We start from the raw sequence: 129,781 nt of genomic DNA on the forward strand, positions 1-129,781 counted from the left end.
CTTTCGCTTGTTTGGCGCTTTCGCTATACATGTACGTTAGTAATAAATATAGTAATTGCTTGTAAATTATACGTCCTATACAAACTACACTCACATATATAAAGTACACGTGATAGCAAATATAAATGTCCCGTGACTGGTTTCTTGGCAGACCGGTGGGTACCCGTGGGTTATTGGCTTCAGACCGGCCCATGGTCTGGGTGGAAGTTTTCCACCCAGACAGACCCATGGGCCGGTCTGGGTTAGGTTACCTGGTGGGGTCGGTTACCCATGACGCACACTAGTCGCGTAGGGGTCTGTTTGTGTAGAGCCTCCCGCCACGAGGTTTAGGCGTAGAGAGCGTAGGTTAGTCATTGTTGAATCCTCGGCCCGGAAGCAGGGATCAGGGCCCTGATACCGAAGCTGTGTCAGCCAGCTTCGTGATCCTCCGGATCCTGGATCTTCCGATTCTAAAGCTTCGATTCTGAAGCTCCAGGGAACGAACCGAAACCAGGAGGGTTTTAGGATCCGAACCACGAATAGGCACACCCATAACAGTATATATAGTACTTAGAATAGCTTCAATTATAAAAACATGCATTACAAAATTATCACTTTGGGCCCTACTGCTTCATGACTATATTTTCAGTTTATATTCTCTACCTACTGCCACGGATCCTACGGATTTTGTTCCACAGTCATCAAGGGAGATGGCATGCCAAATAAAAGTATAGGTAGGCCTATGGTCTGGTATCGTATATAAAGATATCTACAGCAGTAATACTCGCGAGGCGTTGGGGAGGGAATGTGAATGGGAGCGACTTCACAGTGCCAGTGCTGTCTCTGTGGAAATGGATTCTGTTCGTTCCATATAATACCGCAATAGCTTCAGAATACCTACTTGCTGTTAGATATGGACAAACACTTAGATGCATAGACTGCGGATATGTGGAGACAGGCTCACCCTTGGCGGCATGTGAAAAGCCACCTAGTATCAATATGGCAACCCCCTCTATCTGTCCCTCGCGGACAATAGAGCCACCAATACAACCCTCAGGCTTACTCTTGTCTTCATCCATGACAGAGTTGAACTTGTCGTGTCTAATGCCTGGGACGTCAGGATAACCATGATACAGCTGTATGTGCAACGTCCGGTTGCCGAATAAATCCCTATATACGAGCATCCGCAGTTCAAAGGGCAACCGAGAAAAAAATAAGCTTGATGATTGCGAGGCTGTATGCAAGATTGGGGTTGGCGGCTCAGCCGGATTAAGCGGATACGGCGATGAATCCAGAGTTAAAGCACGAGGCGTGGCGTAGGGAGAGTTGGGTATGCCAGAGATTGAGGTTTTTCGTTCCTAGGAGATTCTCTCTTGGCACCAAACCAGGTCAGAGGAGTATAAGGCTTCTGACGAATACGATGTAGCCAGTGCCACCTAGGAGAATTCGTAGTCCCTCCACCGCCACACCTTAAACAGTCAGCATGGTCGTGGCTCATTGTTTTGTGTTGTTAACAAAAGCTTCGTCGTGTATGGAAGGCGGCAATTGTGACTACTGCGTTATGGCTGACAGGGTTGAAAAATCGGCAGGGGGTCACAAGGGTCTGAATCATGTTGATAAAATCAATAAAGCAAGCAATTCTTTGGTATGTTTGTAGGCTCTAAATTCGACTTTGGGGTGTATATATGAGACAAAGGCAAAATGCTGACAATAAAACGCAGGCTATGCAAAGCATTCTAGAAGGTAACCATAACCAAGTAGAAGAAAGAAAATGTACTACAGGATCCGTGAACATGACCATCTATATTACGTAATCGTCTAGGTATGATCTCCTGTATACCTAAAACTTACACTCCCCTCTTTCCGTCACAAATTTCGGTACAGGGGCTACCTTGTCACCCCCAGCCCAGTTTATAATTGTCATCGAGGTTGTGTACACCATGACTATAGCGCCGCAGACGCAAAGGAAAATATCGGAGAACTTCCGGAAACGAGTCGTTGCAACGGCGCGGTAATGGAGCATAGGCTGTTGGCTGTTAGCATGTCGGTTCTAAGTGATGGGAGAAGGCAGGGGAACTTGCAGGATAAATATAAACAAGTGGCACGCAAGCAAAGCTTCCAACGATGGCCACAAACTTGTCCAAATCTGCCGCACCACCCCATGCAATAGCAGCACAGAGCATCACGACGAAGAAGCGGAAGGCATTCTTTTGCCACTTGATATATGGATTGTACTTTCCGCTCCTCGTGAAAAGCTCGGTTTCGGTGATGCGGATGGCTGGGAAGATCTGGAGAGGCGTTGACAGCAGAATCGCAACGCTGTACATGAACTGCACCGCATTGACGAATTTATCGTCTTGCGGCATGTTGAGGATGACAACGGTTTCAGTCTTAGAGCCGAATGCGGCATAAGAGAGCGCACCCATGGATAGGAAGATAACGGTAATAATAACCATTACTAGGCCCAAGACACGTGGGAACTTTTGTGGCTCGCGCATCGATTCTTGGATGGGAATGATGAGACCAATCCCTTCAAAGGTGAAAATGGCGGTTCCGATGAAGAGAGTCCAGTCTTTCGGATTGAAGTTAACGATATCAGCTACTCCTTGCGTAGCAATAGTGAATATGTCGAAGTAGTAAAGATAAGCCAAACCAAGAAGAATCAAGGCGTCGGCGACAAGGGCCGTAAATGCTAGTTTGCTGATGTCTCTCATCAACGAAAATGGCAGGAATATCGCCATTTGCATCAAGATCAGATACTTGATCTCGATATGCGTTTTGCAGTCTGACACGGCGAGTATAAATGCTTGGAGGTTCTCCGAGGTAAAAACGATATATGCAGCGACGAATCCAATCTGGCTGATAACGATTGATGCAAGGATGGCTGTTCGCAACCACTTCCCGTATAAGATGCCGCCCATATCACCAAATGACCCTTCTATCTTCAATCGTGTATTGACCAAGAGCACAAAGCAATAGTAGCTGATAATTGCGACAAAAAGAAGAATCACGTTGCTGAAGAGCATTCCGCCGTTTAGGTAGGCCTTCGGCAGGAAGAGCACGCCAGTGCCGACGAAGGACTTCAGCAGAAGCAGGAGTGCTCCCCAAGAGTCATTTTGGCCGCTCCCACCACGGTCCTTCCGTCTCCTCTTCTTACGTGCGCCTGGGGTAAGAAGAGCGCTATTTTCCATGCGCTCCCCTTCACTACCCTCCCCTTCATCGTAAAACTCATCATATGAATCGGAGGCAAAGTACTCGTTGGGCCCCAATGCTTCGTCGTCTTCCTCGAGCTCTTCACCAGCGAAGTGGCCGTATATCGTTAGGAATTCCATGAAGTTGTTCGTGAACAGCTTTGCATGCCTTGGGTTTCTTGCCGAACCACTGCTTTCGCCTTCTTCTACATCTCTCTCAGGGCTGGGGCTTGCGGCGACTCTTCGTAGGTAATTCCGGCGCATTCCACCAGGTACTTTTATCGAGTTGATATCGAGCACTTCGTCGTCTGTATGCGGCCTTGAGAGGTTGAAGCTGTGACTCCTCCCACGCCCTCGGCCAAGCGCTCTAGCCTCCTCAGTCCACTTGTATATCGGTCTAGTAATATCTCCTCCTTGCAACTGCAAGCTGGAAAACTCATTGGCGCCTAAACCTGGTGCAATAGAATCGAAGTCCGTCTTTGTCTTAGAAGTATCACGGTGCGTGTCAGACGCACCATTGGAAGCGTCATCACTCTCTTGCACTTCCGAGGATTGAACAAGATGCCTTTGAACAATGTCTGGATCTTCAAGTCCGGTTGTACCTTGGTAGCCAGAGGCGTGAGCACCTTGTATCGAGCGAGTGAATGAGCCGTAGTTGGTCTGTGGGTCGGCGGCCTGCAAATTCGCACCCGCAGTTCCAGGAGACAAAGGTCGTAGCGGTGCAGTGCCAAACCGAGGCGGGGAATTGCCAATAGAGCTCGAAAAGGCGGCAGCAAGTGCAGAGACTCCAGGGCCTGTAAGGGATGAGTGCTCGGTCGGGCCGCCAGCAAGTGGCGTTAACGAATCCCCTGCTGTGCCTGCCTGGCCGGATACGGGTATTTGCCGCAGTGTAGGAGTGCCAGACAAATGGCTCGAGGGAACTGGCGACGCAAGCCGGGCAGTGGATGATGCACGAGGCGCGGAGGTCCCAAGTCGAGACGACCCAGGAGACGTGCCCAGCAGAGGGTTGGAAGCCGAATGGTCCATTGTAGTAGATGCGGCGGATGGCTGATTCGTCGCAAGGCCTTCACAATCTCGATGTCGAATTGTGGCCTCTATCGCAGCATACCGGGCGTTGAGTGAGGATGACTATGAGGTACTCTTCTAGAGTAGGTAGCTTGAAGGGTTGTTCGTGTTAACGCCAAGTACTGTCTGTGGTCAGGAGACAAAACTTGGGATAGGAGAACTAGAAGGTGTTAGAGTGATTGAGGCTGACGAGATTTATGTTTCTCTTGATGCATTGATAAGCGGATCCCAAAGGCACAAGACCCCCCTGTCACGCACTCTGGTACACTTGGGGGTATTTGGAGAATTTGGTCACGTTTTTTCTCTTATCAGTGCCGCCAATCAATCGGGTGGAGCTACCCGGGTTGCCCTGTTTTATGTGCCTGGCCCCGACGTCAGAGGATGCTTCGAAGCTCACGCCAAGAGTCAAATTAATTCAATCAATAACTACGAAGTCTCTTAGCTATCCCGCCTTCCCAACTTGCTCAATAACTGCTCGAGTACTATCACGATGAAATCGTTATAATTGTGACTTTCTTACTCTCCGTGGCTCGAGGCCCATTCGACCCGTGGCCGTCGTGCTTCCTAGATTGGCATCTGAACCTCCATCGTCGAAGTGAGGGGCAATGGCTCCTGGGAACGACCATCCTCCGACGAACCGACCAACATTTCAGACCCGAACTGCGGTAGATGTTGCTGGCGAGCTGAATAGCCGGTTCTCCGTTTTTGTGGACGACTCTACTCCCTCTCAGGAAACCCAGTTTGGCGGCGATAAACCTTCTGGTAGCAATGAAGCTCTGAGCTCTGGTACTTCGAAAGGCGGCAGTATCTTGTCGTCGCCATTTAACTTTACGAAGCGAGTTTTGAATATCCATACTGGCTCCAGCTCGACCGAGACCACGCCCTTACTCCGAAAGCGAACAACGACCAACGGGCAGAAATCACAAACATCACCGACACGGGCAGGTCCACACGCAGACCAAAGAAATCCTGATGGCGATGATAAGCGGACAAAGCCTGGGCTGGGCCCAAGGCCAGTTGGAGGTTCTGACAAGCTTGGGACGTTCTCAGGAGTGTTTGTACCGACATGTCTGAATGTGCTGAGCATTCTTATGTTTTTGCGTTTTGGGTTTATATTAGGTCAAGCAGGAGTTCTTGGTATAATGGGTAAGGCTATGCTATCTCGATATACCTTTGTGTCCAATCTGACCACCATATCATAGGAATGCTCGTTGCCGCTTACTCCATCGATCTCATAACGATATTCTCTCTTTCAGCGATTGCATCGAACGGCACAGTTCGTGGAGGCGGCGCCTATTATCTCATATCAAGATCACTAGGCCCGGAGTTTGGAGGTGCAATAGGACTCGTCTTTTACATGGGCCAAGTCTTCAATACTGGTCTTAACGCAGTTGCCTTGGTTGATGCCATTCAAAATAATATTGGTGCAGCCACCGGAGACTGGGCTCGAATCTTACCGGAATCCCAAGGCTATAACTATCTGTGGGCCACTGTCGTGCTTCTTGTATGCACGGGCACCTGCCTTGCAGGAAGCGGCGTTTTTGCTCGTGCCAGCAATGGTTTACTTATCATTTTGCTCATTTCCACCATGAGCATTCCATTTTCTGCGTTGGTTATGGCACCATTCGAGAGCCGCCAACTTGGCATTCAGTTTACTGGGGTGAGCTTGGATACTTTCAAAGGCAACCTTTTCCCTCGTTTTACCAAAGGCGCTGCTGGCAGCCAGTCGAAAGGACGAGAAAGTTTCCAGGGGCTTTTTGGCATTCTATTCCCAGCAACTTCAGGAATATTTGCTGGCGCAAGCATGAGCGGAGATCTTAAACATCCTAGCAAAGCTATTCCGAAAGGCACTTTGTGGGCCCTGGCTCTAACATTTGTTTTGTATACACTTGTTATACTTTCATTGGCCTGCACGGTGACCAGAGCCTCATTCGTTGCGGACATAAATATTATTCAAGATACGAACGTTTCTGCTGCTCTAGTTTTGGCAGGAGAGTTTGCAACCACATTCTTTTCAACATTGATGGGTGTTATCGGATGTGCTAAGCTTATGCAAGCCCTCGCTCGAGACGAGCTATATCCTGGGCTAAGCATTTTTGGACAAGGAACTAAGAAAGCCGACGAGCCCGTATATGCGATTTGCTTCACTTATCTCGCAGCACAGATTGTCATGCTGTTTGATATCAATCAGATTGCGTCATTGATCACCATGGCATACCTGGTATGTTGTCTCTCCGACTTTACTTTCCCTACTATTCCCTGGGTGCTGTTTATACTTCTCGTCCGTTGCGAGAGTATATTTGATGCTTCTACATATTGGATAAAAGTGATAATCATACTGACCTTTGCAGATGACATTCCTGGTCATGAACCTAGCCACGTTCCTCCTCAAAATAGGATCTGCTCCAAACTTTCGGCCATCCTTCCACTTTTTTAGTTGGCAAACTGCCTTTCTCGGTGCCGTTTTCTCTGGGACTGCAATGATATTTGTCGACGGGGTTTACGCCAGCGTTTGCGTGGCAATTTTGATAGTATTGTTCCTCCTGGTACACTACACTTCTCGACCGAGAAGCTGGGGCGATGTTTCCCAGAGTCTGATTTACCATCAAGTTCGAAAGTACCTTCTCCGGTTGAAGCCAGAGCACGTCAAGTTTTGGAGACCACAAATATTGCTGTTTGTGAATGACCCGCGACGACAATACAAACTCATACAGTTCTGCAACTCTATGAAGAAGGGTTCTCTATATATACTGGGTTAGCCATTAACCAAACTTTTATGAGACAAGGCTGACTGTGTATCAAGGCCATGTAGTTGTAAGCGACGATTTTGGGCGTACGGTACCAGAGGCCAGACGCCAACAAGTCGCATGGTCCAAATATATCGAATTTTCAAACGTGAAGGCTTTTGTCAATATAGCAATTTCTCCAACCTTGGAATGGGGAGTGAGGAATTTGTCCTTGAGCGCCGGGCTTGGAGGAATGAGACCAAATATCGCGGTTATTGGATTCTATAATATGGATGACTTGAATAAATCCAAGTCTACAACACTTTCATCGCCGACGGATGCTGCTGGTACACAAACACCCTCAGATGGATATGACCAGGAGGCTCCAAAAGACGGCCCATCAGACGACACTAGTGGCTTGAAACTGGCGGCGCAGCTGCCGACAGACTCATGCCAAACGGAGAGCACCACCAGTATCATGAGCTATGTTACTGTTCTCGAAGACTTGTTGCTGCGCCTACAGATCAATGTTGCCGTCGCCAGGGGATTTAACGGCCTCGAGATTCCAAACCCCAAGGGCCATAACAAGAAAAAATATATTGATCTCTGGCCTATCCAGATGTCCGCTGAAATTGCTGCTGATGGGCCGATGATGGCCAACTTGCTGACAACAAACTTTGATACTTGTAGGTCCTATCCAATACTGTCAATATATAGCGATAGTTCACTGACCTGGATACAGATACCCTTATCCTACAACTAGGATGCATTCTTAACACAGTCCCAAGTTGGAAAAAGTCATATAAACTACGAGTAGCTGTCTTCGTGGAGTACGAGACTGATGTGGAGGAAGAGCGGATACGTGTGAAGAGTTTGCTGGAAAATCTTAGGATTCAGGCCGAGGTTAAGGTCTTTTGGCTGGCTTCAGGGTCCCTCCCGACATACGAAATTATTGTCAATGGTAACAGCTCAGGCCCAGAGGCTGAGGCCGAAGTTGAAGAGTGTCTCAAGGACCAAGAGTGGTGGGAAGAAATGCAAAAAATCAGAGGTAAGAGAGGGCAACCATTGGCAAGCGGTCTTGGTCTTAATGTGGAGAACCTGCTCGGATCGTCTGCTTGGCCAGACGCATCGTTTCAGCAGGGACCAAGGCATGAAAAGGTTGAACGATTCCTGGGCCTAAGGAATCTTCTGCACAAATCGAAGAGAAGACGCACTATGAGCGGTTTCAGCAAGTTGGGTGTCAACCTGGGCATGCGTGCTCAGAGGCTACCTGCTCAGCTTACGCACCGAGCCAGCTCAGAGCGAGATTATAGCGACTCGGAAAGTAGCAGCGATGATTCTGATGAAGATAACGACGACGATCAAAGTATTGCTTCGGAGGCCGATGCTGACGACCGTAAATTGGATAGCGATGGTGATCTTCGGAGCTCGACAAAGCTTGTGAGGCGTAAAAGCCACGGAGATGCCATGCAGGGGCCGCGTTCAGCGAGGAACCTGGTGGCACCAAAAGAATTAACCTTGAAGAACAAGTCTAAATCGAATACTGCGTCTAATACAACGACACCAGCAAGGTCTCTGAAGGATTTTGATACTTCAGGCGGGGCTCCGTCTCTCAAGGAGTCACAGGATGCAAACACAGCTCCTACCACATCATCAAACATGGAACCCCCTCCCCGGAAGCTTGAAGAACGGTTCTCGGCACTTCGTCAATCTCCTAGCAAATCACAGCTTTCGCCAACAAAACCATCGCATGCTAGCGGTGCCAGAGAACGACCAATTTTATCTCGCCATGCTTCGAGCCAGAAATTCAGTTCTAAGCCAGTGCCAGTCTCACAAGTGGCCTCGCAGGATGGCGCGGGACCTTCAATCATGTTTATTGATACCCCTTCCCCATCAACCAAGCACAGTCGTCTCCAATCAGCATACTGCTCCTCCCAAGACAACAACGACAACGGTGGCACATCATCTAACAACCCTTCGTCGTCGCCACCTAAATCTCTCGGGTCAACATATTCTACACAATCTCTCCCCTTGTCTTTCAACGACCTTCCATGCCGGGCACAGCACCTGATCCTCAATGAACTTATGAGGCAGAATAGCAAGGATACTGCGGTGATGTTCACGACGCTACCAAGCCCATCGCCAGGGACACATCAAGATGAGGAAGCTTGCATAGCATACATTAGCGATTTGCAGGTTCTGGGACGGGGTTGTCCGCCATGCTTGATGGTGCACAGTAACAGCATGACTGTTACGATGAGCCTATGAGTTTATAGAATGATTTTCGGGATTGGTTATAAGCGTCGCACAATGTTTCTGTGTTGTTTGGATTGATAGCGAAATAAATACCAAGAATATATTGACAAGAAATTTTATTATATATGTAGAAGGTCAGGTAGAGCCCATTCTCCTCAAGGTTGTCTGATTGAATTATGGTTATTTTACGTATTTAGAACTAGTTCAGAGACAAGGACAAAGGGAATTTATATTAAAAAGAGTTCTATACAAACCAAGCTATTACTCCGCAATTTTATTAAACCTGCGCCCCCAGAAAATAATAACCGTTCTAACCCTTCTATATATTGTAACAAACAATTTAAAAATTCGACCTCGACGATGTGCTATTACACCATTATGCGACGGCAAACCTACTTCTCTTTCTCAAGTTCCCGCCGAAATAGTAGAGAGCGTAAAAGCCGACAGAGCAGAGTAATGCCAGACCAGCTAAGAAGCTGACACCTCCTCCAACGCCAAGGTTAACGAACAGTGGCGGTCCGAACAAAATTGCTGCTCCGGTGAGGGTGCTACGCGCTGCGTCGTTTGCGGCAAATAATGAAGCCGCGTACTTTGGGTATATGTTGGGAATGAAGGTGAAAAGAATGTTCAGAACGATATAGGATCCCGATTGGCAAACGGCTACTATGAGGGGACCGATCCAGTGTACAGAGGAGAGTGCTGTATTGGAAAACCATGTTAGTTGATATCGCTAAGTATGAGGAGTTTGTACTCACCAAAGATGAAGAGCCCAATCGGCACAAGGAAGTTACCAATAAGACCTGGTTTCAACCATACTTCAGGCTCTGGGGTACCGCTCTTAAGCAGTCCTGGTTCAACATAATAGGCATAGTGTGCGAGACAAACCGGAATAGTGAGTTCGACTCCAATCGGGATAAAGAGAAATGCGAGCCCAGACTCGCCAGAGCTAAAATTGTACAACGCTGGGAAGACCAATGGGAAGGCCTCGAAAAAGGTGTAAAAGATGGCGTAGCATAAGCTTGCATATAGCGTCGTAAGTAAGACCGCAGGTTCGAGAATGTTCATTTCCCATGGCTTGACCAAGGCCTCGAATGCCATCTCCTTGGCGGACATGTGCTGCTGGGTAATCTCTGACTGGGACCTGATACTTGCGTTGCCAGTGACTTTGCGAAGTCGAGCCGCATGTCGAAGTAGGATGTTGTCGCTCGAGGTTTCGGGGAGACAGAAGAGCAGTAGGAGGAACACAGGAGCTGAAAGCCAGTAGTTCTCCCACAGACTCCAACGCCAGCCTTTCACGGGGACGAAGAAACCAGCAACGATTGGGCCCGTTGCGGGGGCCATGGTTCCTGAAGCTACCCAAAAGGCTAAACAGTAGGGGAGCTTGAGGAAAGTGAACATGTCTGAGAAGCCGGCGGCACCAGTTGCCAAAAATGGGGAGCCTATTATCTTATTAGACGTGCTTCAATGTAGAATATCGCAGTATATGTAAATAACTCACCAAACCACCCAAGGAGGAAACGTAGAACTAGTAGTCCTCCGATGTTCTGGACCAAGGCTGTTGGTATCAATAAGATGACAAAAATGAAAAATGTGACGATATAAATAGAAGTTCTTCCAAGAATCGGAATTCTACACAATGTTAGTTGCTGAAATTACGTTGTGATATCAAGGGCTTCACTTACTCGCTCAGTGGAGAGCATAGTAAGGCACCTAGCCCATCTATATACCTCGTATTAGCTGGAGTTAGGTCTGTAGGAAGAATAGTACTGACAACTTATAACATAAAGGGCAAGTCCTAAAGATGCTACAATTTCGGAGACTCCAAACTCTTTCATGACCCCCTCCATGCTAGGAGCATAAATCGCAGAACCAATATAGATAGTGAACGTGTACAGGTTAGGTGATTGTAAGTGGATGTATATTCGGCAGCATAAGATTGTCTTACCAAATCTCAAATGCTACAAAGACCTTCTTTCTCGTGCTCCAATTCCGAGGATTTGCTTGGTCGCCTTTATCCATCCGTTAGCAATACACCTGAGAACAAAAATTAATCCCAGTCACTAACCTTCCGAGTACCAATCCACCAAGAAAAATTCATTCTTGGGAGTCGCAGGTCAGTAGCCGAATCGCTCTTCGGCTCTGGTTTCTCAAGGTCGGGGATATCCGCAGCATCAATTGATTTCTTTTCTTTCTCTAATGTAACTTTCTCTAAACTTTGTGCTGTCGGATATTGGAATTGGAAACCTGGGAGCTCCTCTGCCCCTGGTCATCTTTGGCGATACGTTGTGGCTGCATGTCACCAGCATCACTCCGAACCCCAACCGCAACCGGACCTTCGGAGGAGGGTTAGCGTTCAGTCTTCGTATGCGACATCTCTACAGCAGCGCAATATTGGATGCCAAGGGTATTATCGAGACCTTCGTGAATAGAGGTTGTTACTATCTATTCTTGAGGCCATCTCCCTTTTACCTTCTCAGTTAAACCTGCCCTTTCTACTACTTCTCGACTTCTCGTAACAGCCTCTTCTATAATCTCCTCCTCATTCATCGTGAGCAGCTCTCCGCCCTTCACGACCATCTTGCCGTCCACAACCACAACATCAACATCTCTCCCTGTCGCCGTATACACCACAGCGCTAACGGCATTAAACCAGGGCTGAGAATGAATCCCTCGGACGTCAATAGCTACAAAATCAGCCTTCTTACCAATTTCCAAACTGCCAATGCGATCTTGCAACCCCAACGCCTTAGCGCCATTGATCGTGGCCATTTCTAGGACCGATTCCGCCGGAACGGCTCTGGGGTCATATGAAATGCTTTTATGGATGATAGCTGCGAGTTTCATCTCTTGTATCAAGTCGCAGGAATTGTTGCATGGTGCACCATCCGTGCCCAGACCGATATTTACACCAGCCTTCTGCAGGTCCGGAACACGACAGATACCAGACGCGAGCTTCGCATTTGATGTCGGACAGTGTGCAACGTGAGTGCCAGATTCGGAGAGCAGCCTGATATCGGAATCGTCGAGATGGACCATGTGGACCAGCACCGTTGAAGGAGAGAGAAGTCCCACGGAATCACAATACGACATAGGCGTGTGGGAGACGGAGGCGAAGAAGTCGCGGTCGGCACGGACTTCGGCACAGTGCATTGTGATAGGGATACCTTTTTTGCGTGATATTTCTGTCATTTCTTGGTAAAGATTATCGGATACTCTAGTTCTTGTTATTCATGGCACCTTGGTAGGGGGTGTCGACTGTTGAATTGGGATTTCTACATACCCTCCAGGAGTCCTCGCTCCGAACCACACCCGAATTCGGTCATCCGCCTTACCATTCCATTTCTCCCACATCTTCACCGTTCCTAGTAATGACATTTCTCTGTCTTCAACTAGACCGGGGTGCATCGCCCAGGCATCGTCTTGGGCGTATTTGGCAATATCCATGACGATTTTGCCAAGACAGCCGCGGATACCACTTTCCTGGACAGCACGGCAGAGTCCATCAAAGCCATACCTATCGGCGAACTAATTCCAAACATTTAGTACTTCAGCTCTGAGGGGGTTTGTATTGGTTACAAAAATATGAGAAAATGTGCCTACCATACTCTCTAAGAAACATGTGGTTCCTGTCTTCAACATCTCACCAATGCTAAGCCGTGCTGCCGCATAGCCATCAGCTTCTGTGAAGTTGCCCTGCAACACCCAGATCCTTTCACAGAGCCATGAAACCAATTCTAAATCATCAGCTGCGCCTCGTAGTAAGGTTTGGGCTGTGTGCACGTGTGTTGAAATTAATCCGGGGATGATAATTCGGCCAGTGAGATCGTATTCTTCGTCGTCGGCGTAACGTCGTTTGAGCTCCTTCGTCTTGCCTAAATCGGCGATTGAATCACCCTGGACGCGGATGGCTCCATCAGTAATGATGCGCCGAGAGGGATCGACCGTGATTATTGTTGCGTGTGTGTATAGCATTCTGCTGAAAAGTGATTTACTGAATGCTTTTGAGACCTAGAATCCGGGATTAAGATGGTGGCCATAGCTTAGATGTTATCTACATCAGTTGCAATTGTGGAGAGGCGGAGGCCGCCGACATACGGGACTAAGATCAGAACGACAGGGGCAATAATCCACCATGATAAGGTCGACGAGCTAAATTACCAACGCTAGAATTACACACTCCAATTAGTACTCAATCCGAGTAGACCACAATTTAGGATTTATATACCCTACATCTACCCTGTAAAGATTTATCTACCCCACCGCCTTCCGTAACCCCTGCAATTCCCGTGACCTCGCCAGGGACAGCTTTCCTCCGCACAAACCCAGGAAGCTCGGCCAGCGTCTCGACGCTCAGTCCGGAAGACGAACTTCTCCTTTACGGCCCAGTCGTCAAAGGCATGGGCGACGTTGTCCATTTCGTAGAACTTGGTGCCATGGTCAGGCACCGAGAGAACAATGAGGGCGGAAGCTGCGAATCAGCGTATCTTCATCACCGTCGTCAAGATTGCGGTTAGAGCGGCCGAATTGATGGTGGTGTGGTGATGATGGTGGTTGTCCGGAAATTATCACATTGGCAGAAAAGCTGAAAGGGGTTAGCGGTGGGCAGATACTGTACGTTAGTCAGATTATATACTTTAAGCTAGGCGACTCTATTTTAGGTTAACTTGCTATATTCCTGCAATCCCATGTGAGTCCCCGAACTCCTTATCTATTACTATCTTCCCACGAGGCAGTTATCATCGCCAAGATAGCCAAAACGTGGGGAAAGGAGATAGCAGCATCATGATCAGGATCGAGCATGCAGGACGCTGTAATTAAATATCTAGACATTCCCTCCTTGTAGAAATTCACTATGGTATCGCAATCCGTTCTCTATTTACACCATGGACAACTCAATCCGTTCCACCGATGGTCCCGATACCATCGGTCCCGATCCACACCCAAGAAAGACATTCCGCCATTACTTACAACGAGTCCGCAATTCTTTAACCACAAGGGAAGGCTTGATCGGCAACTATGACTATGCCTTTTTATTCCGCCCTAATCTTCCATTCATGGCGAAGACCGACACATCCGCTCCTTTCTTCGGCGTCAACGATCCCATGCCTACATTGCTCGCCCTGCTTCTTGGTCTCCAGCATGCCCTCGCCATGCTGGGAGGGATTGTTACACCACCTATTATCATAGCCAGTGCAATCTATCTCTCCGCCGAGCAGACCCAGTACCTAGTCTCAACCACGCTGATTGTATGCGGGCTGCTAAGTCTCATACAAATCACCCGGTTTCACATTTATAACACACCGTACGTTACTCAGTGTCTAGAAATGGAGAACAGCGATGTCAGTTCTTCATGTAGTAGCAATAGCTAACAGGCTTAGATATTACATCGGCTCCGGCATCCTCTCCCTGGCAGGCGTTTCGTTCACCATCATCACTGTGTCAAGTAGTGCCTTTGACCAAATGTACAAAAATGGATTCTGCCCCTCCGCAGAAGACGGCACTCCGTTGCCTTGTCCTGATGCCTATGGTGCCTTAATAGGAACAAGCGCCTGCTGCGCGCTGATTTTAGTTCTGATTTCCTTCATGCCGGCCAAAATGATCCAGAAGGTCTTCCCGCCGATCGTAACCGGTCCCACCGTCATGTTGATTGGAGTCTCACTTATCCAAAGCGGATTTAACGGATGGCTCGGCGGTGCCGGAATGTGTATGTCCAGGCCGGAATCGGGTCTATTTATGAATTGTCCTAATGTGAACGCACCGCATGCTCTTCCATGGGGAAGCGCCGAATTTGTTGGTCTGGGATTTTCGGTCTTTGTGACCATACTGATCTGTGAGAGGCTAGGGTCCCCGATTATGAAGTCTTCTTCAGTTATCATAGGGTTGCTGGTTGGGTGCATTATTGCGGCGGCGTGTGGGTATTTTGACCGTTCCGGCATTGATGCTGTGAGTATATCAAACTGCTCTGCGAATGGATTCGGCAATACGAAGACACATGGGACTAATTGTACTCTTTAGGCTCCAACAGCGTCATTCATCTGGGTACACACCTTCAAACTTCAAGTCTATGGTCCCCTCGTCTTACCATTACTCGCTGTCTACATCATCACCGCCTGTGAAGCCGTGGGTGATATAACAGCTACATGCGACGTATCACAGCTAGAAGTTCAGGGGACGATATTTGACTCGAGAATCCAAGGCGGGCTTCTTGCAGACGGCTTCAATAGCGTCCTCGCGGCCCTCATGACGGTCACGCCGATGACAACTTTCGCACAGAACAATGGCGTTATTGCGTTAACACGATGCGCCAACCGAAAGGCAGGATATTTTTGCTGGTATGACCATTATATCGGTTTGTTTGATATCGGCTAACCGGGATTTGTAGCTTCTTCCTCCTTGTAGCTGGTATCTTCGCGAAATTCGCCGCAGCTATAGTAGCTATCCCCTCAGCTGTCCTGGGCGGCATGACAACCTTTCTTTTTGGCTCGGTCGCAGTCAGTGGTCTAGCGATTGTGTCGAGGGTCCCCATGAACCGCCGCAATCGGTTTATTCTAACTGCTGCACTGGCATTAGGGTGAGTTCAGATTTCGTCGCCATAGTCTGTCCTCAAACTAACTGTCTTGTTTAGCTACGGCGCCACCCTCACCCCAACGTGGTTTTCATACGTTTTCGGTGCAACAGACAATAAAAGCTTGCGAGGATTTTTAGAGGCCATTGAACTGGTATTGGAAACTGGATTCGCTGTTACAGCCTTGTAAGTTTCACACACCTATTTTTCAGCTTTTTTTACCATTTAAGTTACTAATAATTCGCGGAAATATAGTATAGCTATGCTCTTAAGCTTAATCATGCCAGCGGAGGCGGAAGATGTTAGATATTCTGCCGCTGTCTCGTCGATAAATAAAGTAGAGTAAAGTTTATAACTTAAGTTAACTTAATAGTAATTAATTAACGTATTTCACATGTCGCTCACCTCATTTCTCACTAAAAATTAGGAAATTTACAACATAATATCTCAACAATAACACAATAATAGATTTTAAAAATATATCGATAGGTTTTTGTTAGAGGTGATTGCGGAAAGTGGGAATTACACACGGATTTGTATGGTAATCCCCAACCACCGTAATTGATTCCTTGCGGGTAACGGAGCAGAAGCTTCACAGTAGAACACGGTAAATACAGTATATAGATCAAAATTAATTACTACCTAATCTACGGGCCTACGTACGCTATTTGTAGCCCCGGGGGAAACCCCCAAAACCCTGACGAGCTGAGCTTTCCGGACTTCAGCTGGGTTTGGATCAGTGGCTTCCAATAGTATGGCGCCACTGTCTCACCCGTAAACTAAACTGGGAGTTGGATGATCCCACGGGGATAACCCGTTATTTTGGGTGTAAAAACCCACTGTTTCCCAGCGGGAAAGTCCGTTTCCCTCAACAGTTTTCCTATCGAAGTCAAGTCACATGGTATCAGTCATGTGAAACATAGCGAGATTGTTGTAATATGTCACATGATCTCAGCACCACTTCCCCGCAATTTCAGGCAGCAATAGATAGACAGAACAACACGCATATTACTCAACAGTTATGAGCCCGGAGCAACTCCAAGACGCATTTTGAAACCTATAGAAACCCGTACGGACCTAATACCCCTCCTAGGAGTCGAAAAAACCATCATTATGGCGACCCTACAGAAGGCGGGGGTGGTCCTCACAAGCCCTAGAAACTGGGACGAGTGGATAGAGACTATCAAAACTGCTTCAATGAAGGCAGGAGTATGGGGGTATATCGATCCATCAATCGAGGACCCTCCTACACTCCTACAGCCCGTTCGACCTATTCCTGAGTTCGTACGGAGTGCCACGCAAGCTGGTGGTGGTGTTACTGCTCAAACAAGACCTGGAGTGTCAACAAGAGCTTCAGGTAGCCAGACCATCCAACCTTCAGTAGAAGGCCAACAGCAATTAACGCCAATTACGTACGCATCTCTTACAGAAGATCAGAAGGAATAGCTTCGAAACCTACAAGCTGATTTCCAATATGAGCGCAAGGTGTGGGAAAAGCAGGAGGAAGCAATTCAGGGGCTTCGCTCTAAGATCCAAGAAACCATCAAACGCGACTTCCTACCCTATACCTACAATTGCGATACTCCGTACGATATGCTTAGAAAGCTACGAGACTGATTCGCACCTACTCAAAGAGCTAGAATCGGAGAATGGAGACTAGAATGGCAAAAGGCTGCTAAAATGCAAAGAGGCAAGGACCTTGAAGACTGGCTCCTAAACTGGGAGAATCTATACACTCAAGGCCATACGTTACAGGCAACAGAGGTTATCGACCCTCACGACGCTATCTATACCTTCCTTGATGCAATAGGACCTTGCGAATTCTGAGGATCATGGAAACACAAGCTAGAGAAGCAGACAAAGTCGTACGAATTTGAGGAGGTCCTACGACAGTATAGAACCAACCGTAGGCAAGAGAGATTCACCCAGAAACCTAGGGGGGAACATGGAGTTTTCGCACTACAAGAGGATGACAATAGCGACCTACAGCCAACGCTCCAAGGCCGTACGAACAACCTACAACAAGGTCAGCAAGGTCAGAGAGGCAGAAAACAGAAAAATCAGGCTCGACTAGACTGCCCTTGCGGAACAACACACAAGTGGTGGGACTGCCTCTATGTGATGAAGTCAAAGCGTACGGGGCAATGGCGCCCAAATAAAGAGATTGAAGCTAAAGTAGAGGCCTATATAAGTGACAAACCAGGATTCCAGTACGTTATCCAAAAGGCAGAAGAACAGAACAATTTCAACAACCCGAATGGAGTACAATCCCGTACGAATACAGATCCACCTATGTCTTTCACTACAGTCTTCCAAGTCTCCCAAGGACTAAAGCCGAAAACCTCAGCCTATGAGCTCTCTAAAAGCATAATTCTCGACTCTGGAGCTACAATTCACGTCTGCAACGACCGTACGAGGTTCTACAATATCCAAGAATGTCAAGATAATAGCTACCTCTTAGCTGGAGACCAAAGGGTGAAGATTGAAGTGTTTGGGTCTGTAGATATTACAGTCCAAAACGGGGAGGATAAGAAGTCTCTACGGACTATCACCCTTACAGATACAGCTCTCGTTTCATCCTTCCACACTTCAGTCGCTTCTCTTAGACGATTCATCCAAAAGGGAGTTCATTGGAATACCGCCGCACAAGGACTTACGTACGGAGATCAACCGTTCTGCAACACTCCAATGCTTCATGGACAATGGGTTCTTGAATACATCAAAAATGAGCCTACCCGAGCTGTTTATAGCACTCAGGATCAACAGGACAACATTGTCCTATCTTCGTACGGACCTCGTAAGGACCTAAAAGGCACTGCAAAGGAATGGCATAACCGCATGGGACACCTAAACCAAAACGCCATTAGAAAACTCCAAGAGAAGACCGCTGGAGTTATCGTCACAGACCTAGACTCGTACGATACTCAGTGCGAAGTATGCCAACTTATGCATGCTACAAGGCAGATTTCTAGAAGATCTACACCACGCTCAAAAGTGCCATATGAGAAGGTCCACCTTGACCTAATCCAAATGCCAGAGGCGTACAATGGCAGCACACAAGCCTTACACTTCCTATGTGATAATTGCCGCATGAACCACGTCTATACTATTAAGGATAAAACACAAGGAATGCTCCTACAGACGATTAAGGACTTTGTGAGCTACGTACGGAGAAGATGGGGGTTCCAAATCTGCATATTCCACCTAGATGGTGAAGCCTCACTTGGAAATGAATGGGAGGGTTGGATTAAGGACGAAGGATATAAAATCCACATCTCTCCACCCTATACAGCAGAGCCGAACGGAGGAATAGAGAGGTCAGGCCATACGATAATCACACGACCACGCGCACTTAAAGAATCAGCCAACTTACCAGAAGGAATGTGGCCTGAGATTTTCAAAACAGCAGGGTACCTCATAAACCGCTCACCATCGTCAGTCATAAACGATGAGACCCCGTACGGACTTCTACTCCAGTCCTTACCTACAGAGAGCCAAAAGCCAGAGCTACTTAAGCCATTACTCTCTCATATTCGCGCTTATGGCTGTAGAGCCTATGCCCTTATTCTAAACAAGCCAAAGCTTGAGAGGATACAGAGGAACGCCAAAATAGGCTACCTAGTTGGCTATAACTCTACAAACATATTCCACATTTGGGTTCCGCAACTTAAAAGGGTTATAGTTACAAGAGACGTTACCTTTGATGAGACAAAGGCTTATGACCCTTCGTACGAGGCTCAGCTTGTCCAAACAGAGCTCGAAAAGACAGTTCAGGTCATTGAAATACCAGATATTCAAGATCAAGAAGATGAGGAGTTTGAGGGGGAACAACAGCCTCAGAACGGGACAACAATTCCGTACAAATCAGAGGCAACAAACACCTCCTCTCCTCAAGAAGAGCCGCCTACTCAGAAGGACCACGGAGCTACAGAGCTACAGGAACAACTTCAAACGCCTGAAATGACACCGGAACGCCCTGAGGACACCGTATGAAGACACGACGTCTACCTAGCTACAATAGCAATACCAGAAGCAAAGCTAAGCTTACACCAAGCTTTCCTAGTAGGAACGGAGTTCAATCGACAGAGCATACACCGTACGGACCTACCAGCTGCTCCAAAGTTCTGGAATCAACTCCAAACTCATCCACATCGAATAGGATTCCAAGCTGCAGCTGCAAAGGAAATAGGAGACCTTCGAAAGCAAGGAACGTTTACATCTGTCAACGACAGCTCCGTACGGAACTTTGTGATACCCCTTATGTGGGTTTTCACATACAAATTCAATGACAATGGCTACCTTCTTAAATATAAGGCTAGACTTGTTGTAAGAGGCGACCTACAACGCTATTCTATCCATGATGAGACGTACGCAGCTACGCTTGCTTCGAAAACCTTCCGAGCCTTAATGGCAATCACAGCCTACTTTGATTTGGATACACAACAATTAGATGCTATAAACGCATTCACAAACAGCCGTATTGATGAGGAGGTCTACATACGGTGTGCAGACAGCTACCAGGAGCAAGGAAAATGCTGGAAACTTAACAGGGCACTCTATGGACTTCGAAGGTCCCCCTTACTCTGGTTTCAAGACTTCTCAGAGACACTCAAGGCTCTAGGCCTCGTACAGGTCCCAGAAGCACAGTGTCTCTTTGTATCTTCAAAGATTATTGTCTTCTTCTATGTTGACGATATTTGCATCCTTAGCCATCCTAGCCACAAAATGGAGGCAACACAGTTCCGTACGAGACTGATGGAAGCGTATGAGTTTCGAGAAATAGGAGAACTTCAATGGTTCTTAGGCATAAGAATTGTGAGGGACCGCACCCAGAAAACCCTATGGCTGTGCCAGGACTCCTATATCGACAAGATCACAACTACGTATGGAGTAGCCTCTATTCGATCCACCCGAACGCCAATGGTTACAGACAACCTAACCCAATTTGACGGCCAGGCAGATAAGCAACAAATCCATCTTTACCAACAGAAAGTAGGATCAGCAAACTACGCAGCAGTCGTAACGAGACCTGATATAGCCCGTACAACACAGAAACTATCTGAATTTCTCATCAATCCAGGCCCAGACCACATGGCTGCAGTCGACAGACTTCTACTCTACCTTAAGGATACTAAGACCCTAGCTCTTCAGTTTGGACCTAATATTCAAGAGGCTCGCTTTCAATGCTCTAGTGATGCTTCGTACGCAGACTGCGAATCAACAAGAAAGAGCACAGAGGGTTATTTGTTTACCTTATTTGGAGGGGCAATAGACTGGCGCTGCTCAAAGCAGAAGACTGTGTCAACCTCTACAACAGAGGCAGAGCTTCTAGCTTTGTCCCACAGTGCGAAACAGCTCTATTGGTGGCAGCGTTTCTTCAACACAATCAAACTCGATCTAAACAAGCAATACTCACTTAATTGTGATAATTTGCAGACTGTACGGATCTTACTTATGGAGTCTCCAAAGCTAGTTACAAAGCTGAAGCATATTGACATCCACTCACATTGGTTAAGACAGGAGGTTGAGCAGCATAACCTCGACATTAAGTGGATAGCTACGTACGAGATGCCAGCAGACGGCTTTACTAAGGCCCTACCCCATCAGAAGCACAAGGAGTTCATTAAACATTTGAACCTTGTAGACATAAAGCATCTCCTATAGGAGTGCATACATACAACACAATCCCGTACGAAGCACTGGCTACCTTTGTACTATGGAAAGCAGCCCCCTAGACCAAAGAGTCTAGTCTTCTACTTCACTAACTGAAAAGTGAGGCAAGACAAGAATAGCTAATGGATGAGTTCCATACGGAGGTAGAACTCTCAAAAGCACCAAAGCCGCCTACAATTACACCTAGTTTTACTATGCGTTCTTATTTCAACTTTCCCAATGGAATACCTTGGGAAATAATAAACATACACTCATTTGGAAGACTACACAACTCCGTACGACATAGATGCAATATATGCATGGAGATTTCACATTCATTTTTTTTTTCGAAATTCCAAACCCATTTCAACAAAGGGGGGAAGGCAGACAAGAGCAGGAGAAATCCCTGACTTTTACTATACAAAAACAGGAGAATCACCCATTTTCCCACACTCACAACTACGTACGGACCTGTCACATTAAAATTGCAGAGAAATCCACTGTCATTTAGGCCTCATTCACAACTGAGAGCACCAGAACCCGAGAGCACCAGAACACCGAGAGCACCAGAACACTGAGAGCACTAGAAGTGAGGCGTACGGAGATTACCCACGAAGCTGAGCAGCAGCTTCTTCATCAATAGCTTTCTGTCGGGCGAAGGCACGGGTGCCAGATCTTTTCCCAGCTTTGGGAGATGGCGGAGGTGGTGGCGTGGCAGGTCTCCAAGTTTTCTTGTGGCCTACTATGTGTTAGTGTCGTACGCAGCATAGGAATCAACAGAAAGGTACAAACTTACTCAAGGAACAAGCAGCTGACTTGTGCTTCATTGCACAGTTACCACAGGCTCCTTCCTGCAGCTCGCCATAGTGATGGCAGGCAGAGAAGAAGGGACGAGCCCGAGCACTGCCCCGATCGTGTACACACTGGTCACAGCCAGCATCCATGTCTCCTACAGCCTGGATGTACCAAGCCGTTGTCTGTTGTGGGTGGTCAGACTCCACCACACCAGCAACACCGTACGGACGGGCCAATTCCACGCCAACCACAATTGGGGGTAGGGATGGTATTTTGACCCTCTCATACTCCGGCAAGTCATCATGGAGGTCAGCCCTGATCTCAACCAGAGCCATGTCTTGAGGCTTGATTTCACCAATAAACAGTCATTGTGAGTCACGTACGGAGCTGTGCGAGAGTGGAAAGTTGGTGCTTGGTAGTGGCGGGGGTGGGGGTAGAAAAAGGTTGTTGGCCCAGAACTCCAAATTCAGACCCATACGGATTTGCCTGCGAGCCTTCCTACTTAGTATGCGGTACTGGGATACATGGGGGGGTGTGTTGTAATATGTCACATGATCTCAGCACCACTTCCCCGCAATTTCAGGCAGCAATAGATAGACAGAACAACACGCATATTACTCGACAGAGATCGTAGCATAGATCCTATAGATAGAGATTCGAGAGAACGCCCTTATGGCTTCTCTCATCAACAAGATCATCGATCATCAGAATATCAAGGATTACGATTACTCCCTACAGCTGTTACGACGGAACAAGAAGGCTGGCCAACTACAGGACAGGAAGGAGGGAGGTCGCATGAGACCGGCCCTGGTACCTGGAGGGGCAGCGGGGAATAGTAGTTCCGAAAGTATCACGTGACGGACTCGCAGGATGATGAGAAGAGTCCTAAGAGTCCAGGACTCCGAGGACTCGAGTGAGTTCCCAGGAGTCCACTAGGCACGTGATGGACTCGCAGGATGATGAGAAGAGTCCTAAGAGTCCAGGACTCCGAGGACTCGAGTGAGTTCCCAAGAGTCCACTAGGCACGACGCCACTATATAAGTAGATAGTATTTCCTTAGATAGGAGCCGTGCTCAACTCAATACAGTATTTGTTATATACTAGTAACGTGTTACTTGAAGCCTTTATGTCTGATCCCCTGCCTCCTCTGATAAGTAAACCTTTACGCAAGAGAACCTCTGTGTCTTCTATCGTTTAGAAGTCAGCGTTACAACAGCCCCATTGTAGTACTAAGCTTCCTACACCTCCACAGGTTATGAGCCCGGAGCAACTACCACATCAACTGTAAGATCGTTCTCCTCATCGTTCGTTCCAATCCTCGGAGATCTCAGAGTTGAGTCTCGCGAGCCCCATCAGTGCCTTCGACGCGTCGCTCTAGTCGAGCAGTTCGAAGAGTTCACTATTTTCAAGGTCCCTGATATCGAAGCTTCAAAGTTGAGCTCAATAGTCAGATTTCACCTATGTTGTCACGAAATCTATACTGTCATACTGACATTCGTTGCAGTTTGCTATCAAACTCAAGAGCAAACTTAGAAATCTCCTCCTCAAACCTACAAGTCACTATACATATTTTGGCTTATCACACCAACAACAAGAGCAATACTACTCAATGATTGCTACAACCCTCTATGATTCATTACACGTCATTGCTCCTTAGTTACTGGGCCAATATGACATAGCATATCTCTACAACCCTCTATGATTCATTACATGACATCACTCCTTAGTTACTGGGCTAATACTACACATGATATATCTCTATCAACTAGAGGCCTAGGAACATGAACGATAGCTCCAAAAGCTTCTACAACCCTCTATGATTCATTACACGTCATCGCTCCTTAGTTACCCACAAGATTGGTTAAGTTATGACATAATTTGTCTATAGGGGTACTCTGACCTTGGACCTCCTTTCACTTCCTATAGGCTAGGAACCTAGGAGATGGATCTATGGGATTCTCTTACATCGACTACAGTTACCAAGCCTGGTTAGTCATGGACAGTCTTGGAAAATGAGAGAACTACACTCCTTTAGCATAAATAGGATTGCCCTTTCCTTAAGAAAGGGAAAGCAGACAATACAGTAAATCGACTATCACATACTTCCACGTCTTTTCCAAGCTTCCAAGCATTGATCTTGTTACTCCTTGTTTCTGAAAAGTCAGTAAGGTGCTAACCTCTGACTTATCCCTGAGTTCTCAGACTCAACATTTGTTACAACTTGTCTAAACCACTCCACTACATCATACACCTGATTGCTGCATTGTGGAATAGTCTAAGCTACGACCCTTTGGCTCTGTTTCCTAAGACAGTGTGTTGTCTTAGTAAAATCATCCCTTCCTTGGGTGGCTAGATTCTCACATCTGGTGCACCCACCATTACACAATCAGGAATACAGTAATCTAAGGCGTTAGTTCCTAAGGTTGGTGTAATGGTGGGTGCACCATTACACCAACCTTAGGAACTAACTTAACCAATCTTGTGGGTAACTAAGGAGCGATGACGTGTAATGAATCATAGAGGGTTGTAGAAGCTTTTGGGGCTATCGTTCATGTTCCTAGGCCTCTAGTTGATAGAGATATATCATGTGTAGTATTAGCCCAGTAACTAAGGAGTGATGTCATGTAATGAATCATAGAGGGTTGTAGAGATATGCTATGTGGTCATATTGGCCCAGTAACTAAGGAGCAATGACGTGTAATGAATCATAGAGGGTTGTAGCAATCATTGAGTAGTATTGCTCTTGTTGTTGGTGTGATAAGCCAAAATATGTATAGTGACTTGTAGGTTTGAGGAGGAGATTTCTAAGTTTGCTCTTGAGTTTGATAGCAAACTGAGTGCAACGAATGTTAGTATGACAAAACTGTTGGCAGCAAACTCCGCCATGCACAAGTATGAAACCCAATTGTCTCGAAGATAGTTCACATGAGCTCGCAAGTAGCATTCAAGCTCTGCATTGAATCGCTCAGTCTGTCCATCTGTTTCTGGGTGGAAGGCAGTTGAAAGTTTGGCTGAAATTTTCCAAATTTTGCAGAGCAAACTCCAGACTTCTGCAATGAACTGAGGACCTCTGTCTGATATTATCGAGTTTGGTAGACCATGGTGCTTCCATACATGTCAAAGTAAGAGCTGTGCTGTAGCTTCTGCAGTAGTCCCTTCTTGCCCAGCGAAACATGGAATGAAATATCTTTCTTTCGTCAACCTGCATGCAACAACCAAGATAGCATTGTTCCCTTCACAGAGTGGTAATCCTGTCACGAAATCCATTGATATATCCATCCATGGTCGACTGTCAATAGGGATTGGTTGTAGAAGTCCATTGTAGGCATCTCGAGATGGTTTCGATCTTCGACAACTATGGCAGTTTTTGACATATTGAATTATTGTTTTGTCCATGTTTGGCCAGTAATAGTGCTGTTTCATGACTCACAGCATCTTTCCAGCTCCTGGATGTCCCATAGAAGGTTGTTCATGAACTTCTCTCAACAAGTCCGCCTGAATGGTTTCTGGCACCCAACCTGTAAGGATGCCTGTCCCTCAGTGACGGAAGGGATCTGAGTTGGACAGGTTACAGTCACATGATGAGAGTTAAGGCAGGTTAGCCGAGTCGGACCCGTTTCGGGTACTTAAGGGGATTGACCCAACGGGGTCCCTCTCCCTCAGTGATGGAAGGGATCTGAGTCGGACAGGTTACGGTCACGTGGTGAGAGTGAAGGCAGGTTAGCTGAGTCGAACCCGTTTCGGGTACTTAAGGGGATTGACCCAACGGGATTCCTCTCCTCATCTTTTTTGTATCCTTCGTAGTAGACCTATAGAATAGCATCCGTCTAGCCTCTGACTCGCACTTCCATATGCTATTACTGTGAGCTGGGGGCCCTGTGTCCTTACACAAACTCGATTTTGATATTCTAGCATGCAGTTTTTGAGTTCGCAATAAGCCAATGCAACCTCTTTGCTTGTTCGATCACCATTCTCAAGCTTCTGTAGTGTAGCCTTGCAGAATTTGTCTTCCAGTTGAGACTTTTGGATTCTCTCAAGAATTGTCATTTCTCTGATATGAGTTTCCACTGGAGCTAGCTGAGCTGTTTGGCCTTGTTCTTTGAGTTTCTGAATGTCTGGATGTACCCTCAAAGGTGGTAGCAACACCTGAAGCTGTTGCTTTTGTCGATCATCCTCATCATTGCCTTCTGGTCTGTCACCAGGCTGTAACGCTGACTTCTAAACGATAGAAGACACAGAGGTTCTCTTGCGTAAAGGTTTACTTATCAGAGGAGGCAGGGGATCAGACACAAAGGCTTCAAGTAACACGTTACTAGTATATAACAAATACTGTATTGAGTTGAGCACGAAGCTCCTATCTAAGGAAATACTATCTACTTATATAGTGGCGTCGTGCCTAGTGGACTCTTGGGAACTCACTCGAGTCCTCGGAGTCCTGGACTCTTAGGACTCTTCTCATCATCCTGCGAGTCCGTCACGTGCCTAATGGACTCCTGGGAACTCACTCGAGTCCTCGGAGTCCTGGACTCTTAGGACTCTTCTCATCATCCTGCGAGTCCGTCACGTGATACTTTCGGAACTACTATTCCCCGCTGCCCCTCCAGGTACCAGGGCCGGTCTCATGCGACCTCCCTCCTTCCTGTCCTGTAGTTGGCCAGCCTTCTTGTTCCGTCGTAACACAGGCCTTCGAGTCAAAGCATCTGCTTTTCCATTTTGCTTCCCAGGCCTATAGATGATCTGGAAGTTGTATCGAGAGAGGAATTCAGCCCATCGAGCTTGTCTTCTTGTCAGCTTCTTGGTGGACATGAAGTATTCCAAGCTTTTGTGATCAGACAAGACTTGGACTGGAAAATCTGTCCCTTCAAGTTCTGGTCTCCATGCTTCGAAACATCTGATGATTGCAAGCAATTCCTTGTCATATATCTCGTAATTGCATTCTGCAGGTGCTAGCTTTTTTGAGAAGTATGCCACTGGATGTAGAACCCCTTGATCATCTTTTTGTGACAAGACTCCTGATGAGATGAAGTCTGAGGAATCTGCTTCGACATAGGCTGTCTTGTTTCTATCGAAATGCCTCAAGACAGGAGCTTCTGTGACTGTTTGTTTCAACAGCTCAAATGCAGTTTGGCATGCATGAGTCCATTCGAATATCTGATCCTTTCTGGTAAGGTTCACCAATGGCCTCATGATGCTGGAGTAATTTCGGATGAACCTTCGATAGAAATTGCAGAATCCAATGAAAGCTTGCATATCCCTGAGCGATTTTGGAGTTCGCCATTCCAATATAGTAGAAACCTTTGCAGGGTCCATGCGAATGCCATTGACTCCCACGATGAGTCCTAGGAATTTGGTTTCTTGGACGAAAAACTCACATTTTGAGATATCTGCTTGCAGTCCAGCTTCGCGAAGCTTCTGTAGGACTTTCCTTATGTGCTCTGTATGCTCCGCTCGAGTAGCACTGTAGATAAGAATGTCATCCATGTATGCGGTGACGAATTGGTTGAGGTAATCCATGAGGGTTTCATTCATGTACCTCTGGAATGTTGCTGGACCATTTGTGAGTCCGAAGGGCATGACCTTGTATTTGTAGGATCCAAATCGAGTTCTGAATGTAGTGAGGTCTTCATCTTCTTCTGTCTGCATTCGAATTCGATTGAAGGCATGTCGAATGTCCAGTTTGGTGAGATATTTTGCTCCTATGACTTGGGCCAGCGTTTCATCAATGAGTGGTATGGGATATCGATCCTTTTTCGTTATGGCATTTAGCTTCCTGTAGTCAACACAGAATCGAAGACCACCACCTGGCTTTCTCACAAACATAATGGGTGAAGAGTATGGGGCTTTGCTTGCTTCAATGAACCCTTTTGGCAAGTGCTCGAAGACATATTCTTCGACCAAATCAAGTTCTTCCTTTGACATATTCCAGAGTGGTGCATATCCCAGCTTTGCATCACCTTCGAGTTCAATATGATGGTCTGAAGGTCGATGGGGAGGTAGCTTGTCTGCTGCCATTTTTGAAAAAACATCCAAAAATTCATGAAATTCCTTCGGAAGGATCAGTCAAGAGTCAATTTCTTCAGTTTTGGTCTTGTTCTTGTGCTCGATTATGTCCTTTATTGATATAGCAAAGACTTGAGCTTCTCTTTGCTTCATGAGCATTCGAAATGGTGCTGCGCCAATCATTGCTATGGTGCAAGGTTTTGGTTTTTCCACTTTCGGAGCAGGTTCCGGAGGAGGCATTTCTTTGGCTTTCTTCTTTGGCCTTTGTCTTTCACTTTTAGATATAGGCTCTGTTTCGAGGGCTCGATCTTGTATAGAATGGTTGCAATAATCTCCAGTGAAGAGGACTTGATCATTGATCATATCGAGAACAACTCCATGTTATATTCCTGGTATCTTCCATCTCTCCTATCTTAGTTGGCCTGGAAATGAAAACACCGTCATGTGTAAGCGCATCTGCTGGACAAGCTTCATGTCCTTCTGTTGAATTGTGACTCTCTTTGCATGGATAGCAGCCAGCTGGGTCACTATAACAATTACTATAATGATTACTATAAACGTGTAACGTACATGTATAGCGAAAGCGCCAAACAAGCGAAAGCGCCAAAATTATCTACCCTCACGACAAACATTGCGATAAATCTACCACAACATTAGAAATCAATTGAAACTACTCGGAGTCCTCTTCCTCAGAGGTGTCTATTACAATCTGACACGTGCGCGCATTGTGCCCAGTCTCACCACACTTGCCACAGCGACGGGCACGGGTTTCTTCCCTTGGCTTCCGACCACGGCTTGCCCTTATTTCCTGCTCTACCTGCTGCACAACATCCCTCTCATCCTGTAGCTCTTGCGCCCCTTGTTGACTAAGTGATCCTCCTTGCTGTAGTCGTGTTTTCCTAGCTCTCCGGCGCTTGCTTAGTACTTCATTTGCCTGTCGTAGGTTTTGGTTCTCTGCCTTTAGCAGTGCTAATTGATGCATTATTTGCGATGCACCCTTTGTAAACTGGTCAACAGCTGCATAGATTGAGGTTGGAGAGCTATTTTGATGGCGTGAAATCCGAGTTTTAATAAATGTAGACTGTGACATAGCTTCAATTGGGTTGTTTGGTGTCTGAGAAACCCAAGGTTGAGCAGTACCTGGGCGGGAGCTTGGAGGCGTTGGTGTCCTTAACTTAAGATCAAGTGTAGATATCACTCTCTCAGGGTCAAATGGAAGAAGCCCTGCCCCTCGGAACCCGCCTCGAATGTTACTTTCCGTCATTGTAGTGTTAAATGCAGCGTGGAAGGCAGGAAAGAAGTCATCCTTTGTAATATGAGAAATATGAGCCTGCATCATATCTTCAATTTGCCGACCATAAGCCTGCTTTAACGGGCCGAAACAGCCAACATCAAGTGGCTGGAGTAGATGAGAAGAGTGAGCAGGCATACAAAGCGTAATAATGTTGTGTTCCTTGCAGTACTCCTCAAACTCATCTGAGTGGTGGCTCTCATGACCATCAAGGACTAACAAGCGATAACCACCAACACTCCGGGCCTTTGTATGCTTCTCAAAGTGCTGAATCCAATCCATGCCTCTCTCGTTTGTAGTCCAGCCATTTTCAGTAACAGAAATCACCCAATCGCTTGAAAATCCACTATTCTCATACCAAGATGTAAGGTGGTTTTTGCCTGCAACAATGATAAATGGTGGTACTGCCCAACCTTGAGAACTAACGCCTTGGATTACTGTAACCCATTCCCGATTACCAGGCTGTACCTTCTTTGCTTTTGCCCGCCCGTCTGAGCTTGTTACAACCATAGCAGTTGAGATAACGCCCATCATAAACCCAGTCTCATCAAAGTTGTAGATATCTGCTTCATCGATACCATATTTCGCAATTGTGTTACGCACAAGCTCAAACCAGCCATTAATAACTTCTGGATCTTCGCACTTAGCCCTCTGGTAGTCGTATTTGCGCTGAAAGCGTGTCTGGAGCTCTACACGCCGCTTAACAAAGTTTGAAGCCCAACGCGACCCAACGCGTGACACGTCGCGTGTTGCAAGTAGTCGACTTGCCATATCTTCAACAACAGACAGCCGAGGAGGAAACCCTTTGGCAGCTAGGTCGAGTATATACTGAACAAGGACGGACTCCTCTAGGTTAGTTAATTTCCGTGAGTTGGCTTGGATATCGCGTCGTGAAGGTACACCTTCTAGACGACGACCTAGCTTGCGGTGGTCCACAGAATAGATCCTAGCAGCAACTCGAAGGCGTAACTTTGGGTCGCTTTGCATAGCCTGGATAGCTAGCACTAATTGGCTTTCATCGTTTTTATGGGGCATGTTTTGTTGTTGAGGAATTTAACATTTAGTTGGGGGGTTTGGTCACCGCATCATTTTGGCGCTTTCGCTTGTTTGGCGCTTTCGCTTGTTTGGCGCTTTCGCTATACATGTACGTTAGACTCACTTACTTTCAAATTCCTTGACGAGTGTAGTTTCTGCAGCTTCCTGGAGAGCAGAAATTGCAGAAGACTGAAGCCGAAAGTCCTCGCGAGGGCGCAAGTCGCTGATGATCTCACGGATAAGTCGCGTCAATGGCGCATGGGGAAGGAGAGGTTCTGTCGATTTTTGGTACTGTTTGATTTGTCGGACAGCAACGGCTGTTTTTGATCAGAAAGGATTTATAGTAATAGTTATAGTAATCAACTTACTACCAGGCTTATAATGACAGCTTTTCTTTGTGGCCTTCTTCACAATCTTCTTTCCGCTGATCCCTGAGGTCTTTCTTGGAGCCTTTCAGCAGTCTTTTGGGCCGGCATCTTCTTGCTGAACTTTTGACCAGGCGCAAACGTTGGAATTGGACCTTTCCGAACCTTGTGTTGTGTCGCTGGAGGGGTCTGGAGTTGAAGGCATGCATTCTGGCGAGTTGGAGTGTTTGGCTCAAGTGCTTGTACTTGTGGTTGTCGTGACCGAAGTGAATAGTTGGTCAGTTGCATGAATTTGTGGGATTGTTTGAGTGGGGCTTTTTTTCCATCGGGCTCAGTTTCAGATTCGGAGCTTGTTACTGGATCAGGGGCATCGTAGGCAGCGTCCAGATCCATGACACTAAAAGAGGGTTACTATAAGTATTACTATAAGATTTGGGTGCTTTACTTACCAGTTTGCCAGCCAGTAGCAATTCACATAGCCATGTTGATCTGAAGGTCGGGGGGGTGTTGTGCAGGAAAAATAAAGGTAGGGTGAGGTTGTTGGGGTTGGGGTTGTGAGCTAGCTCGCTTAGTAAAATGTCTTCAGCTTCACTTTTTGTACGGTAGTAGGCGATAAAGGTGAATTCTCCCACAACAATAGTAAGGACAACAATAGTAAGCGACCTTATTGACGTGTTTTACCCCACAACAACTGTTACGATATCAAGTGCGCCTTGCAGCTCGAGTGGGGGTTCAGGGGTGTGGGGAGCTTTCCGGGGTTGGAGCGAAGTTTTCAGTTGTGGAGTGAATTCTCAGAACTAGTCTCGCTAAAGAGAATTCACTCCACAACAACATAGCTGTATATAGATCGAGCCACTGCTCGAGTGCTCCTCTTCTCTTTCCTTTCTTCTCTAGATTGAGTTTAATTCATAATACCCAACTGGCGCCCTATGCCTTGGTGAACCGTGACATAAAACTCAATCTCTCTTATACCTCTTTTCCTGCTCTTTGAGCTGAACCCTCTTCTGAAATCGAAATCGAAATCCACTCTTTGAAAACCCCAGAACCAGAAACCTTATCCTGAAGTCGATTCCAGGACGATCTCCAGGCAACCCCTCAAAGTTGGCTTTCGACAGTCAGCTCGACACACACACACCACCTTCGCAAGTCAGACCTTTTACAACGCTCCCTCAACAAGGATATAACTGTGAGGGAAGTGCGCTCCTCTCGAGTGGCTCCTACGGCCAACAACTGCACAATAGGGCCTTTGGCAATATGTGTCTGACTTGACGATATAAACCGAAATTGAAATAGCAACTCGCTATGGCTTATACAGCTGAAGAAAAAGCTGCAATGGCAGCTCGAAATGATCCAGAACAAGACCAGGAATCCCTGGCAGAAGGAGCATCAATTCCAAGCTCTGCAAACCAAACCAATGAACTTCATGATCCTAATTTCAAATCCAAAACCTTCCTTCACACTCTGGGCAAAACAGCTCAAGAGAGACATGAATCTATACTTGCAAATCGACATGAAAAGGCTGAATGGAATGTTGAAACCTTTGACGAATTCCAGAAACTATCTGTCGCCAACCAGAAAATGGCATGGACTTTGCACAAGAACATTCTTCGGGACTATTTGGCCCTAGCAGAGGACTCAAATTCGATACTGGCTAAAAAGGATGATGCCATTCTCCAGTTACAGGAACTGATCCAGAGCAACGAGCAACAAATCACAGAGCAACAAACAATTCAGAAATATCTTGAAAAGCAAACCCAACAAGCTCTGAAGAATAAACCAGGACACCACTCTCACAGTCGACTGTCAGCTCGGATTCCAGACCCTCCAATCCTCACAGATGGGATAGAGCCAGCATTTGAAGACTGGGTTGTGAAAATTCGCCTCAAGCTCGAAGCCAACATTGATCATTTTCCAACACAGATTTTACAAATGAGCTACATTCAGAGTCGACTGGGAGGACTGGCAGTTCGACATGTCAATCCAAGGCTTCGACCAAACTCTACAAACAAATTGCAGACAGCAGAAGAAATTCTCGAACTTTTGGAAAAAGTCTTCAGTGATCCCAATCGAAGGCACACAGCTCAAACTGAGTATCGAAAGCTGTATCAGAGAAACAACACCTTTGCAGTGTTCTGGGCTGAGTTCCAAAGGCTCACGACAGAGCTTGATTACTCTGAAGAAACTTTGCTGGATGACTTGCGCTTCAAAGTCAACCAACAGATGCAGAAAGCCTTAGTGGCTGAAGTTGGAGCTACTACACTTCACGAGTTTGCAAAGAAATGCATGCTCATCGACCAGAACATTCAGCGGATCAAGGAACAAGAAGACAAAAGGAAGCCAAAGTCATTTTCGAACAACATGGGCCAAACTCAAAATCAGGGCCAGGCACTTCAAACTTCAATCCCTCAACCTACAATGGATTCCAACATGCAAAACAAGACGCAGAAGCTGTATCGACCACCGCATCAAGATCCAGCAAAAGAAATGCTCATGAAACTTGGGAAATGCTTCATATGCCGACAAAATGGACATCGAGCTCGAGACTGTCCCCAGAAGCTCAAAGCTCAAGTGAATGAGGTATCTACAGCTGAGTCTATCATCGATTCGGAAAACGAATAGCCTCTAGACAAGTCATCACTAGAGGCAGTGCAGCCAGAATTGCAGCTTCTTCCTCGAGATCCAGTTTTGATCCGGACACCCCTTTCTTAGCTACTTGTAGAATAGGAAAATACAAAGCTATTGTCGATGCATTGATCGATACTGGTGCCACAGGTGGAAACTTCATTAATGCTGCTGATGCAGAAAGAATATGTGAAATCGAAGGGATAGCCCCAGTCGAACTTGTGAAGCCAAAACAAGTTGAAGGATTCAATGGAGAGGCTGCCCCTGCTATCACACATGCTATATATCCTCGACTACAAGTGGGAGAGCATGTGGAAAGCCTATGTCCATTATTCATCACTTCGCTGGGAAAACATTCCATCATTCTCGGGAAAGCTTGGATGAAAAGGGCAAATGAGTAGCAGGATACAGATAGTAGAAATCCAATGAAACGTTTCTACTATATTGGTCTATTGTAACTGTATAGTAATAACTATAGTAACGATTGTATTTGTGGCAACCCATCATGTGTGGAACCCATCACGTGTGACAATTCATCACACGTGATGGGTTGCCAAGGAACCGCTGGGTGCCCACGTCGGTCTGGGCGGTTTCTATCTTCAGACCGGCGGTTTGCAACCACCGGTTACCCATGACGCACACTATACGCGACGCTTCCGAGGAGGAAAAACGTGCTATGGAACTCGAGTGGTTAGGACCGCCCGACGAGCTTGTTCAACGTCTTGGTTCACAATTAGAAGAGTTCGTTTTAATAGTGTCAAACTCCCTTTACATGGTGTTGCAGGGGCTAGGGAATGAAAGTGTCTTCGGGTTATTATGATAACATGATGTGCTTCACGAGAGTTATTGGCAGCTGCGAGTATGTCATCAATGAATGGCCAGACTTTAAACATGGTGAGTGGTAACCTACCTGGACAAGTAGTTCTCTTGATCACTTGATAATAGGAATTTCGCTATTTTTTGTATTGGAAAACAGAGGCGGATTTTACACTTCACACTCCATAAAATGAATGAAGTATATCAATAGTAGGGCAGAAATGAAACCCCAGGGAGGATTCAAAGGATTTGAAATGACAAAGAGTCGCCGGTAGCAACTGATTATGAACCATGATGTTATCACAGCCTCGCATGCGAGGCTGACAATGGGAACTGCAGTTTAGGTCCGCCCAGTCGCCCGGAAAATTTTTGAAAAGTTGCTGGGCCATTTTCAACATCGAATCTGATCCCATCAACAGCATCGCCAGTTTGCAGTTCGCCATTTATCTCTCAATCTTCGGCTCACCGCTGAGCATATAGACAAATTCCACCAATATCCATCTCGGAGACGGAATACTGAGCCATGGCCGACCAAGATGCGCAGAATGGAGAGGAGGTGACGAGGTCCGGTGGACAGGTGCAAGTCCACTTTGTGACCGAGGAGAAGGAATTCGAGCTCGAGGAGTCCAAGAGAGTCCTCCTCGTCCCTACTGGTAAGAATTAACCCATTTCATGCTTCTCTATAGCCATGCTAACCCCTCCTCGCAGACATCCGTCGTTACAATCTCTCTCAAATCCTCAACTCCCCCGCCATGCTCGATCTCCCCACCCCCACCCCATTTGACATCCTCATCAACGGCACATTCCTCCGCACCACCCTCGCCGAGTACCTCGTCTCCGCCGGCCTCTCCGCCGAAACAACCCTAACGCTGCAATTCCTCCGCTCCAGCATCCCCCCCACCTTCACCGCGGCCTTCGAGCACGACGACTGGGTCGCAGCCGTGGACGTCCTCTCCGCCACCTCCCCCCACTCCTCCGCCTACGAAAAGGACCCCCGAATCCTCTCCGGCTCCTACGATGGCCTCCTCCGCATGTGGTCCCCCTCCGGAACCGTCATCGCCACCTCCCCTGGCGCCTCCAACGGCGGCCACACTTCCTGCATCAAAGCCGCCAAGTTCCTCTCCCCCACCACCCTCGCCTCCGCCGGCCTCGACCGCACAGTCCGCATCTGGTCGTACGCTGACGCCACCGGCCCAGACGCGCAGGGCAAGCTAACCCCCACCCTCGCGCTGTACGGACACACCCTTCCCATCGACTCCCTCGCCGCGCACACCCCTTCCAACCGCCTCCTCTCCGCCTCGGCAGACGGCTCCATTGGCCTCTGGACACCCAACAAATCCGCTCCCGCTGCCCCCGCCGCGCTCCTCCCTGGCTCCGCGCCTTCCGCCAAGAGGAGGAAAATGAACGCTGCTGTTGATGTTCTGGCGCGCGGCGCGACTAGCATGATGGCTGTGCACACGGCGCCTGCTACGGGAGTGGTGTTCCATCCTGATGATGCTACGGCTGCGTATTCCACTTCGTTGGATCATACTCTCAAGACGCTTGATCTCGCGACTGGGAACGTGGTTGATACGCGCGCGACTGGACATGCGCTGCTGTGCTTGACTACCCTTGCGCCTGGTGGAAGGGGACATGTTGTAGCGGTCGGTTCGGCGGCGAGGCACATTACGCTTATTGACCCGAGGGCTGGAGGCGTGGTGATGACGCTGCGTGGAAACAAGAATAAGATTGCAAGTCTGGCGCGGGATCCGTCGAGTGCGTTTGGCCTGGTTAGTGGTGCGCATGATGGAACAGTTAGGGTGTGGGATGTGAGGTCCTCGAGAGACGGGAATCTTGATGAGGGCGGACGGGTGGGCGAGGCGGTGTTTGTGGTTGGCCGTGATGGCGCGGGGAAGAGCAAGGTCGGTGGTGAGGGCGAGAAGGTGTTTGGTGTTGTGTGGGACCAGACTGTGGGTATTGTGAGTGCGGGTGAGGATAGAAGGGTGCAGATTAACGCACCGGCGAAGTTGGAGAAGTCGTAGGCGTTGAGACGGGGGGATGATACCCGGTAATTGGTGGATTGGATGTTGCATAGGTTGGAGTAAATGGTGTAATAAATCTACGGCTTTATTTATCTCGTATTTATTTTGAGCGGCGCCGCCGTCAGTCTATCCTAGCTATGTGACTTGGTCGTATTATCCAACCAGTGTCATGCTTCAAACCCATTCCTACCCAGAAACGCCATTGCATGCACCCAATCATGTATTTCGTCCCATTCATGCCAACTCAACCACGGTATTCACGTCGGCTAGGTGCTTTTCCTTTCCCCGCCAACTATTCTCCATAGTCCCCTCCATCTCCACCCGGATGTATCCCCTTCAACTCCCTCTAGTAACGCTTTCACCCTGTCCTCTCTCCCCTTGATCTCTAGCCCCCTTTCACTTCGAAGCCCCGCGCCGCTTCCCAGAACACCCCGGCCCTCCAATCGCAGCGCCTCAAGGATATACCCCCTTACCGTCCCGGTCTTCAACGGCGGATCCCGCAGCAACCCTGCAATGTCTTCAACCAACAGTTCTTCATGTGATGACCAGATATGGTAGGCACGTAAAGCTGCAGGTGCTGCAGTGGTAGAAGGATTCGCGGCGCGGTATGAGACGGCAAAGGCAGCAGCAGCGTCCACGCGAGGGTCTGCAGGTCGTTCGGCCTTCTTTGCAGGGCGCTTCGATGTTTTGGTAAGAGGTGGAGATGAATCATCATCAGTTTCTAGGGGAATAGAAAGGGACGGGTCTTGGGGGGCGGATGGCGACGTCTTGCGCGGCTCGAGGGCTGCAGTAGAATCATCGAGTGAATCGTCAGCGGTGACGAGTTCAATGCCAGATGCAAGGCGGATGGGGAGGCCGAGTTCGGCGTGGTAGGGGCGCGGTGGCGTGGGGCGCAGAGCTTTTCGTTTTGACTCGAGGACATCGTACAAGATGAACCCCGCATACGCATCACTAGCTGCATACAAGATCTGCTCCATGCTTAGGGCCTCACTCCAATCGCTGCCACGTACCTCTCCTTTGAATATGGGGAGGGCAAGATGCTCAGATGCTTGCGATGTGAGCGACACGAGCTTCTTGTTTATGAGAGTTGGATTGCGTGCAGCAGAGCCCTCAATCAGGCGGTGCAGATGGCTCAACTCGAAAATGCCGCGCGTATCAACCTTGAGGAACTTCCGCACGCGTGTGCAGTCTGCCTTGATAGCGACGCCGCATTTGGAAACATTGGGGTCCTCAAGGATAGCCTTGAGGGTGGGGGCAACCAGATCATCGATGCCGTCTTTGGGGAAGAGTGCGAGATGACTGAGGATGATCCGGTCTTCACAGGCGAGCTGTATAAGAGAAACATTCTTCTTTGGAGAGGAGAACCGAGTCGCGTCGATTTTCCATTCAATGTCGAAGCCGAGTATGGGCTTACCCAGGAAGTGCTTCTGAAGCACGGACTCGGTAGTGTGTCGGGACTTGCAATAATGGACCTTGACTTTCGTGTCGTCGGGGCCTGTGTATAGTCTGTGCGTCCAGAAGGAATCGGGGGTATCTGGGGTTGCGTCTTTGGCCTTCTGGAGGACTTCGGGTGGCATCACAAATGAGAGTGGTGTGTGGACTTCCGTTTCCTCCTTCCGTTTGGGGTTTCCAGTAACAGCCTCTTGCTGGGAGACTTCGATTTGGGAGGGATCCGTCTGTAAACCGCCCGTGTCGAGAATTGAAGGGGCCCAGCTACTGGAGCTGCTCGGGAGGGATTGTGTTCCTTGGTCAGATTCCTGGGTTGGGGTCAAATTTTCCTTGCTCGACAAGGTATAGGTATTCTCAATCGTAGCCGTCGAAGTTTCTAGTGTGGATAATGTGGTCGTACTGAGTGCCCTCGGGCTGCTCCCTCGCAACCCACTCTCGCCATTTCCAAACACGATTCCTTGGGCTGGACTCCATAATCTTCCCAAGTTATATGGTCGTGCTGGTGCAGCAGTGGCTCTGTTTAAATAAACTATTAGCTTCTCTCCTCACCATGTTACAAAAGGGCAGCACTCACGGTGGCCTTCCTCTCAGTGCAGCCAGAGAGCGCATCGCATCGTTCGCAAGGCTAGTGGTGCCCGTAAAGCTGCTCATCGAGGTCTGTGATTTTGCGAGGAGTCTGCTCGGTGGTGATACCCCATGATAGCAAAGGCGCATGTCGTGGAGTGTCGGATTGACAGGCGGGGGGTTGATGGAATCCCTACACTCATGGGTCACGTTGGTCCCCTCGCCACGTTCGGATTTCGCGTATCGGCGGCAAATGAGTGGCTATCACACGCGTAAAGTGTAGCTTGCACCATATCTCCCATCCAGCCTCAAGAAATGAAGCAGCCCGAGGGTTAGAGGAAGATATATACGCGATTTATAGTGTATATCAATAGTAGGGATTTAATAAAGGGCGGTTATGGGAATATGGTCTATATATAGATGAATTAAGCATGACGGTGATAACAGTATTCGATCAAATCGTCCCTAAAATACATTCCCGCACTTGTAAATCAAACGCACAGACCACGACTTATTTCAACGTTCCATGCACGTTCGACCATTGTTCTACTAGCGCCGAATTTGTCTTGGTGATGGAGTTGTTCCGTTCTTTGACAACACCAAAACATCACCATCCCATAAACACAATTCAACTGACAAGTCTCCCCCGACGACCCGAAACGACACCGCTAGGCCGACACCACAGCTAAGCGCCCTTAAATTCACTTCTTTATATTTTGTCCACAAACTGTAAGTTCTTTTCACTTCCTCGTCCACTCACTCTCTCTCTCTCACCACACTTCATTTTGGCACATATCACGTGCTGTTGGTTCTGTGCCCCTTTCACTTCACCAAGACTCCTATTGCAAATCAAATCATTCATTCAATTATTCCTCTTCATCATGAGCTATGATATGGGTCAAACCGATGCCCCTGCCTCTGCCTCTGCCCCTACGCTCAAGGAGCGCATCAAGGCGAGGATAATCTCCTGGCGCCATGACATCGACGCCCATCTTAGGGATTTCTTCCACGTGTCAGGAGGCCCATACTACTATCAAGTCGTGAAACAAGAGAGTCAGCTTCTTCTCCTCCCTTCCATCTACACCGACCTGCCCTTTCTCCCTTTCCCCTCGCCTTTCCTCGAATCTACGGTCGCATCCTGGTCATCACAATGCCCCAGCTAACACGCCACAGAGGTCAAACGCAACGGCAAGAAAAAGAAGCTCCGTAAGAAGAACCCCGGAAACAAGTTCATCCTCATCAACGGCGTGCCCTACCCAAAGCCCAGCGCCTACTACCCCGCTCCGCGCCTCCCCTCCATCTCAACAAGCTCAATAACCTCAATCACCTCTGTGCAAACCCAACTGACCCTCAAACAGGCTTGCACCACGAGTTCCGCAAGCAGAAAAAGGCTGAGGCTAAGCTTCGAGGTGAACGCTACGTACAGCCTAAGCATCCGTACCGTACCTACAGGGCTTTGAACTCGCACCCAGTTCTATCAGAGAAAGACAAGGAAGCCGCTGCTGATCAGCACGCCGTCAGCCACGATGACGTCGACACAATTACTCCCGCTTGGTATGTGCTTCCTCTTTTGCTTCCCGTTTGACCTTCATTATGCATCGCGGGATTGTGCAGCGCGCTGACGGAAATAGAACTCATCGATCGCTGTGTCGGAAGTAAGATCTGGGTTGTCATGAAGACCGACAAAGGTATTTGGATCTTAACTAACTCAGCAACGCCATATCCATATTAACCCCCTATAGAATTCACAGGCACCCTCACCGGTTTTGATGACTATGTAAACATGGTACTGGAGGATGTGACGGAATTGTATTTCACCCTCCCCACCAAGACTTAGACCAATACTGACCAGCCCCAGTGACTACACCGGCGCAACAACGAAGATGGAGAAGATTTTGCTGAACGGGAATAACATCTGCATGGCTCGTTTTCCCCCTCTCTTCCTTTTGCTCTGCCCCTTTTCAACTTTCCCCCTGTCTCTGCTCGTGAACCCCATCTAACAAATCACAGCTGATTCCAGGAGGAGAGGGACCATTGGCTTCTGCATCATAGATCACCCTGTGTGGGTGTCAGGCTGTATAGCAGATAGACAAATGGAGTGAAATTTTTCTGTAACTTTTGGTTACGTCCGTATGTGATGATTTTACCTATTGTGGTAATTGGGGCTATAATTACTGTGGCTGGCTGCCACAAATTGTGGTACTGTGTGTCGCCAGAGAGGTTGCAACCCATAGCTATCGCGGTGACAGTTTTTCCAGCACATCGAACAGCCAGCTTCATGATACATATTCTGTTTACCTCTGTAATCACGTGTTTCCCTCTGTATATTAATATGTTTGCCATCTATCGAATATAATGCTCCATACCTCAGGATCATCATTCACATAAGATGCATAGTAACAAAATTCATTCACATAAGATGCATAGTAACAAAATATTGCAGAAGACATGTAATTCGTTGGGGAAGGATATTGTTGGATTGATTTTCCTCCAACCGAAACGCATCAAAGTCCCCGATACCACGCCAAACCCAACCACCCACCCATAAAACTCCCAACACCCGCTATGCATAAACCCCCATACCCATCAGCAGCCCATCCTCCCTGGATCCCATGCCAGTGCCGCAAAGCAAACTGAATCTACTGCTGTCCCTGGTTGGTATCCGCAGCAGCGCCCGCCACCATCTTGCGCAACTCGAATTCCTTGGTGAACTCACGGCTCAGCTGGGCCAGCTCCGCCACGAGGGATTTGGCGATGCCGATGACGGCTTCTTTGGGTGTGAGGGTGCCGTCGGTTTGGACACGGAGCTCGATGGTGGCGAAGAGGGGGTGGGGGACTGGGAGGGGTTATTAGTTGTGTTCTGGATGCGTGTGGTAGCGCGGGGGGTAGTACCTCTGTAACCAGCGAAGGTGACGTGTGGGTCTTTGAGCAGGTGGGCGCGCAGAAGGTTGGCCAGGGTGTGGTCCTCCTTCAAGATGGTAAAGATAGATGAGTTCGGGGTGCCTGTTCCGTCGGATTAGCTCTCATTCCACGTGCATCGAGCAGAATCAAGGTGAACTTACGAGTATCAACAGCCTCAGTGATCTTCTTCTCTCCATCACCCAAGAGGAAGAGTTCGAATCTGTCAGTGATGTTAACTTCCGTTCCTCCACGTTGCACGTGCTCGAAGCGGTCCAGGAGGTGGCTGTCGGGGTTGAAGCTGGCCATCGTGTTGGGTGGGCGGTTGTAGGCCGATTTGAGGTTGGCAAGCTCGACCTCAAGGCGATTGGGGACGTTGACTAAGTGGGCGGTTTGGATCACAGGATCGTCGTAAGAGTAGGCCATAGTTGCGCTTCGTTGCCGATGCTGGCTTTTGACCGTTTTTTTAGGAGTACAGGCGTATAATTACAACGTGCAGACGGTTGTTTTTATGTTTGAAGACAGAGTTGCGACAGATGGTTTGTAGAGTTGGTTGGGACAGTGTGTTGAGTTTGTTGTGCACATAGGATGGCGTCTGGAGTATTGTGGTATCTCCTGGCTTATGCCTTTGCGCGACACCATCCACACCCCGCAATCCTCCCATCGGCAGCGCACATTATTCCGAAGCCATCGCTATGCATATTTTTATCTTTCAGACGGCCCATTATAGAGGAGTCTCTTTGTTGGTCGTGTGCCTTTTGCCTAGAACCATGCCGACGATCCGCAGGCCATGTCCCACTCTGCTTCCGGCGCCATAAATCGTCGAGGCAGCCGGAGAATACTCTCTACGTCTCTGCTTTTTCTCGACATGCTCTCCCATCTTATATCAAGCCCAGGCGCCATTCGAAGTTGTCGCGCCACGCCCATCTACGCCCTCAAGTTCCTCGCCACGATGTCGCTCCCCACGTTCCAGAATATCCACACGCTCCAGAGGACCGCAACCAAAGCAAGGAGCAACGGAAGGGATGCAACTAACCTATCCGGTGCGTTCATGGTTTATCGTCTAAGAATGGTCGTTCGTTCTCCAGCAGTTCTTCCAAAAGTGGCGGCGCACTTGCAAAGGCGGCAAGAAGGGATATGGCTCTTATGGCTATATTATATAAGGGGTATATAAAGAGATGATTAAGGCAAATGGAAATGGAAAGTCGTCCAGGTGAAGATAGATGCCAAGGGAGCTATCGCAGGTCGCATCGAAATAGACCTTCGACATGGAAATTTACCTTTCGACGGGCCTATGTCTGATGGCGCGGCTCTGCGGCAACGCTTGTCTATTTTTGGATCTTGGCGGTAGCACGTCTTGGCAAGGGCGTGACTCCTTCCGAGGTCCGATATTGTTGGAACAGGAAGTACCGTGGTACGGGATCACACACAAATCATGTGGTTTCTCCAGTGGTCGGGACTTCTCACGGGTGCAACGGGGCAGGAGTTCTCACACAGTATATAGCTTACTATAGCAAAATAAGATCGATTGATTAACTACACTATCTAATGGGCCTACGTGGCTATTTGTAGGCCTTTCGGAGGTTCTGCTTCGACCCCCCAAAAGCCCCCTATTCTGGTGGCTTCAGAGCTGAAACCCCAGTTGAGACTGTGGTGGTTTCCAGCACCGGTCGGAGATCCTGGGATGCCGTAGTGGATTATAGGGCCAAATACCACCGTATCCCAGCGCCCACGGCCTACTCTCCAACAGATATATGATGTCAAAGATAGTGTATATGTAAATCATCTCGGAATCTGCCCGAGGGGTGACTCTTACATATATATCGCATGGTAGGTCGTCGAGTTGTCGACTGTTTGTATGAAATCTATTATATATCCTCCCCATCATAATTATCTTCTCCTCAATCTAACTCCCAATTTCTCTTTTTGAACCTACCAGCCTAGTGTGAATGTGATAAGATATAGTACCCCGCCATCCACAAACCAACACACCAACTTCAAAAACGAAGCATCTCAGCTCCTCACAATGGCTTCCAACCCAGCCAGCTCCGCTGCCAAAAGCGCTCCCAAAACCCTAACCCAGCAATACCCCGGCACCACCTCCCCCCTCATCGTCTGCGCCCCCATGCGCCTCATCTCCTCCCCCGCCCTCGTTCACGCCGTCTCCCAGTCCGGCGGCCTTGGTTTCCTCGGCTTTGGCATCCCCGGAACAGACACCAGCATCCCAGGCCTGAAGACCCTCATCGACGAGGCAAACGCCCTCTTCACCCCTTCCTCCTCCTCCAGGCCCGCGCCATTCGGCATCGGCTTCCTCCTCATCACCGACCCCTCCCCAACTGAAACCGTCAACCTCCTCGCCAGCCTCCCTCCCGCCCAAGTCCCCGCAGCAGTCTGGCTCTTCCCAGCCGCATCCCCAGACACTATCGCGAAATGGACGACGGGTCTGCGTTCACTCCCCGCTCCACCCAAGATCTGGCTCCAAGTCGGGACGAAAGCACAAGCTCTCAGCTATGCTAAGCTATGCCAGCCGGATGTCCTCGTCCTCCAGGGCGCTGATGCAGGTGGGCACGGTCTTGCGGCGTCGGCTTCGATCGTAGCACTTGTCCCTGAGACGACGGATGCGCTCCGCGAGGCGGGATTGAATATCCCCGTCATAGCCGCGGGGGGCATAGCGGACGGTCGCGGGGTTGCGGCGGCAACTGTGCTCGGTGCGGATGGTGTGGCGATGGGGACGCGGTTCCTTGCTTGTCCTGAGGCGAAGATTGCGCGGGGGTATCAGGATGCGGTGCTAGTTGCGTCGGATGGGGGTGTTAATACGGTACGTACGCTAATTTATGACACGTTGAGGGGATCGAAGACGTGGCCGGAGGGGTATAATGGGAGGGGTATTGTGAATAAGAGTTATGTGGATAGTGAGACGCTGGGGGTGGAGGAGAATGTGAAGAAGTATTTGAAGGCGATGGAGGAGGGCGATAAGGCGTGGGGGGTTGAGGGGAGGGCGACGACGTATGCGGGGAGTGCGGTGGGGTTGGTGGGGGACGTTAAGGGGGCGGGTAAGATTGTGGAGGAAGTTCGAGGGGAGGCTATCAAGCTGTTGGGAGGGAAGAAGGCCTGATGATGGGCATGGTCCTGTTAGATTTTCGTTGTTATAGACACACGTACTGAATTATGATAATGATCACTGGAATAAGATCCTCGAATCCATCGAAAAGATGAGGGTTCCAGATATATGAACTCACCAGTTTCAAGAGATCCAGTGCAACAAGCATGGACGATGACTATGATAGCTCCGATATTGAATTTCGGGCTAGCGAGAACTCATTCGCATTTGCTGGACTCGACAGCATCGTGGCTCGCTCCTTCCCGTCACCGCTCCTTCCCATCATCGTTAGTTGCTGCGTCATTCGCTCCTTATCCACGCTCTCTACCCATTGTAAATCCGGCCGGGACGCCAACATAATGACGGATACTCCATATGAGGCTTTTAGGGACTCGTGGTGGTTGTTGTGGATGAGGCCTCAGTGGTTTTCATATTTATTGGCTGCCGTGAGGCCTTCAACTTCGAATGCAGCATCCGTTGTGTACACGTCGTGATGGTTTTTCGAATATATCCCTCTTGCCTTCCTTGATCTATGATCTCCAGCATTTTCTTGGCGACGCTGACTCCATCCATACCTCAACGCCTTTTGGATTACGGTGTAAGGGAAAGGAGAGGATAGCACGAATATGAGGAGATGCACGTCGTAGTTATAGAGTCAATGTCTACGCTAAAATCTCCGATATAAGCTATAAAACGCTTGCCAATGCTTATTGGAGGCAAGTAGGCAAGGCCCATATTCCACAGTCCGCCATTCCGTAGAATAGCAAATAAACAATATCCATACCCTTGCTATCGTGATCGTTATTCCTGTCCCACCTACTCCGCCAAAAAACCGCAAACGTACGTCCCTATTCCCCCAACGCCAGAAAAAATTAACACCCACCCCTAAGTACCACGGAACAAAAACTGCATATCCTCCGCCGTCAAGCTCTCCATAGCCGCCTCATCATTATTAATCGTGCTACGGATCATATTGCTCTTCTTCTCCTGCAACATCACCATCCGGCTCTCGACACTGTCCTCAATGCACAGACGCGTGATGTTGCAGGGGCGACATTGTCCAATGCGATGACAGCGGTCCGCAGACTGCCATTCCGCCGCCGGGTTCCACCACGGGTCAACAATGAAGACATGGCTTGCCTCTGTGAGGTTGAGCGCGACACCGCCGGCCTTCAGGGAAACGAGGAAGCACTCGATGGTTGGGTCTGTCATGAAAGCGTTGATACTGGCCTGGCGCTGCGCGGGTGTCATGCTGCCGTCCAACATGACCGTTGTGATTCCAGCGCGTCTGAGGCGCCACTCAACAAGTTGCAGCATCGTGGTGAAGCCGGAGAAGATGATGCTCTTCGTTGACGAGTTCTTGGAGCGAAGGAGGTGGAGATCGTACAGTAGTGCTTCGATCTTAGATGAACTCGTCCAGTTCTCCATCTTGATTCGGTTGATGATGCTTGTCTTTTTAACGGCGGACTCATCCTGCACCATCTCAGGTTGCTCGAGGTCAATGGCTAGGGGGAGATGGCAGCGTGGGCAGTCGGGGGTTGCTGTAGATTCTTCGGATGAGGCGATGTAATTCTTCACACATGTGCGGCAAAAGTCGTGTTTACACGCTGATCTGACCGCATCTTCGGCCGGTTCATCACAAATGCAGCAGCACAATATGTTCTGACCACCTGCCCCATCCTTCTTGAGAATCAGATCTGGATGATCTGCGACTTGGCGCATTTGCATGATCAAACCGAAAATGTTGGCGTAGTTGTTCAGCAGCACACCTTGAGAAACGTAAGTCTCGAACTTGCGAGTACCGCTGTTCATAATGCTGCTAGCGAAGTCATTTTCCTCGTCTCCGAAGAACTTGCGATCAACATAGATTTCTTTGGCTGGCAGCTCCATCGCAGCAGAATGGTCTGTCTTGACGCGACGGAGCATGAAGCGGTCGGTAAGGAGGCGGAGCTTTGCAAATGCCTCTTTGCCCGGACCATAGTTGCCGTACTTCTGGATTGGGTTGAGAAGCTCTTGGTTGAAGACCGAGACGTGCTGCATGCCATTGTGGGAGCATTTGGTGCAGCGGTTTCTTTCATCCATTGCCCATTCAAGTTGGCTGCAGGGGCACTGCTTGCAGAAATAACTTGCGAAAGGTCGGACATCAAGAAACCTAATCAACGAAAAGAATTCGCCGATACGGTTCTGAAGTGGTGTACCAGAGAGACACCACTTGTGGTCAGCTTTAAGTGCAAAGCAAGCTTTGGCACTTCCGGTAGTACGTTGCTAGAAACAAATAGTCAGCTCTGAGGGAGGGGGGATGGGGTTGGTTCCTACCTTGATGTTATGAGCCTCATCTAGGATGACCCTGTGAAACTGGATTTGGTGAACAGGACTCTTTTGGAATGCAACCTCATCTTTTCTCTTCCTGCCCTTCTCTTGGAAGCGGTACAGCGACTCCAAACTGTTGTATGACATCAAAATTACATCGTACTTTCGAAGCGTAGCAACTGTGATACCCTTCGCGGCGCTGTTTGTCCCGTGGTAGACGAATGTCTTGAGTGTGCCATCTGTATACTGCGCGATTTCTTGCTGCCACTGCATGAGAGCGACAGGCGGGATAAGGACAAGCGACGGGTTCTTAGCTGGATAGTCAGACATAATCAAGGAGACAGCCTGGATCGTCTTCCCCATGCCCATCTCGTCGCCTAACAATCCTCCGCCCCACTTGGTCTTCTCCATCATCTTCATCCAATTCAAACCTTCCAATTGGAACGGTTTCAACTCCCTCGATATATTTGCAGGCTGTTCTGCTTTGGTGGGTGGGATCTTTGGCAGATCTCTAAGCTCTTTCCACATCACTAAAAGCTCTGGGTGATGGTTTTCCAACCTTTGGCGGGCTGCCCTGGTCCTACTCTCTAACTTGTACGCTCTCCTTTCCGCCAGGGTCATCGTGGTAAAATTGGGCATCTCAGAGTCATTATCACTATCTCCCTCGGCGGCAGTATCGGGCTGTTCAATTGGGGCAGTATCGTCTGCGGGTTCCATAGCAGGAGTAGACGGCTGTTGGAAGGTACTTCGGCGTTGGGGCGGGTTATTGCCGTAGCGACGACGAGCTTGAGCAGGACGCCGAGATTGTTTGGTCTCTTCTTTGCCCGTGAAACCCGGGAAGTCGTTCTCATCCGCAGACAAGGAACCGTTAGTGAACTCGGATACTTCGTCGGAGTCGCGAACCATCGCACGTGCTTTGCCCTTTCTATCAGACAGCTTGGCCTTCTTTGAAGGTGGGTTATAAGCATCTTCGTCCTCCGAAAAATTGTCTGCAAAGTCCGTCATGGGCAAAACTGATCTCCGAGGTCGTCCACGTCGACTAGTTCCGAGAGAAGCTTGGGGCTCTGTGCTGACAAGCTCGCTTCGCTCATTTTCTTCGTTCTGCAATGCTCTCGCGAGCTGAGCATCCCTAGAGTTGTCTTCGAACTCATCATCATCATCATCCTCGCTGTCTAACACCGGCTGGGACCTCTTTCTGCTGCTACTTGGATTCAGGGCAAATTCGCTATTGCGGAGTGCTTTGCCCCGGTGAACCACGGTGGCTGTAGCCGAAGACACCTCGTGGGCAAGAGATGAGGCGATACGGCGCCTGGTACCACGACTACTTCTAATTAGAATTGAAGCGAGAGGGGTATGTCATTGATTCCAGAAATCGGGCCCGCAAGAAATCAGATATAGACGACTTACATTGAGGGTTCATCTTTCACCTGAGCTGGGGTAGTAACGGCACTTGTAGCGGGGGTAGAGTAACCACTGCTCTCATGTGTGGTAGATGCCGACGACGTGGAAGTCCGGTCGATTGATTCGGCGGCCTGTAGTGGATCGATGTCGTTCTCATCGCCAGCACCATCGTAGGTGGCCGCTATGGAACTTCTAGTCCAACGCCTTGTACTGAGAGCGACCATGTTTGTATTGAGGCCCAGCCTCTTCGTTCACGTTCATATAGCTGGAGAGGAATGATGTCAGCCCAGTCCAATAATGAGATGCTCCGAGTGGATAAGGAAATATAGATTGAATCTACTTACATCTTGTCTCTCAATGATCTAGGACCAAAATAACGACCGAGATGGGTGTCCCAAGATGACAATGGATTGGTGGGACAAAAGAACAGAGTTGTGGAAGTTGAGGCCGGTACTGGATGCGGCCAGGTGAAGCCAGGCTGAGGATCCGACTATAAGCAGCGCAGGCAGGTGCTGGTTTGCTTTTGGGGAATGGCTGAAGTCGGGGTGGATTCACTCTGGGACTGAAACGACTGGATTCGTAGTGGCCCAAAGACGGCCAAAGAGGTTGTCAGGCGGCGACGGGTAGAAGTAACGAATGCTGACTCGACAGCCAACAAAGGTGGGATTGAGCACGAATAGGTACTCAATGGCGCAAGCCTTGGTCGCACAGTATAAAGAATCTTGAGGTGAAATACAATATATGCATAGATATTTATTTGATGAAGAGGATAGAATGTAAACAGAAGAAGAAGAAAGAGAGAGATCACCGGTATTACTTCTTCTCCCCTCTCCCCATTGCCACCCAGCCAACAAACTCGTAACAATTGCTACATTTGTCCCGGTTTCCCCCCCTACCCTACGCGTTAACCCAAATAGGTCTCTCCTTTCGCGGTCTCACGTGATCTAAATTGCCATTTTCCAATCCAATTATAGGCAACAACGATCTCTCATTGGCTGGAATTAAATAAAATACTCGGCCGTCGTTCAGTTTTGAAGCTTGTACCTTTGTACCTGTGTACCTCACTTACATTTCCATCATTCCACTTCCCTTCCATATATTCTAGGGTCCTCAATCCTCAAAGGCTTCATTTATTTCTTCTCTTCTTACCTTCTACACTTTCTCACATACTTCCCTCGACACCCAGGCTACATCCCCGGCCTACCATAGCAGTTCACAATCACCGAGCTGCCAATCCTTTCATTGATTATTGACCAACGGTTATAAGAAGGCCGCGTTTGGCGTTTGGGCAGAAGTGAAGTCGGAAGCCTCACTTCACTGCCTGCATTACGTTGATCCATCCAAAATGTAAGCCAAACCCCCAATATTAACTTCACACCCCCCCTCATTACGAATTCGTTCTCACATACAAAGGTCGAATCCTCCACCACCTCCTCCTGGTGGCCCCAGTCAGCGTCCCCCCGTCGTTCGTCAACGACGAATCCAAGGACCGTACGTATAGCCGTCGAGCTGAATACTCTGTGAACCACTCAACTAATCCATGTATCAGAACATCTGCTTTGACAGACTTTCTTGCTGTAAGCTACACCACCACTGGTGGGCCTCATCTCTTTTTAGCCACTAACACCTTTAGTCTCACAATATCGACGCCAACAGGATTCGAAGGGATGCCGAAGCGCGTCGAGCTGCAGCGCAGGCCTCCTGGGATGCTGAGAATAGCCGAGAGCAGTCAGAGGATGCAGGACTCGAAGAAGAAACGCCTTTGGAAGAGAAGCCCTTAACCAAAGCCCAGATAGCGAGGAATAAAGCTAGTCAAAAGGCTGCCGCCAGAGCCAAAGCCTCCAAGACGTTTCAAAAGGCTCAGAGGAAAGGCATTGACTTTTCTGACTCGGACGATGTTGACGAAGACCTCTACGGCGCAACTAGCCTTCCAAAGATCGGCCAGTTTGAGAACTGCCAGATCTGTGCCATCCGGTTTTCCGTTACCCCTTACAGCCGCACAGGGCCTGATGGCGGGCTACTCTGTATTAAATGTAGTAAGGACTTGGACGATGAAGAAGGGGGCCCTAGGAAGAAGCGGAAAACTGCTGCCCGTTACAACCGTCGCAATATCGAAAGCGAGCGCCTGGAGGGCACATCTGCTCGTGGTGCAAGAGACTTGGTATCGCAATGTGTGAGTACACTTGCTAACAACGTCCACCAGGCAGAAGATTTTGGCGACCTTCCCCCACGTCTCGTGGATAAGTTGGCGCAGCTCTTGTCTAAGAGGCGCATGCTTGATTCTAGAACTCTGGACCTATTCTTGAAGCCAGGCGTCGCAAATATCACTGCGTATGACGGCGCCAAACTAAAATCCGACGACTACGTTCGGATTTTCCAGGTCGCCCCAACCATAAAGCACCTACGTCTGAGAAATGCAATCCAGTTCAAGGAGAAGGTCATGGATTACTTGATCGCCTCCACGGTGGAACTAGAGTCCCTGAGCCTACACGGCGCAAACCTAATCGACGACGAGCACTGGACGAGCTTTTTGATGGCAAAGGGCAGCCATCTTCGATCCCTCAAGGTCTACCACACCGATGTATCCTTCGGAGACGAAGCCATGAGATCCATCAAAGACCTCTGCCCCAACCTCACCCGCCTCAAGATCTGCCACAACCAAAAGGTCACCAGCGCAGGCCTCTACCACATCGCATCTCTCAAACACCTCCAGCACCTTTCTCTCGAAATCTACAAACCCACCATCACAGAACCCTACGTTGAAATCATCACCCACCTCGGCGCCAACCTCCAAACCCTCTCTCTAGTCGGCATCCCCCACCTCGACGACTCCCTCCTCAACGCAATCCACACCCATTGCACCTCCCTCTCCAAACTCCGCCTCAAGCGCAACGAGACCTTCACCGACGCCGCCTTCGCCGCGCTCTTCACGCACTGGCGCAACCCCGCCCTGCGCATCGTCGATCTAGGGGAGTGCCGCCACGTCGACAGTCTCACGCTCGACAACCCCGACCGCGTGGGGCTGTGCTCCGCCGGCTTCGAGGCGCTGATGGCGCACTCGGGTCGGCATCTGGGGTCGCTGAATATACTCTCCTGTCGCCATATTGAGAGGGCGGCGTTTGAGCGTGCGTTTGGGGAGGGGAAGACGTATCCGGAGCTCGAGACGGTGGATGCGAGTTTCTGTGGGGATATGGATGATTTTGTGGTTGGGTGTCTGTGGCGGAGCTGTCCGAGGGTGAGGAATTTGAAGGTGTTTGGGTGCTTTGGGGTTAAGGATGTTAGGGTGCCGAGGGGGAGGAATTTGTTGGGGAATCCGAATGCGAGGGGGATGATGATTGAGGGGGAGGATGAGTAGGTGTTTTTCTGGTCTTGGGGAGGGTGTGTTTTGATCAGTGTAAGGTGTTTATGTGGGGTTAGTGCCTTAACGGGCGATTTTGGGTTTGCTTCCTGGTCTATAAGAATTAGAGCAATGATTTATTTTAGCTTCCACGTTGTCTTCGGTACGTACAGTACAAGAACCGGTCGCACCTTCTTAATAATCCGACACCACATCAAAAAGAATTAGGAAGGAGCGACCGACACAATTAAACTAGTAATATAAAATTTCTCATATCATGGTTCCACGACGATATCTTACACAACATCACAGGAATAGTGTATGGGGTATATTATGTCTCGTAGGCCGCTCCCTTCAACAAAAAACAAGGCGTGGTGCCAGAGTGGTTAATGGGTATGACTCGAATGTTTCAATGCGATATCATATGGTTTCGGCCGCGTAGGTTCAAATCCTGCCCACGTCGTTCAATATTTTTTTTTGCGTTTTTTTTTCTCTGACAGACACTGTGCTAGGGGTGGGAAAACAACAGACGCTGTGCGTCATATACGAGCGCATGGTAGGTAATTGTAATAGTTATTGTCGCTCTTGCAGTCATTTCTTTTATTTATGGGATCTGTGCTTTTAGGGTTGGTTACTCGTGAAGCATACTTGTGCCACCTAAATCCTCATGAGCGACTGTGGACAACAGCAGCGTTTATAGTCATTATACTGCCTAAAGGTCTCATAAGTAAACTGTGCGTAACAGCAGCGCTTATAGTAATAACTATGTATCGTAATGGCGTTTATATTAACTGTGTATAACGGTAGCGTTTACAGTGCTTGTGCTTAAAACCTCGTGAGTGAATATGCGCAACGGCAATGTTTACAGTTGCTCATGCTACGAATAAGCCTATGAGAGTTTCTGGCAGCAATTTAAGTTTACGGGATCTCTCCCTTTAACTCCATTTCTTAGTAACTAGCATGGCAATTTAAGTTAATAGGATCTCATAATAAGAAGTCGGATGAACGAATTGAAATACTGTGTCAGAATATCGCACCTGATAGTACACACAGCAGGCACGATTCCAGTCCAGAGAATAAGTGTTTAAGGGGTATCATATATGCATAGCTCATACCATCCTACCAACCCCCTTCCCAACCTCCCCCACCTTTTTACATCTCCTCCGGAGCCACCCCCCTCGGAAATGGCTCACTTCTAATCTCAGCAATCGCCTCCTTCGTCCGACGATTCGTCTCAAAGCTCAGCTCAATCAAATCCACCACCTCCTCCGCCCCAAAATAAAGACTCAAATCGCTCTTCGACCACAGGAACATCAGGTCCCGCAAGTTACTCTGTAACACCTCGCTCAGGAAGTGCAGCTTAAGCCAGAACGCAGCGTAGTTCGATGTCGTCGGCACAGGCGGGTTCTCCGGGTCCTCATCTGCGCCCTCTTGAGTGAAGAGGTCGTCCAGCTTGGTCACTAGCGCGATCAGCGATGCGACGCGGAACGCCTCGTCGGCGCCCAGGACGGTGAGATCAGTGACATCACGAATCATCTTTCGCGCGACGGTAGACAGCAGCGCGCCGACAGCCTGTGACCACGCGGACTCGGAGAGAATAGTGCGCCACTCCTTAGCGAGGGCACAGATGTGCGCGACGACGGACTCGACGGCGACTTGGTCGGTGGTGGCATCATCGCCCTGGTTGAGGAAGCTCTGCGCGCCGCCGAGGAGGTCTGTGATGATGGTGCGTTGGGTGCTCATTTCGCGGCCGTAGGCGGCGCGGCTAAATTTCAGGAGGGATTGGACTTCGCCGTCGAGGCGGACTTTGCCTTTTGCGCGAGGGCCGAGGTCGGTGCGTTGGGACCAGGTGGCGGAGAAGTCTTTGAGGAGGTCGGAGAGGTGCATGGCGTCGTTGTAGCAGTACCTGGGGGTGTTAGTTGGTGGATGAGGGATTAGGGATTGGAAAAACTGACATGTTCGCGCCAGGGGCGAGGTTATAGTAAACAGGTGCAGAAGCGCGGTACATGGCTAAGACTAGAGTTGGTAGGCCAAATAGTCCAACAGCTGCTGCGCTGTCACGATTGGTATCATGGCTACATACCGTTAGTATTATGACTGAAGATGTGATTTTTCCAACTTACTTCTCGCGCGTCAGCGTCACTGCATCTTCTATGATGTGCCTGATGGTATCGAACACTGGCTCCGGCATAGACGATACCGTGTACTTTTCGGTCAAGGTTACCTCTCGCTGCACCTCCCTTCTCGCCTCAGGTTCCGATATCTCGGGTTTCTCGGGTACTGGAGCTGGCTCCTCCTCGGTTTCCGCAGGTGCTTCTACAGGTGCTTCTTCATTGTCATCATCGCCCCACCCCCAGGCATCGGCCCCACCATCGTCATCAGGGGCTGTTTCTTTCAAAACTCCAGCAGTCCAGTTGTTTTCTTTAGGAGAATCTCTTCCAAGGCTCGATGAAGATCTTGTATTTCCTTCACTGTCGCTGCCTCCGCCGGTATTCTTTTCCTTGGCCTTGCCTTTGTCGCCTCCTGTAGCGCTGTCTTCATTGCCCTTGTCCTCGTCATCCGACCACTCAACATCCCAGTCATCCTCACGTTTAACTGTCTCCTTGCCCTCGTTTGCAGCCTCCCCATGCAGCTCTTCGTCAATGAATTCGGTGATGGTTTGAGTTTCTGTTCGTTCAACCCCTTTGGTACGTCCAATGCCCTTCGATAGCTGCCTCCTTGTAGAATCCAGCGCTGTCTCCCTGCGCTTTGCAACCCATAATCGCGGAGAACTTTCAACCCAATCGTTGAGATTATCTGCCCCGCCCCATCCCAAGGAAGTGATGGTCTCCGCAAACTCGTGAACGAGAGCAATGGAATTCCGGAAATCGGTCATACGGTCTAATGACACCGGTACTACAGAGTCAAGCCATGTCTCTCTGATTAGTGTGGTGAGCTTCGGCATTAATACAGAAGACAGTGGCTGAGCGAAGTCGGGCGGGAAGTTTTCGGAAAGGAAGCGGATCATCTTTTCGAGGTCAAGAAAGAGTTCCCTTATTCCAAGCGTTGCGGGTACTTCTTCAGACGCTCGTATGGTGGTCTAGATTCATATTAGCCATAATCCCATTCTTCTGGTAAAGCAACGACTTACCCCCTCAACGGAAATAGACTTTAGCGGGCCATGGCCGATAAGAACTCGAGGGTGTACAATTGCAGTTTCGAAATCATCACAGAACTTTTTGATTCTCGTATCATCCTCTTTATAAGCCTTCATTATGAGAACCGATTGGGGTAAATCTGTTCGGCCGACTTTCCCTCTGTTAGCATAGCACAATCATTACCCAGTTCTCAGTTCTTACCAATGGTGTTGTCCAGTGTCAGAGAGGTCATTTCCTCATCGAAGTGCACAAGCGTATCCCAGATGTGACCGAACTGTTCATGGATAGATTCCTTGATCAGAAACGCCCGCTCATTCAATACTGATAGCGGCCGAGTGAATTCATGTGTGGGGATATTTTCCATCTTCTCCCATGATTCTGAAGCAGGTCAGTTGCAATCCAAAACAAAGTTCCAGGTTAACATACGCGCAAGTATATTCAGAGCTTCCAGAAGTCTGCCTTGAACACCTGCGCCTTCAGCCCCATCCAGCATTCTCTGGACATCCTGAATTCCTCCCAGCGCCTCTTTCAGCTGTGTATTGTATTGGACCTCCTTCTCAAGAAACTCGACATGTTCAGCGTCTTCCTTCGCTGCCCGTTGCAACGCATCTCCACCTTCTGCATCGCGAGCAATGTCCTCAGCAAGGCTCTTGGAGTTCTCGATATCTTCCTGGAGGGCATGTGCATTCGTGATCCAGGTATCGACTTCTGGCGCACTGTCGCGACTAGTTTTTCGAATCTCATCCTACAAAGTTCGTTAGCCGTTGTTCCCGTAATAGCTTCTACCCCGCCAAAGAGCTCTCCTCGTAACACTAACCTCCAGAGCAGACCTAGCTGCAGTCACGGCTTGCAACGCCAATGCAAGAGCTTCCCCTTCTACATAACTTTTGGAGATTTCTTCATCTCCCGGAAACACTCCGTCGCGGGCGAAGTTGGCAATCGATTGCCCCAAGGCTTTTGGTGCCGCCATGCTTTCTTAGAGCTGTCGTCTCAAAATAGGTCCATTAATGAAATCGTAAAGTTATGTCGTAGGTATCATAGCACTCAACCATTCAGAGCAACATAGCTGCAATGGTTTCTTTGGAACTTTGGTTTTTCAAATATATGGAAATCGTTATGGACATGTATGAAGCTTGGATATGGAGCTTGGTCCCGTCGGTACCCCTGTACCTCGGAATATATTTACTCCGTTCTCTGTTCAAACAGGACAAACACCTTGACCTTGGAAGGCAACATTTCCGAAATTCACTCGAGGCCATCCACAACCATAATCATTGCCAGCTTCGTCCTTACCAGCACCATCGCTCTCACCCATTCGCAAACACGCGCTCTCCACAGCGAGTCGTGTCTCTACCCCCGCGAACAGCGGCCCGCCACACCCACATCACCATCCTCACGCGCCCACCACCACCATGTCCTCCTCTAACAGCGGCCCCCCCAGCCCCTTCACCATGAAGAAATTCTCCCTCGCCTCCAAGCCGTCGAGCTCGACGCCCTCCTCGCGCCCCTCTTCCACCAAACCTCCCTCCTCCCTCGGCAAACGCCCCCGCCCCCCCCTCCACCACGTCTCTGACTCCGACTCCGACCGCGAGCCCGAACCCGTCGCCGTAACCGCCTTCGGTGCCTCCGGCGCAGAGACGCGCGAGCGACACACGCGCAGCGCGCCCATCATCGAGAAACTGCCTAATCGCGACTGGCGTGCTGAGGCCCGGCAGCGAAGGGGTGGGAAGAACGTGCTTCCGCCTGAGGTGCAGGCGCAGCGCGAGGGGGCGAGGAGGGCTGCTGAGGGGAAAGGGGAGACGGAGGTGCAGGGGGGGGAGGAGATTAAATGGGGGTTGACACTAACATCGAAGGAGGAGAAGGAGAAGGATGTGGTTGAGGGTGTTGAACCGCCTAGGTCTGCGTCGCCGGAGCCGACGGAGGCGCTGGTGGAGAAGGTGAAGACGGATGATGATCGTGCGCTTGATGCGCTGTTGGGGCGTTCGGACAAGGTCAAGCGCCCTGATCTTGTTATTGCGTCCACGGAAGACACAACGTATGAGGCTCCTATTAGCGATGGGGATGCATACCAGCGCGCCATTGCCGCAGCGCCTGATGCCTCCACGCTTCAGGATTACGAAGACATGCCGGTTGAGGATTTCGGGGCAGCGCTGCTCCGAGGCATGGGTTGGAAAGGGGAGAAAGTGGCGACGCCAAAGGAGGGGAAGCGGCGGTTAAATCTACTTGGTCTGGGGGCGCGGGAGCTGAAAGGGGCTGAGGAGCTTGGGGCGTGGGTGCAAAAGAGCGATGTGAAGAGATTGAATACTGGAGCGAGGAAGGAGAGGCGGGAGAAGCCTGGAGAATATCGAGAGAGGGAGGATAAGAAGAGGAGAGAGCGGGATGAGAGGTATGGTGGAAGAGATGATAGAGATGGGAGGGAGTATAGGGATCGGGATAGGGAGAGGAGGCGCTGAGAACTGCTGCCGGGGTTGGATAGAGGCGGGAGGGAGCACTGTGAGTATCATTCCGGGAGATATGGAAGAACATCGTCAACCGTAGCGCACGAGCAACGAAAACAAAATGATACCAGACACTAGACTTATTATATAGATTGGTCGCTAAAATACAAAACTCGAGACTCAAATAACTCCAACGGTCTAAGCTGCTCATGTGCTTCCATTCAACTATGATATATACACTCTCCAAACCCCCCCTGCCATACAATCATTAAGCCACCATTTTTCCTCCGCGTGTCCGCGCAATCTACCCATAACAGAGCGACCAAACCAACCGCCAAATAAATCTAACCACGCCGTTAGGACAGAAAAAGCTCCTCCGCCACCCGGCCCAAACAGATAGGGGAAAGGGGCCCAGCGAGGTAATGCATGTAGACGAACTCCATGACTTCCCCCGATTACAATGAATGCGTTTGTGCAACTCGTAAGATTTCAATCCACTCCCTCCAACCCTTCTCACCCTCCTCTTCAAGATACATGCCTTCGCATTCCCTAAACTCTCTTTCTTATCAACCGCTCAGAGCTTACCTTGCGGGTCCCTGATAATTCGGGTGATTCACTGGATAATGTCCCGGGGCAGCCCCAGCCTCATCAAACAGATCCTCAAGGTAGGCACTCGGCGCCCTCCCGCCAGGTCTCTGCGTCAGATCCAACGTGCTCGTGCTCAAATGCATGCCGTGTTGGGGCCCCGGGCTTAGCGCCGGTCCTACACGTGGACTATCTGGCGGCGTAGTGCCGAGACTCTGCGCGCGTGCGTATCCCTTCGCCTGAGGTCCAAGATTCGACAACGAGATTGCCTCGCGAGCAGTGAGTCTGCTGCCGCCCAGGTGTGCCATGCCAGATCCGTTTCCGGGTGCTGATGCACCGGCGGCGTAGTAGCCTGAGGGGAGGTAGCCGGAGTTGCGGTTGCCGGGGTTGAGCATGCTAGAGCCACCGGCGGTGGGAGAGAAGAAGAGAGATTGGCCAGGGGCGGCGCCGCTTGATGTTGTGGGCCGCGTTGGCTTGGGGCTCTTGCGGAGATTGGCGAGGGAGAGGGTCGAATCGCGGTCAGAGTATCTGTTGTATACCGGTGCGGCGGGTGGGCGCAAGTTGAGAAGGGCCTTGGTGTCTTGAACGTTGTTCCCCTTGGCAGCGCGCTTTACGGAACGCTTCAGAGCCCACACTGTGAGGCCGCGCCACAAGACGACGGCTAGAGCGAGGAAACCAAGGATGGCACCCACGACGATGAAGACCGTGCCGGCAGGGAGCTTGGACACCTGCATATAGGGTGCGTTGAGTGTCGCAGGAACTTGTGCTACGGGAATCTTGTAACCACCTGGAATCTGGGGCAGGTCTGTCGCCGCAGGGGCACTATCACCCGCGGACGAGGCGTCTGTGATGGTGCTCTGGGGAACCTTGACATCATTTGTGCCGGTACTGCCTCCTGTTATGGCCGCACCAGCATCTGATGTTGGGGTCGGTGTGGGAGTGTTGTTGTTTCCTGTTTCTGAGGGTTTGTTGGTATTGCCTTTTGTCGGCGCCGTTGTCTGGTCTGGGGTGTTGTTCTTGGTCTCGCTAGTTTTAGCCGCATCAGTCTTTGCGGCGTCTGTTTTCCCAGTATCCGCCGCCGTATCTGACTTTTGGTTCTGGGCGTATGCGGTTGATGATACCAACAACGTCGACAGTAGGGCTATAGCCACTTGTCGTCCACGAAACAGTTGCATGGCCGTGTATATTCCGTAAAGGAAGTCCGATTGCTATCCAATATGCAAATAGAGGTCGTTGTAGACCACGGAAACGTCTGGGCTTGTGTTGTTGTCGCCTCGACTCGGGGCCTTTGCGGTCTTTGGTCTGTAGGTGGGGGCTGTGTTGTCGTTGGCGACGGCAATAAGGGGCCTGGCCGCTGGGCAGGTAATCGTCGCGATCGAGCGCCAGCGTCACAGATGTCAATGCCTTCGATGAATGTCTTCTGTCGATCGATGAGGCATTCCAGGTGTCTCGGTCACTTAAGGGGTTGACGCAGCGGTTTCAAGGCGTGGGTAATACAGGGCGAATGTAAATAGATCAAGACGTTGAAAAGTAACGAGCGTCGGAGAGATACAAGGGATAGAGTATGCGCTATTCAATATAGTCGACTGGACATAAGGCGAAAGTGAAGTTATTGATCGAGGTGAGAGGGTGAGCGAAAGGATGAAAACTTGGATAAGTTGGCGTTGGTCCCCTGTCTTGGATGGGAATACTTGTGCCTCAGAAGCAAGTACGGCGTACCCGCTATTTTTAGTGTGAGGGTGACACTTTAGCGTTGGCAACACAAGAAAAAGAATCTACAGTATCACTCTCCCCCATGTCGCTAACTTATCGGCCTCACTATCGCGATTAAGAAATATTGAAAACGTCTATCCACACTCCAACACCACCACCACCTATACGCTCCTTCCTTCACCCCGCACACACAATCCACCATGGGCGTCGCAAAGAAAACCCGCAAGTTCGGCCAGGTAGGTCTTCTCTCCAGCTCCTCAGCAAACCAATTTGTCTAACAGTCCGTAGGTCAAGCGCCTCATCGGCCAACGCGATGCGCGCCTCAAGAAGAACGTCGACGCCGCTGCCGAAGGCCAAAAGAAGAAGGAAGTCGCCGTCGTTCGCCAGATTCCCCAGGTCTCCTCGGCCCTCTTCTTCCAGTACAATACCGCCCTCGTACCGCCCTACTCTGTTCTCGTCGATACCAATTTCTTATCGCATACCGTCCAGCGCAAGCTGCCGTTGCTCGAGTCTATGATGGACACGCTCTACGCGAAGTGTACGCCTATAATTACATCTTGCGTGATGGCTGAGCTTGAGAAGCTGGGACCGAAGTACAGGATTGCGCTGCGGATAGCGAGGGATGAGAGGTGGGAGAGGCTTCAGTGCGATCATAAGGGCGTGTATGCGGATGACTGCATCGTGGATCGTGTGATGAAGAACAAGGTTTATATTGTGGCAACGAACGATTTGGACCTTAAGCGGAGGAGTAAGAAGAGCCCCCATACCCTAAACACTGCTGGCAGAATGATACTGATACATAGCAGTAAGGAAGATTCCCGGTGTCCCGATTATGAGCGTGGCGAGAGGAAAGTATGTCATTGAGAGGTTGCCCGACGCACCAGAGAAATAGAGGAATGCAAGAACGAAGGATGGGATACGATTTTCAAAGGCTATGTTTACAGGCATAGCGTACGGAGTTTTTGGGCGTTGAAAAGGGCCATGGTTACACCCTGAACGACATCAGGGAGATTAGGGGAACAGCATCTATTGACTGTAAAAATGGAAAATATAATCAATCACAAGACATCAGTAGTTCCTCGCCCTGCTGTCAAACATGGAGTAGATCAGACGCTTGCAGATCTCATATTGTAATTCTAGGAATCCCACCAACTCCGAGCAAGCACATACGGCCGCTGCTTCAAAAACTAAGAATACAACTCGCTCTTGTACACATGGTATACCACATTCCCATAAATTAAGTCTCACTCTACTGCACCTTCTTCTGTGCCGCAGGGCCCATCTCCTTCTCGAACGCGGCGTAAGACACCTCCAGACCAGCGATACCCCTAATACCCACAGAGAGGATAGCCACAAGGAGGAGCGTCACCATTAGTCCCATGAAAATTCCTATATGTATTTAGCTGCAGTCCCTCAAAGAGAATGGGTAAATTCATACCTGGTGTAAAGAATTGGTATTTCTCGAAAAGCGGCCTCCTGTCCACCGTCTTGCCGCCATCTGAGCGACGCATAGCCCCTGTCTGTCGCTTGATCTCTGAATGCAGCGGCTCCTGGAACTCAGACTCGTAGTTGGGGACATCGGATACACTGTCGTGCACGACGGGAGCGGGGGTCTTGGAGTTTACCGGTGTCGTGGCAAAGAGAACGGCGTAGCTACGTCCCTTTAACTGGGCCAGCAACTCTTGCAAAATGACATCTGAACACATCAGTGAGTGAATTTCAACGAAGCGCAAAAGGGTACCAACCGTGATACGCAAGCTGGCGAACACGCTGTGCCGGTTCATCCGACAGCGGTCGCAGGTCCATCCTAATCCCCACGGTTGCTGATTCCTTGTCTGATACTGGAATGAAGTCGATCTTCGCAACACCGTCTTCGCCATAAGCTTCCGCCTTTTGGAACCCAAAGCCGCACGAAGCCTCCACGGCTGTTTGCAGCCCATCCACATCCACGGCTCCTACAACCTCCGCTACGTTGAGGCCAACATATACCGGCCCATCGTCAACGCTGCTCTTCAGTGCCTTGCGCAGGTGGGGCGCAGTTGTCTTGCTGCTGTAGTCGGCGGCATTGGCGTCGGGTTGGACGATGATGAGGAGGGTCTCGACGGGTAGGCAAACCAAGCTGTTAACAAGGGAAGTCGTCACCGCGCTTGCAGAGTCGAGCTGGTTGAGGTCGGATAGGCGTTCTGTTTGGCCTGCTTCTTGAGAAGCCCAGATGCTGCGTTTGGTTAGTTGGAGATGGGCAAAACCGTGTTGGATATACGCACTCTTGGTTCGAGAAGAGGAGGAATGGCGAGGTATCTTTAAAGGCGCTCGCTGCAGCTATGCAAGCCGCAATCGTTCCAGCTGTAGAGAAGCGCATTCTGGTGGCTGTGTCTTGTAGCTTCTCTACCTCCGTTGAAGCATCCAAAGACCCATGATAGGCACATACGTCTGGAGGTGTCTAGTGTCACCCTAATATCTCAGGCCGCCACCAAAGCTTATCGGTTGGTCCCCAGAATCGAGAAATTATGGATAGATACAAGACGAGATAGGACCATGAAAATAAATTTATAAATCAACCACCAATATATTGCCATAATGTCATCAGAGCATTTCGTCGTGCCGAGGCCGAAAAAGTCGACGTTACCGCCGCAACCAAAGAAAAGAAAGAGAAATGCTGCAATCGAGGAGATCAGTTTCGACGTCGATGCCAGAGCAGACTATCTGACCGGTTTCCACAAGCGCAAGGTGGAGCGTATGAAGAGGGCGCAGGCAGAGAACGAGAAAAAGGCCAAGGAGGAGCGCATCCTGCAGAGGAAACAGGTAAATACGCTGTCGCCTTCACGTAGAGGATGTTTTCTAATGTCCTCAGTTACGAGAAGAACGAACACAAGAGCTGAAAGCGCACGTCGCTGCCGTCGATGCGATATTAGCGGAATCAAAGTCTCCCTTCTTAGATCATGAGGAATCCGGCGAGGATGGGGAGTGGGATGGCATAAAGGAAGAAGCGCCGGCGGAGCCAATCAATCACGAAGAAGAATACATTGATGAGGATCGGTTTACGACGGTGACTGTGGAGGAGGTAGGCGTGTCAAAAGATGGATTACATACAGCAGCAGAGGATGAGGAGGCAGAGTTAGAGGGGAGGAAGAAGACAGCGGAGGCGGCCAAGGCGGCGAAGTTTGCAAAGGCAAATCCCAAGAAGCAGTGGCCGAAGAAGGATAAAAAGAAGCCGTTCAGGTACGAGTCTAAGATCGAGCGGAAGATTGGCAGGGCGAAACAGAAGTCTTCGAATAAGAAGCAGGCGAGCGCTAGGAGAGGCGACGATTAAGAGTCACGACACGAATAATATCATAGTTTTGGAAACGTGATATCTGTTTTAAGTGGCCTGTGATTACAGGAAGAAGCTCGTCCACCCCAAACAGCAGTAACAGGAACTTCTATGGCGGACAGTCGTAAAGACATAAGCGATATGAGGAATAACGGTGTGAACCGCCGGGTGATTACTGCCTAAACTGAAATCGCAATGTGACGCGCGTAAAACGGGAAGGTAGGTCGTGGCCCTTGATACTAGATTTGGCCAATCTCGTCCTGGAAGTCCTTCAGCTCTTTCTGTACCTTGGCGTACTTCTCAGCCATCTCCTCGTATTTCGCCTCCCATGAGTCTCTGTCGTTCTCGAGCGCCTTAACCTTGCGCTCGAAGTGGCCAGCCTTGACGTCTGTTTGACGGAGCCTGTAAATTTTATCAGTACTCTTCCACACCATCAAAATAGGATGCAAAGCGGCTGAGAGGTCTCCAACGTACTTGTCATTTGTCTCGCGCAGGTTCTTGTCTGCCTCCTCTGCCTCCTCCTCAAGGAGCTGGAGACGGCGCTGCAGGGTCTCGTTCTGGTGGCCGTGTTGGGTGCTCTCCTCAGCTGTAGCCTTGATCTCCTTGTTGTGTGTCTCCAGCTTCTCTACCTCAGCCTCCAATAAGCCGTTCTTGTGTTGAAGAGATGTGACTTCCTGCTCCTTGGCCAAGTTCTCCTGCTCAAGCGTCTTGACCTTCTCCTGGAGCTCTTGAGCCTTCGCAGTTGCCTCATCCGCCTCGATGCGGAGAGAGTTCATTTTCTGAGTATTGCATTAGCTAGGTCATATTATAGACGCAGCAAGGCCAGTGTTGGATGTGCTCGCGCTGATATCTCGTGAGACAATACGAATGTGGTCTCAATGGTGACATGGCGGGGTTCTAGGCGGTAAGGAAACAGACAGGAGTGGGCAACTCACTTCCTTGATGCGATCCATGGTGGCTGGTTTTTTGGAAGTTCGCGGGGAGTTGAAGTAGAGATGGTCAGGTATGAAATTTCAAATGTAAGAGCGGAAAGGTAGTTATCGTAAGGTTCAGGTGGTGATGTTGGATGAGGGGGTTGAGTATCGCAACCGAAAGAGCTGCTGATTAGCCAACAGGGGTTGCCCCTACTAATTTTGGGAGGCACATCGTTGTTGCCATGTCAACCCCACATAAGGAAAACAAGCCTTGGCTGGTCCCCATTCAGGTTACGACAACCTCATCAACCACCTCATTAAACTACCGAGATACCTTATACTTGCACAAAATTGTCTCTCATCGCCATGACATTTACACTATAAGCAATTCTCCATTGAGCAGCAAACCATTCACAATGTTAGCAGCTCGGGACCAGGAGAATCTGGTCCATGGCCAGCAAGCTCTGGCTGCTTCGAAGCCACTGAACCAAGGCACAAGAGCTGCACCACCGAAGACCCCAGGGAACAGATACCCCAGGACGCCACTCAAGATACCTCTGCACGACGAAAATGCGCCGACGGGCTTCGGAAAGAAGAGTGTCCTTCAAACGAAGGGCAAGGGCAATGAGAACCTAGTTACTGGCGGGAAGAAGGGCACAGGTCTCGACAAGAATGCCTTCATAACTCCAATGGGTACGATACGGAAATGCTGACCGTATGGATTTATTGCTGACCATAAAATAGGTCCTCGGACTCGCGCACCCCTTGGGATGAAGACGACAAACGCAAAGGCGAAGGCGTTTCAAACTCCAGCCAGAGCTGAGATAGACAAAGGTCCCGAGAAGACTCAGATCAGGCCAACGAGCACTCGACCATTAAGGCAAAAGATTAGCCACGTCGATACTATCAAATTGGAAATCCACGGTGACGAGCCAGACCCATTGGGTGAACGAGAGGTCGAATACTGCCCACCTAAATCTAAAGACCTTCCCTACGAGAACGAAGACTTCCCCAACGGACACCTGGACTACAGCATCGTGAAGCGAGAGAATCAGAGAAAGGACTTCCACACACGCTACTACAACCCCGTGGATGCAAATGGTGTATCTAAAGGAGAGAGGGAGTTCGAAGAGGAGCTCGCTAGATCGTTGAAGGCGACTGATGATAAGATCCTCAAAGCAGTCGAGGAGGACCCCTGTGTTGTCCACGACGTCCCAGAGACATTTCCCAAAGTTCAACGCAAGAAACCCACCGAAGAACGCCGTGAAGTCTCCGCCCAGCTCCCACCAAACGCATCTGCATTGCCCAGCAGAGGCCCAGCAACGCTTACATCCCGCCGCGCCGCATCCGCCCTCGCATTGGCACCAAAGCACACCACTACCTCAACAAAGCCATCTCGTCCTCTCCCCCTAACCAAGAAGCCCGCGCCATTCCTCCTCTGCGGCTCCAACCCGCCACTCCCTGCCATCCAGCCTTCAACGATGCGCAACGCGTCTGCCAGCGCCGCCTCGCGCAGCACCATGGGCTACAAGAAGGGCCGTTTCGCGTCAACAGCACTGTCCAATGGCACCGTGTCTACAGTGCCTTCAACACCAGTGCGCTCGCTGAGCAATCTGTCAGCTGTCTCAGATAAGACGATCACGCCTGCGCGTTATGGAGCGAAGCGAGAAGAAGAGAGCAGCAGGTTGGGATTTCTGGGAGCTTTCGATATCAATGATGATGATCTGGGCTTTGGGGCTAATTCGGGGCTACCAGAGTGTATGAGGGGTGAGGCGGAGGAAGAAGAAGAGGAGTTCGTGATGACCTTGAATTTGTAAGGGGCTATGCATGGCGTAAAGGTATAGGTATGGCAAACAAGGAAATTGTCCTGAGTTGCCGGGGATGAGCTGTATACAATTGCTATCAGTTTGTCTGAGAACCCGGTTCATGGCTACTCGTATTTTTGTTGTAATAAATGGTATTCATAGCGGGGGGTCCAAGTAGTTCTGTCATCGGATTATGAATAAAATATCATGAAAACAAATGGCCCGAAATATGCAACCCTATATATCAAAGGTGCATACACAATGAAAAGGATCGCAAGAGCATCGAATAGATCATTGATAATGCTGCGGAGGACAGGCGAAGCTCGAAAAGATAGCCAAGGAGGTTATATTTGTGGCCTCTATCATATCTGTGGTATAATCGAGCCCATGTCACCGTTATTGCAATACTGTCAGCGCTATTCCAGTGCTGTCGTTGCACCCCGCTACCGGCGGAGTTTGCTGTCACCACCATGATCTTGCCGTGAGAGCAAAGTGCTGTGTCTTGCCCTTTGCCTTGGGTACGCGGGCACTCTCGAAATATATTCCGGCTGAAGCCAAGGAAGCAAACCCATAGCGAGTTCTTAAATAACTTAAATCGGGTGTGGTGAATGATTGGATTCGGTGTCCTTGCGCCTACCTTTATACACAACGCGAAGTTCATGACTCTCTATGTATATATGGATCCAAGCGGGATCCAACTCTTCAATATAGCGGTTAGTTTTATAGGAGATTTGTAGGAGATATGTGATGGTTCGAATTAGCTATTATATGCCTCAGACAGGCCGCATATAGGCGCAGCTGGATCACAAGCCATAAATAACCACAGATTATATAAACGGCCATCTCTCCGCCTACATAGGTCGGGTATCCTATACACTACTCATCGTCGCTGCTCTCCTCCTCCTCCTCTTCATCCTCATCCTCCTCCAGCACGTCGTCGCTCGCTCCGTCTGGGAGGTCCAGCATCACAAACGCAACAAGGCACGTAACCCGATTCCCTGTCTCATAATCTCCCACCATCTCGCCCACTAGTCCACCAGCACCACCAAGCACATCCGCCATCTTCAGCCTCCACAGCTTGACAGCTCCATCCGAAGACCCCGTCACGATGATCACCGAGCCGGATTCCTCAAGCGGCAGGACAGCAAAATCCTTAATCCTGTTAGTCACGCCGGCATCCTTCCCACCGAGCTGCGCAAGAATCTTCGCCGCAGGTAAAGCGTCATCTCCCTCCTTAGCTCCCGGTGCAACCAAGTCCGCTGGATCCGTGGAGAAAAACACAATCCGGCCGTCCTCAGTGCTGAGCGCCAGTACCATCTTTTCTCCCTCCTCGTCACGCTTGACATAGCGCACCTCGTGGATCTTCGTGCGCCTATCAGGTAGGACCTTGCACCGCACCTTGCAGTCCATTCCAAACACCAACACACCCCACTCAAACGCAACTGCGAATTCCTCGCCTCCAGCCGTATTCCCCCACGCCACGCGACGTCCCTCTCCGCTCCCAAACCTACCCTCGTGCACCTCTCCAAGCATTCCACGCGAGAAATTCAGCACTCCAGCTTTCTTGCCCGTCACCAAGTTCCACAGCCTCATGCAGCGTTCGCCCCGACCCACGCTCAGCATCAGCTTCAGGCTAGGGTGCACAGCAAACGCATTCACGCCCGACGGCGCACCTCCAACCGGCGCTGTATCTCCACTCGGCCGTCCCTGCGCCTTCGGCACCGGCGCCTTGATAGACGAGAGCAGACTCCAGTCCCTGGTGCGAGTCACAGCCATCGTGCAGTCCTCGGCGCTACTAAGCAGCTTCCCACGAGTCGGGAAGCACAGCCCCGTAACAGCAGCGGCGTGGTGCATCAGGGAGCCCAGCTCGCGGTTGGCTGGGTTCTCGACGACGGCGCGGGAGCTGAGTCCGGGCAGGGCGGGGACGGTGTGTTTACGCGGCGGGTGCGCGGAGATGTGGTAGAGGTTTATGCGGGAGTCGGTGGAGCCGGTTGCGAGGAGGATTTTTTGCGGCTGGTTGGGGGTTGGGGCTGAGGGGGGGGAGAGGGCGAGGGCGCGGATGGCGGAGGTGTGTGCTGTGAAGAGGAAGGTGTCGGAGAAGGTGGCGGCCTCGGTGGGGGGGAGGGTGGCGGTAATCCCGTGGAGGATGCGGTCGTAGGAGCCGGTGATGATTTGGATTGTGAGGTTGCTTCCAGGTGCAGATGATTTGGCACCTGCTTTCGTAGGTTTGGCTTGCTTTGGGTCATTGACGGTTTTGGTTTTCTTAGGGGCCGATATTGGCTCCTCTACCGGCGCCGCCGCAGCGGTGAGGTTTTGGTTCCGCTTGCGTTTTGCCATTATGTTTGTTCGTTTTATTGTGGTTTTGGGTTGTGTTGTTGACTTTTTGGAGCTTATCGCGAAAAAGTTTCTGGATGGAAAATGCTCAGAAAATTTAAGGTTTCTTGGTGCCGGGTAGAGTTGACAGGGAGGGGCCTATACATCATTGATGATCAAAGGATCTCTGGTTATTGAACAAACAATGAGCCTTTCATAGACGAACAGAATAAACTATTGTACTCGTTGGAGTGGCGGTAGGGCATGTATTTATATTGCAATATTAATATTTTGGACGGACAAAAATTAATAACTAATACCGTGCGTGACTGGGTTTTTTTTACTTCGATTTTAAATAATAAATCCGAACGAGATCAAATAAATTTATTTTAAATAAAAAAGAAAACTGCTAAATTCCAAGAATACGCTACTCTAGGGCTCCCAATCAAGTATATTTCCCAAGTAGGACCTATATCTACAAGACCATCCAGAGGTTCAAGAGAGCGCTTTCTCTTGAGACACTGTGCAATCTATACTACTGAACATATCTGCAAATTTAGCCATTCCCCTTTATTTCGATTGACATAAATCGTATGGGATAAAACCATCCAAATCTTTAAGTCCAAGACACAAGAAGCAGCAAGAAATCAATTATTAAAAAATTAAAACCATCATACACCACCACCACTCAAACCCCCCCCACCATCACGTGCCCACCCATATCTTGTCGCCCAACCCCACACTCCCATCCATAAAAAAAAAGCTTCCCATATCCCAGCCAACCCATCACCCCCCCCCCCTCCCACCACCGCGCGCCCGCAACAATGAAGGTCCTAACCCTCAACTTCCTCACCTGCGCCGTCAAGGCCTGCAAGTCCTCCTCAGCCTCCTTCCCGCTCCACCCCAAGGACGCCGAGCTCGTCTCCGAGGACCTGCCTACGAACGCGAAGTTGTTGGCTAACTTGCTGCCGCGTCTGGATTGGGATGCGCTGTCTACTATTTCTGCTGAGGTTTGTCTCTCCCGTCCCTTTCTATAAGCACTCTCCGACCCCCCGCGCTTCCTTACTTTGGTCAGGCGAAAGATAGGAAACTAACACGCCCCAGCTCGGACTCCCCGCCCTCCCACCCACCGCTCCGGCGCCAGAGGACCTCGCTACCGATGAGCAGCTGCTGAAGGACCTGCATGTCTTGCTGATGGAGACGCAGATAAGCGCTGGAAAGCTGGTATGCGCGAACTGCGAACACGAGTACGTTGTGAGGGAAGGGGTTGCGAATTTCTTGCTTCCCGATCACTTGGTCTAAGGGGTGATGCGGAGACAGAGGGATATGAAGGAGAATAAGGGCGGCGTTGGGCGTTGGGCGTTGGGCTGGGATTTAGTGAATGCATGCATAAATAACTTGGGAGGATGATAGAGAATGGGGTTGATTGTATGCCGAATACCAGGAAAAAGCGTATAGATCGAAAAATCACATCAAACATATCAGAAACGAGCAATCACAAGCACAAGCACAAGAACAAAGATCATGTTCTACAATGCCTTCCTTTCTACCTTCAGGCCCTGACTCCGCCTCATGTCCTATGTTGAGGTCGCTGGACGCCCAAACCCTGTTGAAAGATCTCCGTAGTAGTCCCCCAGTGCTGCACTGCAATGCAGTCTTAATAGTACAATACACATATATACGCCCCCCCACCATCATGCACTTTACACCCTCCTTCCCATATTCCTATAACCACACACGCAAAAAAAAATGACCACAAAATTACTTCACCCTTGGGTGAAGGCTGGTTAGTAGTAGTAGTAGTCAAAATCACCAACCACCCCACCCCGCAACAACCACACCACGGACAGAGACAAAAGTGAAGACCAAACGCCATGCGCCCCATCTCCCTGGATTTACCCGCCGGCGCCGAGCAATGCATGCATGATAGATCCAAACAAGGGAACAAGGGTGTTTTAGTTGAGGAAGCCCTTGCAGGCGACTGTGCCACACAAGCACGGGATGCGATCGTCGCTGCCGATCTCGCGCTCAAACTTGTAATCGTAGGTGAGCTCCTCGTCTGCAGTTCACGTTAGTATATGCCTCTATTCCGTAATAATGGGGTTCGACTTACTCAGCTTGATATCGCGGAGGGCATAGATGACAATGCGACGTGTTCCCTCAACCTTGATAATCTTCGCCGTGCAGTTCGGCATGCAGCTGTGATTGATGAATCGCGCAATCCCACCGCGCTTTGTCGCATCCACGACGGTGTTCTCATCGATACGGAAGAGGTAACTGCTCCCGATGCCGCTCTTGAGATATATACGCTCACGGAGATCCGCGACCGACTGACGCAGCTTCTCGCCTACGTACTCGATGATCATGTCATTCATCGCAATATTCTCCATAGCATACAGGCCCCAGTTGTGGATAGCAGAACGAGCAAACTTGACGGGCTTCTTACGCTTCTTGAGCTGGTTGAAGCGCAGGGCGTCAGCTTCACCACCGAGTGTTTTCTTCTGGTCATTCAGGTCAGCAACGAAGCGGCGGTTGTTGACGCGGTTGGCGCGCGAGGAATCCTTCGAGACGAGCTTGTCGGCAGAAGCTTGAGTAGCTTGGGCATCTTCTGAGGGATCCTCCTTTCCATCCCTCTTAGCTCGTGCTTGGCGTTCCTCACGATCTCTCTGAACCTTGATGCGATGTGGGAGATACTTTGACTTCTCCGAGTTGAGAATCTTTGTTGTTCCCTCAGTTCTCGCAGATCCAGTTTCGTTAGGCACGTAGTAACCGTTGATGGAAAGTGGGCTGGTGATTGCCCCCCTATAGCCACCCGCTTTGGCAGCCCGTGATTCCATTTGTTGCCAAGCCCATGTCGGAGCGCTCCCAATCTCGACCTTTGGTCCATCGCCTAGTGCCGAGCGAAGAGCTTCTTCGTCTTCGTCGTCCAGGGCAAGGTGCTTGAGACCAGCCAAATCTAGGACTAATTTGGGGTCGTCGTTGACTGTTGACAAAGGAACATCTGTGGGCGTACCCCATTCAAGGTCTATGTCCACAACAGGATCAACCTCGTAGATGACATCGATGTCCGAATCGGCATCAGCGTCGGAATCAACGGCCTCTTCTTCATCTTCCTCCTCCACCAACTCCTCCATCTCCTCCTGTTGCTTCTTCAGGGCCTCACGTTCCTCAAAGAGCTGCTTCTTGGTCTTCCTCTTCTTGATAGGCTTGAGACCCTTCTTCTTGAGAATAGCTGCTGCGGCGTCGGGAAGAGGGGTTTCGCTGTTTTCATCAAGGAGTGGCGTCTCGTCACCGTCTGTCATGGCAATATCATCCGCATATGGATCTTCACTGCCGATCTTGTGGGCGGATACCTCAAAGATCGCATCGCCTGACTTCTTCTGGCGCTTAGTGACCGTATCGGCCTTCGGGATTAGTTTCCTCTTCTTCGTTGGCGCAGAATCTGAGGCGGCAACGCTGGCTTCGGTCATAGAATCATCGAAGTCCACCAGCGCCTCATGCGACTCGCGCAGCTTGGACCTGGGCAAGAACGAATCATCTTCCGACTGTTCATCCTCATCGTCCGAGCTGACCCTGCTTCGCGGTCTCGATTCAGGCTCCTCCGTATCGCGGGCCGAGGTTCGGTCTTCATTATCGTCATCCCAATCGTCACGGTCGGTATGGAAATCATGCAGACGGTGTGGGTGCCGACCAGGCTGGATAACCGTCTCTCTCTTGCGCAGCTTGCCACGTTTCTTCTCCTTAGCTCTGGCTTCCGCCACCAGAACCGCCTTCTTGGATACGCGGCCCTGCGCCTTTCGAATCCTAGGGAGAGCAGTGATATCGAGCTTACCCGCTTTGAGCAGGCGTTTATCGACGATTTCAGCCCTTGAATTGGGAGTGCCCACAGGTGTAGTATCCTCGTCATAGTCATCTAAGAAAGCAGGCGGTGGCTTGGAGTCTGCTGGATCTGCGATGTTCAAACGTCGTCTCTTGGCAACGTGGTTGTCGGGATCAAGGTAGGAGTAAAGCGCAGGGGCTGCAACTCTGATCTTCAAGTCTTTGATCAACTTTTCCGTCAGTTCTCGAACAACCACATCCGTGGCCTCCTTTGCTGGGTCGAAGTTCTTTGCCCGCTGCCTCTTCTCCTCGTCAAGGTCGATTTCGTCATCTTTCTTCCTTTGCGCAGCGTCATCGCTTTCCCTATGGCTCTCTACCCTGCGGCTTGGGCTGGAATGACGCCTGTATGATGACCTCGTAGGCTCGGGGTCTGCGGGTGCAATTTGCCCTGTCCCCCACTCTGCATGCGGCTTGTAGTCTTCGTTCTTCCCATCGGTGCCGAAGATGAAAATCTCCATAACCATCGTATATGTGAACAAGGACGTTCCGTTGGCCTGTCTGAGGCATCTTTGTGCATCTAACCGACCCTTGACGGAATCCGGGAACAAGATGAAATATCCGGTCTTGTCCAGGCGCAAGTTTTCGAGTTCAAAAGTATTGAGCTTGTTCTTCATATGCTTAACGCTGGAACCGAGTACAGGGACGGAGTCGTGCCCAACAAATATGAAAGGCTGGGTCTTGATTTGGGGTTTGATGGGGGTAAGCTCAATGAGCTCAGAATCCCTTGGCGGGCGAGGAACAAATGCTGGTGCATGGCCGGGCCCTCGCAGAGGCGGTCTGGCCGCAAAAGACGACGCTGGGCCTTTTGGAGCCGTCGGTGGAGGACCAAAAGTTTTCTCCCCATCACCAACTTTCACTTCCGCGTGAGGCTTCGATGCCACGGGTTCAAGGGCCCTCTTCTGATCCGCCACGACCTTTGTAACCAGGCGTTTACTGCTGACACCATCTCGGTCGAATTCCACCTTGACGTTTGTCCCCCCAACCTTCTCGCCATTCCCCTTTCGCACAGCTTGTTTCGCCGCGTTAATAGCGCTCATCTTCCTGCCGGACTTGTCGCAATCTGCGTAACGGAAAGTCGCAATTCCGAGAGGCGTTCCTGTTTCCGGGTGCATCTTGTTACTGCTCTCCTGAACCTGGCCATAACTCGCAAAGACGTTCAGAACCAGTTGTAGAGGCATGAGCGGATCGAACCCAGTAACCACCACTTGCGTAGGAGGACCCGGCCCCACCGATATCTTCGGGTCAAATTGATAAGGTCTTATAAGCATGGGCTCATGTCTGAGGCGGGCTTTCGCGTGCATCGTGTAGTCTATGTCGATTTTGCGGTCGCCGCCGACAAGGCGCGGATCCTCCGGGGGAGCGTCATCTTCCTAATAACCCGTTAGCACTCAACGCACTCGTAAGATGACGCTCCCCACGTGGTTTATACATACCCAAGAAATATCCTTATATTTGACCTTCGGTTTTGGTTTTATGCCAGACTTGTCGAGTTGCGGATCGAACACGCATTTCTGGCCCTTGGGCTTATCTCGATCTCGCACTTGTGCTCGTTGCAGCTCCGCCATATCTTGTGCTGGTGGTGGTGTGTCTTGAAGCACGTGCTTCGACGAGGAAGATTCTACGTGCTCCAAAGATGATGGAGTTTTGAGGCCCGCTTTGTGACCTCTCGGGCTCGCTACTTGCCCAATGGGCGATGAGTCGTCATTCGTCAATGGCGTGAGACTGACTAGATTTGAGGCTGCCGCGGCGCCAGTATTCTGCGCCGTAGTACTGAAAACAGAAGAAGCGGTGCTTGTGTGCGAGCTCGTAGATCGAACGCAATTTAGCAAATCTCCCTGCTGCAGCTCTCCCTCATCAGTCGGCGCGAGTATATTCGTATCACGGGCTCCCTCGCCAGCCGCGCCAGAGATACTGCCCCGCCCCGACTCGTCGCGTGACCTGGAGGGGATATGCGCATCCCGGTCTGCATTCACGGGATCGAGCAGCGGCGAATCGAGGGGTTTCGACTTTGCGCGCTCGCGCTCCTTGGCCCTGTTCTTCGCGGCCCGGGGGGCTGACGGGAAGAAGTCCGAGAAGCCCGCCGTCGAGGCGCGCGGCATGGTGCTCGCTGATCCGTTCAACCCTGGCTCCCGCCAACCATCGCTCTTATGATGTAGGAGATCGGAGTCAGGTCATCGGTGGAATTTGGGGGCGGCGTGGGCGATAGAAATGTACGCGACGCGAAAGGCCAGAGTCACGTAACGCGACGTCAGGAGAGCAAGCGTCGGTTGAGTGGGCGATCTACGCCGGAGAAACCTTGAAATGAGTGTAGAAATGAATCGCAGTTATTGTATTATGTGAAGCAATGAGGTGAAGGGTAGTGAAAGAGAGAACGGAAGTGCGACGTGTGAGTGAATTTTAGGTATGAGGTCGGAATTAACATGCGCTTCGAAATTCATCCCCGCGAGATCAAATTGGCCAACCGCCACTAGGCTTAGTGCGGACACTACCACATTTAAACCTTGATGCCTACATTACAAGGCAACAACATTATTCAAATCCATGATACTCCCACCGCCCCTATCTCTCCTGACAGAACTTATATATAAACAATGTAAATTAATTATTTTGAAGTACATATTGCAGAGCTTCTTGTACTTCCTGCGTATTTTTTGGAATAGAATTCCCTCTATTCGTAGTCCCCTACAGGGAACTTCAACGTATTATCCCTACACGCTATGCCGTGCCATGCTTATGCCAACTCATCCAGGGTATATCGCCAACCTAAACCTTAGTTATTCTGAAGAGAACTTCGGGTTGTTTTGAAGCGCGGCTCTGGACTTGCGCCTCAAAAGCGCCAGCCTCCTCCCAATGTGCCCAAAGCACAAGACGGAGCAAAACAGAACACTCATGACCCAAACAGCGCTTTCGAACAACTCATTGTTGTCACCCGGCGCATAGAATCCGGTGTGAGCAGAGCCCGTGGTGCTGTTACATGACGAATGAGCAGCAAGCGGCCTCTGAACCATACTGGAATCAAACATGAGTAGTCCAGTAGTCCCAATCAGCCCAACGGTGACGGAGAGAACGAAGCCTGGCTTCGAGCGATCCAATAGATACCACAGGAATGGATTCACAAGAGCAAGAGTAAGGGAGGCCTGCAGGGTAGATGTCCAGGCAAGCTTGCGCTGTGTCTTGTTAGCACTGATCAAAATTCTGTCAGGGGGAGGGGGTACCTACAATAGCAAAAGCAATGCCGAAAAACGCCCCAATACTTCTAACAACCGGAGTCCATTGTACTGCAACCCCTTCCTCCTCGTTGGCCCCATCCACTACTTTCCCGCCAATGGCGCTGGTTGTTACTTCTTCACCAAAGTATTCCTCCCACATGCCATCGAACCAAGGCAGCGCGCTTCCCATCGCCACGCCCGCCACACCCCAGAATATTAGGTATTTCTTGTCATAGCTTGGTTGTATCAGGCCTTGAGCGCCGAAAGGCGCGAGGCGCTGTTCGTTATGGAGGTGTGTCACCAGCAACCCGTATGCGGTGCCGAGAAGAAAGAGAAGGGCTGATCGCAACGTGAGGCCAACTATTCGGAGATGTAGTGGTGTGATAGGAACCACATGCAGCGAACGAGCCCGTGGTCTGGAAGGCACACTAGAGCCAGCCGGAGACAGTGGCGTCATGGCGCCGGTGCCAAACGGAGTGCCGGGCTCATTGTCCACCATCTTCTCTGTGAACGACGGCGAGTATATCCCAAAGAGCGTCGACGACGTCAGATTCAGGACCGAGCGTGTGGGGTTTAAGCTCGGGGTATCGGAGCCGCCATTGGCGTAGCCGTTGCCTGACTTTGCATCGAGGTGGTTCGGGGAACTCGGGCGTACCGATGGTGTTGAAGTTTCAGACTCTGATGGCGGAGTCGCGGTTGCGAGGTTGATGTCGAATGGACGTCGGGGGACCGGGCGGACAATAGGAGGAGATTCGTAAGACATGATAGCTGTATTTCTATCTGCTCGTGACCTTATGAGGGCGTTCGGCCCTGGTGATTATTTGTTGAGGGCTCGGAAGAATTGGGTGGGAAGGTGGTGCTTCACATTCGCCGCTTCACGGAAGGGGCGACAATAATGCACAGCGGTGTGCTGCGTGCGAGGCCGAGTGTCGTAGGTCTGGTGCAATTCAATTCGTGAAGTTGAAGAAGAATCTTACGATGATCGTCGTCCTGTTCTCTCTTGTGTGGGTTTTGCGAGCATGGGGCCACTGTTTCAGCCTTGTCGGTATGTGCTCGGCCACAAATAGTCCCCAATAGAATATTCTCGGCCTGTGACAAAGTGATGACGCGGGCAAAGATATCAAATCAGAAAGAACCCCATAGAATATAAAATGCTTATGGTAGCAATAATTATAGAGTTTGTTGGGGTGGAAAGAAGGTGAAGAAGAAGAAGCGGGGAAGTAATAGCAGGTACTCGAGTAGTAACTCGAGCTTTGTGGTCGGAAGGCACACACAGTGCCATCCAAAACACCAAAATCCAATTTGCGCTTTCGTAATTGGCCAACACCGACGGCTGGTGTATCGTTAGCTCCTGTACTCCGTATACGGTTAGGCCCGCAGACCAACGTCGAAGACTCCTATTGATGACCGAACTGGTCAGGAGTGTGGAATAGACTGCATATGGCGATGAAATGGCAATGCGGTGAGAGGTGAGAATGTGACATGCAGATCCTGTGCCACTTCTCAAGCAGCCAAGGCCGGCGAACATAGATGCGGCCGTCACATATCACATATGAATCAGTGCATCATCCTGGGTGATATTGTCACAAATGCACGAACCAGCGACGAGGTAATATCAGCAAGAAGTCAGCTTTCATTCCGGCAGTATCAACGAGTATCAAGGCAAGCAGAAGAACGTGCAGAAGAAGAACATATAGAAACGAAGTGACTCAGGCTCTCGGCCAGGACACCACCCACAGACCGGGTATACGCGCAGAAAAACAGAAGCAAATCGCCGGCTATACTCGCAGAAAGACAGAAACAAGTCGCGGGTCCTTCATGGACACCGCAAAAGTAAAACTCCCCGAAAACCAGAAACAAGTCGCGGGTCCTTCATGGACACCGCAAAGTAAACTCCCCGAAAACCAGAAACAAGTCGCGGGTCCTTAATGGACACCGCAAAGTAAACTCCGCCCAGACAGGCACCGTGAGATCGCAACCGCGTCGACGCCGAGGGAAAGAGCCGAGCAAAGTGATGGCAGCGAGGCACATCAGCAGTGCTGGCGAAGCCGAGTCGAAGTCGAGGTGCCGAAGTCGAGAAAGTGCCGAAATCCAGGACGAAGCCGCGCGTGAGCCGCACCGAGTGATGACAGCGAGGTCATCAGCAAGGCCAGCGAAAGACAAAAGAAAGAGACGAGCGAAGAAGCCGGTGCCGAAAGCTGGCATCCGCAGACTGGGAGCCGCGAGGGCGCAAGCAACGAGCCAAAGCCCGGGTCCAACTTGGAGACCGAAGCGGAGAAACGACATCTGACGGACATGCCAGAAGCGAGTTCCAACCGCGGCCACCGAAGAAGAGACACCGAACTCTGACCCGACGGGGCGAAGTCCTCAAGCGTGCTTCCCAGCCTGGAGATCCAGGAGGAGCTCTTCCCGCGAGAGCCACGACTCGAGTGATCGGTGCTGTGCGAGTATTAGAAGAAGGTTTTTGAGGTTGCCGGGGGGGGGTGGGGGTGAACTTACCAACGCAGATCGCTCTGCGCGCGGGCGGCCACGACTCTTTGCGAAGAGCGCATCGAGTCGGGCCTGCACTCGAGTCTCGGCGCGGTCGGGAAGAGGACCCGGATTGGCGACGGCAGCCGCTGGGCCGACGACCGGCTCAATGTCGACGATGTTGACCGCGTCGACGACAACCAGCGCAACTGGCTGTGCCGGAGCGGCAACAAGGTCGACGAGACCGGCAGGATCGGTGGTGCCAGCGGCGTCAACGGCCGAATCCGAAGGCGTGACGACAGGCTCCGGCGGGTAGGTCGCCAGTACGACCTCCAGAAACCCTCCAGTCCGACGGCGCTGTGGCGACCGGTCACCCGCACCGTCGTCCTCCACATCTCTGGAGCGCTTGCAGCCCGACGGAGTCGAACCCAAGGTGCGAGATCCAGAGACGGAAGGTGACTGCGACGGCGCAGGGTTGCTGGCGTCACCGGGGAGAGAAGCCGCCGACGAACGTCGGGAAGATAATCCGGGACTGGTGCTGCGACGGCGGCGCTGCGACGACCGCTCACCCCCACCATCGTCCTCCGCATCTCTGGAGCGCTTGCTACCCGAGGAAGATGGGTACAAGACGCCGGATCCAGAGACGGAAGGTGACTGCGATGGCGCAGGTTCGCTGCGTCCAGACACCGAAGACCGCCGAGCCGGAGGTCGAGGGCTGGCGCTCCAGATGGAGCCCCCGGGTGCCTCGCGCTTGATCTCGCTCTCTCCATCGGGATTGGAGGTGGCGGAGATCAGGACAACGCTTGGCGATGACCGAGAGCTTCCATGGTCGTCCGAGAGGCTCCGGCTACGAGAGGCGGAAGATTCTCGATCCGGAGCCGAGGTCTCGGTGAAGGCTGGAGAGCCCGAGAGTCGAGGAGGGTTGCCGGGAGAGCCGGCGCGGCTGCCGCTGGACTGGACGACCCAGTTTGCCGTGCGGTCGGCAGCGTCGACGTGCTCGATCGACGGGATTGGGACATCGCAGTCCAGCACAGAGGCGGAAGAAGAGGAGGAGCCGGTGTAGGATGACCCCGTATAGGTCGACGGGGGAGCTCTCGGAAGTGTGAGCTTGAGGTGAGGTGGAGGTGCCATGGTGGTGGCTGTCGTTGGTGGTGTTGGTGGCGGTTGCCGAATTTGTTGGTGGTGGTGGTTGGCGGTTGGTGGTTGGTGCTTTTGGAGCTTTGGGTCTGTATCGATGTGTGAGAAATTGGAAGAAGAGAGAAAAAGGAGAGGATGTGAGCTCCGAGAGGAATATATAGGGGGCAACACTCACAATACGGCCTTTCCTGCCATTGAGGTCTTTGCAAAGCTTCATATTGAAGCTGGCACCCGAATTGTGGAAGCGACGACAATAGGAGCTGACAATTGAAGCAATCCGCGCTTACCCCTATTGTCACCAATTAAGCGCGGATTACCGCCAAATTCTCAATAGACAAGAGAAACTGACAATAGGAAGCGGTAAGCGATATACTGACAATAGGAGCCGAGAACCCACACTATTCTTCGCTTTGGAGTGAATATTGGTGCCTCGCCGTATTTCGATCCGGTCGATGTCATTATTGGTTGGTGACTTCTCGAATCCTCCCGGTAACTGGGGAGCGTAGTCTGAAGGTGAGTAGCTGAGAATTTATCCCAGCAATTTGATTTAATAGAATTTATCTCTTTGACTACATTTTGAAGTGACTGGCTCTTTGAAACTGTATGATACTGTTATAATATGATAATGATGGCCACCAGTGTGATCGGGAGCCATAATTTTTTGAGATAGTTCTTGTAACCACTGCCTGCTGAGCACAGTCACTGAGAGTCGCGAGTAAGAATTACTGGTTTCTAAAACGCTATATATTACTATTATATCTAATTAATTTTTGCATTGCAACTGACAGAATCGTGAACCCAGGTAAGCGACGTAGGTCATCGTAGTGGCACCCCTGTCAAAATCCCCAGCTAGCAGAAGAGCCGCACCTTAAATCGCGACCTAAGAACCAGCCAGCCTCGGCCATCGTCAGGGTCCATGAATTATTTGCACGCGCAATGAATCTCAACACCCTCACATGCAGCCTACGGCGGTCCGTCCGGCCGAGGGCAAAAGTATTATGGACGAGTGACTGGGTGTGCAAGTCCTGCAGGACAAACAGCGGCGCTGCCGTCTGGCCGCGGTTCTCCAGCACGAAGACGCCTGTGGACAAGCCGTACTACATTACCACCCCAATATTCTACGTCAATGCCGGTACGCACCTTACAAAAGACTCGTGGTGGAAGAATCATCTCTTGACGCATTGTAGCTCCCCATGTAGGACATTTATACACCATGGTCCTAACTGACATCCTCAAGCGCTGGCAGGAGATCAAAGGCCGGTCAGCAATCCTCTGCACCGGCACCGACGAGCACGGGATGAAGATCCAACAAGCCGCCTCGATCTCCGACGAAGACCCGAAAGAATTCTGTGACCGCGTCTCGGAGACATTCAAGCAGCTCGCCGCGCGCGCAGACCTCACCTACGACCACTTCATCCGCACCACCGACCCGGACCACAAGGAAGCCGTCCAGCACTTCTGGCAGCTCCTCCAGGAACGGGGGTACATCTACGAAAAAAAACATGAGGGATGGTACTCCGTCAGCGATGAGACTTTCTACCCCTCCTCGGCCATCGAGAAGCGCCTTGACCCCGCTACGGGACGCACCTTCATGGCTGCCCAGGAGACGGGGAAGGAAGTAGAGTGGACCGCAGAATCGAACTACCACTTCCGCCTCTCCGCCCTGAAGGAGCCCCTCCTCGCCTTCTACAAACAAAACCCCCACTTCGTCGTCCCCGCCACCCGCATGCGCGACATCGAGCGCTGGGTTTCCGAGGGGCTAGACGACCTCTCCATCTCCCGCCCCATCAACAGACTCACCTGGGGCATCCGGGTCCCCCAGGACGACTCACAAACCATCTACGTCTGGCTCGATGCCCTGGTTAACTACATCACCAAAGCCGGCTTCCCCAGCGCCTCCTTCTTCGACGGCGTCGCCGGCTGGCCCGCCGACGTCCACGTCATCGGAAAGGACATCATGCGCTTCCACTGCATCTACTGGCCTGCCTTCTTGCTCGCCTTGGACCTGCCCCCGCCAAAACAGGTGCTCACGCACGCTCACTGGACGCTGGGACATAGCAAGATGGCGAAGTCGACGGGGAATGTGGTGAATCCTTTCTTTGCGATGGATCGGTTCGGGGTGGATGCTATGCGCTTTTACCTCGCGCATGATGGGGGGATTAGCGATGACGCGGATTATGCGAATGCGAATATTGTGGAGAGGTATAAGAAGTGCTTGTCTGGGGGGCTGGGGAATCTGCTGCAGAGGGTTACGGGCGCGAAGACATGGTCTGTTGCCGCGGCGGTGGAGGCTGCGGCGGCGGGGGAGCTTGAGGGGATGGAGAACCCGATTGTGGGGTTGCATGGGGTGGGAGAGGTGGTGGATGGGCATTTTGAGGAGTTGAATCCGAGGGCGGGTTTACATGAGATTATGCGCGTGATTTACGATGTTCGTTCCCCTTTCAACCCTTCAACTCGGCTTCCGGACAGTTACTAACACCCCTCCAGACAAACAAATACCTCCAATCCACGGCCCCCTGGACCATCGCCAAGCAAGGCACCCCAGAGAGCGAAACCGAAGTCCGGCGCATCATCTTCCACGCCTCGGAAGCGCTGCGCGTCTCGGCGATACTGTTGCAGCCGTATATGCCGACGAAGGCGAGAGAGATTCTAGATGTGCTAGGGGTGGAGCAGGGGAGGAGAGGGTTCTTTGATGCGGTTGTGGGGGGGGATTTGGGGTATGGGACAGCTAAGACGTGGGGGGAGGGAGGGGAGGTGGTGGTGGGGAAGAAGGGGAAGGGGGCGTATGGGACGATATTTCCGCCTTTGGCTGTGGAGGAGTAGGCGGGGAGGGAGAGATGGGAAGGCTGATGGCTGATGGCTGATGGCTGATGGCTGATGGCTGATGGGAAAGGTGATGAGAGGGAGAGACGTGCATGATATATGGGTGATGTGATGCGGGTGAGGGCGGTGTGTACGATTTAAGGCGGCGGTCGGATGCGTGGTGTCATGTATATTGCCTGCTGTGTCTCCAACTATAAGATAAGAGAGAGCGATGACTGGGTGTAAAGTACTGTATAGATGGGTATTTTGTTGATATCGTCGACCATTCTGGTGATGCACTCACTACACTACTACACTACTACACTTTTTGTTTTGCCGCTTCTCCCCCCAAGTACCAGTACATCCTCCCACACAAGCCTCCAACACGCTAACCGACACTACCCGAGCGCTACCGAGCGCTACCACACTTCTGCAGGTCATCAGCTCCAGATCCCCCATCCAACACCCCAGATATCCAGATATGGAGTGATTCTATTACCCTAGAAGTACCTTTTCTCACCATCGCACCTTATTGTCTACCATGCTATTACCCTAGAAGTACCATTTCTCCTTCTCCCTCTACCATGCTATTACCCTAGAAGTACCTCTACTTCCGCTTCTATTCCCACCTATTTCCACCCATCTTCCCCCTATATATCTCTTCCCCAATTCTCCCCCCCAATCGACCTTCCACCCATTACCCTACAAGTATCTCCCAACCCTCATCGCGTCATCCAACCCGTCATCCACCTTCCCCCAAACGTCAATTCCCACTCCTCCCCGCCAGAAATTCATTCTCACATCTCACCACATTTCCACCCTAAACAGGCAACTTTATTCTCACATCTCACCCCCGGCGGACTTGCAACCCCGATCTCTCCGACTAACTATACGTCGTTTTAGACTTTGTGCCCGCGCCCGCGTCGTGATTTGCTGCCATTTGCCCATTTGCCCATTTGCTGCCATTTGCTGCCATTTGCTGCTGCTGCTGCGTGGCCTCGTTGGCGCGCATCCGCCTCCGTGATTGTCTGGTCCGCCGCTAGGAATTGCGCTCCCGCCGCGGTCTTGTGTTTGTGCGTGCGTGCGAGACAACAATCCCCCCAGCCAGCCCGCCCAGCCAGCCCGCCGAGATACTGGCCGGGGGGAACGCCATGTACTCGTACCGTTCTCTTTGAATGGATGACACTGTCATTTTCCGCGCAGAGATCAATTGGGGATCCCTTCCCATTATCTCTTTACCGCTCCGGGCCATGTCTTAGTGGAGCTACGGTGTGCACTGCCTGCTGATATCGATATGCGGTGATCCAGATAAGCTGGGTTGTTGGTTGTGGTGGGTGTATTTTTGGGAACCATATATACTGGCCCTCCCCCCCCCCTCTCCCTATTCCTTTTCTCTCTCTTCTTTTCTTCTTTGTTGTTCTCTCTCTCTATATCCCTCTTGCTTGTCTTCTCTCTCTATATTTTCAAGACTACGAGGAGGGTATCATTCAACATTTATCAGATCCATTTTGTTGTTCTCACTTGATATCACTTCAACTCAACTTCACAATGGGTTCTATCACGCCCCCAGCTTCCCCTTCTTACCAGAAGCTATGGAGGGAGACACCATGCATTGAGTCCCGCGCTCTCTCCCAAGTAGCAGGATGGTACGCCTCCCCCCATCTACTCCCCCCCCCCTACCCATCCTCCTCCCTCCTCCCCACAACCCTCTCACCATCGTCCCTCTCACCACCACCACCCCCCTTTCCTCCACCCACACCACTGACACCCCCCCGCAGCCGCATCTTCCTCAAACTCGACCACCTCCAACCCTCCGGCTCCTTCAAATCCCGCGGCATCGGCCACCTCATCTCCCTTGCCAGCACCCGCACCACAAACCCACACTTCTACTGCTCCTCCGGCGGCAACGCCGGCCTCGCCTGCGCCACCGCCTGCCTCACCCTCTCCCACCCCTGCACCATCGTCGTCCCCTCCACCACCATGCCCTTCATGGTCGTCAAGCTGCGGGCCCTAGGGGCAACCGTGCACCAGGCGGGTCGGAACTGGAAGGAGGCTGATAACTACCTTCGTGAGAGCGTGATGGGGCGCGGTTCCCACAGCGGGGAGGAGGTGTATGTCCCGCCTTTTGACCATCCGGATATTTGGGAGGGGGCGAGCAGTCTGGTGCCGGAGTTGGAGATGCAGATGAAATCCGTCGGGGGATATGACGGGGTTGTCTGCTCGGTTGGTGGTGGGGGTCTACTAGTCGGCATCGCAGACGGTCTCCGCCAAGCCGGACGCACAAAGCAAGTCGGTATCCTGGCCGTGGAGACGGAAGGCGCAGCTAGTCTCGCCACCAGCCTTGAATCCGGGAAGGTCGTCACGCTCCCTGGGATCTCATCCATCGCTACGAGTCTTGGTTGCGTCAAGGTCGCGGATCGCGCGTACGAGGTTGCGTGCCAAGAGGGCGTGCAGGTTGCTGTCCTCAGCGACGCGCAGGCGGCGATGGGGTCGGTGCGGTTAGCTGATCTTGAGAGGATTATGGCGGAGGCGGCGTGTGGGGTTAGTGTTGCGGCGTGTTTTGATGGGTCGCTGCGTAGGGGGCTGGGGAGGGGGTGTGGGGATGAGGAGTGGGCACAGAAGAAGATGGTGGTGGTGGTTTGTGGGGGGAGTATTGTGTCGACGAGGTTGTTGGAGGAGTATAGGGCGGAGTATGAGGGGGTTGTGGAGGGGGAGCTGAAGGGGCAGAAGGATAGGTTGGTGATGAAGATGTTGGCGGTGATGCCGGTGGGGAAGGGGGATTTGGAGACGGGGGGGTTTGAGAGTGGGGTTGAGGAGATCGATCATGGGTTTCAGTGGGTGGTGCGTGCGCGAGGGGGATGGAATTAATGATGGGAATGATTCCGATTTTGTAGGGGGAATAAGGATATGAAAGGCTGGCGTTTGGGACGGGGGAATAGAACCAGGCTCTTGATATGATAGGGGCTGTGCGTAGATTTTGCTTGCTTGGGGTCAACGAATGAATGGTTAGATTTTGAAATATATTTATCTCCTATACAACCTCACCTTGGACGGGGAGTGGATATTTGGTCGTTGACTGTGGGAAGTGAGATCGATCCCGAGCCAGTCACGTGACAGCATACGATTTCCCCCACTGGGACTCGGGGAAGTGGTGAAGTGAAGTACAGGACAAAAGATGAAGGACAAAAGATGAAGGACAAAAGATGAAGGACAAAAGATGAAGGACAAAAGATGAAGGACAAAAGTACCAAGTCTTCTGCATTGTAGGTACCACTCACTATAGTATTAGCTTTATCAGATCATATTTAAGTTATCATCAACTTTATCAGATTCATATTTAAGTTATTATTAACTTTATCAGATTCATACTCGGTATAAGTTAGTTACAAGTTACAAGTTACAAGCATAAAATAGGAGAGAATGCAGGGGATGTAAGTGGTTGGTTGGTATTTGAATAGGACGAGGTTCTGGACTGGGCCCACAAGGCGTCAGGGAGTGAGGAAGTGGGAGGAGACGGCGGATGGATGGGGATTACAGTAATTGATTGAAGATGGGACGAGGAGTTGGAGGACATCTGGATTGGCGATATGGGGAGATTTATGGCATTTAGTTTGTAGTTGCATGTTACAGCGTAGTGGAATTATCCCCCTCGTCCCTCTCGTTGACGGTGACGACAGTGATATTAAGAGTAACTTGCTTAACTTGATTAAGTGTTTTTTTTTGGGTTTCTTTTCCCCCAATCCCTCTCGCTTACCCGGTCTTGCCTGCTTCTGTCGATAGTAAATCGACAAAGAACAAACGGACCATTTTCCTTCCGAGTGGCCCCTTCTCTCTCTTCCCTCTTATCCTTCATCCTCATCCTCTCGTCCAACATACTCTAACCTTTACATCCCTCTTACACCAACCACCACTAAATCTATAAAATTACCACCCTACACCACCACAACACCACTACCACAACACTACTACCACCACCAACCACCACCAACCACCACCAACCACCACCAACCACCACCAACCACCACCAACCACCACCAACCACCACCAACCACCACCAACCACCACCAACCACCACTTCCTGACACTACCATTACTACCACCACCACCACACAACCACTACACTACCACCACCACCACCACCACCACCACTACAACCACCACCACTACACTACTCTACCACTACCACCACCACAACCACTACTACCACCATCACGACCACGACCACTACCACCATCACGACCACGACCACTACACTACCACTACTCCACCACCACCACCACCACCACCACTACCACCACCACAACCACCACAACCACCACCACCACTACCACCACCACAACCACCACAACCACCACCACCACTACCACCACCACCACCACTACCACCACCACAACCACCACAACCACCACCACCACTTCCTGACACACCAACACATCCAACCACATCCAACCACATCCAACTCCAGCATACCCTCACAGTGTCAACCCCAAAATTCATCCCCCCCAAAAACCCTTCCATCTATCAATAACGACACAACGATCAACGAACAACGAACAACGATCAACGATCAACGATCAACGATCAACGATCAACGATCAACGACCAACGATCAACGACCAACGACCAACGACCAACGATCAACGACCAAAAACACTTCCATCAACTAAACCACTACCCCACGACTCATCCATCAATCTCGACCCATAAATCACATCCCGCAACCACCGCCAACACCCCCCCGACGTTCGTTTCCTCGAAAACGGATGTCGCACGCCTCATCCTGAAATGCGATGTCGAATGAGGTCGTGCTTGCCGCTCGCAAGCAACTAACGTCGAGTCGCGAGAACGACATCGAGTAAGTCGCACACACGAACCCCGAAATCCCCCACGCCCCCGACGACGCGTTACGACTCTACTATCCTATCTCATCCCGTTGTTTGTATTTATTTGATAAGGGACAATTGACCTGACCATTTCACAGAATCATAGAGCGATCGCGCAAGCGCAAACTCCGCGAACTGTACGCCGTCGCGACCTGCGATGGCCCCATCCCGCTGCCTGCCTTCCTCGATCTCAACGCCCCCATTTCCGAGGCCACGCCCGCCGAGCGCGCTTTCTTAAGCCTGAATGATATCAAAGAGTGAGTTCCCCCGCATTCGCCCCGGTCGCAATGTCGTCTTTGCACCTTTTGTGCTGATGCTTTGCAAACAGAGGTCTCATCTTGAAGGAACACACGATCCCCTCGCGCCGCCGCCTCCGATCCGATGCGCCCAGAACGTCGGTGGGAATCGATAAGTCGAGTCTAGCTCCGCGGACGGGTGCGCCGCTGGATTACGCTCAAAGAGATGGGAGGCAGTCGCTGCAGGAACGGCCGAAAACAGATGCCTCCTACAACACCGGGCCTTTGTACGTCAAGGTACCTGCGACTATTGAACGACCTTTGTCCCGGACGCCACCGCGAGGATTGCAGGATGGAAAGGCCGCTGGGGCGAGACGGAAATCAATCCCTCGCGAGGAGGCGCTGAGGATCGATCGAGCCGTGGCGACGAATCCGACGGCCTTGTTGGATGCTGCTGTTGATGAGACGCTGGGCGATGCGATTTTCAATGCGAATAACCCGCCGGCGCCTGCCAAGGACGATACACCGACCCGCGAGGCGTTGGAGAAGGACCGCGTCGTCAAGAAGGCTGAAGCTACGCCCGATACGCCTGGTGTTGATCCGAACGTGGCGATTCCAAAGTCGGCGAAGGATGCGGCACAACTACCAGGTCTTATAGTTAATGGCGCCAACGACTCTACCCACAAGCCGTCGACTGTCCATCTACCGCCGCAGGAAGCGCAGGAGGCGGGGATGAAGGAGAGGGAGGAGCAGAGGCATGCTATTAGGGAGGAAAGGCCTGCTGATGCGGCTGCGGCGAGGTTGGCCCTCGAGGTGCCTGCTCAGCATGATAGACAGACTCAAGCCGATGTTGCCTCGTCCCCTGGATCAACAGTCGGACCACTCTCAGCAACGACGTCGGCTCACCATCACGAGACCTCAGCGGACACGAGCCCGGACAACGAGGCTCACCACTACGACCAAGAAGTGGCGGAGGAGAAGGTCATCCCGGAAACCCCACCCGAGCTGGCCCCTACCCAGGAAGAGGTGCGGGAGAAGGATGCACATGATAGGATACTAAAAGCACAGATCGACGTTGCGCGCGAGCACATCCTCGGAAGCAGCCCCACCGCTGCTGATACGCAGTTATTGGAAGAGCAGGCTGCGGCTGCCTCGACTATTCCTGGGAAGGAAGGAGCTGCCCGTCCCGCTAAGGCTGAGGTCGATGGACAACAGCCCGAGGTTAGGGAGTTGGTGGGGGCTCCGGAGACGGCGAATGAACTCATGGATGATGAGAAGGATCAGGATGAGGTTGTGGGTGTTCCGACTCCGGATGAGAAGGTGCCTGAGCCAGCGGCTGTTGAGGCACTGAGGAAGGAAACTGTGCCGCAGCCTCCTGCTGAGGAGGTACCTGAGCCTATGGACGTCGATGTGCTGGAGCCAGCCCAGGCCAAGGGGAAGGAGGTTGAACAGACTGCTCCAGCTCCAGAACCTATGGAAGTTACGGAGTCAACGAAGCCTGCGCCTGCCAAACCTGAGGAGCCTAAAGAGCCATCTTCGGAACGTGCGACTTCGACTTCGGTGTCGACTCCATCCATTGAGCGGATGACGACCCGTGTTGCATCTGGTGCGATGAGGCACAAGTCTGTCTCGGAGATCCTAGGAGAAACTCCACGACCAAGCTCGATGAACACACCGGAAAGAACACCAGGGCGTGCTCTCGCCGAAGCCGATTTGAACCTCCCATCAGGGACATCTACACCAAAATCCGCCTCGTCACGGATGCGAAGCCTGACCGAGCGCGCGCGCGAGAAGGAGCGCAGCAAGCTCTCTACCGTCGTATTCGCGAAGCAGCCAGTGACCAAAGACACCAAGACGTCGGCACTAGTCAGCGCGACCGCCAAGCCACAGGGGACCGAGTACCCCGACTACTTCATGCCCTTAATCAACGCCCAAAGCTACTCCGCCATCCGCGGCTACCAAACCCTCGAAGCCCTCCTCGCGAGCGCCCACAAGACAATCACCACCACCAACGCCGCCCTCCCCTTCCACGAAGCGCAGGCACAGAAGATCATCCGCCGCATCCACAGCCTGCAGAACCACGATAAGTGGTCCCTCCGCCAGCCGAAGCGCAGCCCGGAGCCGATCCGCCCGACGACGCATTGGGATGAGCTGCTGAAGGAGGCGAGGTGGATGAGGACGGATTTCAGGGAGGAGCGGAAGTGGAAGACGGCGTTGGCGAGGAGGGCGGCGTGGGAGTGTGCCGCGTGGGTTAATGGGGATCAGGAGCAGAGGGATGTGTTGCAGCGGAAGGTGGTGGTTTTGGAGTCGGTGGAGAGGGGGGACGAGATGGTGGTGGATGCGGGGGATGTGGAGGTCGAGGCGAGTGCTGAGGCTGTTGCTGATGCTGGGGAGGTTGAGGTGACTGCTGACGGCATTGTTGATACTGATGCTGAGATGTCGCATCCTACGCCCGATCTTGTCCCGTCTTCGGATAACGATACCCCGCTTGATGAGTTCGATGATGAGCCTCGTATTAGTCTCCTCGAGACTGTTGCGCCGACTGCCATCTTCTCGCTGGACAATGACGACTTGGTGTTTGGACTTTCAAGGTCGGCGGCTTCGGATAAACTCCTCCAGGAGCTTCCGATGTATGGTGCGCCGTTGAAGGTTCATCAGAGCGACCTGCCTACTTCGGAGGTTGACCCTGATGCCTCGTGGAGGAAGCCGTATCTGCCACTCAGCAAGTATATTGAGGGCAAGATCCGCTTTACCGACGAACCGCCACCACGGAAGAAGAGCCGATACGAGTACGCCGAGGAGTCCGATGATGAGGACGAGGTTGTCTTTGGGGAACGTACGCAGCGAAAGCCACAGGAGCCGTTGCAGGTCGATGTTGCACTGTTTAATCCGGAGAACAAGCATATTAGGGATCGCATCCACGCTGGCCACCAGTTCAGGCCTCCATCGGAATTCCCAATGCCCCTCCAGAGCTTCTTTGAGAACAGACATCCGTCGCAGTGGACGTGGGCTGAAGATGATGAGCTGAAGCAGCTGGTGAGGGAGTATCAATACAACTGGTCTCTCATCTCGAGTATGTTGACGTCGAAGGGGGTGTATTACACTGCTGCTGAGCGTCGCACGCCATGGGAGTGCTTTGAGCGCTGGATTCACCTGGAAGGACTACCCGCCGACATGCAAAAGACTCATTACTTCAGGGCCTACAACAACCGCCTGGAAGCAGCACAGCGATCGCTACTCCTACAGATCCAAGCACAAGCCGCCCAGCCACCACCAGCAGTTGGTTCCGCCCCACCCCGACAGATCCGCCGCAGCACAACCAGCCTGCGCGTCGAGCGCCGCCGCAACCAGAAGCACCTCACGCTCGTGGACTCGATGCGCAAGGTGGCCAAGAAGCGCGAGACGACGGCGCAGAAGCAGCAGCAGGCGCAGAGCCTGGCGAACATGCGCAAGGCGAACGATACGCCCGTGCAGCCGATTAATAAGCACACCCCGGCGCAGTTTAGCAAGATTAAGCATGATAGAGAGCAGGCGATCTTGGAGCAGAAGGCGAGGTTGGTGCAGCAGCAGGAGGCACATCGAAGGGTATGATGACCATTTTGTTTTTATTTCCTTCATTGTCGCGACCGATTCCCTTCGATCAAAAACTAACGTACTACAGGCGCAAGTACAGGCACTCCGAAACCAGCAGCCTAACATGCAGATGGGCTACCCCGGCGGCCAAAACCAGCAACAGCGTGGTAACCCGAACATGAACGCCCCCCCGCCCCCAAACATGGGCAACAACGCCCAGAACAACCGCCCCGCCAACCTCTCCGTGCCAGGCCAAAACCACCACCTCCAACAGCAGCAGCAGGCCATGCAACAACTCCCCAACGGCATGGGCGCACCCATGCCCATGCCCAACATCCATCTGGGTATGGGGCCCATGCCACTAAAGGGTGTACCGCAACAGGCGCAGATGGGAATGCAAGGGATGCCCATGGGCCCCGCGCACCGCCTCCCTGCACCGAACGCGACGCCTGATCTTAGTCTTGTAATGCAGGCGCAGCGGATCTCGCAGCAGCAGCGTGCGGCGGTGCAGATACAGCAGCATCAGGGAGGAGGGGGGCAGCAGACTATGCACTCTTCCCCACCTAATGCCATCCGCGGCCTTCCGAACATGGGTGCACCAAACCAACAACAAGCGTTCATGCCTACGAACGGCATGTCGCCCAACCCAATGCAACAGCAGCATTTCGCCGGCTCACCACCCAACTCCGCGGCAGCAGCGGCACTCCAGGGCTCGCCCCGCTTGAACCCACAGTACGCGCAGCTAGAAGCGTCGTATCGCGCCAAGTTCCCGGCCGCGACGCCGGAGCAGGTACGCAAGATGGTCGCGGATGCGCTTGGGAATGCGCAGAGGCAGGCGGCGATGCATGCTGCCGCCGGAGGGGGGGTGCAGGGGATGCAGGGCAGCTCGCCGGTGCAGTATGCGCAGATGCTTAGGGCGCAGCAGGAGAGGCAGGCTGCGGCGGTGGCGGCGCAGGGGATGCAGCAGGGGGGTGGACAGCAGCAGGGCCAAGGGCAAGGACAGCAGCAGCAAGGGCAGGGAGGACAGGGACAGGGAGGACAGGGCCAGGGACAGCAGGGGATGCAGCAGGGAGGACAACAGCAGGGGATGGGACAGCAGCAGGGTAGTGGCGGGCTGCAGCCTCAGCAGATGCAACAGCAGCGGAGTGGGAGCGCGACGTCTGCGGGGACGAAATAGGGGGAGGGAGTTCTGGAGTTGAGCGGGTGAGATGTGGAGAGTTCTGTGAGGTGTTTGTGTATAAATAAGCGTTCGTACGTTTGGTGCGTGCGTGGCTATTGATTTGGCGGGGGAGGGAGGGAAATTACTGGCCTACTGGCTGGACGGGATGGATGGGATGGATTGCTAGATGGACGGATGGGATGGATGCAAAGGAATGGCTGACTGAGTGCTATTACTTCTACAGTTTGGGAGCCGACGAACTAGGTAGTTTGCTCTCCTCACGGCGTCGTCGTTGTGGTCCCATTTTAAGACACATGGGGACGAGTATATATTTTTGTAATAAATTACCCTTTCAACTTATCTGCTATGTCTCTTGGTGTTTGCGATCAATCAATCGTCCCTCCTTATCGAAAAATGGCGAGTTGGAGGAGGGCTCCAACCGGATGAGGGATGCACAGTCACGTGATATATATTTCTGGATGGAGTTAGCGCGATCTTTTTATCTGATATATTTCACGTGATAACCCCACCAACGACGGGTGGGATAGGAGTGAGGGTTGGTATCGTTCTTTCCCATCCCATGTCCAGTCACGTCTGTCTTGTTTCGCAGAAATAGAAGATCTGATCTTTTGTTTCCTGTGTATAAAGTGCAACCTTTGAAAGAGAAGAGGCAAAAACAAAGGAAAAGCAACGGAATAGGCAAGAGCAAGTCAGCGAGGTGTAAGGGTTTATTTGTTTACCACCACGACGCCTTTGCGTTCGGGGAGGTGCCGGTTCGGAACTTGGACGGGAGAGAAGAGGTGAGAGGCTGTTTGTCTGTTTGTTTGTGTTTCTGGGAGTCAGTGGTGTCGACGAGGCTTGAGCTGTGGGGGCCAGCGGAGAAGGATATGGCGGGGCGGAGGTTGCTTTTAGGGGGTTTGATATTGGGGGTCCTGGCTGTGGTGTTGGAGTGGTGGAGGGGGGGATTGTGGTGCGGCCACGATTTCTTATAGTTGTTCCTTATGTTTGGGGGAGGGGGGGATTGTGGTGCGGCCACGATTTCTTATAGTTGTTCCTTATGTTTGGGGGAGGGGGCTGGCAAGGGGTGAAGTTTCCCTGTGCTGCTGATGATGGGGAACTCCTTGATGGGGGATGAATGAGAGGCTGCTGGCAAGGGGGTGAAGTTTCACTGGTGCTGCTGCTGCTTGACTCCTTGTTGGGGATGGATAAGAGGCTGTTTGGCGGCCAGGTGACTGCACACCCCCTCGCAGAATCATCATAACTTATTCATCAAGACACTAACCAGCATTTCAGGATAACCACCACCACCACAAGAATAATAAACAGGCTACCAGCCTTCCCACCCACCATGTCCACCACCACCCCCAAGTCTCAATTCGAGACCCTCCTCCAATTCGACGCCGACTACGCCCCCACCAGACTCACGCAATACAAGTCCAGGCGGACAGGCATGCAAGTCGTAGTCGTCGACCGCAAAGGCCCAAAAGTGCAAGGCTACTTCACCCTCGCCACCGAGATCTTCGACGACTCCGGCGCGCCGCACACCCTCGAGCATCTTGTCTTCATGGGCTCGAAGAGCTATAAGTACAAGGGCGTCTTGGATTTACTGGCTAATCGCGCGTACTCTAATACGAACGCTTGGACGGCGACGGATCACACTGCTTACACCCTCGATACGGCGGGGTGGGAGGGGTTTGCGCAGATCCTGCCGGTGTACCTAGAGCATGTTATCGTGCCGACATTGACGGATGAGGGATGCTACACGGAAGTCCACCATGTTGACGGCGACGGGAATGACGCGGGAGTCGTGTACTCTGAGATGCAAGGCGTGCAGAACAACGGCCCCGAACTAATGGATCTCGCCGCGCGCCGCGCGCTGTATCCGGAGGGCGTGGGTTTCCGGTACGAGACGGGCGGGATGATGGAACAGCTGCGTGTGCTGACTGCGGAGCGAATCCGGGAGTTCCATCGGGAGATGTACCAGCCTAGGAATCTGTGTCTTGTTATCGTGGGGGAGGTGGAGCATGCGAATATGTTGGAGATTCTGGATGCGTTCGAGGAGGGGATTCTGGGGGATATTCCCAAGCCCGATGCTCCGTTCCGGAGGCCATGGATGGAGTCGCCGCAGACGCCCGCGCTGAAGGAGACGGTGCTGCAGACGGTGGAGTTTCCGGAGGAGGATGAGTCGGCGGGGGATATTTTGGTTGGCTTCCTCGGACCGGATTGCAATGATGTCGTGCAAACCGCGGCGCTGAATGTGCTCCTAACCTACCTCTCTGGCTCGTCCATCTCGATCCTGGAGAACACGATGGTTGAGCGCGAGGAGCTCGCCAGCTCCATCAGCACGTGGTGGGACGCGAGGCCCAATTCCGTCATCTGGCTACAGCCGACGAGCGTCGCGACCGAGAAGCTTGCAGCGGTTGAGAAGAGGCTGTTTGAGGTGCTGAAGGAGGTCGCTGACAAGCCGCTGGATATGAAGTACATGGTAGACTGTGTGCGTCGCGAGCGTCGCCAGGTCATGTTCCAGGCGGAGAGCAACTCGGAGTTCTTCTCCACGAATGTGATTAACGACTTCCTGTTTGGGAAGCGCGATGGGTCGACGCTGAGGGATCTGGCGTCGATTAAGGAGTATGATGTCTTGGAGAAGTGGACGGATGGGGAGTGGCGCGCTTTCTTGAGGAGGTGGATCTCGGATGCTAAGCATGTTTCGATCTTGGGGAAGCCGTCGAAGGCGATGTCGGATAAGCTTAAGGCTGATGAGATTGCGCGCGTGGCGGATCAGAAGGATGTGTTGGGTGTGGATGGACTTAAGGTGCTGGCTAAGAAACTCGAGGATGCGAAGGCGAAGAATGATGCTCCTATCCCGCAGGCGATTCTGGAGCAGTGGCCTGTTCCGGGGGTGAGCTCGATTCACTTCATTGAGACGGAGACGGCGAGGGCGGGGCCGGCACGGAGCTTGGGGGTGAAGGATGTTGGTGCCCAGAAGGTCATTGATAAAGCCAAGGACGCATCACTGTTCCTGCAGTTTGAACATGTTCCGTCGAACTTTGTATTGGTTAGTATGCTCCTTGGAACGTCCGGGATCCCGGTTGAACTTCGTCCTCTGCTGCCGCTCTTCATTGACAACTTCTTCAACACGCCTGTCATGCAGAACGGGGAGAAGATTCCTTTCGAGGCAGTCGTAACCGACCTCGAGAAGGACACCATCAGCTACGCAATCGGCGGTGGTTCGCGCCTTGGACACAGCGAAGGCGTCGGCATCGTCTTCGAAGTCGAGCAAGACAAGTACGAGCAGACAATCCGCTGGATCCGCACCATGATGTTAGACGCCGTCTTCGACGTAACGCGCCTCCGCGCTGCTCTAACCAAGATCCTCGCCGACATCCCCGAAGCCAAGCGCAGCGGAAACAGCATGGCCTACGCCGTCGACGCCATGATCCACCTCGACTCCAAGTCCACCGTCAAGGCGCGCAACACCCTCGTCAAAGCCGTCTACCTAAAGCGCATCCGCAGGCTCCTCACCGCCGACCCCGCCGCCGTGATCGCTAAGCTCGAAACTCTCCGCAAGAGCCTCTTTACCTTCTCCAACGTCCGCGTCCTCGTCGTCACAGACGTCAATAAGCTCGCTAACCCCACCGAGCCCTGGTCCCTCCTCAGCGACGCCCTCGGCGCCCCGACTGACCTTCTCCCAATCGAGATGCAGCACCAGCGCCTTAGTCCCGCCGGCCGCGCCCCGGGCTCCCTAGGCACAGTTGTCGTTCCAATGCCCACCATTGATTCCTCCTTCGCTATCAGCTCGGCCACCGGACCAACCTCTTACACCGACCCGCGCATCCCCGCGCTGCTCGTCGCAGTCGCCTACCTCGATGCGGTGGAGGGTCCGCTCTGGCGCGCAATCCGCGGAACGGGTCTCGCCTACGGCACGGGTTTCAGCCGCGACGTCGACGGGGGCTTCATGCAATTCCGCGTGTACCGATCGCCTGACGCTCACAAAGCGTTCGCGCGTAGTCGCGACGTGGTGGCTGCGTTTGCGAGCGGGGAGGAGCCGTTGGAGCGCAGTCTGCTCGAGGGCGCGGTGAGCGCGATCGTGGTCAGCCTTGCGGACGAGCAGGCGACGATGGCGATGGCGGCGCGGATGAACTTTGTGAATGGCGTGGTGAGGGGAGTGGCGGAGGGGTATAACGAGGAGTTGTTGAGGAAGGTGAGGGAGGTGGGGGAGAGGGAGGTGAGGGAGGCGATGGGGGAGGTGCTGGTGAAGTGTTTTGAGCCGGGGAAGGCGAATGTGGTGGTTACGTGTGCGCCGGTTGTGGCGGAGGTGCGTACCCCTTTTGCGTGGAGGTGGTGTGGAAAGTGGACTAACGTGTGCACAGGCTATTGTGAAGGGGTTTGAGGCCGATGGGTTTAAGACGGAGGTGCGTGCTTTGGAGGATTTCAGGGATGATTATGGACTTGTGAGGAATGAGGATGAGGGGGAGGAGGATGAGGACGAGGATGAAGAGGACGAGGATGAAGAAGGGGGGAGCGGGGATGAGAGTGGTAGCGGCGAAGAGAGCGAGTAGATCGGGTGTATGACCTATGAGTATGTGTAGATGAAGGTATGAAGCATGGCTAGATTCTAGAGAATGATAGGCATTCAGTTTCATGAAAAGGGGGTGCACGTGACGCGTGAGAGTGAGGAGTGATGCGCGAAGGAGGGTATTATATTGCCAAGTAGGCTTATTACAACGGAAATGTGCTCCGTGGTATCTCCTTCTCCGAATTATGCGCGTGGCACCCGGAGATTGGCCTTTACGCGCTCGAGGAGCTCGGCGCGGGTGGCGGTCATGGAGGGCTGGAGGTTTCGCTGGGAGGATGTTAGTTAGGCTTAAAGGTAGGCGTTGAGGCAGGCGAGGAGAGGCATACATATTTTAACCACTGCCGGATTTCTTGTTCTGTCCAGTCGTCGGGGTCTGCGGTAGTTAGTACTGCTGTAGGTGGCGGGATATGGGAAAGTGAGGGTGAGCGAGGAAGAGTCTGATGATGAGGTCTGAGAGAGACGTGGGAGTGCTTGGCGCGGGCAAGGGCAAGGAAGACCAACGAGCTATGAGGCGAGCATACTTCCGGTGGGATCTGGCTGGGCTGGGAACATGTCACTGCCCCATATGGACCATACGGCTGCTGCTGTGACGATTCCGGCGAAGGCTGCGAGGTGTTAGTGGTGAGATTCAAGGCGGCGTCAGGTGGGATAGTTACCAGCGAAGGTGTTCTGGAGTTGGTGTTAGTAATGGATCTGTATAACCATTTGGGGAACTTACTCTTGAGTTGAGAGCTTTGTCTATGGGAGTTGGAGCCATGGTGAGGATCTGGGGATGGTGGCGAGGTTTTGGTGTGGTTATTGTGGCTGATGGAATTGGACTATTATCTCGTGTTTAATGAATAAACTTGTTAAAATAATGAAGCTGCGTTTGCTACAATCGTAGGAAATGCGCAAAGCCGTATATTAATGCTTAAAAGGAAATGACTCGTCCTGAAAAGAACAGACTGGCTCCATCCTCCCGCCGCGTCACCCATCGCATAAACTCACACCCCCCCCAAATCCACTAGCCACACCCAGTCCCCCAACGCCAACGCACTAGCCACATATAGTACGTACCCTACCCCAGCCACACACACAGCCACACACCCAGCCACCGAGATCGTCCTTGCCCTTCGCTTAGGGAATTTCTCGCGCACACCCGAATTATTCACGGGCAAGCAGAGCAACGACGTTAATTCCTCACGAAATCGAATCCGTCTCCCCTATTCGACAAAAACAACCGCCAAAATGCCTCGCGAGATTTCCGACATCAAGAACGTGAGTTGCGACTTTATCTTTCTGCTGTTAGAGGCGGGGGAAAGCCATGAGAGAGAGGTGGAGGGAGAGACAGTACAGCCAGAGGACGGGACTATGGCGCATGAGGGGACCAGCGATTGGAGAAGTGGGAATTGGACTCGGGAAGAAAGATACTGCGCAGGTGGAAGGGATTGTCAATTCGAGGGCGACCCTTGGGGGCGTATCGTCCGTCTTGATGAGTGTCAAGAATGCGCTATCGATTGGAAAGGTCACGGCAAACCACACCACTTAGACCCTGACAGTCCCTGATTCTTTCTCCTCTACCGCTCTCTCCTGGCTTCCGGCTGTGCTCTCTCTCTCGCTGTCTCTCGGGCTTTCCACAGCGGTGGAAATGAAGACACTCACCAAGAAGAGCTACACTGACACACCCCTTAGTTCATCGAGATCTGCCGCCGCAAGGACGCCAGCTCGGCTCGCATCAAGCGCAGCAAGAAGACCTCGGCCATCAAGTTCAAGGTCCGCTGCCAGCGCCACCTTTACACCCTTGTCCTCAAGGACTCCGAAAAGGCCGACAAGCTCAAGCAATCCCTCCCCCCGAGTACGTCCCACCGCTTTCACTTGCCCACACAAGCGCACAGAGACTAACACCTCCCAGGCTTGACCATCGCCGATACCCCCAAGAAGAACCAGAAGGGCAAGCGGGTCGCTTAAGCGGATTTTTAGCATGATGGGGTGCTGAGGAAGGTGGCTATGCATCGCGCAGGGTTCGGAGGGCGTACGGCTGGCTGGTGGCGCGAGGGAATTACTGGGCGTTGGCCTGATCGCGGGCTTGTAGATGGCTAGGCTAGCTAAGAATACCATGATGGATGCACCACCCATGCGGATGTCTTTTGGGGCTTTGTGATACTGACGTTCATTGCTTCTTTATTTTGTTTTTGACGATATGGAGAGCATTCTCATCTCGGGCAGCTCAGGGGCATGTTCTATTTCTATCTGGGGTCATCATTCTCCAGTGAGAATAGTGTGATAGCTTGGCAACATATTGGGGGGGCATGTGGTCTATTGCATGACATGATCACAGTTGAAGAAGCCTTGCAACAGTTCCCTTTCATTGCCTAACCCCACGAAGAGGCCATGTGGCATGGGGACTTCCTCTTCTATACCAGCATGGGGATCTCCGTGTTGCAATGATATATCAAAGCAGCCATCTCACTCATATTTTGATGTCAGAGTGGTCTTTATCAGGGTCCCTTTCAGGGGCCTAAGACCCATGGCTAACAATTTAGTAGGGGACAAGCGCAAGCGCCCACCCCTTTATATATCAACTTTGGCCATCAAATATCCTAAGCGGCACGGTGGCGCAGTGGGAGTGCCACTGTCAGGACAATCCGGCCAGGGCAAGGAAATGAATTAAGGACAAGGGCATCAATTCGACTCCCAGCAAACAAACGACGAGAAAAAAAAAACACTCGATACAAACGCCAAAAAGTAAAATCAAGTGATTTTCTCCTCGCGGTCTGATACAAATATCAGACTGTGAGTCTTTTGCTATCTTTTTTGCTTTAGAATCTAAAGGGTCAATGAGTTATTGCGTCCTTTGTTCAACTCCCGTTGTCCCGGAAGAGTTGCTTCACAGTGATGTCTTTGGATACATTTTGTCCAACAAGTACGGCTCGGTGAACAGAAAGTTTACAATAGTCAAACATGGTGGTATTTTCCTAAACAATTCACGAACAATCTGCTATACACATCCCAATCAAATCACCTGTACAGTACCAGGCATCATTCTCCATTAGCAATCCTGGCCTCCGCAGCCTCCGCCCCAAAGTGCCTCGCAACCTCACGATCCAACCTCTCCTCAGCAGCAGCAGCACCTTCCACCGCCCTCTTCCTATTCCCAAACAAACACTCCCACAAATCATCATTCCCAACGAACTCACCACTTTCCTTTCCCTTCGCCAGAAGATTCGCAAGCGGTGCCTGCTGCAGCTCCAACGAGTTCGCAACCTGAATCTTGCGATCTGCAAGCTCGGGCGTGCTCTCCTTCGACGGTGCTGTGCTCGCACCGCCCATGTGTTCCATGCGTCGCCGCACTGAGATGTCGTAGATGGCCTCCTCGACCGTGCCGTCGATGAGGTACAGCCACACAGTTGTCGCCTGCTGCTGCCCGATGCGGTCGACACGCGCGATGGCCTGGAGCTCGAGGGCGGTGTTGATGAGCGGCTCACAGAGGAAGACGTGGCTGGCGTTGACGAGGTTCAGGCCCGAGGACTGCGATTTGGCGTGTAAGAGGAAGCATTCGGTCGCAGGGTCGTTCTTGAACTTCTCGATTCCACCGGGCTTGTCGATGGCTGAGTAGCCGATGCGGTGGTGGGTAAAAGCGTGGCCGAGGATGACGAGGAAGTCGCTGAATTGGGAGAAGATGATGGATTTGGCGAAGGGGTCTGCTTCACGGAGCCAGAGAAGGTGTCGGCAGAGCGTGTCGACTTTCGTGGTGAAGGAGGGGCCGACGAGGTCGATGTTCTTGATTTGGGCGAGGGTATCGTTACTTATCTGAGAATATATGCCCGACTTCTTGCTGGGAGAAACAAGAGCACGATCTTGATTGTGAGGTGTGATGGGTGCCTCTTCCGCCATCTTTAGTTCCCGGGGTTTGTATGTGATGTCATGTAGATCATTTATCGTTAATTCACGTTTACACGCTGGACAGTTTTTGTGTCCTCGAAACCAAAGCCCCATGCACTCTTTGCAAAATATGTGGCCACAAACAGTCAACGACCCATTCTCGAAGGGCGCCGTGCAAATCAGACAATCCTTTCCTTCGGCATCTTCTTTGCTCTCTTCTTTTAAGTGAACAAGATATCGCAGTTTTGAGGAAGTTGTCGCAATTTTAGCCGCGAGTTTCTGTTCAGTTTCTAATAGACTTATGGGCAGATCCGGGGGACTGTCTTCTCCTAGGGGCAGCACCATGTCGGAAATTTGCTGGAGCTGTCGATAATACTCTACACGCAAGTTCATTAACGATGTGAATTCGTCAATCTCCTGCCGCAAAGCCGTGACAGCCTTGAGCTGTTTCTCGAGGTGCGGGCGGACAATGGCCATGTTCCGCTCAATGATGACCAACTCATTGGCCGCTCGTGAACTACCTTTTGTCGCATCCATTCTGAGTTGTGATGATAGCGTCCTTAATTCGGAGAGGATTCCCTTGACAGATCCCATGGCTTTCGGTGGTTTCAATTCTGCACGAGCTTGTAAAAGATCCAGTGTTCTCTGGGGTAATGACCATTTGCCAGCTTTGGCCAGTTCAATGTCTGCTTCAACGTCTGTTTCGGCCTGTTCAACAACTGCCTCAGCCTGTTCAGCTTCGGCCTGGTCAACAATTGCTTCGGCCTGCTCAGCTTCGGCCTGTTCAATATTGTCTTTGGCCTGTTTAATGGCAACCTGAACCTCATGCTTCACAAGTTGATTTTCCTGGCCCGTTAGAGCATCGTGTCGGTCTTCGATAACAGCACGCAAAGCCAGAACATAGATGACAATCTCCTGCTGTAACTCAGTAGACTGCAGATACTCTTCACCGGTCATCTCAATGACTCCTTCCTCATCTACTAGGGGCCGAAGTAGGTTCTGGATTGTGGTTTCACGCCATTCATCCAGCTGATTTGCTTGTGCATCCAGTGCGGCAGCTAGTCCATCTAGCTGCTCAAGAAGTATGGTGCTCTCGATTCCTCCTTTTTGTGTATTTATGTGAAATTCAGGGATGGATAAAAAATCTTCGGATGAAGCCTTCTCCGCGAGTCGCTCCATTGGTTTTGTGTTTTTCCGAAAAATCTCCTTTAGGATTTCCTGTCGGATCATCTTGGCCTGTTGATAGCCTTCTGCCTCCAGCTTTTCGAATTCCATGAATTCCTCGGAGTCAGGCTTTGTCATCTCTTCATTCGACTTGATCTGGAAATATGCATTGGCACAAAAGAATACTGCTATGTGCTGGATTTCAAGTGCAGCGTTGAGCCTGTTTCGAAGAGCGCCAACGCGTAATGTGCTTTCAGCACCAGGTTCCCGATCGTCAATATCGCTGTTATCGCCAGACGAAATTTCGTCATCATTAAGCAAAGGCCCACCGCCCAGTGCCATATTCCCTTTGGGAGAATCTATCTCGCTCTGTAGCTGCTCTCGGCAAACAGAAACAGCAGCATTTGTATCCGCTAACACGCGTTTCCAAATTTTCAAAGCTTCTTTGACACGGGGCGAATTTTCTAGAGTTTGGCCCCTCTTGAGTCGGGTGAGGTGTAGGGTCCGCTGGTCTCCGCGTATGCTCAGCTCTGTTTGCTCCAACATGGTCTCTAGAACCTCTCCTACAGTGCGCAGCGGCCCATCTTTCCTCCCCAAGACACGGCGATTTTTAACTCCAATTTCGGGATGTAAGGCGCTTTGCCTGAGCCGGCTAAGCCAGGCTCTCATCCGTTCCATCGTTCTGATCCTGGTAGGATCCCAATCGTCTGCCAACGAGCCTCCTTGGAGGTCAACGCCACATTCGTCGCACATTTTCTGGAACAATGATTGATAGTGTTGCTCTTCAACTGGCGTAAATGGCATAGTAATGACGTATCGCTTCTGAGGTGGGAGTTGCAGTTCGTCTCTGACAATACTCTTCGTGTGCCGGAGGGCTATACGCTGGAATACGGATTGAAATGCAGGCGGGTTACGGAGTAATGCGGCCCACGTCCATGGCAGGATGCCAAAAGGCTCATAGCGGATGAATTTCAGCAATCCAAATAAGTCTAATATTTGTTAGTCTCGTAAACTGGGGGCGCAATATACGTGAGGCTTGGAAACAAAGCGGGCGACAATCGCCGGAATAAAATGGTATGCATACCTTCAACATCTTTCTTGACTGGTGTCCCAGTTACGCCCCAGGAGTTGACACGAGGAACCATCTGAGCCATTGTAGCTGCATTTGTAACGCTGCCTTCTATCATCTGTGCTTCATCAAGCACGCATCTCCACCACAAAAAGTGCGTAAAGACTGACATATTCTGCTGTGAGCCATCTAAATGGCGTGAGACACGGCCAGGACCTGGTGCTGCGTGGTATATCTCTCCAGCAAGAACTCTGTAGGTGGTTAGGACGACGTCGTGCTCAGCAATCATGTCCAATAATTGCTCGTGGGAAAGCCTTTTGTGTTTCGATTTCCCTTGATAATGCATCACCTTCAAGCTTGGCGCATGGCGTGCCAACTCAGATTGCCACTGTTGCAATATTGAAGGCGGCGTTATAATAAGTGTCGCCTTTGTTGGGACGGCTTCGTGACGCGTATATGGATCAACGATGGGCTTTAAGCTGTCTGGGCGACTTCTGTGAAGGGTTATCAATGCCGTGATTTCTAGCGTTTTGCCTAATCCCATCTCCTCAACAAGAAGCCCTCCAATTAGTTCATCTTCCGCAGCTTTGTACGCGGATAAATCGCGTGTAGCAGCTTGGAGAAGAGAGCTGACCCAACAGGTGCGCCCATCTCCATCCACCACCTCATAGAAAGAGCAGGGTGTCTCTTCAGGCTTAACAGTCGCATCCTTCATGCAGTTCTCTCCCGCAGACCATTGAACGCCCTCCCTCTCAAGCAGCCACCGAACTGATCTCTTCTGAAATGGATATAATGGAGTCTTTAGCTCTGGGATCTCTATTAACGTCGCCTCTGCATCCTTTTTTTCCGGCACATGAACGCTGTTGTAAAAATCTTGGGGTAATATGCGGGCACCCTTATTGTCGCTCTGTGCAGGATCGGAAAAGTATGCTTCTATGACAGATTCCAGGTGGTGTCTTTTGGGGAGAGTTGCCGATATGTATGCCAACGAGGGACATAAATTCCACTTGACAGTCCACGTCAACAGCAAAACCTCAAACCCCTTCTCAACAGACAGAGAAAACGTTGTCTCGGCCCACAAACGGCCATGGGCCGTCGGGTTATGCTTGTAGTGGGCGCGAAATGGTATCACTCCCGCAATGTTGATGTCGCGAATTGGCACATTATCAGCGTCAAAGGTCTCATCCAGAACGTTCCAATCACGACCTCCGTTATCACTAATCCTTAGTAAAACTTGGCTTCCGGACTCCTCGACTTGTGTCCCTACTGTCTCACTCTGATAGGTGAGAGGCAGCCTTGAATTTTTGCGTGGGGACTGGCGAAATTTCAAAGTGAGTGATGACCGTTTAACTACCATGTAGTCGAGATTGCTGTCACTGTCCAACCGCTGGCGTTTACTTGGAGGTTCTTGAAGTTTGGGCTCTGGAACCGTTGTCATGCGCTCCAAGTACCCCACGATGCTGCTTGGGCAATAGCCTGCAAAGTCGAATGTTAGAACAACCAGATCTATGTTATTAAACACTTCTTGTCTGGATTACCTTTGTTTGAAATATCGACGTCTGCCATTTGCTGGTCTACTCCATTCTCACGAGATCTCGGGTTGGTAAGAGGCGCCATAGCAACGAGGGTCGGGTCCAAGCAGGACGCGAAGTCCACCAGTGGTATGAGAGTAGTATTGGCCACTCGCGCGGGCAAGCTCAGCCAGAAGCCAAATTATCTTGCAAATGAACTATTCTGGGTGTAATGACATGGAGATGATGGAAAAGCAACTTGCTAATGAAGGATGAGGAGGCAAGAAGGTAAGCGAAGAAGAATGGTGTGAAGAGATAAAGGAGGAGGGGAGGGGGGGAATTGTCTTATCGCTTATCGAAGAGAGTCAGCCTCGTCCGACCTACCATGTTTGAGGGCGGTACCTTGGTCTATGCAGGCACCCTCCCAGGCTTTAGTCTACCCCACCAACCCGCAGCCTTGCCAACCCAAAACGCCTCCATGACCCGCGAGTAGGTAAATTTGCATTTATATAAAACAAAGGTTTGCCAATTCTATCTGATTCTTTAAGAATGAATTTATGGAGGCTTTAGGAGCTGTTTTTCCGGTCTTGGCATGGAATATTTGAATAACGACTAAGCGTCATGCAGGGGTTCCAGCGGCAGACATTTAAAATGGGAAGGCGGCGTTTTTGCAGCCGAGCGTATGGAGTAGCGCACAGGCGACATTCAGCGTCAACGAAACCCCACATACACCGGCTTACAACCTCCACAGGCCATGACCCAAGTCTTTAAATTTGGTCTGGCGCATAGCCAGTTGTATATTGTTCTTGATCTTCTATAAATCATCTGCGAACATTGAATGCGCAGACAATGCCGAGTGCCAGACATGGCCCAGGTGCTGGGGCGCCACCGAGGGGCGCCATGATGGCATCTCTAAAGTCTGCGCAGATGGTCCAGAATAGAGCCGCTCTGCCTGCTGGTATGCCCAAAAATCCCCATAGGCAGCTCCATATGTGCTAACAGCTACCAGAGATCCTTGCGACCGTCTTGGACTACCTGCCAGTCTCCGATCTCATGCGCTGTGCTCGAACATCCAAGCGCATGAAGGAAATGGTATACGATGACACGCGATGGGTTCAAAGACTACAATATATGGGGTGTTGGAATGAAGCCGAGGCAAGAGCACGGTTTGAAGAGGTTATGCGCAAGAAATGGGAGGCCCAGAAAGCAAAGCACGACGAAGAGGCGAAGAGGAATGGAACCGGGGTCAATGGCACTGGAGGGGGGAGAAAGACGACCACTACGATTTTCGATGCTGGCATCGAAGAAGAGCGGCAAAAGCAGCAGGCACCAGCTATACATGGAGCAAATAGCCTAGCTGACGGATTCGAAACTTTGGCTATAGCGCCACCTACATCCAAACCGACGACTACAAACCCAAGACCGTCATTGGAGGACCCTATAGCGTTGCTGACTGTCTTGAGTAAAGTCAAGTCAGTTCGTGGATATGCACGACCTGAATATGCGCGTGTTTATGGCGCATTGGGTCCATTTTATCAGGATTTTGCGAGGTCCAAAAGCCATACGGATCCCATTATATTTCGTGTTTATCGCGATCCAGAACAACAAGCACAGATGCTTGCGCAACTTCAGAAATTCGCCAAAAGCGACTGGGCACAGGGTTGGCGACAACGAGAAGAGAAGCTAAACACAATGGTCGGCATCTTCGAAAGTGCAGTTCTCAGAGAGTTTGAACAAGGTTACGAAGCTTGGGACGTGGAAGGACGGATGCACAGATATGCTCACGTCCTTGGTATTCTTAATGGAGGACAAGCTGGAGTCGAAATGTTTGTTCAAAAACATCCGGTCTTCACAGATCATGTACAGTTTGGCAACCCGATGGACTGCCTCAACCAAGCAGCCGCAGGCTCAATAGACCTGAAACCATCCCTCGCATTTTTCGAGACTCTACTAAAGCTCATCAATGAACAAGCAGAAACTATCGACAAGATATTTCCGCCTCGTTTAAATGTGTTGGAAGTTTTTCTTGAAAGGATTGGCGAAGACGTCATTGGAGACTGGGTAACGCCTCTTTTCGACGAGTCACACGAGCGAAATATACAATCTTATTTAAAAGCGGTTTCGGGGATATTCGAGCAATGTGTACAGTTCTCGCTACAGATTAAACCACCGAGCACAGCATCGCCAGAAGAGTTTCGAAGGAAAGTCCACGGGATTATTGTGGGGGTATTTGAACAACATGTGGACCTATATCTTCAAGACGAACTGGATTTCTTCAAGGAAGAAGCAGAGGAGCAAGTTAGCGGTTGGGAAAGGAAGCTCTCTGAAGAAGATGCTTCGACAGAGTCGTTCTTTATGGCAAATGTGAACCGACAGGTGGACAAGAAGGATTTCCTGACATCCTTCAGGAAGGTGGTCATGATGCCCGTCAATGTGCTCCCAAGTCTCTCACCTTTTGCGACCTCAAAGTCGAGCGCAACACTTCAGGTTACTAGTGTGGCTACCTCTAGGGCTGAAGCCTCAATCACACCAACATCATCAAGGTCACACTCGCCAGCTGCAGTCCCGGGCATGCCATCGCCAAGTTCCGCTCCAAGGGATGAGCTTGCGGCCAAATCTGCCATTATGGCAAACAAGCTCGAAGGCATCAGGACACTTTTCAGCATAGAGATTGCACTGACACTTGTACATTCCGCCAAAACCAGCCTTGAAAGAGCCGCCGCGTTTGTGCAACTCGGTGGCCAAACAGGGGAAGAGGCACGAGAACAATGCGAGATGATATTCATATTTCTACTACAAACTCTGGGATCACGGCATGTCAAGAGCGGATTCGACAAGGCGGTTGATCACTTATCCAAGTACAATCCACGAGAAGTGAGCGAGCACAGCAAGAAAGGAGTCGCGCCTCTCGTCACTTTTCTAGAGCTTGTCAACGTCGGCGACCTGATCTCTCAGATGGTCGACGTCTTCTACGAGCAGCAACTCGCCGCGACAAAGCTAGTAGACAAAAACGACTTCCTCGACCCCGCCGTCAAGGCCAAGAAGAAGTTTGAGCAAATGCTCGACGAGCGTGTCGCCGCCGGGTTGAACAAGGGCATTGACGTGCTCATGGACGAGATTGAATACGTCTGCGCCACCACACAACCTCCATCCGACTACAACCCCCCTCTAACAGCATCCGGTATACCCGACTCGACCTTCGACATCGGCCCAACAAAGTGCGCGCAGGAGGTCGTCGATATCGTGTCCTCTCACACAGACATGCTGACGGGCAGCACGGACAAGAACATGCTCGACGTGTTCAACCAGGAGGTCGGACTACGACTCTTCACAGTGCTATGCAAGCACGTCAAGCGTCAGCGCATCAGCATCGACGGCTCCATCAAGCTCATCTCCGACATGAACCTCTACTTTACGTATATCCAGCGCCTACGCAACGCTGACTTGCTGCAGTACTTCCGCGCGCTGCGCGAGCTCAGCCAGATCTATCTAATTGGGCCGAAGCACGCGAAGGAGATGGCGGCGGTGATTGCGGATGGGGAGCGCTTTAGCGGCATCTTTCGCGCCGAGGAGGTGTATGAGTTTGCGGAGAGGAGGGCGGATTGGTTTGTTGTTAAGAGGGATGTCGAGAGGGCGATGTATGGGTTTGGTTGTGCGGTTATGTAGAGGGTTGGGGTGGCTTTGGTTACAATTTGGACCATGGGAGGCTGGCAAGGCTGAAGGCAGGATCGTGGTAAGGACGGGATGAATAAAGGGCGGCAATATATTAGGACACATAAAATATCTCACCAAAAATACAGATACTGTTGATACAGGGTTGGTGCAATTGAACTGTGAGGCGGATAGCCCCTGACCCTGTTGTGGCATGCACCGTAGGAACTGGTCCGCGATTCCGCACTTCTCTCTTCCCTTCACATAGCCCTGGTCTCTCCGCCATTCCGCCTGAGGGAGACAAAAAAATTCAACCGTTCATGATTACCCGAAACAAAACCCCGATCGTTATGCTCTAGCTGCGTCAGTTTCAATCGAGTAACACGGGAAACGTCCTTCGCTGGCCAGGGCGTGGCCGAGCGACCAGTGAAAAAAGAGTTCGTTTCGACAATCTCACGCTCTCTCTTACGCTCTTTCCAAATTGTATTTCCCCATCGGATCTATTTAGCTTTAAAGGAAGAAATGCGAAGAGGCTGCCCCCGAATCAGATCATCGACAATTCTGCTGCATTGGGAGAAGTATTATTGAATTTTGTGTGTCAAGTATCTCCACCATCTGCGCCGCCAATCTTAGCGTTCGCTGACAGCAAATCGATTTAGCAGTTATCACATTTGACACATATGACATATAAGGAGCCTGCCAACAGTACTGAGTTAACCAAGCCAAGGCGCATGTGTGCTGTTGAAACGCACTGCGTATGTATAATTTATGGTTGCCTGTTCTCTAACTTTGACCTCGTCGGAGGCCGGTCGCTAAAGCGGACGGGGAGGTGATCTGCAATTTAGGGGTCGGCAAGAGCCTATGCTCGCCAGTGTTAGGTCCACTGTTCCAGTCATTCAGAGAATTAGGCCGACAATTGGACCCCTGAAAATAGAACAGGTGGGCTGGGCTGACAGCTTTGAAGCTCATGGGCAAAGATTCCCGAGCAAAGATCCCCAAGTAAGGGGAGGTGATGTGTCGAAATGGGGACACTGGGAGGGAAGGTGACACAAGCGTTATTTAGCTAAAGAAGTGCCTCCTCGCTGCGCTTCATAGTATAATCGACGTCTGCTTGAATGATTTCCCTCGATGAGCTCCGTGATTCTGCGTGGATGAAGCCGCCCAATTCTCCCCCTCTCCTACCTCTCAACAGCCGCACAATGCGCTGCAGCAACGCGGTGCTGGTGCGAGCCAAAGCCGTGCTGCTGAAGTTTGCCCCCGTCGCCGTCTTCGTCGGCATCATCCTCTACTTCCTCACCTCCTTCTACCCCTCCACACGCACCTTCTCGTGTCCTGTCAGCGCAGCCTCCGCGCCCATCAACCCCATCCCCAACCGCGTGCACTTTGTGCATATCATGCCCGACGGCCCCGACTCCGATATCAAGTTCAAGTTCAAGCACTTCGTCGCCATCTACTCCGCCGCCTTCTACTTTGGACCCGACCTCATCTACATCCACAGCGACGCCTCGTACGCATCCATCGAGCGCGCGCAGAGCGGGCCCATCGACAAAGCTCCGAGTAAGTGGGCGCACAAGATCCTCAACCTGCCAGCTGTCGTCGTGCGCCGCGTCAATGCCCCCGACATCGCGACGGGGACGGGCGTCGCCATATCGCTTCTCGAGCATAAATCCGACTTCGTCCGCGCGCAGGCCGTCTACGAGCACGGTGGCATCTATCTTGACTGGGACGCGCACGCTTTGCGTGATGTGAAGCCGTTGAGGGAGTCGGGCTTCGCGAATGTCGTCGGGAGGCAGAAAGAGGGGCAGGTGAACAGTGGGGCGTGGATGTCGCGGCCGAGGACGTTGCTGATGAAGCTCTGGGTCGAGAAGCAGCATGAGGTGTATTCGGGGGCCTGGACGACCCATAGCAACGACCTGTTGACGTCGCTGTCGGAGAAGAATGGGGATAGCAGCCTGCTCACGATGATTGCTGAGCGCCTGATGCCAGAGAACAAAGAGGTCCTCATCCTGGAAAGAGTAGCGTTCGCGCCAATGGGTTGGAAATTGAGTGATGCTTCTAAGCTATTCATGCCACACTTGAACGATGACGTGGAGCAAATGAAGCGCGATGCGAAGAAGCCTGACTGGGAGATTGACTATTCAACGTCGTATATCCTTCATGCGAGCATATTGAAAACTTTGATCGTGACAATGGCATCACGGTCAAGTATGTGTTGGCGCGGCAGAGCAACTTTGCTCTCGCTGTCTACCCTGCTGTCAAACATGCGATGAACGCTGGTGTCATCTCTGCCGACGATTAGAGCCGCAATCCTGCGAACGGTTAGCCGTGTTTGGTTTGGTTATAACATTGCCAAAGTATCAAAGGACGCATCATATAGGGGTGTGCAACGAGCCCCTAACTCAAGACTGTGGTCCAAGTGTGTTTGGATGCCGGGCGTGAAATCATTTTGATGATAGCCAGAGTACGGATATAAGATTAATACATCCACCGCTAGGAAGGAAAAAATGGCGCACGATACAGCGTAACGGGAAATATCCAAAGTGCCACAGAGCGCAACTCTTCCGATATAAGAGATATGCTACACAATATCTTCATGCAGAATTGGCTGACTCAGTTCGCAGAAATAGTGTCATATCTTCAAATGTCTCTGTGCTATACAGTATCTTCAAGCAGAATTACCTACTCATTCGGTAGAAATAATGTCAGTTTCAAATTCCTCTCCATAATACACAATCTTAATAACACAAAAGAAACCCAACGAAGTTATGGTTTAATCAAAGGTATCATAATTCCAACCGCCCCTCGGCGCTGCTTCAGCAAGAAAATCATGCCATACAAACGTTCATCTGCCCTTCGTCCATCCTATGTAGTCCTTCCTTTCCCCCAAACAATCATTCATAACTCAGTCATCCATCACCTTATCAGTGAGGCTAACGCCCTGCGGCCGCACCTCCTGCTGCCCAAGCTTACCATCACCACCCACACTCAACGCACTCGACGCCGGCGGCTTCCGCGCCGTCGCCAGCCTCCCAACTACCGGGGGCCTAGGTCTCCCAAGGCTATTCCTCTTCTCCACCCCACCCTCATCAGCACCAGCATCCCCAGCTCCAGCACCGAATGGATTGAAACCGCTCACTCCATTTGTGGCCTGCTGCAGCGCGCTGGACGCAGAGTGGCTATCCGGTTTAGTGGAGATGGAATCGATCGACCCCGGAATATCCAAGCTAGTCCTGTTCACAGTGCTTCCAAGCGAGCCCCTCGAGTTACGCGTCTCCGACGTCAAAGTCGGCGACGTCTGGATGGGGAACCTCGTCTCCGGCCCCCCACTACTCCTATCCCTCCTGTGTCCACGCGGGCTCGGCGCCGGGCTAGTGGCTCTGCTCCTCGACCCCCCCGCCGCGAGAATAGCGCGAGTCCTAGCCTCCATGTTGGCCTTGCGGTTGCTCTCGTCGGTGCTAATCGCTCTCGGGCGGTTGTTGGCGTTATCCGCGCTGTGGGAGAGCGAGCTGGCGCGCTTGAGTTCGCTGAAGATCCGGCCCTTGTGCACGAAGAGGTCGCGGATGAGGCGGTAGGAGTGCTTCTCCTCTAGTGTCAGGGAGTTCTCTGCGCGGGGGCGGAGGATGCATGGGGCGAGCGTTTGGGCGAGGGCGGCGGTGTAGACTTCGTCGGCCGAGGTTAGCTCGATTAGTCGAGTGAAGTGGGTCATGAGCGCGTCGAGGGTTGCGATGTTGGAGAGGCGAAGCTGGATGAGAGTGTTTTGGAGTACAGATACACGAGCCGAGTCGGTCGACTCTGAGGCGGGGGTGTTGTAGATGGTTTTAACAATCTCGTAAACGTGGGAAGAGACCAGGGAGTCTGAAGAGGTGTCAGTAATAGTCTACTATCGAGAATTCAGTTTTACTTACCGGGAAGTTCTAGCAAGTACAGCTTGAGTACGCTTGCTACCACGGGTATATCATAGCGCTGGAGTGTCTCCATTGGTACCGGCTTGGCGTTATTGATCTCGTCTCTAAGGCGATGAGTGATTTGCAACGGAACATCTACAAGCCAGATGCCTCGTCTAGCCTCGTCACCTTCCAAGTCCGGATAGTGGTTGTCCAAGAATGTGAGGATGGAGGTGATGGCATTCGGAACGCGCTTCTTATCAGCACGGGCGCGAGCCTCCAAGTCAACACCGAAAGTTTGCTCATCGGCAGAGTTGTAATAGTTGTCGTAGATCTGGACTTTGGGTGCGAAGCCACCAGTGCGGTAGTTCTCCAGGAGATAACGGAGATCTCCCAGTGGCTGAACGGTCTCTTGGTAGAGCATCATCTTGTCGACGGTTGACTGAAGACTTGGGATGGCATTGCTGATTGCGCCAGAAAAGTCAAGAACAACCGACTTGATAGCTTTTAGGCGGTCAAGCTCACAACGCTCCATAAACTTGAGGTGGTCGATAATAGCCTCCTCGAGCTGGCATCTAAGCAGATCCAACTTTCGCACAGACGCCTTGTATCTCTCATCCGCCTCAGCAGCTTCTCTTCGGAGACGCTGAGCCGGGGTCTCATTTGGATGTTGGTTAACCAAGCTCCATCCGGAAAGGTATTCTCCAACAGCTCCAACCACCGGCGACTCCGCAAAGTCGGAGTTGGGAGCCAGGGAAAATGTTCGGTTCAGGGGCTGCTTCTTCTCAGGTACGCCGGCGTACTGGAAAGCCCGTGGGCGCCATTGGTAGAACATCTTGCTGCTGTTGGCAAAAGTGTTTCCGACGTTGCCAATCAGGCGCAAGAAACCGTGGTCCACAAGATCCTGGCCAACACGCTCAGCATAGCTGATGGTGGTGGCACCCAGGTGCTTTTGCAGATATTCCACAATACCAGCACCGGATGTAGTGTTTTGATATGTGCCAAGGATTGGCACCTTGGTGTCTCCGAGCGCCACGGTGTTTAAGGCATGCTCTAGCATCTTCTTAACCTGCTCGGGCTGGTAGATCTCATCTCCGATTTCCAGAGGCTCGTCATCCTCATCATTCTCCTCCACCTTGATCTCGGGTATATTCTGTTTTCCTTTGGGGCTCCCCTCGGGGCCCGATGGGTCTTGGAACGCAAGCTTGTTCTCCTCCTCAATGTCCTCCACAAGACGACACTTGTTGAAGTAATTGCTTCGCAGCTTCCTAACCGACTCGGCCTGTTTGTCGTGGGACTTGATCCGTGATTGCAGATCGTCTTGCGAAGACTGCACCCGATTCTCGTGGGCGTCGCACCAGCGGCTGAACGGGTTCACGACAAGCTCGCGTATACTCAAAGCTATCCTTCGGTGGTTTTTCGACGCCTCCTCCATTTCACTGCGGACTCCATCGTATGCCTTTTTGAGACTTGCGCCGTCATCCCTCGTGAAGCCGCCAGTCATCTTGTCAGTCGCTGGCCCGATATCGCCCAAACGCATTCCGTAGAGGTCTTCGGCTTCGGCTCGCATTCGTGCAATCGTTAGGACTTGCTGGTTTTCTAGGACACCCTGCTGAAGCTTCCCAAACAGAACTCCCAGTCCTGATCCATTGAGTTAGCAATTTATTCCATAACGATACTGGAATACTTGCCTCCAGCATAGTCGGAGGACCAGAAGGAATCTGCGAAACCGGGCATCTTGCCCACGTGAGAGATCGCGACTACTCGTGAAGTCGATTGAAGCGACGCGCGTCGCTCTGAACTGAGGTCGGTATGTACAAGAGAGGTGGTTTTTAGCAAAAAAGGAGTGACGGGCGAAAGATCAACAAGCTGGCAGCTCTATGAGGGCCTCAGATGGGGCTGTGTTTCGTGAAGCTTCGCTCAGCCGTATCGTTACAACAGACAGAACCAAGAACTGCAATAACACCAGCGACAGTTTGGGAGATTGTCCTCAAGCCGGCCGATTGATTTGCGACGTCTGCCAGGTTCTGCGCGATTCAGTTTTGTTGTTTATAGTCTGGTTCAGGGCCCGCGTCAGCACGAGTTGTCCACGTTTGCTAATGTACCTTTTGGGTCTAGGCTGCCACTGCTCCAAGGTTGGGGAATTGCAGGGTCCAAGTTTAGAGTCGTGGATTCCTTTTCCCAAGTTTCAGGCATACAAAAGATCAGATGTTGCACGTGACTTGTAAGACCGTAGAGAAATAGGTGACTGTAACTACGAATCAGGATCTGACGTGAGAGCTACTGGGAAATCGTCATATCCCGATATTATATTGCAAATAAGCCTTTTTACATGATGGAGTCTAGGCCTCTTCTGCCCAAGGTAGAGTCCTATGGTAAAGACCAGCCGCAACAGTTGGTCGTCGTCGATGGGGGCTCACCATGGCGAAGGTCAAAATGTATAATTGCATATGCAGCCCTCCTTTTGACTGCATCTGTACTGTTATCTTCCAAGCCCACTGCCGCCTTTGGATGGCCATTTTGGGGGCAGCCGCCTACCATTGAGGAAAGAGCGAGCAAGATCCTGACTCATACGCAGCGCCGCACCCCCTATTTTCAGCCACAGCTGCGCCTACGCGCTCTGTCCGCACACGCGCAACGTCCCGGACAAGGTGTTGCATCTCGTCAAAGCGAAGGGGAGCGTGGTGATGGTGAATTTCATGCCCGACTTCGTGAGCTGCGTCGCTGCGAACCCGCCGAATGAGAGTGGGCTTCCTGATTTCGACGAGGCGGGGTCGATGCTGGGACGGGTGGCGGATCATGTGGTGTATATTGGGGAGTTGATTGGGTTTGAGCATGTGGGGATTGGGAGTGATTTTGATGGGATTGGGAGTGCCGAGGGGGTTGGAGGATGTGACGAAGTTTCCCGATTTGGTGGGGGAGTTGCTGAGGAGGGGGGTGAGTGATGCGGATGTGGCGAAGGTTGTGGGTGGGAATATTTTGCGTGTGTGGGCGGAGGCTGATGGGGTGGCGCTGAGGATTCAGGGGGAGGGGGAGAAGCCTCTTGAGGATGATCTGCCGAGTGTGGAGTGGTAGATTTACTGATATATTCGACGTGGTTTGAATACGTAATGCAACACCGCCAGTTCAAAAGCCAACGATGTTCTATCTTTCTCTGGAAAGAATCCACACAACGCAGATATCATTAATATTTAGTTCGGGGCTGAGCTGAACCCCCGTGCACTATGTGTACAATGTGATTGTCAGCGGCTAGGCGTGAGCAGGGCAAGACTAACGCCATCGTGTACGGCATTGCCTCTGTTGGGGTGGTTTTGCGGTTCTGTCGGGTTGATAACGAGGGCAAATTCAGCCAGAGTTCCCCCCCTTAAAATGTACCTGCCCCTCCCCGCATCGCACTCACCTCCTCCCCTCCCCTCATCCTCCCCCCAAACTCAGCGAGGGATTTCCGAAGGCCAAGTCCCATTCTACACTCTATAAAACCAGCTATAAACTGATCGTACGGATGAATCCCCAGGAATAAGTATTTTGTAACTGCACGCAAGGTGTCAAAAGTACTTGCTTCTTCACATCTTAAGACGCCCTCAAACACGCAAAATGTTGGCAAACTCGTACAGCAATACACGCATAAATACCCATCTCCACCCATACCTCACATCAAAACAGGCCCTTTGGCGCAATGGTAGCGCGTGGTCCTCCTAAGACTGAGGTTGTCGGTTCGAGTCCGATGAGGGTCGTTTATCTTTTTATCTTTTTATCTTTTTATCTTTTTATCTTTTTATCTTTTTATCTTTTTATCTTTTTATCTTTTTATCTTTTTATCTTTTTATCTTTTTATCTTTTTTTTTTTTTTTTTTTCCCCCACCAACTTTTCCCCCCCTCACACCAATTCACACCCGCCAGCTCCGAATCCCTCGCTTAACAGGCCACTACCCACCGGACTTCTCGCAGCCAGAGCCGGGACATAGGTTCCTCCGCGCCGACGGGCGACGACGGCCAACGGACAACGGACAACTGATAACCCCTGCACAGCGAGGGGGGGTACGGATGTGTAGGCAGCACGCGTACGTGGAGGGACTTATTTCAGCTGCTATTTTTGGGGGGTGGGGGGGTGATGGGGTGTCGCGGTTCGGAGACGCCGGATGAGAATGCGCATGGGGTGGTGAGGGAGGGAGGAGGGGTTTTGGTCGTATTTTGGGGGGGATGGAGGGGATGGGAAGAGGGTGGGGATTCGCATCATCGTCCGTCGCCCACAGCCCGCCCTCGATATACCACTCTCTTCCCCCTCCGTTGATGTGCAAAGTAAGTAAATAGAATAGCTATGGAGTGAAGTGAAGATGGTTTGATTGCTAAGTAAGGAAGTCTATATAAAAGATAAACGGCTAAAAGCTACTTAAATGAAAATAAAAATATAAAAAAAAATCTATTCCCAAATTCCCAATCCCTTCCATCCATCACCAAATCATACATTTCTCCCTTCCTCCCCTTCATCAAAAAGAAGTAAAAAAACGGTAATCCTGCAGTTATTCGACATGTATCGAATCGAAACAGGGAAGCTATCTCTAGGTGCCCTGTGTTAACTGGTTCTGCTCCAATCCGACTCGATAGATAAAGATAACAAAAATAATGTAAAAATTAACGATAGTGTCAAGGAAACTCGTGTTGCGTCGTTGTCAGTCATTTGCGGTGCGTCGTGGGTGTATTAGTACACGCGCCCGGCGGCGCGGTTGGTGTCTGTCTGTCTGGGTCTCTCTTCTCGGTCTCTGTCTCTCTTCTCTGTCTCTATCTCTCTTTCAGTCTCTGTGCCTGTATATCCTCCTCCCAGGTCTGATATCCAATCTGTTCCCTTGGAGTCCTGGCTAGCGAGTGTATTCCCTCCAAGCGTCTCGCCCGTATCTCCTTCGCGAAATTCGCTAGCGAATGTCCCTATCTCATATGGGAAAGCGCCCCCTCCCATCTCGTCCACCTCTTTCAAAAGCGAGTGTCAATTCCACCCCATAATCCTTCCCAATCCCTCCCCCAAAAGACGGTCTATCTCGAATCGCTCCCACGACTATTCCCGCTCACCCCCCTCCCAGTCTCATACTCATAGAGACTATAATCGCGACTCCCCTGCCTCGAGCCTCCCTGCGTCGCCTTGCCCCGCTCGACGATATGGCGCATGCTCGGTCCGCCCCAGGGCAGGCCGGAGAGCTCGGACTCGAGACCGAGGTCGTCAGGGTCGGGGCTGGTGTAGGAGTAGCCCGCGTGGAGTTGGTTCTCTGCGTCGCGGTCGCGCGATTCTTTTTGGTCTTTTGCTTTTTCGCCTGTGGGAAAGTAATTGTTAGTGTCATTCTCCCCTACAAAGATAAAATGTAAAGAAATATGGGGACATACGAAACTTCCTCTGCGCCAACCGATTCTGAATCCTCCTCCTCTCATCCGGCTCATTCACCCCACTCCAATCATCCTTCTGAGCCTTCTTCCCCCCCGTCTTCACACTCCCCGACTTGGAATTCCCCTTCGAGCTCCCGCTCTTCCCGCTCGAGCCCCCTTCACGCTTCTCTGTACGATCAGACATTTCCGTCTCGGTGCTGGATCCCGACAAGGAAGAGGACTCGGACGGCGACGGCGGCGAACAGGTCCGCGACTTGACGACGATAAGTGGCGGCTGGTGCTGGTGACCCGGCGAGGTGGGCGAGGTGGGCGAGGTGGGCGAGGTGGGCGAGGTGGGCGAGGTGGGCGAGGTGGGCGAGGTGGGCGAGGTGGGCGAGGTGGGCGAGGTGGGCGAGGTGGGCGTTGGTGTGGCGTGCGAGGGCGGCGTGGGGAGAGTGGACATCTGTTGGCCTGTGGTGCGGGTGGTGGTGCTGGTGAGGCCCGGGTGTGTTTGTGGGTTCTGGGTTGGAGGCGTCAGCGCCTCGCAGGTGGTGGTGAGGTAACGAGTGGAGCAGAGCTTGGATTGGAGATGTGCTGGTGTGCTGTGTCGGTGATGGGTGCTAGCGATGGTGGTGAATGTGAAGATAAAGATGAGAAGTGAAGATGGACTGTGAAGAAGATGATGATGAGGATGGAAGAGGAAAGGAGCTTCGATGGCGTCTGGGGCGCATCTTTATATCAGGATTCAGAATCGAGAGGCCAGATGGTGATGGGACGTTTTGTCCTAGGTTCCCATGTTCTCAGTTCCGCGAGATGTGATCCTAAAATTGGATCATTGTTTCGAAGAAGCACAGGTAGGGCGTAGCTAGGTGACTTGATGTGACTGTATGGGGGAGAAGGAGTATAAAAAAAGCCGTGGCGGAGCAATAGGCGGGAGCTGTGAGGGGGGGAGATTTGAAGATGGTGGAGGAGGAGTAAGTAATAGGTGGAGGGGAGGAGGGGAGGAGGGAGGAGGAGGAGGGGAGGAGGGGAGGAGGGGAGGAGGGGAGGAGGGGAGGAGGGGAGGAGGGGAGGAGGGGAGGGGGGGAGGGGGGAGGGGGGTTGGTCGGGTTAGCAGGGTTAGCAGGGTTAGCAGGGTTAGCAGGGTTAGCAGGGGTGGGGGAGTAGAGGGAGGAGAGAGGAAATAGAGGAAATAGAGGAGGACCAAGCGACATTCCGCCATCAACTGACATAAGAAAACCAAGTAAGTAGGCCGTGCATTCCGCATATCTGTACGAGTATGTACTATCTTCGCACATCCATATCCACCACACCAGCAAGCGCGATCACAAACCCACAAAAACGGCCTAGCCTAGGCAGACTGACGTGCGGCTGTCGCGAAAACAGCCTAGCGAGAGGGGACGTCAGGCTTTTTACCGACGTGTGGCGCCAGGGGTGGGGGGTGCCCCAATCCCTCTCGCTTCCCTTCCACAGCTCTTCCCCCCACCCCACCCCACCCCACCCCTACTAGCGCCATTGTTTAATACTCCCTCCTCTCACGTCTGCCTTCCACACCCTCCTAGCTTATGCTTAGCTCATCTTGGCGCGTCCTTGGCGGGCTGTCTGGCTCCACCATCCCTGCCTAAGCAGGGCATTCACGCGGAGCGGGGAGGGGGAGGGGGCGTGCATGGATGCGGTTCATGCGCCCGCTTGGAGCCGATCCCTGGGTGTTGTACCGTACGGCTGCGGCTGCGGTGAGGCGAGGCTGAGTTGGATGCACAAACCCAACGTAGACGCCCCACGCTAAGACGGATAAGGGTGTATATTAGCGAGTGAGCCCGCTGAGAGGGACTAAAGAGCTGATGCCGGATGGAGAAGGGGTTCTAGGGGTATGGGGGAGGGAGGAGGACGGGGAGGAGGATGGGCGCGACGGGACGGGATAGGTGGCGCGCGGTTCTCTGCGTAGAGAACGAGAGCGGGAGGCGGGGGGGAAAAGGGGTTTGGTTGCAGCGGAAGCGTATTGGGGAATTCTACACGAGGAGGGGCGGGGAGATGTCATTATGCCGCTATGGTTGTGGAGATCTGTCAGATAGTAACGGATGCTATTCACAAAGACACACTAGAGGGTTTCAGCTAGGAGAACATAACATGATTACATACAGTACCTTACGGGCGACGGCCCATTTTTAGACGGTTGTGGCACTCTTTAATAGGGTGCTGGCCTAATTTTACATGGATGATTTGTCGGCCATATGATGCTCGCTAAAGCAGTCCAGGACTAGTTGCCTAGTATAATATCTCCACCGTAACAGTATTCAACACTGTAATAGGCCTCTTAAGCGATATCCATGGCACCAAATATCCTTCAAAACTGAGCTAATAAACTTAGTGCTCTATAAGAGAGTATGGAAAGAGCTGTACAATAGTATCGTCATTATGACAGGATTGTTCTGAAACTATTCCATAGTAATTCAAATACGATATCGTTTCTTATGTACGAACATACACATGTCATATACAAATCATAATCTTCTAGGACAAATGTGAATTACTTTATCCTATTTACAGCAGTGTTCGGCACGGATACCAATATACCCATGGTATCCGGGTATATCCTCGAGTATATACCTACCCGGCGATATTTTAGGAGTATCCGGCGTATCCGGATACTCTCGAGTATATATCCGGATACATGCCAAGAATAGCCAAGCGCAGCCAAGACCTCTTTTTTCCAACGTCGTGAGATCTATATTGATGCTGTATAAAGTGATAATTATCCTCAGAATGAGCGACTCGTCGTTATCAGATATACCAACGGAGCCTGAGGGCTATAATAGCTATGATACTCATAATGAGCCAAGTCTGCCAATGCTGCCGCCCCCTATTCATATTCAACAGGATATTAATCCTACACCGCTCCGGCTTCAGCCTCCAGGACGAATGCTGCCACCAACGTCGTCGGTACTATTTACGAAGCTATTATATTCGCGATTGATACTTGATAGTAACCCACCTACAGTCAAAGTAACTTGCTTACAACCAGGCTGCGGATATTCACCTACTTGTAACGCTGACTTCTAAACGATAGAAGACACAGAGGTTCTCTTGCGTAAGGGTTTACTTATCAGAGGAGGCAGGGGATCAGACACAAAGGCTTCAAGTAACACGTTACTAGTATATAACAAATACTGTATTGAGTTGAGCACGAAGCTCCTATCTAAGGAAATACTATCTACTTATATAGTGGCGTCGTGCCTAGTGGACTCTTGGGAACTCACTCGAGTCCTCGGAGTCCTGGACTCTTAGGACTCTTCTCATCATCCTGCGAGTCCATCACGTGCCTAGTGGACTCCTGGGAACTCACTCGAGTCCTCGGAGTCCTGGACTCTTAGGACTCTTCTCATCATCCTGCGAGTCCGTCACGTGATACTTTCGGAACTACTATTCCCCGCTGCCCCTCCAGGTACCAGGGCCGGTCTCATGCGACCTCCCTCCTTCCTGTCCTGTAGTTGGCCAGCCTTCTTGTTCCGTCGTAACACTACTCCGCAGCTATTAAGTCAGACTTCAACCGGTAATCTTTGGAAGCACTATACGCAGAAGCATCCAACAGTAGCATATACAATGAAAGGTCATACAATTACGCCGTCAAGCCCATCAAGTAGTGCATCGTCATTTTTTGAGCCACGGCCGCGGAACCCGCAAGTCCAGCCCGCTCAAGCTCAAGCATCAAATAGTAGAGCGAAATACCGAGAGTTATTACTCTCATTCGTTGTATCAAATAACCTCTCCTTACGACTTATTGAGAGCTATTCGTTCCATCAATTAGTACAGTTCTTAAGCCCAAGTACTCTATCGATATCGTCGCGAACACTACACCGAGAGCTACAGCGGCAATTCTCATATCACCGAGGATTGCTACAATTAGAACTCCAGGCTCATATTACCTATGGCGGCCGGATATCTATTACAACAGATGCATGGACTGCACGGAACTATACAGAGTACGCTGCTGTCACAGGCCATTGGATTAATGAGAAGTGGCAGCACCGGTGCGTATTACTTGATGTAATCCACCTTCAAGAGCCAATTCATAGCGGCGAATATCTCGCTCAAAGAGTTAGCTGCAGTAACAGATAGCTTCGAAATTACAGGTGCTATATTTACTTGTACGCGGGATAATGCCTCAGCGAATACTGTGATGCTTTCAGAATATGAGAAAATAGCCAGTAAGCAGCAGACGACTATTCAACAGCCATGGACGTTTACTGTAAAGGAAGGGGACGTTCGGTGTATTGCTCATATTATCAATCTTGCAGTTCAAGCTACTCTAAAGAGCTTGAAAGCTAGCCCGGATACAGAAACAGAAGCGTACTGGTGTCAGCAAGGGCTTGCCCGGATTCCGCAGCGTATTGATAACTCTTCTACTGAAGTATCAGCTACGCTTGAGAAGCTCCGAAGGCATATTTATGTCTTTCGAAACCGAAGAGCATGGAAGGATGCTTTACAGAAGCAGATACAAGCTGCAGGCCAGAAGCCACGCCAGCTATCACTTGATATGCCTATACGCTGGAATTCAACGTACTATATGCTTGAAACAGCTATAAAGCTTCGAATACCAATTACTGCAGTATGCTCTACGCAGAAGCTTGATATCAGTATGAAGGATATTGCGTTAACAAGCAACGATTGGGCTATTATCGAAGCTCTTGAACGATTATTCTTAGTATTCTTAAAGCCGTCAAGACGGCTACAAAGCGATTCATATCCAACGCTCAACTTTACAATTCCTCTTTACTTAAAGATGATAAATAAGGTCACATTACTACAAGAAGAGCTTGGTAGAAGCTCTACGATCGGAGTAGCTTGTGGAGCTGCGCTTCAAAAGCTTAATGAGTATTATACTCTTACAACGAATCGGCAATGTAAGCACTCAGCTGTTGCTACAATTTGCGACCCACGAATGAATCATACAGTATTTAAGAAGATATATCCAAATGCTATAGACGATACACGAAGATTACGAGCAAGAGCGCAGTTCGAAGACGTTTGTAGAACGTACCAAAAGCGAGAGTATCACCTTGATACGGAGCGAATTACTCACGAAACAGCTCTTGCAGAAGCAATAGGTGCTACTGCTACAATAGATCAAGAACCTGATTCTGACGAAGATCTATTTGCGTCAGAAGGCTTGGCTTTTCAAGAGCCAGAATGGAGGCGCTGGATGCTTGAACCACGGCCCGGTGAGCATACTGATATTCTCAAATATTGGTGCGCAAAGCAATACCAATATCCAGTTATTGCCCGTATTGCTCGTGATCATCTAGCTATTCCAGCAACATCTGCAGCATCGGAACGAGTATTTAGTAATGGTAGTGATATTATTACAAAGAAGCGGAATAGGTTATCACCGCCAACTATTAGATATTTACTTTGCTTACGGAATTGGGGTAAAATACGGGAGGCTGATAGCGACGGCGATGATGCTGACGATGAAGCACCTGAATAGGGACTCGCAGAAAGGGGGGGTCTCACGGAAAGGGGGCTCGCGGAAAGGGGTTTACTACTATTATCAAAAGCTTCATTCTTTTTTATATACGCTATTCTATTTTTATATACAATATTCAGCCTCATGTATCCGGATATATACCCTACCCTACCCGTCAGATCGTCGCCGGGTATATACCCTACCCGTGAGCTTCACGGATACTACCCGGATATGTATCCGCCGAACACTGATTTACAGCTTTCTAATATACAGTGACAGTAGTAAATCCATTCATGACTATAAATCCTCTACTATTAGCCATACGCCATAAAACAGTGCTGTAAAAAGGGGTACTGAAGTAAAGCTACTACTGCCTTATTCAGAATGAGCAATCAAAAGAGAAGGACTCAATGGTCTGTTAGGAGTCATATCCATTAGAACCTCATTAAGAACCAGATCATGGCTTTTGACTAGGCCTACTACATTAGACTTCCTAATACTGTGGTGTTATGATGGTCACAGAGGTCATGATGCTAGTCTAGGTAAAGTAAGCTAGATTAAATCTAAAGAGAGAAGAAGAAGAAAGGAAGAAAGGTGAGGCTATCCCTCATTATATATAGCTGTTCGCTTAGCGATCCCTTGTAACCTTAGTGGCTACTATAGCTGCCTATTTTCATAGTTGTAGCAGCTATGAGCTGCGATCGTAACACTACCTCCCTACTTTTTAAAATTGATCTCCTAATCAAGAGTATAATCATCATGGCTTCTATGGGTATTTTCAGTGAAAAGCTTGTGTGGGTTTAGGTGCGTTATTAAAGTTTGTAGCAGGATACCATGTGTTGTCTAGTAGGTGGTTCTTCTATGCTATAATATAGAATAACTTCTTCTATGTAACGCTGACTTCTAAATGATAGAAGACACAGAGGTTTCTTGCATAAGGTTGACTTGACAGAGGAGTCAGGGGATTAGACACAAAGGCTTTCCAAGTAACACGTTACAGTATTGTAAAGAATACTATATTGAGTTGAGCATGAAGCTCCTATCTAAGGAAATACTATCTACTTATATAGTGGCGTCGTGAAAAGGCATATCCGTAGATAACATGGATAACATAATATCCATGATATCCAATGTTATCCATCACGTGAGGTTGCAGCTGTAAGCGCTAGCCATAGCACTAGCACTTAGCCATAACAGTGGTGAGAGTTAAGGCAGGTTAGCCGAGTCGGACCCGTTTCAGGTACTTAAGGAGATTGACCCAACGGGGTCCCTCTCCCTCAGTGACGGAAGGGATATGAGTCGGGACAGGTTATGGTCACGTGGTGAGAGTTAAGGCAGGTTAGCAGTTGGACCCGTTTCGGGTACTTAAGGGGATTGACCCAACCCTCTCCCTCATCTTTTTTGTATCCTTCGTAGTAGACCTATAGGATAGCATCCGTTTAGCCTCTGACTCGCACTCCCATATGCTATTACTGTGAGCTGGGTGCCCTGTGTCCTTACAGCAGTCAAAGATATACCGAGAATCCCACCATAACCCAGCTACAGAAAAACTAATGCAGGAAGGCCGTTGCTTTGTTTGCTAGCAGACAGGATATCGAGCTTTTGAATGTCCTACTAAGCAAGCTCAAGTCCACAAAGTGAGCACAGATAATGAACCCCTTTTAGGAAACGAATAACCTTTAGACAAGACGTCCCTAAAGGTGTTACAACAGCAAGAATCAGAACTTCTTCCTCAAGGTTAAATTAGATCCAGATACTCCATTTATAGTTACTTGTATGATAGGAAAATCGAAAATCAAAGCACAAGCTCTTATTGATACTAGAGCTACTAGAGAAAACTTTGTTGTGAATGCTGTTGATGCAGAACGAGTTTGTGAGAGAGAAGGTATATCACTAGTAGAGCTTTTAAAACCACGCGCTATTCAAGGCTTTGATGGAACAGCAGCCCCTCCCATCACTCATGCTATATACCCTCGCCTATAGGTCCAAGACCACGTTGAAAGTCTATGCCCTCTATTCATCACCATGTCATACTGACATTCGTTGCACTCAGTTTGCTATCAAACTCAAGAGCAAACTTAGAAATCTCCTCCTCAAACCTACAAGTCACCATACATATCTTGGCTTATCACACCAACAACAGAAGCAATACTACTCAACGATTGCTGCAAACTCTTCTACTACATCTGTTTATGCTACATACATCACGGCAAATCATTTGGACACTCATTGAACAAGTTATTAAGAAAATCTCCTTCTTAAGGGGGTGGGCCAATACTACCACATGGCATATCTCTACCAACTAGAGGCCTAGAAACATGAACGATAGCTCCAAAAGCTTATACAACCCTCTATGATTTATTACACGTCATCGCTCCTTAGTTATCCACAAGATTGGTTAAGTTATGACATAATTTGTCTATAGGGGTACTCTGACCTTGGACCTCCTTTCACTTCCTATAGGCTAGGAACCTAAGAGATGGTTCTATGGGATTCTCTTACGTTGACTACAGTTACCAAGCCTGGTTAGTCATGGAAAGTCATGGAAAATGAGAGAACTACACTCCTTTGGCATAAATAGGATTGCCCTTTCCTTAAGAAAGGGCAAGCAGACAATACAGTAAATCAACTATCACATACTTCCATGTCTTTTCCAAGCTTCCAAGCATTGATCTTGTTACTCCTTGTTTCTGAAAAGTCAGTGAGGTGCTAACCTCTGACTTATCCCTGAGTTCTCAGACTCAACATTTGTACAACTTGTCTAAACCACTCCACTACATCATACACTTGATTGCTGCGTTGTGGAATAGTCTAAGCTACAACCCTTTGGCTCTGTTTCCTAAGACAGTGTGTTGTCTTAGTAAAATCATCCCTTCCTTGGGTGGCTAGATTCTCACATCTGGTGCACCCACCATTACATTTCGGTCTGATTCGCCAAAGCTCCTTTGAGTACTGAGCCCAGAAAAGCATCGTAGTGAGGCAAGTGTGCTGACATGGTGCGAATATTTGGTAGACGGGTGAAGAGCAGGGCCATGAATGGCTTTCGATCGCCATGTTTGACATCGTTCATTATGCTTCTATCCATTCCTTCCATTCAAGCTGCTCGAAACGCTTGTTGTACCAGAAGCAACTCTTCCTGCGGAATCTCAAAGTCCGGGTTTAGAGTTTCGCTCGGGAAGGACCAGTTTCGAACATGGACAGCTTGAACTAGCACTGCAATGCTATCATCGCGGATGGCGGTACACAAAAATTTCCATAGGGATCTGATAGAGTGCTTTTATGCACCATCTCCACGTGATTCTTGAAAAGGATAATGTTGCGAAGAAGTAGCCCTTCGGCCTTGCAAACTGGATCCCTGCATTCAAATGTCCCTGAGTATTCTTTTCCAAATGTCGCAGAATATGCACCGAGTTTTCTTGCACTTCACAGGAAATTTTTCAGGCACAGGTGATTCTTCCTTCACCTCGGGGGACCCTCCAAGAGGGGACCCCGAGGATGATTTGCTCGGCTGTGACTTATGAAACTGGACTTCTTGGCGACAAGATAGTGCGACCATTGTGTCAATGGCATGAATCTGTCGTATGACGATACCACATGCATTCAGATCCTTAGAAAGGTCGCACATGATATCTTGAAGCTGGGTCCATTCCAGCAGCTGGTGCTTGACGACAGGCTCAACATAAGTCGGTGTCACGACCTTGACCTTCTTAATGATCCTCTCAAGTTCTTCGTTGTGGATACGGTAGAAGTAGTCTCGGCAGTACTCCCTCTTGAGCTCTTGCTCAAACGTCTTGGTTACTGTAGCAATCTGTCGATTTAATTGATGATATTCTTTACCAGCTTCCGTGCCAATTGAACCCTGAACAAATGCATGTGCATACAAACGCTTCAGCTCCAAGCGAAGCTCTTGCTGCTCAAGCTTCAGCTGCACCAGCTCTGGATTGGGTGGTAGGTCATCGCGAACGTCATCTGGCGTTCGCGATGACCTACCGCCAGATCACAAGTGAGACTCATGTGCATAAAGGCCCGGAATCAGTAGGCTGGTCTAGCACTGCATCTTGAACGATAAACCTGACTTTCTCATTGTTGTATGATCCGCAAAAGATGCCAGTCTGGGGATTGTGTCTTAGTATCTGGTTGCGAACTGCTGTCGTTGTGGCCCCTATGCAATCTTCAATTAAAGCAAGCTATGGTCCATGACAAGTTTACTGTCAACAGCGTTTCAGCCGAGACGATCAAGGTAGTAAGCGTAGGTTGAGTAGCGTAGAGCCTTCCACTCCGACGTACGGAACAAATCGCACGAGCGCATCGCCTGATGAAATATAGGCCTTTTAAGCATCTCTGGCTTCCAGTGAATCAATACGGCTTTCGTAGGGTGCTGCAGATTACTTGTAAACAAAGGCTCTGCGTGCAATGAGCCTTCGACCGCCAAGACATGGCTGATAGGGCAGAGTATGGGAAGAGCTTCTTCATGAAAGAGGAAAGTCGTGCTACAGTCGTAAAGTTAGTTGGGACATGCCCATCTAGTACTAGCATCTAATATGGCCCTTTTGCAGAGCCACAAGTATGTGTATCAAAGTGCTATAGCCATTTTAGACCTGTCTTATTGTTAGTCTATCTATTGCTAGTAGCCTTAATCTAATTGTTAGGAAGGCTGCCTTTAGTGTACTAACTTGCAAGGTAACAAATTACTATAACCTATTCCAGATTGCTAGGCTAGACTGCCTTGCCTCTACCACATTAATTAGCGTGTGTAACAACTAAAGCAGAGCTAATCACGCCTATTTAGAAGCCTGTCTTGTCGAAGTTGTAGAAATCGTAGTCTTAGATGCTATATTTCAACTTCATATTCTACATAAGTTGACACGACGCCCTAATAAGCTTAGAATCTTCGTACAAGGCTCTTTAGAAGTCATAAACGTGATTAAAATGCGTCTTTAACTCTAGGCAACGTTACATAAACTGATATGCCTATTGTGTCCTAACATGTTTCCCCCTACAAATTAAGTATATAATTTTCCATATCTTCTACACTAGGTGGCTAAGGTGAAAACCCTCTAGCATCCATATATAATATGTTCTGACCAATCACTTCCTCTTCTAGTTCAGTTAATTTATGACAATTAGCTTTGGTTTTAGCGTGAGGTATTCGGCTGGCGATTCTATTAGATAGTGTCGCATACGGGACTTTGTAGATTTTAGCAGCAGAGCGACGACTAAGATTTTTTTGATAAACGAATAGCTTTGATAGCTAGAAGGACTCGAGCTTCTTGGGTTTGAAATTCCATTTGTGGTTGTGGAGAAAACACGTGTTAAAGTCAAAAGGTAGTGGGGTGAAAGTGATCGACGGTGTACAACCAGGTTATACGAGATTCATAAATTAAGTAAATAGGGCACTTTAACCACAGATACTATGGAATTAGACATGCAAACTACTATATAAGGCTTATAATATATTTACACATCATTAACGGACGTTATTTCTACGTGTAGGTCGTGTAATATTAATAACGGTTAGGTGTATGCGATCGCGTCTGTTAAATTACATACTTAGGATTAGCCGTCCATTATGGCTATATAATACATGCTACTCAATCTTTACTAAATAAAATGATGATTTAACGTTTGTATTTAGGTTGTATTATATTATTTAATGCTCTTATGTGCATGGTGAAGCCCTGGATTCGGCTGTCAAAATGAGAATTTCAAACATTCACGATTTAGACGCCTTGCAGGCCAAAAATTAAATGTGGTATGTGTGTAGCAGAAGTATAATTATGAGACTACGCAGCAAAATATACGCTTGCGCCGACGACTTCTAATTTTTTGATCCGTCCATAGTCAGAAATCACAGAGTCCACCGTCACGGAGAGACGAATGGAAGACCGTGAGACCAGGATCACACTACCCTGGATGAACGGAATTTCCTTTTCGGAGATGAATAGAAAGGGTTATATAGGTTATACACGGCCCTTGCTTTCGGTTGGCTACTCTATTAAGCCGAGCGGCAACATGACAGTTGTCGCGCCTTCGCCGATCTGCTTTCTCACCGCCATTTTCTCATCGCTACCATTGACAAAGGGCCGGTAATTAAAATGTTGATTGCAGATGTAACGTATTTCCCAATCGAACCGTGCACCTGGTCGAACCGTGCAAAATAACCACCAAAACGCATCTTCCTTCCATACAACTAATATGTCTCCAACACAAGCTTATTCTTCTAATCAAGAAGTTAGGATTCTTTTAGCTATACAAGCAATTAAATTATATCAATTTCGAAGCGTACGAGCTGCTGCAATAGCATACGATATACCTCCTCAAACCCTTCGTGATAGGATAAAAGGAACAGCTCCCCGATGCAACACACCCTCAAATACTCAAAGGCTTACTTCTCAAGAAGAGGAAGCTATTGTACGATACATTCTCGACCTTGATTCGCGTGGATTCCCACCTCGGCCAGCTGCTGTACATGGAGGACCTACTCCTCGCTGAACGCGACGCGTCACCTGTAGGTAAGAATTGGACCTCGAACTTTATCACGTGTCGTACGGAGATTAAAACGAAGTTCGGACGAAAATACGACTATAAATGTCACGGTTCACCAAGGCATAGGGCGCCAGTTGGGTATTATGAATTAAACTCAATCTAGAGAAGAAGGAAAGAGAAGAGGAGCACTCGAGCAGTGGCTCGATCTATATACAGCTATTGTGGAGTGAATTCTCTTTAGCGAGACCAGTTCTGAGAATTCACTCCACAACTGAAAACTTCGCTCCAACCCCGGAAAGCTCCCCACACCCCTGAACCCCCACTCGAGCTGCAAGGCGCACTTGATATCATAACACTACCCCCCCCCCACTCCAGAGTTGATCTCCTGATCAAGAAATCCCATTTTAAAAAAAAAAACATTGTCTCCAGCTCTCATTTTGGTTTCTGAGGGTATTTTCTGTGATATGCTTGGGTAACTTCTGGAGAATTTTCAAAGCTCTCTGCAGTATACCATGTCTTATCCGGTGGATAGTTCTTCCAAGCTGCCTTGTAGAAAAGCTTCTTTCGAATAACTTTTGAGTCGAGGATTTCGTCCACTTCCCACTCCTCTTCGCCATTGACAATGACTGGAGGCTCTGGCTCCTGTTGCTGCCCTTCGATTGCATCATTCGAGTCAAGTCTTAATAGATTGGCATGAAATACTGGATGAATCTTTATGCTGTTTGGAAGTTTGAGCCGATATGCAACTTGCCCAATTCGCTCTAGAATTTCAAAAGGTCCCACTTGCTTGTGGTCTAGCTTCTTTGATGGCCTCTGTGTCTTTATATTTCGAGTTGAAAGCCATACTCTGTCTCCCACTTGATAGCGTGGTGCAGGTTTCCTTTTCTTGTTCGCGAAATGTTCCATTTTTGCTTGCGAGAGCGTGATTTCATCCTGCAGAAACTCCCAAACCTTTGCCATGGTCTGAGCTATGTTCTTGTGCTCTTGTTTGGCTTCGTGATATGCTTGCTGCTCTGTATCAAAGCTCATTCTTGGTTTATAGCCCTTGTTCGCAAAAAATGCACTTGTCTTGGTTGCATCTGATGGCAAACTGTTGGCAGCAAACTCCGCCATGCACAAGTATGAAACCCAATTGTCTCGAAGATAGTTCACATGAGCTCGCAAGTAGCGTTCGAGCTCTGCATTGAATCGCTCAGTCTGTCCATCTGTTTCTGGGTGGAAGGCAGTTGAAAGTTTGGCTGAAATTTTCCAAACTTTGCAGAGCAAACTCCAGACTTCTGCAATGAACTGAGGACCTCTGTCTGATATTATCGAGTTTGGTAGACCATGGTGCTTCCATACATGTCGAAGTAAGAGCTGTGCTGTAGCTTCTGCAGTAGTCCCTTCTTGCCCAGCGAAACACGGAATGAAATGTCTTTCTTTCGTCAACCTGCATGCAACAACCAAGATAGCATTGTTCCCTTCACAGAGTGGTAATCCTGTCACGAAATCCATTGATATATCCATCCATGGTCGACTGTCAATAGGGATTGGTTGTAGAAGTCCATTGTAGGAATCTCGAGATGGTTTCGATCTTCGACAACTATGGCAGTTTTTGATATATCGAATTATTGTTTTGTCCATGTTTGGCCAGTAATAGTGCTGTTTCATGACTCGCAGCATCTTTCCAGCTCCTGGATGTCCCATAGAAGGTTGTTCATGAACTTCTCTCAACAAGTCCACCTGAATGGTTTCTGGCACCCAAACTCGATTTTGATATTCTA

General features: G+C 50.7%; 39 protein-coding genes and 2 non-coding genes across 41 annotated transcripts; 22 read left to right on the forward strand and 19 right to left on the reverse strand.

The window, feature by feature from the left end:
- Positions 1-1,630: 1,630 nt before the first annotated feature.
- Positions 1,631-4,459, reverse strand: AVT3 (neutral amino acid transporter). The gene is made up of 2 exons (XM_024466556.1): positions 2,061-4,459; positions 1,631-2,005 (listed from the first exon to the last, which is right to left on the reverse strand). Exons 1-2 carry the CDS (start codon positions 4,194-4,196, stop codon positions 1,820-1,822), a joined length of 2,322 nt encoding a protein of 773 aa, XP_024325456.1. The 5' UTR covers positions 4,197-4,459; the 3' UTR covers positions 1,631-1,819.
- A 19-nt stretch (positions 4,460-4,478) lies between these two features.
- On the forward strand, positions 4,479-9,477 carry VC83_02905 (uncharacterized protein). The gene is made up of 5 exons (XM_024466557.1): positions 4,479-5,381; positions 5,438-6,456; positions 6,587-6,989; positions 7,039-7,647; positions 7,704-9,477. Exons 1-5 carry the CDS (start codon positions 4,841-4,843, stop codon positions 9,227-9,229), a joined length of 4,098 nt encoding a protein of 1,365 aa, XP_024325457.1. The 5' UTR covers positions 4,479-4,840; the 3' UTR covers positions 9,230-9,477.
- Positions 9,478-9,593: 116 nt separating this feature from the next.
- Positions 9,594-10,558, reverse strand: VC83_02906 (uncharacterized protein; the record flags this gene model as incomplete). Its single annotated transcript, XM_024466558.1, has 2 exons — positions 9,594-9,916; positions 9,973-10,558. The coding sequence occupies 2 exons, from the start codon at positions 10,556-10,558 to the stop codon at positions 9,594-9,596; spliced, it is 909 nt and encodes a 302-aa protein (XP_024325454.1).
- Positions 10,559-11,659: 1,101 nt separating this feature from the next.
- VC83_02907 (uncharacterized protein) lies at positions 11,660-13,189 on the reverse strand (the record flags this gene model as incomplete). The annotated part of the gene is made up of 3 exons (XM_024466559.1): positions 11,660-12,431; positions 12,498-12,742; positions 12,818-13,189. The coding sequence occupies 3 exons, from the start codon at positions 13,187-13,189 to the stop codon at positions 11,660-11,662; spliced, it is 1,389 nt and encodes a 462-aa protein (XP_024325455.1).
- Positions 13,190-13,902: 713 nt separating this feature from the next.
- VC83_02908 (uncharacterized protein) lies at positions 13,903-16,169 on the forward strand. The gene is made up of 6 exons (XM_024466560.1): positions 13,903-14,519; positions 14,596-15,160; positions 15,233-15,549; positions 15,600-15,788; positions 15,843-15,968; positions 16,038-16,169. The coding sequence occupies exons 1-6, from the start codon at positions 14,101-14,103 to the stop codon at positions 16,126-16,128; spliced, it is 1,707 nt and encodes a 568-aa protein (XP_024325449.1). The 5' UTR covers positions 13,903-14,100; the 3' UTR covers positions 16,129-16,169.
- Positions 16,170-30,962: 14,793 nt separating this feature from the next.
- Positions 30,963-31,313, reverse strand: VC83_02909 (uncharacterized protein; the record flags this gene model as incomplete). The annotated part of the gene is made up of 1 exon (XM_024466561.1): positions 30,963-31,313. One exon carries the CDS (start codon positions 31,311-31,313, stop codon positions 30,963-30,965), a length of 351 nt encoding a protein of 116 aa, XP_024325450.1.
- Positions 31,314-34,634: 3,321 nt separating this feature from the next.
- YTM1 (ribosome biogenesis protein ytm1) lies at positions 34,635-36,462 on the forward strand. The gene has a single exon (XM_024466562.1). It carries the CDS (start codon positions 35,111-35,113, stop codon positions 36,377-36,379), a length of 1,269 nt encoding a protein of 422 aa, XP_024325235.1. The 5' UTR covers positions 34,635-35,110; the 3' UTR covers positions 36,380-36,462.
- Positions 36,455-38,837, reverse strand: VC83_02911 (uncharacterized protein). The gene is made up of 2 exons (XM_024466563.1): positions 38,403-38,837; positions 36,455-38,344 (listed from the first exon to the last, which is right to left on the reverse strand). The coding sequence occupies exons 1-2, from the start codon at positions 38,540-38,542 to the stop codon at positions 36,646-36,648; spliced, it is 1,839 nt and encodes a 612-aa protein (XP_024325234.1). The 5' UTR covers positions 38,543-38,837; the 3' UTR covers positions 36,455-36,645.
- Positions 38,838-39,273: 436 nt separating this feature from the next.
- LSM5 (RNA-binding protein lsm5) lies at positions 39,274-40,715 on the forward strand (the record flags this gene model as incomplete). The annotated part of the gene is made up of 6 exons (XM_024466564.1): positions 39,274-39,445; positions 39,566-39,723; positions 39,765-39,946; positions 40,007-40,080; positions 40,135-40,201; positions 40,251-40,715. The coding sequence occupies 6 exons, from the start codon at positions 39,274-39,276 to the stop codon at positions 40,390-40,392; spliced, it is 795 nt and encodes a 264-aa protein (XP_024325237.1). The 3' UTR covers positions 40,393-40,715.
- A 99-nt stretch (positions 40,716-40,814) lies between these two features.
- RPB11 (DNA-directed RNA polymerase II core subunit) lies at positions 40,815-42,528 on the reverse strand. The gene is made up of 4 exons (XM_024466565.1): positions 42,327-42,528; positions 41,455-41,513; positions 41,285-41,395; positions 40,815-41,228 (listed from the first exon to the last, which is right to left on the reverse strand). The coding sequence occupies exons 1-4, from the start codon at positions 42,341-42,343 to the stop codon at positions 41,032-41,034; spliced, it is 384 nt and encodes a 127-aa protein (XP_024325236.1). The 5' UTR covers positions 42,344-42,528; the 3' UTR covers positions 40,815-41,031.
- Positions 42,529-44,599, forward strand: VC83_02914 (uncharacterized protein). Its single transcript, XM_024466566.1, has one exon. It carries the CDS (start codon positions 43,317-43,319, stop codon positions 44,403-44,405), a length of 1,089 nt encoding a protein of 362 aa, XP_024325239.1. The 5' UTR covers positions 42,529-43,316; the 3' UTR covers positions 44,406-44,599.
- A 300-nt stretch (positions 44,600-44,899) lies between these two features.
- RAD16 (DNA repair protein) lies at positions 44,900-48,903 on the reverse strand. Its single transcript, XM_024466567.1, has 4 exons — positions 48,446-48,903; positions 48,108-48,366; positions 46,707-48,021; positions 44,900-46,655 (listed from the first exon to the last, which is right to left on the reverse strand). The coding sequence occupies exons 2-4, from the start codon at positions 48,323-48,325 to the stop codon at positions 45,276-45,278; spliced, it is 2,913 nt and encodes a 970-aa protein (XP_024325238.1). The 5' UTR covers positions 48,326-48,366; positions 48,446-48,903; the 3' UTR covers positions 44,900-45,275.
- Positions 48,904-49,209: 306 nt separating this feature from the next.
- VC83_02916 (uncharacterized protein) lies at positions 49,210-51,694 on the forward strand. Its single transcript, XM_024466568.1, has 4 exons — positions 49,210-49,448; positions 49,515-49,592; positions 49,651-49,678; positions 49,735-51,694. Coding segments are annotated over exons 1-4 (1,830 nt in total). The 5' UTR covers positions 49,210-49,446; the 3' UTR covers positions 51,457-51,694.
- A 111-nt stretch (positions 51,695-51,805) lies between these two features.
- On the forward strand, positions 51,806-51,901 carry VC83_02917 (the record flags this gene model as incomplete). Its single annotated transcript has 1 exon — positions 51,806-51,901. It is a non-coding gene; the product is annotated as a tRNA-Ser (tRNA).
- A 625-nt stretch (positions 51,902-52,526) lies between these two features.
- VC83_02918 (uncharacterized protein) lies at positions 52,527-55,680 on the reverse strand. The gene is made up of 7 exons (XM_024466569.1): positions 55,393-55,680; positions 55,002-55,320; positions 54,777-54,953; positions 54,569-54,726; positions 53,562-54,517; positions 53,394-53,513; positions 52,527-53,344 (listed from the first exon to the last, which is right to left on the reverse strand). Exons 1-7 carry the CDS (start codon positions 55,543-55,545, stop codon positions 52,591-52,593), a joined length of 2,637 nt encoding a protein of 878 aa, XP_024325233.1. The 5' UTR covers positions 55,546-55,680; the 3' UTR covers positions 52,527-52,590.
- A 16-nt stretch (positions 55,681-55,696) lies between these two features.
- On the forward strand, positions 55,697-57,206 carry VC83_02919 (uncharacterized protein). The gene has a single exon (XM_024466570.1). It carries the CDS (start codon positions 55,988-55,990, stop codon positions 57,026-57,028), a length of 1,041 nt encoding a protein of 346 aa, XP_024325232.1. The 5' UTR covers positions 55,697-55,987; the 3' UTR covers positions 57,029-57,206.
- Positions 57,207-57,594: 388 nt separating this feature from the next.
- Positions 57,595-58,773, reverse strand: VC83_02920 (uncharacterized protein; the record flags this gene model as incomplete). Its single annotated transcript, XM_024466571.1, has 1 exon — positions 57,595-58,773. One exon carries the CDS (start codon positions 58,771-58,773, stop codon positions 57,595-57,597), a length of 1,179 nt encoding a protein of 392 aa, XP_024325483.1.
- Positions 58,774-59,511: 738 nt separating this feature from the next.
- FCF1 (rRNA-processing protein fcf1) lies at positions 59,512-60,203 on the forward strand (the record flags this gene model as incomplete). Its single annotated transcript, XM_024466572.1, has 3 exons — positions 59,512-59,547; positions 59,600-60,059; positions 60,118-60,203. The coding sequence occupies 3 exons, from the start codon at positions 59,512-59,514 to the stop codon at positions 60,201-60,203; spliced, it is 582 nt and encodes a 193-aa protein (XP_024325484.1).
- A 186-nt stretch (positions 60,204-60,389) lies between these two features.
- On the reverse strand, positions 60,390-61,705 carry VC83_02922 (uncharacterized protein). Its single transcript, XM_024466573.1, has 4 exons — positions 61,576-61,705; positions 61,057-61,526; positions 60,750-61,007; positions 60,390-60,700 (listed from the first exon to the last, which is right to left on the reverse strand). The coding sequence occupies exons 1-4, from the start codon at positions 61,668-61,670 to the stop codon at positions 60,561-60,563; spliced, it is 963 nt and encodes a 320-aa protein (XP_024325485.1). The 5' UTR covers positions 61,671-61,705; the 3' UTR covers positions 60,390-60,560.
- Positions 61,706-61,841: 136 nt separating this feature from the next.
- On the forward strand, positions 61,842-62,635 carry VC83_02923 (uncharacterized protein). The gene is made up of 2 exons (XM_024466574.1): positions 61,842-62,113; positions 62,163-62,635. Exons 1-2 carry the CDS (start codon positions 61,889-61,891, stop codon positions 62,619-62,621), a joined length of 684 nt encoding a protein of 227 aa, XP_024325486.1. The 5' UTR covers positions 61,842-61,888; the 3' UTR covers positions 62,622-62,635.
- On the reverse strand, positions 62,636-63,705 carry VC83_02924 (uncharacterized protein). The gene is made up of 3 exons (XM_024466575.1): positions 63,557-63,705; positions 63,096-63,400; positions 62,636-63,023 (listed from the first exon to the last, which is right to left on the reverse strand). The coding sequence occupies exons 1-3, from the start codon at positions 63,572-63,574 to the stop codon at positions 62,861-62,863; spliced, it is 486 nt and encodes a 161-aa protein (XP_024325479.1). The 5' UTR covers positions 63,575-63,705; the 3' UTR covers positions 62,636-62,860.
- A 137-nt stretch (positions 63,706-63,842) lies between these two features.
- Positions 63,843-65,529, forward strand: VC83_02925 (uncharacterized protein). The gene is made up of 2 exons (XM_024466576.1): positions 63,843-64,228; positions 64,280-65,529. Exons 1-2 carry the CDS (start codon positions 63,952-63,954, stop codon positions 65,350-65,352), a joined length of 1,350 nt encoding a protein of 449 aa, XP_024325480.1. The 5' UTR covers positions 63,843-63,951; the 3' UTR covers positions 65,353-65,529.
- A 483-nt stretch (positions 65,530-66,012) lies between these two features.
- VC83_02926 (uncharacterized protein) lies at positions 66,013-67,954 on the reverse strand. The gene has a single exon (XM_024466577.1). It carries the CDS (start codon positions 67,675-67,677, stop codon positions 66,217-66,219), a length of 1,461 nt encoding a protein of 486 aa, XP_024325481.1. The 5' UTR covers positions 67,678-67,954; the 3' UTR covers positions 66,013-66,216.
- Positions 67,955-68,449: 495 nt separating this feature from the next.
- On the forward strand, positions 68,450-69,174 carry RMT1_1 (type I protein arginine N-methyltransferase Rmt1). The gene is made up of 2 exons (XM_024466578.1): positions 68,450-68,663; positions 68,758-69,174. Exons 1-2 carry the CDS (start codon positions 68,478-68,480, stop codon positions 68,953-68,955), a joined length of 384 nt encoding a protein of 127 aa, XP_024325482.1. The 5' UTR covers positions 68,450-68,477; the 3' UTR covers positions 68,956-69,174.
- A 15-nt stretch (positions 69,175-69,189) lies between these two features.
- On the reverse strand, positions 69,190-73,941 carry SET1 (histone methyltransferase). The gene is made up of 3 exons (XM_024466579.1): positions 72,966-73,941; positions 69,767-72,902; positions 69,190-69,712 (listed from the first exon to the last, which is right to left on the reverse strand). The coding sequence occupies exons 1-3, from the start codon at positions 73,629-73,631 to the stop codon at positions 69,609-69,611; spliced, it is 3,906 nt and encodes a 1,301-aa protein (XP_024325477.1). The 5' UTR covers positions 73,632-73,941; the 3' UTR covers positions 69,190-69,608.
- VC83_02929 (uncharacterized protein) lies at positions 73,941-76,132 on the reverse strand. Its single transcript, XM_024466580.1, has 2 exons — positions 74,752-76,132; positions 73,941-74,699 (listed from the first exon to the last, which is right to left on the reverse strand). Exons 1-2 carry the CDS (start codon positions 75,502-75,504, stop codon positions 74,307-74,309), a joined length of 1,146 nt encoding a protein of 381 aa, XP_024325478.1. The 5' UTR covers positions 75,505-76,132; the 3' UTR covers positions 73,941-74,306.
- Positions 76,133-76,755: 623 nt separating this feature from the next.
- Positions 76,756-77,090, forward strand: VC83_02930 (uncharacterized protein; the record flags this gene model as incomplete). The annotated part of the gene is made up of 2 exons (XM_024466581.1): positions 76,756-76,805; positions 76,874-77,090. The coding sequence occupies 2 exons, from the start codon at positions 76,756-76,758 to the stop codon at positions 77,088-77,090; spliced, it is 267 nt and encodes an 88-aa protein (XP_024325255.1).
- Positions 77,091-77,108: 18 nt separating this feature from the next.
- On the reverse strand, positions 77,109-78,873 carry VC83_02931 (uncharacterized protein; the record flags this gene model as incomplete). The annotated part of the gene is made up of 1 exon (XM_024466582.1): positions 77,109-78,873. Exon 1 carries the CDS (start codon positions 78,339-78,341, stop codon positions 77,109-77,111), a length of 1,233 nt encoding a protein of 410 aa, XP_024325254.1. The 5' UTR covers positions 78,342-78,873.
- Positions 78,874-79,097: 224 nt separating this feature from the next.
- Positions 79,098-81,412, forward strand: MSM1 (methionyl-tRNA synthetase). The gene is made up of 3 exons (XM_024466583.1): positions 79,098-79,479; positions 79,535-80,775; positions 80,835-81,412. Exons 1-3 carry the CDS (start codon positions 79,284-79,286, stop codon positions 81,168-81,170), a joined length of 1,773 nt encoding a protein of 590 aa, XP_024325253.1. The 5' UTR covers positions 79,098-79,283; the 3' UTR covers positions 81,171-81,412.
- Positions 81,413-82,542: 1,130 nt separating this feature from the next.
- VC83_02933 (uncharacterized protein) lies at positions 82,543-84,449 on the forward strand. The gene is made up of 2 exons (XM_024466584.1): positions 82,543-82,795; positions 82,928-84,449. The coding sequence occupies exons 1-2, from the start codon at positions 82,698-82,700 to the stop codon at positions 84,015-84,017; spliced, it is 1,188 nt and encodes a 395-aa protein (XP_024325252.1). The 5' UTR covers positions 82,543-82,697; the 3' UTR covers positions 84,018-84,449.
- Positions 84,450-85,741: 1,292 nt separating this feature from the next.
- EAF1 (chromatin modification- protein VID21) lies at positions 85,742-91,354 on the forward strand. Its single transcript, XM_024466585.1, has 4 exons — positions 85,742-86,004; positions 86,131-86,289; positions 86,361-89,853; positions 89,930-91,354. Exons 1-4 carry the CDS (start codon positions 85,940-85,942, stop codon positions 91,016-91,018), a joined length of 4,806 nt encoding a protein of 1,601 aa, XP_024325259.1. The 5' UTR covers positions 85,742-85,939; the 3' UTR covers positions 91,019-91,354.
- On the forward strand, positions 91,346-95,673 carry VC83_02935 (uncharacterized protein). The gene is made up of 3 exons (XM_024466586.1): positions 91,346-91,800; positions 92,294-95,315; positions 95,371-95,673. The coding sequence occupies exons 2-3, from the start codon at positions 92,349-92,351 to the stop codon at positions 95,557-95,559; spliced, it is 3,156 nt and encodes a 1,051-aa protein (XP_024325258.1). The 5' UTR covers positions 91,346-91,800; positions 92,294-92,348; the 3' UTR covers positions 95,560-95,673.
- VC83_02936 (uncharacterized protein) lies at positions 95,674-96,520 on the reverse strand. Its single transcript, XM_024466587.1, has 5 exons — positions 96,295-96,520; positions 96,233-96,245; positions 96,098-96,181; positions 95,903-95,949; positions 95,674-95,843 (listed from the first exon to the last, which is right to left on the reverse strand). Exons 1-5 carry the CDS (start codon positions 96,331-96,333, stop codon positions 95,760-95,762), a joined length of 267 nt encoding a protein of 88 aa, XP_024325257.1. The 5' UTR covers positions 96,334-96,520; the 3' UTR covers positions 95,674-95,759.
- A 204-nt stretch (positions 96,521-96,724) lies between these two features.
- RPL38 (ribosomal 60S subunit protein L38) lies at positions 96,725-97,691 on the forward strand. Its single transcript, XM_024466588.1, has 3 exons — positions 96,725-96,833; positions 97,248-97,410; positions 97,468-97,691. Exons 1-3 carry the CDS (start codon positions 96,804-96,806, stop codon positions 97,521-97,523), a joined length of 249 nt encoding a protein of 82 aa, XP_024325256.1. The 5' UTR covers positions 96,725-96,803; the 3' UTR covers positions 97,524-97,691.
- An 827-nt stretch (positions 97,692-98,518) lies between these two features.
- On the reverse strand, positions 98,519-103,486 carry VC83_02938 (uncharacterized protein). The gene is made up of 3 exons (XM_024466589.1): positions 103,209-103,486; positions 101,686-103,146; positions 98,519-101,590 (listed from the first exon to the last, which is right to left on the reverse strand). Exons 1-3 carry the CDS (start codon positions 103,285-103,287, stop codon positions 98,595-98,597), a joined length of 4,536 nt encoding a protein of 1,511 aa, XP_024325261.1. The 5' UTR covers positions 103,288-103,486; the 3' UTR covers positions 98,519-98,594.
- Positions 103,487-103,939: 453 nt separating this feature from the next.
- Positions 103,940-106,955, forward strand: RCY1 (F-box protein: endocytic membrane traffic, recycling ReCYcling 1). The gene is made up of 2 exons (XM_024466590.1): positions 103,940-104,139; positions 104,191-106,955. Exons 1-2 carry the CDS (start codon positions 104,031-104,033, stop codon positions 106,845-106,847), a joined length of 2,766 nt encoding a protein of 921 aa, XP_024325260.1. The 5' UTR covers positions 103,940-104,030; the 3' UTR covers positions 106,848-106,955.
- On the forward strand, positions 106,956-109,102 carry VC83_02940 (uncharacterized protein; the record flags this gene model as incomplete). Its single annotated transcript, XM_024466591.1, has 2 exons — positions 106,956-107,434; positions 107,492-109,102. The coding sequence occupies exon 2, from the start codon at positions 107,948-107,950 to the stop codon at positions 109,100-109,102; it is 1,155 nt and encodes a 384-aa protein (XP_024325497.1). The 5' UTR covers positions 106,956-107,434; positions 107,492-107,947.
- VC83_02941 (uncharacterized protein) lies at positions 109,076-114,060 on the reverse strand. The gene is made up of 3 exons (XM_024466592.1): positions 112,408-114,060; positions 110,738-112,357; positions 109,076-110,687 (listed from the first exon to the last, which is right to left on the reverse strand). The coding sequence occupies exons 1-3, from the start codon at positions 112,451-112,453 to the stop codon at positions 109,735-109,737; spliced, it is 2,619 nt and encodes an 872-aa protein (XP_024325498.1). The 5' UTR covers positions 112,454-114,060; the 3' UTR covers positions 109,076-109,734.
- VC83_02942 (uncharacterized protein) lies at positions 113,138-113,791 on the forward strand (the record flags this gene model as incomplete). The annotated part of the gene is made up of 3 exons (XM_024466593.1): positions 113,138-113,154; positions 113,295-113,553; positions 113,606-113,791. The coding sequence occupies 3 exons, from the start codon at positions 113,138-113,140 to the stop codon at positions 113,789-113,791; spliced, it is 462 nt and encodes a 153-aa protein (XP_024325496.1).
- A 317-nt stretch (positions 114,061-114,377) lies between the features above and the next one.
- VC83_02943 lies at positions 114,378-114,450 on the forward strand (the record flags this gene model as incomplete). Its single annotated transcript has 1 exon — positions 114,378-114,450. It is a non-coding gene; the product is annotated as a tRNA-Arg (tRNA).
- Positions 114,451-115,744: 1,294 nt separating this feature from the next.
- On the reverse strand, positions 115,745-116,447 carry VC83_02944 (uncharacterized protein; the record flags this gene model as incomplete). The annotated part of the gene is made up of 1 exon (XM_024466594.1): positions 115,745-116,447. The coding sequence occupies exon 1, from the start codon at positions 116,141-116,143 to the stop codon at positions 115,745-115,747; it is 399 nt and encodes a 132-aa protein (XP_024325494.1). The 5' UTR covers positions 116,144-116,447.
- Between the last annotated feature and the right edge of the window lie 13,334 nt (positions 116,448-129,781).

This window comes from Pseudogymnoascus destructans (genome assembly GCF_001641265.1).
Source record: "Pseudogymnoascus destructans isolate 20631-21 unplaced genomic scaffold scaffold_7, whole genome shotgun sequence".
In the NCBI taxonomy this organism is placed as follows: domain Eukaryota; kingdom Fungi; phylum Ascomycota; class Leotiomycetes; order Thelebolales; family Thelebolaceae; genus Pseudogymnoascus; species Pseudogymnoascus destructans.

Bases quoted from the DNA above. Each gene is read 5' to 3' on its own strand.
- AVT3 (XM_024466556.1), bottom strand. From the start codon at position 4,196: ATGGACCATTCGGCTTCCAACCCTCTGCTGGGCACGTCTCCTGGGTCG. The intron at 2,006-2,060 runs GCAAGTTCCCCT...AACAGCCAACAG, and splicing joins CACTTGTTTATATTTATCCT to CCTATGCTCCATTACCGCGC.
- VC83_02905 (XM_024466557.1), top strand. From the start codon at position 4,841: ATGGCTCCTGGGAACGACCATCCTCCGACGAACCGACCAACATTTCAG. The intron at 6,457-6,586 runs GTATGTTGTCTC...TGACCTTTGCAG, and splicing joins TGATCACCATGGCATACCTG to ATGACATTCCTGGTCATGAA. The intron at 6,990-7,038 runs GTTAGCCATTAA...CTGTGTATCAAG, and splicing joins GGGTTCTCTATATATACTGG to GCCATGTAGTTGTAAGCGAC.
- VC83_02908 (XM_024466560.1), top strand. From the start codon at position 14,101: ATGGACAACTCAATCCGTTCCACCGATGGTCCCGATACCATCGGTCCC. The intron at 15,550-15,599 runs GTATGACCATTA...CGGGATTTGTAG, and splicing joins AAGGCAGGATATTTTTGCTG to CTTCTTCCTCCTTGTAGCTG. The intron at 15,789-15,842 runs GTGAGTTCAGAT...TGTCTTGTTTAG, and splicing joins ACTGCTGCACTGGCATTAGG to CTACGGCGCCACCCTCACCC.
- YTM1 (XM_024466562.1), top strand. From the start codon at position 35,111: ATGCTCGATCTCCCCACCCCCACCCCATTTGACATCCTCATCAACGGC.
- VC83_02911 (XM_024466563.1), bottom strand. From the start codon at position 38,542: ATGCGCCTTTGCTATCATGGGGTATCACCACCGAGCAGACTCCTCGCA. The intron at 38,345-38,402 runs GTGAGTGCTGCC...TTATTTAAACAG, and splicing joins GCACTGAGAGGAAGGCCACC to AGCCACTGCTGCACCAGCAC.
- RPB11 (XM_024466565.1), bottom strand. The intron at 41,396-41,454 runs GTAAGTTCACCT...CCGACGGAACAG, and splicing joins CACTGAGGCTGTTGATACTC to GCACCCCGAACTCATCTATC. The intron at 41,229-41,284 runs GTACTACCCCCC...AACCCCTCCCAG, and splicing joins CACCTTCGCTGGTTACAGAG to TCCCCCACCCCCTCTTCGCC.
- VC83_02914 (XM_024466566.1), top strand. From the start codon at position 43,317: ATGGCTTCCAACCCAGCCAGCTCCGCTGCCAAAAGCGCTCCCAAAACC.
- RAD16 (XM_024466567.1), bottom strand. From the start codon at position 48,325: ATGGTCGCTCTCAGTACAAGGCGTTGGACTAGAAGTTCCATAGCGGCC. The intron at 48,022-48,107 runs GTAAGTCGTCTA...AATTAGAAGTAG, and splicing joins GTGAAAGATGAACCCTCAAT to TCGTGGTACCAGGCGCCGTA. The intron at 46,656-46,706 runs GTAGGAACCAAC...ATTTGTTTCTAG, and splicing joins ATGAGGCTCATAACATCAAG to CAACGTACTACCGGAAGTGC.
- VC83_02916 (XM_024466568.1), top strand. The intron at 49,593-49,650 runs GTACGTATAGCC...TCCATGTATCAG, and splicing joins CAACGACGAATCCAAGGACC to AACATCTGCTTTGACAGACT. The intron at 49,679-49,734 runs GTAAGCTACACC...TAACACCTTTAG, and splicing joins CTTTGACAGACTTTCTTGCT to TCTCACAATATCGACGCCAA.
- VC83_02918 (XM_024466569.1), bottom strand. From the start codon at position 55,545: ATGGCGGCACCAAAAGCCTTGGGGCAATCGATTGCCAACTTCGCCCGC. The intron at 54,518-54,568 runs GTAAGTCGTTGC...ATATGAATCTAG, and splicing joins AGTCTATTTCCGTTGAGGGG to ACCACCATACGAGCGTCTGA. The intron at 53,514-53,561 runs GTAAGTTGGAAA...AACGGTATGTAG, and splicing joins GTGACGCTGACGCGCGAGAA to CCATGATACCAATCGTGACA.
- VC83_02919 (XM_024466570.1), top strand. From the start codon at position 55,988: ATGTCCTCCTCTAACAGCGGCCCCCCCAGCCCCTTCACCATGAAGAAA.
- VC83_02922 (XM_024466573.1), bottom strand. From the start codon at position 61,670: ATGCGCTTCTCTACAGCTGGAACGATTGCGGCTTGCATAGCTGCAGCG. The intron at 61,527-61,575 runs GTGCGTATATCC...AACCAAACGCAG, and splicing joins CTCCTCTTCTCGAACCAAGA to CATCTGGGCTTCTCAAGAAG. The intron at 61,008-61,056 runs GTTGGTACCCTT...TGATGTGTTCAG, and splicing joins TCGCCAGCTTGCGTATCACG to ATGTCATTTTGCAAGAGTTG.
- VC83_02923 (XM_024466574.1), top strand. From the start codon at position 61,889: ATGTCATCAGAGCATTTCGTCGTGCCGAGGCCGAAAAAGTCGACGTTA. The intron at 62,114-62,162 runs GTAAATACGCTG...TAATGTCCTCAG, and splicing joins GCATCCTGCAGAGGAAACAG to TTACGAGAAGAACGAACACA.
- VC83_02924 (XM_024466575.1), bottom strand. The intron at 63,024-63,095 runs GTACGTTGGAGA...TAAAATTTACAG, and splicing joins CTGCGCGAGACAAATGACAA to GCTCCGTCAAACAGACGTCA.
- VC83_02925 (XM_024466576.1), top strand. From the start codon at position 63,952: ATGTTAGCAGCTCGGGACCAGGAGAATCTGGTCCATGGCCAGCAAGCT. The intron at 64,229-64,279 runs GTACGATACGGA...ACCATAAAATAG, and splicing joins TGCCTTCATAACTCCAATGG to GTCCTCGGACTCGCGCACCC.
- VC83_02926 (XM_024466577.1), bottom strand. From the start codon at position 67,677: ATGGCAAAACGCAAGCGGAACCAAAACCTCACCGCTGCGGCGGCGCCG.
- RMT1_1 (XM_024466578.1), top strand. From the start codon at position 68,478: ATGAAGGTCCTAACCCTCAACTTCCTCACCTGCGCCGTCAAGGCCTGC. The intron at 68,664-68,757 runs GTTTGTCTCTCC...AACACGCCCCAG, and splicing joins TGTCTACTATTTCTGCTGAG to CTCGGACTCCCCGCCCTCCC.
- SET1 (XM_024466579.1), bottom strand. From the start codon at position 73,631: ATGCCGCGCGCCTCGACGGCGGGCTTCTCGGACTTCTTCCCGTCAGCC. The intron at 72,903-72,965 runs GTATGTATAAAC...ACGGGTTATTAG, and splicing joins AATATAAGGATATTTCTTGG to GAAGATGACGCTCCCCCGGA. The intron at 69,713-69,766 runs GTAAGTCGAACC...CGTGAACTGCAG, and splicing joins CCTCCGCGATATCAAGCTGA to ACGAGGAGCTCACCTACGAT.
- VC83_02929 (XM_024466580.1), bottom strand. From the start codon at position 75,504: ATGTCTTACGAATCTCCTCCTATTGTCCGCCCGGTCCCCCGACGTCCA. The intron at 74,700-74,751 runs GTAGGTACCCCC...AACAAGACACAG, and splicing joins TCGGCATTGCTTTTGCTATT to CGCAAGCTTGCCTGGACATC.
- MSM1 (XM_024466583.1), top strand. From the start codon at position 79,284: ATGAATCTCAACACCCTCACATGCAGCCTACGGCGGTCCGTCCGGCCG. The intron at 79,480-79,534 runs GTACGCACCTTA...GACGCATTGTAG, and splicing joins AATATTCTACGTCAATGCCG to CTCCCCATGTAGGACATTTA. The intron at 80,776-80,834 runs GTTCGTTCCCCT...ACACCCCTCCAG, and splicing joins TTATGCGCGTGATTTACGAT to ACAAACAAATACCTCCAATC.
- VC83_02933 (XM_024466584.1), top strand. From the start codon at position 82,698: ATGGGTTCTATCACGCCCCCAGCTTCCCCTTCTTACCAGAAGCTATGG. The intron at 82,796-82,927 runs GTACGCCTCCCC...ACCCCCCCGCAG, and splicing joins CTCTCCCAAGTAGCAGGATG to CCGCATCTTCCTCAAACTCG.
- EAF1 (XM_024466585.1), top strand. From the start codon at position 85,940: ATGTCGAATGAGGTCGTGCTTGCCGCTCGCAAGCAACTAACGTCGAGT. The intron at 86,005-86,130 runs GTAAGTCGCACA...ACCATTTCACAG, and splicing joins AGTCGCGAGAACGACATCGA to AATCATAGAGCGATCGCGCA. The intron at 86,290-86,360 runs GTGAGTTCCCCC...CTTTGCAAACAG, and splicing joins AGCCTGAATGATATCAAAGA to AGGTCTCATCTTGAAGGAAC.
- VC83_02935 (XM_024466586.1), top strand. From the start codon at position 92,349: ATGTCCACCACCACCCCCAAGTCTCAATTCGAGACCCTCCTCCAATTC. The intron at 95,316-95,370 runs GTGCGTACCCCT...ACGTGTGCACAG, and splicing joins GTGCGCCGGTTGTGGCGGAG to GCTATTGTGAAGGGGTTTGA.
- VC83_02936 (XM_024466587.1), bottom strand. From the start codon at position 96,333: ATGGCTCCAACTCCCATAGACAAAGCTCTCAACTCAAGA. The intron at 95,950-96,097 runs GTATGCTCGCCT...TAACTACCGCAG, and splicing joins CCAGCCAGATCCCACCGGAA to ACCCCGACGACTGGACAGAA. The intron at 95,844-95,902 runs GTATGCCTCTCC...ACATCCTCCCAG, and splicing joins TCCGGCAGTGGTTAAAATAT to CGAAACCTCCAGCCCTCCAT.
- RPL38 (XM_024466588.1), top strand. From the start codon at position 96,804: ATGCCTCGCGAGATTTCCGACATCAAGAAC. The intron at 96,834-97,247 runs GTGAGTTGCGAC...CACACCCCTTAG, and splicing joins AGATTTCCGACATCAAGAAC to TTCATCGAGATCTGCCGCCG. The intron at 97,411-97,467 runs GTACGTCCCACC...AACACCTCCCAG, and splicing joins CAAGCAATCCCTCCCCCCGA to GCTTGACCATCGCCGATACC.
- VC83_02938 (XM_024466589.1), bottom strand. From the start codon at position 103,287: ATGGCGCCTCTTACCAACCCGAGATCTCGTGAGAATGGAGTAGACCAG. The intron at 103,147-103,208 runs GTAATCCAGACA...TCGACTTTGCAG, and splicing joins CGTCGATATTTCAAACAAAG to GCTATTGCCCAAGCAGCATC. The intron at 101,591-101,685 runs GTATGCATACCA...AACAAATATTAG, and splicing joins AGTCAAGAAAGATGTTGAAG to ACTTATTTGGATTGCTGAAA.
- RCY1 (XM_024466590.1), top strand. From the start codon at position 104,031: ATGCCGAGTGCCAGACATGGCCCAGGTGCTGGGGCGCCACCGAGGGGC. The intron at 104,140-104,190 runs GTATGCCCAAAA...AACAGCTACCAG, and splicing joins TAGAGCCGCTCTGCCTGCTG to AGATCCTTGCGACCGTCTTG.
- VC83_02941 (XM_024466592.1), bottom strand. From the start codon at position 112,453: ATGCCCGGTTTCGCAGATTCCTTCTGGTCCTCCGACTATGCTGGAG. The intron at 112,358-112,407 runs GCAAGTATTCCA...TCAATGGATCAG, and splicing joins GTCCTCCGACTATGCTGGAG to GACTGGGAGTTCTGTTTGGG. The intron at 110,688-110,737 runs GTAAGTAAAACT...ACACCTCTTCAG, and splicing joins GTACTTGCTAGAACTTCCCG to ACTCCCTGGTCTCTTCCCAC.